Source organism: Rana temporaria, chromosome 4 (genome assembly GCF_905171775.1).
Source record: "Rana temporaria chromosome 4, aRanTem1.1, whole genome shotgun sequence".
In the NCBI taxonomy this organism is placed as follows: Eukaryota; Metazoa; Chordata; class Amphibia; order Anura; family Ranidae; genus Rana; species Rana temporaria.
In genome coordinates this window covers 480820978-480965156 of record NC_053492.1, presented here as the reverse complement: position 1 = coordinate 480965156, position 144179 = coordinate 480820978, and the positions used below count along the sequence as shown (strand labels likewise).

The window sequence follows — 144179 nt, the reverse complement described above, 5'->3', positions numbered from 1 at the left end:
CTCTGTAGCCCCCCTATTATCACTGATTGCCCCCCTACTGTCACTGATTGCCCCTCTGTAGCCCCCTATTATCACTGATTGCCCCTCTGTGGCCCCCCTATTGCTATAGAGCCCCCATCTTCCTGCAGAGCCCCCCAGTCTGCTATTGAGCCCCCATCTTACTACAGAGCCCCCCAGTCTGCTACATAGCCCCCCATCTTACTGAAGACCCCCTCAGTCTGCTATAGAGCCCCCCATCTTCCTGCAGAGCCCCCCAGTCTGCTATAGAGCCCCCCATCTTACTGCAGAGCCCCCAGTCTGCTATAGAGCCCCCCATCTTCCTGCAGAGCCCCCCATCTTCCTGCAGAGCCCCCCAGTCTGCTATAGAGCCCCCCATCTTACTGCAGAGCCCCCAGTCTGCTATAGAGCCCCCCATCTTCCTGCAGAGCCCCCATCTTCCTGCAGAGCCCCCAGTCTGCTATAGAGCCCCCAGTCTGCTATAGAGCCCCCTATCTTCCTGCAGAGCCCCCCCAGTCTGCTATAGAGCCCCCTATCTTCCTGCAGAGCCCCCCCAGTCTGCTATAGAGCCCCCCATCTTACTGCAGAGCCCCCAGTCTGCTATAGAGCCCCCCATCTTCCTGCAGAGCCCCCCATCTTCCTGCAGAGCCCCCCAGTCTGCTATAGAGCCCCCCATCTTACTGCAGAGCCCCCAGTCTGCTATAGAGCCCCCCATCTTCCTGCAGAGCCCCCATCTTCCTGCAGAGCCCCCAGTCTGCTATAGAGCCCCCAGTCTGCTATAGAGCCCCCTATCTTCCTGCAGAGCCCCCCCAGTCTGCTATAGAGCCCCCTATCTTCCTGCAGAGCCCCCCCAGTCTGCTATAGAGCCCCCCATCTTCCTGCAGAGCCCCCCAGTCTGGTATAGAGAACCCATCTTCCTGCAGAAGCTCCCAGTCTGCTACTGTATAGAGCCCCCCCATCTTCCTGCAGATCCCCCAGTCTGCTATAGAGCCTCCATCTTACTGCAGAGCCCCCCATCTTCCTGCAGAGCCCCCCAGTCTGCTATAGAGCCCCCATATTCCTGCAGAGCCCCCAGTCTGCTATAGAGCCCACATCTTCCTGCAGAGCCCCCCAGTCTGCTATAGAGCCCCCTATCTTCCTGCAGAGCCCCCCCAGTCTGCTATAGAGCCCCCCATCTTTCAGCAGAGCCCCCCAGTCTGGTATAGAGAACCCATCTTCCTGCAGAGCCCCCCAGTCTGCTATAGAGCCTCCATCTTACTGCAGAGCCCCCCATCTTACTGCAGAGCCCCCCAGTCTGCTATAGAGCCCCCAGTCTGCTATAGAGCCCCCCATCTTCCTGCAGAGCCCCCCAGTCTGCTATAGAGCCCCCCATCTTACTGCACAGCCCCCCATCTTACTGCAGAGCCCCCCAGTCTGCTATAGAGCCCCCATCTTACTGCAGAGCCCCCCAGTCTGCTATAGAGACCCCCATCTTACTGCAGAGCCCCCCATCTTTCTGCAGAGCCCCCAGTCTGCTATAGAGCCCCCATTCTCCCACATTGCCTTCCATCCCCCACAGAGCTCTTCAGTCCTCCTTTGTGCTCCCCCAACCCCCACATAGCCCCCTGATGAATTTACAGAGCCCCCCCACAATGTCCCCCACCTTCCCGCAGAGAGTTGTCCCGATTGCCCATTGGTTGCCCCTTTATTGTCCGGGCCGCCATTCTGTCCTATCAGAGATCCGTATTCCTGACATTTCACAGACCCCCCATATGTATTCCTCAGGCCGTTCTCTGATTGGTCAGTAGGGGTGACATTTCACAGACCCCCCATTATTACCCCCCATATGTATTCCTCAGGCTGTTCTCTGATTGGTCAGTAGGGGTGACATCACAGGGCCCCCATTATTACCCCCCATATGTATTCCTCAGGCCGTTCTCTGATTGGTCAGTAGGGGTGACATCACAGGGCCCCCATTATTACCCCCCATATGTATTCCTCAGGCCGTTCTCTGATTGGTCAGTAGGGGTGACATCACAGACCCCCCATTATTACCCCCCATATGTATTCCTCAGGCTGTTCTCTGATTGGTCAGTAGGGGTGACATTTCACAGACCCCCCATTATTACCCCCCATATGTATTCCTCAGGCCGTTCTCTGATTGGTCAGTAGGGGTGACATCACAGGGCCCCCATTATTACCCCCCATATGTATTCCTCAGGCTGTTCTCTGATTGGTCAGTAGGGGTGACATCACAGGGCCCCCATTATTACCCCCCATATGTATTCCTCAGGCTGTTCTCTGATTGGTCAGTAGGGGTGACATCACAGGGCCCCCATTATTACCCCCCATATGTATTCCTCAGGCTGTTCTCTGATTGGTCAGTAGGGGTGACATCACAGGGCCCCCATTATTACCCCCCATATGTATTCCTCAGGCTGTTCTCTGATTGGTCAGTAGGGGTGACATCACAGGGCCCCCATTATTACCCCCCATATGTATTCCTCAGGCCGTTCTCTGATTGGTCAGTAGGGGTGACATCACAGGGCCCCCATTATTACCCCCCATATGTATTCCTCAGGCCGTTCTCTGATTGGTCAGTAGGGGTGACATCACAGACCCCCCATTATTACCCCCCATATGTATTCCTCAGGCTGTTCTCTGATTGGTCAGTAGGGGTGACATCACAGGGCCCCCATTATTACCCCCCATATGTATTCCTCAGGCCGTTCTCTGATTGGTCAGTAGGGGTGACATCACAGGGCCCCCATTATTACCCCCCATATGTATTCCTCAGGCTGTTCTCTGATTGGTCAGTAGGGGTGACATCACAGGGCCCCCATTATTACCCCCCATATGTATTCCTCAGGCTGTTCTCTGATTGGTCAGTAGGGGTGACATCACAGGGCCCCCATTATTACCCCCCATATGTATTCCTCAGGCTGTTCTCTGATTGGTCAGTAGGGGTGACATCACAGGGCCCCCATTATTACCCCCCATATGTATTCCTCAGGCCGTTCTCTGATTGGTCAGTAGGGGTGACATCACAGGGCCCCCATTATTACCCCCCATATGTATTCCTCAGGCCGTTCTCTGATTGGTCAGTAGGGGTGACATCACAGACCCCCCATTATTACCCCCCATATGTATTCCTCAGGCTGTTCTCTGATTGGTCAGTAGGGGTGACATCACAGGGCCCCCATTATTACCCCCCATATGTATTCCTCAGGCCGTTCTCTGATTGGTCAGTAGGGGTGACATCACAGGGCCCCCATTATTACCCCCCATATGTATTCCTCAGGCTGTTCTCTGATTGGTCAGTAGGGGTGACATCACAGGGCCCCCATTATTACCCCCCATATGTATTCCTCAGGCCGTTCTCTGATTGGTCAGTAGGGGTGACATCACAGGGCCCCCATTATTACCCCCCATATGTATTCCTCAGGCTGTTCTCTGATTGGTCAGTAGGGGTGACATCACAGGGCCCCCATTATTACCCCCCATATGTATTCCTCAGGCCGTTCTCTGATTGGTCAGTAGGGGGTGACATCACAGGGCCCCCATTATTACCCCCCATATGTATTCCTCAGGCTGTTCTCTGATTGGTCAGTAGGGGTGACATCACAGGGCCCCCATTATTACCCCCCATATGTATTCCTCAGGCCGTTCTCTGATTGGTCAGTAGGGGTGACATCACAGGGCCCCCATTATTACCCCCCATATGTATTCCTCAGGCTGTTCTCTGATTGGTCAGTAGGGGTGACATCACAGGGCCCCCACCATGGGACAGCAGATCATTTTTAGTCAGATTTTGTCAGTTGCTGCGACCGATCGTCTGAGATCAGGGAACGATCGGCTTCTCTCTGAACAGCTGAAAACAATCGCAGAAATCTCATCAAAGCGTCACCGTCTTCCTCGTTATAAAAGTGGATTTTCATTGTTTTACATTTGAAACTTTTATTAAACGAGTCCCTGGAGATCCCGCCATGAAGGTCGTTGTTCAGCCACTTCCTGTTATGGGGTGACAACTGTCTCCGAGTCGTCAGCCTGTCACATGCGCCCCCTGGTGGTGACTGTAAGCGGCTATACCGGCACACATTGCGGAGGAATTGGTCCACCATTGGCGGCATCGGGAAAGTCGGCCCGGAGCAATGATGAGCGCGGGGGGGAGGGGGAGACAGGAAGCGGCTGAAAGAGGCTGCAGGAGATCAGTGATCCAAATTCATTATTTATAGATGTTATTATTCCGTGAGATTACAGAAATATTATGCAGATCAGATCTTCCCACCCTGATGACCCCCCCCGGGGGTCTCTCTATGAAGATCGGGGATTGGGGGGGTTGGGATCTTCCGGGCTGGATCTTCTTATCTGACATCTCAGGGGGCTCATTCACATCTACAGGCCAGATTCACATAGAGATACGACGGTGTATCTCCTGATATCTCCTGCTACGCCGTTGTATCTCAGAGTTGCGTCTGTCGTATGTATGCGCCTGAATCGTAGAATCAGTTACGCATAGATATGCCTAAGATCCGACAGGTGTAATTGTGTTACACCGTCGGATCTTAAGTGCAATTTTAAAATGGCCGCTGGGGGCGTTCTCGCTGATTTACGGCGAGAATATGTAAATCAGCGAGATACGCCAATTCACGAACGTACGCGGGCCCAACGCAGTCACTTTACGCCGTTTACGTAAGGGTTTTCCTGGCGTATAGTTACCCCTGCTTCTATGAGGCGCAGCCAATGTTAAGTATGGCCATCGTTCCCGCGAGAAAATTTGAATCTTTTACGTCGTTTTCCTAAGTCGTTCGCGAATAGGGATTTGCGAATAGGGATTTGCGGAAATTACGCTCACGTCGGCTTCATTGACGTTTTCCGACGTGAGTTGGAGCATGCGCACTGGGCTATTTTTACGGCCGGCGCATGCGCAGTTTGATTGGCGCGGGGGCGCGCCTAATTTAAATACAAGCCGCCCACCTTTGAATTACGCGGCCTTACGCCGGGCCATTTACACTACGCCGCCGCAAATTACGGAACAAGTGCTTTGAGAATACGGCACTTGCTCCAGTAAGTTGCGGCGTCGTAGTGTAAATGGCTTACGCTACGCCGCCGCGGATTCTATGTGAATCTGGCCCTACATGTCCGCCAATCAGATTTCAATCCACGTTTTACCGTATTATTGCAATATTATTAACGTATTATTATTATTACCGTATTATTATTATTATTACCGTATTGTTATTATTATTATTATTATTATTACCGTATTATTATTATTATTATTATTATTACCGTATTATTATTATTATTATTATTATTACCGTATTATTATTATTATTATTATTATTACCGTATTATTATTATTACCGTATTATTATTATTACCGTATTATTATGACTCCGATCCACAGATGCATCTAATTGCGTTTTTCTGCACTTTACGTTTATTTTTCTATTGAACATTTAGCAGTCAGCAGTCCCCTCGGTGGAGCCGGCAACACATCGGAAACGCACAAATGATGCGTCTTTATAGACTTGTATGGTCCTCGCAGCACAATGGAATCCTTTCTTCTATATCCCCCTGAGATGTGCCCGCCTCCTATCTATCACATTAGGACTAGGTGCGCGCCATAGTGCACTCCCAAAGTACAATGGGAAGGTCTTTCCTCTACAGAACTGCGGCTGATTGGAGGTTTTTGTTTTTCACATCCATTTCTGCGAGCTGCGGACATGTCACCTTCACAGAGGTCAGGGATAAAGGGGTTGGGGGGTTATGGTTGGGATTAGGGGTTGGATTTAGGGGATGAAGTTTAGGGTTGAGGTTGGAGTTTAGGTTTGGATTAGGGGTCGGGATTAGGGGTTAAGGTTAGGGTTGGATTTAAGAGTTGGGGATTAGGGTTTGGGATTAGAGGTTGAGGTTTGAGTTAGGATTAAGGTTTAGGGTTGGAGTTGAGATTAAGGTTGGATTTAGAGGTTGAAGTTAGGGTTTGGCGGTTAGGGTTGGGGGTTAGGGATGGGGTTTTAGGATTTGGGTTAGGATTTAGGGGTTGAGTTTGGAGTTATGGGTTGAGGTTGGGGTTAGAGTAGGATTTAGGATTGGGGTTATGGGTTGAGGTTGGGGTTGGGAATAAGGGCTGAGGTTGAGGTTAGGGTTGGATTTGGGGGGTAAAATTAGGGGTTGGCGGTTAGGGTTGGAATTTGGGGTTGGATTTAGGGATGAGGTTGGGGTTGAAGTCGGGGTTATAGGTTGAGGTTGGGGTTAATGTTGGAGTTGGGGTTATGGGTTAAGGTTTGGGATTAGGGTTGGAATTATAGGTTGATGTTGGGGCTAGGGTTGGAGTTAGGGTTGGGGTTATAGGTTGAGGTTGGGGTTATGGGGTCAGTGTTGGAGTTAGGGTTATGGGTTGATGTTGGGGTTAGAGTTGGAGTTAGGGTTGGGGTTATAGGTTGAGGTTGGGGATATGGGTTGAGGTTGGGGTTGGGAATAAGGGTTGACGTTAGGGTTGGATTTAGGGGGTAAAGTTAGGGGTTGGCAGTTAGGGTTGAAACTTGTGGTTGGATTTAGGGATGGGGTTGAGGTTGGGGTTTGAGTTAGGGGTTGAAGTTGAGGTTATGGGGTTAGGGTTGGAGTTAGGGTTATAGGTTGAGGTCAGGGTTTGGGTTATGGGTTGATGTTGGGGTTATAAATTGAGGTTGGGGTTGGAAATAAGGGTTGGGTTTGAGGTTAGGGTTGGATTTGGAGGGTGAAGTTAGGGGTTGGAATTTGGGGTTAGGGATAGGGTTGAGGTTGGGGTTATGGGTTGAGATTAGGGTTAGGGTTGGAATTTGGGGTTGGGGTTAGGGATAGGGTTGAGGTTGGGGTTATGGGTTGAGATTAGGGTTAGGGTTGGAATTTGGGGTTGGGGTTAGGGATAGGGTTGAGGTTGGGGTTATGGGTTGAGATTAGGGTTAGGGTTGGAATTTGGGGTTGGGGTTAGGGATAGGGTTGAGGTTAGGGATAGGGTTAAGGTTAGGGATAGGGTTGATGTTGGGGTTATGGGTTGAGATTAGGGGTTGGAATTTGGGGTTGGGGTTAGGGATGGGGTTGAGGTTAGGGTTATAGGTTGAGATTAGGGTTAGGGTTGGAATTTGGGGTTGGGGTTAGGGAGAGGGTTGGGGTTATAGGTTGAGGTTGGGTTTGGGAATAAGGGTTGGGTTTATGGTTAGGGTTGGATTTAGGGGGTGAAGTTAGGGGTTGGCGGTTAGGGTTAGGGTTGGGGTTATGGGTTGAGATTAGGGTTAGGGTTGGGGTTGGGGGTAGGGATGGGGTTGAGGTTTGGTTTATCGGTTGAGATTAGGGTTAGGGTTGGAGTTGGGGTTTCAGGTTGAGATTGGGGTTATGGGTTGAGATTAGGGTTAGGGTTGGGGGTTGGGGTTAGGGATAGGGTTGATGTTGGGGTTATGGGTTGAGATTAGGGTTAGGGTTGGAATTTGGGGTTGGGGTTAGGGATAGGGTTGAGGTTGGGGTTATGGGTTGAGATTAGAGTTAGGGTTGGAGTTGGGGTTTCAGGTTGAGGTTGGGGTTATGGGTTGAGATTAGGGTTAGGGTTGGGGTTAGGGATAGGGTTGATGTTGGGGTTATGGGTTGAGATTAGAGTTAGGGTTGGAGTTGGGGTTTCAGGTTGAGGTTGGGGTTATGGGTTGAGATTAGGGTTAGGGTTGGGGTTTGGGATAGGGTTGAGGTTGGGGTTATGGGTTGAGATTAGAGTTAGGGTTGGAGTTGGGGTTTCAGGTTGGAGTTGGGGTTGAGGTTGGGTTTATGGGTTAGGATTGGGGTTATAAATTAGGGTTGGAGTTAGAAATGCCCTTCTGTATAGATACAATGATATATTATACATAGAATCTCACTCTATTCATTTCCCTTTCGGATTAATAAAGTTTTCTGAATCTTTCTCTATATTATTTCTTTTCTTATTTAGCAGCTGATCCGTTTGTTGTACAAAAATCACAATATTTCCTCCGTATACAAATATCAGACGACCTCCAATCATTTCCATGATATCCTTCTCTGACTTTTTCTTTCTTTCTAGAGGTCGGGGGTCACCTTGACTAGAAAGGCAACTGTATATAATAATTGTTACTGCGATCTCTACACCTATTATAGTATTATAATCATTTTATTATGTTATCAATTTTTTTATTATTATCTGGACCGTGTTAGGAATTAATGGTCCATTTTTCTGTTTTCCTTTTTAATTCACTCCCTATTCTGCTTGGGACCTGGTATCATTATACCATATTATTATTATTATTCTTTTTAAATATTATCCAGTATCCATATATTATTATTTATTATTATATAGGATCTATATATTATTAGTATTCATATTATTGTTATTATACAGGATTTATATATTATTATTATTTTACAGGATTAACATATTATTATTATTATTATTATTATTATTACTATACAGGATTTATATATTTATATTATTATTATTTTTGATATTATTGTACAGGATCTCTATATTATTAGTATTCATATTATTGTTATAATACAGGATTTATTTATTATTATTGTTATTATTATTATACAGGATATATATATATATATATATATATATATATATATATATATATATATATATATATATATATATATATATATATATATATATATATTATTATAATATTATTATTATTATTATTATTATTATTATTATACGGGATATATATATATATATATATATATATATATATATATTATTATTATTATACAGGATTTATATTATTAGTATTTTTTTTTTTTTTATAAATTCTTTATTTTTCATTTGTTTCTTCACATAATTCAACTAATCTTACATAGTCTTAATATGACATGTATGTTGCCTTCTATGAATTATATACATTCTTTGGGCCAAATTCATAAAGACTTACGACGGGCGTATCAGTAGATAGGCCCGTCGTAAGTCCGAATCCGCGCCGTCGCAACTTTAAGCGTATGCTCAAACTGAGATGCGCTTAAATGTTGCTAAGATATGACCGGTGTAAGTCTCCTACGCCGTCGTATCTTAACTGCATATTTACGCTGGCCGCTAGGGGCGTGTACGTCGATTTACGCCGAGAATATGTAAATGACGTAGATACGCCTATTCACGAACGTACGCTCGCCCGTCGCATGTAAGATACGCCGTTTACATAAGGGGTTTTCAGGCGTAAAGATAAACCACCAAAAAGATGGCGCAGCCAATGTTAAGTATGGATGTCGGAACCGCATCAAAATTTACGTCGTTTAAGTAACTCGTTCGTGAATGGGGCTGGCCGTAATTTACGTTCACGCCAAAAGCATTGACAATTTGCCGACGTCATTTGGAGCATGCGCACTGGGATACGTCCACGGACGGCGCATTCGCCGTTCGTTAGAAACGTCAAATACGTGGGGTCACTAGTATTTTGCATAGAACACGCCCCCAACCAGCCTATTTTGAATTAGGCGGCCTTACGCCGGCCCAGTTGCACTGCGCCGCCGTAAGTTACAGCGCAACTTCTTTGTGAATACGGGACCTGCCGCTCTAATTTACGGCGGCGTCGTGTATCTGAGATATGCGACGCCGGACAAAATCTACCTGAATCTACCCCTTTATTTTCTGGTTATCGCTTAACTCTATTATAAATACTTCTATCTCCCTCCCCTCCCCCTCCCCTCTCACCCTTTTATTGTACAAGATCTTACATTTATTAATATTCATATTATTGTTGTTATACATGATTTATTTATTATTATTATTATTGTTGTAAAACACGGTTTATATATTATTTTTATTGTTGATATTATTGTACAAGATCTCTATATTATTAGTATTCATATTATTGTTATTATACAGGATTTCTTTATTATTATTATACAGGATTAATATATTATTATTATACAGGATTTCTTTATTATTATTATACAGGATTAATATATTATTATTATACAGGATTTCTTTATTATTATTATACAGGATTAATATATTATTATTATACAGGATTTCTTTATTATTATAACACAGGATTAATATATTATTATTATACAGGATTTATACGGTGCCAGAAGTTTGCACAGCGCTGTACAGTATAAAGGCAGACATTACAGTTGAGTACAAGGGGGTATCGGAGGGCTCTGTTCCTAGGAGCTTACAATCTACGGCCCATAGAGGGGAGATAGGAAAGTTTTATGTTTCATGATAAAAGTTTGTTAATAAAACTTTGATCTCCCGGGGGGATGGGGGTGGGGGGGGGGGGGTTCTGTATGACGGAGAAGAGAATTCCTCAGCTATATATATATAGATAACAAATATAGAATGAGGGGCCGGTGAGGGCCGGGTGACCTGCCTGACCTCTGGGGCCAGATCCTTCCTGCACTGTATTGTTCCTCTCTGTACCCTTCATAGGCTCCCTGTAGGACATCTCCGGGCGTACGTGGCCGCTGCAGCGTACTCCTTCATTATTCTGGTACCGGGGGGGGGGCACTTGAGTGAGAAGACAGATTAGGAGTCATTTGGGATGCAAATAACAATCCGTGTAAATGAGCCGAACATTCCAGGGGGCCGGAATCACATTTCACCTTCTCACAACTCGTGACCAATTATAATAATGGCAGCCGGCAAAACACACCGCCGGGACCTATCACCGGGCTATTGATAGCTAACCAAAGTCACCAACCCCCCCCTCAAACCCCCCCTCCATACTCCACCCCCTCCATATTCCAGCCCCCCCCCCACATACTCCACCCCCTCCATATTCCACCCCCCCCCCCCACATACTCCACCCCAGAGCAGATTAGGAGGATCTCACTGGAGGAAGGTCACATGGTGTGGGGCCTTTAATCCGCCCCCTGGGGGTATATAAGGAGTGGACCTCCAAAGGGTAGAAACATCAACCAGCAAACCCAAGTGCAAGATCTCCGACCTCCCGACATCTCCACCTGACAACATGGGCCTTTCCGACAGCGAGAAGTCCGCCGTCTCTTCACTCTGGGAGAAGGTCGCCCCTCAGGCCAACAAACTGGGCGCCGAGTCCATGGAAAGGTAACTCAATGGGAATTTTCACAGAATTTTCTAAGCCAAGGGAAATTTCTACTACAAAGTGCACAGAAGATTTGCCTTTAATAAGTGAACCCCATCGGGTCCAAATGGACTCTCCACCAATGGGAACATTTACCTCCACTCTGTGTTTTCTATTTTCTTTATATTCTACGTTTTCTGTATCTTCAATATTTCTAGATATTCTTTATTTCCATATTCTTTGTTATTTATTCTATATTTCTACATAATCTATATATTTCTATTTATATGTATATTATATATTTTTATATTTCTTGATATTCTATGTTTCTATATTATATATAACACTATTTCTACATTCTGTGTTTTATTTTCTATCTATTCTATAATTTTCATTCTATATTCTATATATTTCTATTTCTATCTTCTATATATTTTATTTGCTAAAAGATTCTATATTTATATATTTCTACATATTCTATCTATTTCTATTTTCTATATATTCTATGTATTTCTATTCATATAATGTATATATTTCCAGATATTCTATATATTTTTATTTCTACATTCTCTGTATTTAATTTTCTATCTATTCTATAATTCTGTTTTTATATTCTATATATTTCTATTTCTATGTCCTATATATTTTATGTGCTATATTTTTCTATATTTATATATATTCTATCTATTTCTATTTTATTTTTCTATATATTCTATATTTTTATATTTCTAGGTATTCTATGTTTCTATATATTTCTATGTTCTATATATTTTATTTGCTAAAAGATTCTATATTTATATATTTCTACATTCTATCTATTTCTATTTTTATTTTCTATATATTCTTTGAGTTTCTATTTCTATATTTCCAGATATTCTATATATTTTTATTTCTACATTCTCTGTATTTAATTTTCTATCTATTCTATAATTCTGTTTTTATAGTCTATATATTTCTATTTCTATGTCCTATATATTTTATTTGCTATATTTTTCTATATTTCCATATATTCTATCTATTTCTCTTTTATTTTTCCATATATTCTATATTTTTATATTTCTAGGTATTTTATATATTATGATTTCTACATTCTCTGTTTTTTATTTTCTATCTATTCTATAATTGTATGATTTTATAGTCTATATATTTCTATGTCCTATATATATTTATTTGCTATTTTTTCTATATTTCCATATATTCTATCTATTTCTATTTTATTTTTCTATATATTCTATATTTTTATATTTCTAGATATTCTATATTTCTATTTCAATGTCCTATATATTTTTTTTTGCTAAAGATTCTGGGGCAGATCCACATACAATTAGAAAGGCGCAGCGTATGCGAGAGACACTACGCCGCTGTAACTTACTTTTTAATTCTAGGGGCCAGATTCACGTAGCGCAGCGGATCTATAGATCCGCTCGATCTACGTGAATTAAGATCCGCTCCCGCAAGTTTAGGAGGCAAGTGGCTAATTCACAAACCACTTACCTCCAAACTTGCGACGGCGGATCCTAAATCCCCCAGCGGAATTCAAATTCCGCGGCTAGGGGAGTGTACTATTTAAATCAGGCGCGTTCCCGCGCCGATTTAAATGCGCATGCGCCGTCCGGGAAATTTCCCGGCGTGCATTGCTCCCACTGACGTCACTAGGACGTCAGTGGTTTCGACGTGAGCGGGACTTGCGACGCGCGTGTTCGTGAATCGGCGTACGCAAATGACGTTGGAAAATTCAAATTCGCCGCAGGAACGCCGGCTATACTTAACATTGGCTGCGCCTGATAAAAGAAGGGGTAAGTATACGACGGGAAAGCCGCTACGAAAACGACGTAAGAACACTGCGACGGGTCCGCGTACGTTCGTGAATTTGCGTATCTCGCTGATTTACATATTATTTATCGTAAATCAGCGGGAACGCCCCCGTCGCCATTTTTAAATTGAAAAAAAGATCCGACAGTGTAACACAATGTAACACTGTCAGATCTCAGCCCTATCTATGCGTATGTGATTCTATGGGCCAGATTCACGTAGCGCAGCCGATCTATAAATCCGCTCGATCTACGTGAATTAAGATCCGCTCCCGCAAGTTTAGGAGGCAAGTGGCTAATTCACAAACCACTTACCTCCAAACTTGCGGCGGCGGATCCTAAATCCCCCAGCGGAATTCAAATTCCGCGGCTAGGGAAGTGTCATATTTAAATGAGGCGCGTTCCCGCGCCGATTTAAATGCGCATGCGTCGTCCGGGGAATTTCCCGGCGTGCATTGCTCCCACTGACGTCAATAGGACGTCAGTGGTTGCGACGTGAGCGGGACTTGCGACGCGCGTGTTCGTGAATCGGCGTACGCAAACGACGTAGGAAAATTTAAATTCGACGCGGGAACGCCGGCTATACTTAACATTGGCTGCGCCTGATAAAAGAAGGGGTAAGTATACGACGGAAAACCGCTACGGAAACGACGTAAAAACAAATCGACGGGTCCGCGTACGTTCGTGAATTTGCGTATCTCGCTGATTTACATATTATTCAAGGTAAATCAGCGGGAACGCCATTTTTAAATTGAAAAAAATAGATCCGACAGTGTAACACAGTGTAACACTGTCAGATCTCAGCCCTATCTATGCGTATGTGATTCTATGAACCAGGCGCATAGATAGGACCAGTGTAAGTCAGAGATACGATGGGGGATCAGGAGATATCAGGAGATAATACACCGGAGTATCTCTACGTGAATCTGGCCCTTTGATTCCACAAAGAATTCGCGCCGTAAGTTACGGCGGCGTAGTGTATCTCTCGGCGCGTAATTCAAATCGGCGAGTAGGGGGCGTGTCTCATTTAAATGAAGCGCGTCCCCGCGCCAAATTAACTGCGCATGCGTCGTCCCGAAATTTCCCACCGTGCATTGCGCTAAATGATGTCGCTAGGACGTAATTTTTTTAACTTAGACGTGAGTTACTTCCATCCCTATTCACGGACAACTTACGCAAAAAAAAAAATCAAATTTCGACGCGGGAACGACGGCCATACTTAACATGGCAAGTCTATGTATACGCCGCAAAATAGCAGCTTTAACTATACGCCGGAAAAAGCAGACTAGAGACGACGTAAGAGAATGCGCCGGCTGCGCGTACGTTTGTGGATCGTCGGAAATAGCTAATTTGCATATCTGACGCGGAAAACGACGCAGACTCCACCCAGCGGGCGCCGAAGTATTGCATCTACGATCCGAAGCCGTACACCTGTCGGTATAACCCAGAAGCCGTCGTATCTTGGTTTGAGGATTCAAACTAAAGATACGACGCAGGAAATTTGAAAGTACGCCGGTGTATCAGTAGATATCAGTAGATACGCCGGCGTACTCGCTCTCTGGATCTGGCCCATAATATATATATTTCTACACATTCTATCTGTTTCTATTTTTATTTTGTATATATTTTATGTATTTCCAGATATTCTATATATTTTTATTTCTACATTCTCTGTATTTAATTTTCTATCTATTCTATAATTCAGTTTTTATAGTCTTTATATTTCTATTTCTATGTCCTATATATTTTATATTTTATTTTATTTCCTAGATTTATATATTTCTACGTATTTTATTCCTATTTATTTTTCTATATTTTTATATTCTGTATTTAAAGCAAATCTAAACCCAAGAACACGTTTTTATATGTTGCAGCCTACTGTCCTTAGATGTGGTGTCCGCATTAGTTTTCTTTTTTTTTTAGGCTTTTCTCCATGTATATTATATAATTAAATGTATTATTTTAATGCAAAAAAAAAAAGAGGAAGGCACTTGGGGTATCGGCCTTTTGCATGCCCTGTACAGCATAGCTCAGACTGGGGGGTGGGGGGGGAAAAAGCAGCACAAGGAACCCAAGAGTTCATGCGCTGCCAAGGAGCATGCTGATAGGAGGAGAGAGGTGAGTGACGGAGAGATGAGCTCATCAGTCTTCTGCTTCTCCTTTCACAGCCAACAAGACAAATATACATCTACAATATTTGTTTTGAGTCTCACATCCTAAGTCCTGGAATAGATATGAGAGCCAAAGGTTCCGATTCCTAAGAAAACAAAAATGTGATTTTATGAATCGGGACTTTTACATTCCTGTATTTCCTCTGTCTTCTGTCTCTCTCGTGTATTCCTGTCCGGGGGTGAGGGGGGGAGGGGACGTGTGAGGGGGGGGGGGGACGGGGACATGTGAGGGGGGGGGACGACGTGTGAGGGGACGTGTGAGGGGGGGGACGACGTGTGAGGGGGGGGGGAGTGTGAGGGGGGGACGGGGACGTGTGAGGGGGGGGGACGGGGACGTGTGAGGGGACAGGGACATGTGAGGGGGGGAGGGGACGTGTGAGGGGGGATGGGGACGTGTGAGGGGGGGGAAGTGTGAGGGGGGGGGACGGGGACGTGTGAGGGGACAGGGACATGTGAGGGGGGGAGGGGACGTGTGAGGGGGGATGGGGACGTGTGAGGGGGGGGAAGTGTGAGGGGGGGGACGGGGACGTGTGAGGGGACAGGGACATGTGAGGGGGGGACGGGGACGTGTGAGGGGGGACGGGGAAGTGTGAGGGGGGGACGGGGACGTGTGAGGGGGGACGGGGAAGTGTGAGGGGGGGGGGACGTGTGAGGGGACGGGGGGAAGTGTGAGGGATACTTATCTGCGGGTCTCCATTAGGCTGGGTGGCAGAGCTGTGTAAATCTCAGGACTGGATGGAAGTCCCATGGAATGGATCCCGTCTGTGAATTCCGCTGTTTGGCTCGAGTTCAACTTTAACCAAAAATCCCCCGAAGTCAGTTCAGTGTTCCCGAGTCCTCCGACACGTCTACACCTCTACTACTAATACCCCCCTCCCACCCCCGACACCCCCCCCCACCCCCCGGGCACCCGGCATCCCACCGCTAATAATTAACTGATAAGCAACACTTTGCAGAGGGCGGCGCCCATTATTAGTCCTGGAAGTTCTCATTAGTAATGCATGGAACAGAAGGGTCACCTGCAGAACAGGTGCATCGTGGGATATTTCTGAGGGACACATAGAGGATATATAGAGGATACACAGGGGATACACATAGGATTCATAGAGGATACATAGAGGATACACAGGGGATACACAGAGGATTCATAGAGGATACACAGGGGATACATAGAGGATACATAGAGGATACACAGGGGATACACAGAGGATACATAGAGGATACACAGGGGATACATAGAGGATACATAGAGGATACACAGGGGATACACAGAGGATACACAGAGGATACATAGAGGATACATAGAGGATACATAGAGGATACACAGGGGATACATAGAGGATACACAGGGGATACACAGAGGATACACAAGAGGATACATAGAGGATACATAGAGGATACACAGGGGATACATAGAGGATACACAGGGGATACACAGAGGATACACAGGGGATACATAGAGGATACACAGGGGATACATAGAGGATACACAGGGGATACATAGGGGATACATGAATGATAACATAGAGGATACATAGGGGATACGCAGGGGATACACAGAGGATACATGAATGATAACATAGAGGATACATAGAAGATACACAGGGGATACACATAGGATACATAGGGGATACGCAGAGGATACATGAATGATAACATAGAGGATACATTATGATAACATAGAGGATACATTATGATAACATAGAGGATACATTATGATAACATAGAGGATACATTATGATAACATAGAGGATACATTATGATAACATAGAGGATACATAGAGGATAAATACAGGATACATAGAAAATACATAGAGGATACACAGAGGATACATAGAGAATGCTTAGAGAATATATAAAGTATATATAAAGGATGCATAAAGGATACATGGGGGATACATAGAGAATAAATACAGGATACATAGAGGATACACAGGGGATGCATGGAGGATACATAGAGGATACACGGGGGATGCATGGAGGATACATAGAGGATACACGGGGGATACACAGGGGATACATAGAGGATACACAGGGGATGCATGGAGGATACATAGAGGATACACAGGGGATGCATGGAGGATACATAGAGGATACACGGGGGATACACAGGGGATACATAGAGGATACATAGAGGATACACAGAGGATACATAGAGGATACACAGAGGATACATAGAGGATACACAGGGGATACACATAAGAAACACTCAGATTAATATTTCTAAATGATGACATTTATGGCCGAATCATCCCGACACAAATTGGTAACATTTGATTTTATATCAGATAATATTCTGTCGGCCATAAAAGATAATTATTCCATGGATATCCTGATATCTGTAATATAAAGCAGTGATGGGAATGGGATCCGGTGAGAAGGAAGGCGATCCCTCCTATGAAACCTGGAAAATGCTTCTTTTCAGGGCTCATTCACATCAGCGGCCCTGCATTGTATAGTGCGCCCCCTGCCTTCCTATAGATCCTCTGTAGATCCAAGGGACCTTCCTATAGTACTATAGATCCTCTGTAGATCCAATGGGCCTTCCTATAGTACTATAGATCCTCTGTAGATCCAATGGGCCTTCCTATAGTACTATAGATCCTCTGAGGTTCTATCATTAGTATCTCTTGTTTTCTGCAATATGTGGAATTTAATTTCGGATCTCTCCTCCAGACTCTTCCAGAATCACCCCGAGACCAAGTCCTTCTTCAGCCGCTTTGACATCAGTCCCGGCTCTCAGGACCTCCTGACCCACGGGGGAAAGATCTTCGGTGCCCTCGGGGAAGCCGTAAAGAGTGTGGACAACCTGAAGAAGTACCAGGACCTCCATACCAACAAGCTGAAAGTCAACTCCGACCACATGAAGGTACGTACTGGCTCCTCCCCTTCCCCTACATGGGGGAGGAGCCAAAATAAGAGTTTATGATTTGCCCAAATATTCCATTTCACCTTTTCATTGAAATCCATTGGTGTGGCTGGGGAAGGAGAATGGGGGTGATCGGGGTTTGGGGGGGGCTGAGGATTTCTCAGCACCTCCACACCCCTCACAGGTCCGGGGGGTTCTCCACACTCCATCACCCCTCCCCCCTCTACATCTCACCCCCCCCTCTACATCTCACCCCCTCCCCCTCTATATCTCACCCCTCCCCCCTACATCTCACCCCCTCTGCACCTCACCCCCCCTCTACATCTCACCCCTCCCCCCTCTACATCTCACCCCCCCTCTACATCTCACCCCCTCCCTTCTACATCTCACCTCCCCCCTCTACATCTCACCCCCCCTCTACATCTCACCCCCTCCCCCTCTACATCTCACCCCCCCTCTACATCTCACCCCCTCCCTTCTACATCTCACCTCCCCCCTCTACATCTCACCTCCCCCCCTCTACATCTCACCCCCCCCTCTACATCTCACCCCCCCCTACATCTCACCCCCCCCTCTACATCTCACCCCCCCTCTACATCTCACCCCCTCCCACCTCTACATCTCACCCCCTCTACATCTCACCCCCCCTCTACATCTCACCCCCCCTCTACATCTCACCCCCTCCCCCTCTACATCTCACCCCCCCTCTACATCTCACCCCCTCCCTTCTACATCTCACCTCCCCCCTCTACATCTCACCCCCCCCTCTACATCTCACCCCCTCCCCCTCTACATCTCCCCCCCTCTACATCTCACCCCCTCCCCCCCTCTACATCTCACCCCCTCTACATCTCACCCCCCCCTCTACATCTCCCCCCTCTACATCTCACCCCCTCCCCCCTCTACATCTCCCCCCCTCTACATCTCACCCCCTCCCCCCCTCTACATCTCACCCCCCCCCTCTACATCTCACCCCCTCCCCCCCTCTACATCTCCCCCCCTCTACATCTCACCTCCTAAAAGCCGCACAACGTTAATCCCATAAAGTATGAAGAATGTTATAAATCCGGCCGCGGCGGAAACATTCCACCCATGACCCCCCTCTATGGGGCTTATCCATGGGGGATGGGGGGGGACGGGAGTATACAGTATATATAGTCTATGCATATCCTGGACCCAACAAGTCCCCGGCATTAGATTCAGTTTCCTAAAAAAAAAAGGAAAATAAATGTAAAATTCCACAAAATCTACAAAATCTTCCTCCAAATCCCCCGAAATACTTCCAGCGCGGACGCCATTCACATCGTCTCACCAGCCGCCATCTTTAATCCATTTCTTTTTATTCTCCCCTCCCCCCCTCAGCTCCTGTCCGCCGCCATCATCGAGGTTTTCTCCGCCCACTTTGGAGGGGAAGTCAACCAAGCCGCCTGGAGCAAGTTCCTGGGAGAGGTCGGAGCCACCCTGACTTCCAGCTAATCGTCCCGCCGAGGCGACTCCTGACAATCCAAGATGGCGGTTCTAACTCTTCAGGGAAGGGTGATCGACCACAAGTGCTGATCGACCTCCATGTTCAGTCTTCTCTCTGCATGTCTGACACTCCCCTCCCCTCCCCCCCTCCCTCTAGAGTCTATATTGTTTACTCCTAACATTGACTAGAACTTGTAATATAAATGTATTCGTGGCGCCGGACGGCGTCCAAAGTAATCAAATATAATAAACTCGTCTTTCCTGTCCGTGTTCCTCCGAGACTCCGATCATTTCACTGCTGGGGGCCGGAGATCGGGAAATTCCTAGGAAATTAGAACTCCCAACTCAACACCGGCCCACCGCCGAATACACATAGGTACATGGTTACATGGTTATATACATAGTTATATAGTTACATGGTTACATACATAGTTACACACATGGTTATATAGTTACATGGTTACATACATGGTTATATACATGGTTACTTACATAGTTACATACATAGTTACATGCATGGTTATAAAGTTACATACATAGTTACATGCATGGTTATAAAGTTACATACATAGTTACATGGTTATATAGTTACATACATAGTTACATGGTTATATACATGGTTACATACATAGTTACACGCATGGTTATATAGTTACATGGTTACATACATAGTTACACGCATGGTTATATAGTTACATACATAGTAATATGGTTATATAGTTACATACATAGTTACATACATAGATACATGGTTATATAGTTACATACATGGTTACATACATAGTTACATGGTTATATACATGGTTATATAGTTACATACATAGATACATGGTTATATAGTTACATACATAGTAATATGGTTATATACATGGTTATATAGTTACATACATAGTTACATACATAGTAATATGGTTATATAGTTACATACATAGTTACATACATAGTTACATGGTTATATAGTTACATACATGGTTACATACATAGATACATGGTTATATAGTTACATACATAGTTACATACATAGATACATGGTTACATACATAGTTACATACATAGATACATGGTTATATAGTTACATACATAGTTACATACATAGTTACATGGTTATATAGTTATATAGTTACATACATAGATACATGGTTATATACATGGTTATATAGTTACATACATAGTTACATACATAGATACATGGTTACATACATAGTTACATACATAGTTACATGGTTATATAGTTACATGGTTATATAGTTACATACATGGTGTAACGGTCAGGGGTTAACGCCGTTTACGATATTCCATTCCACCAACCCAAGACAGCTTATCCGACACTTCACCATCCAGCAGACACGACCCATTGGATTCCCCAGAATAATGAGACACACAGCTCTGTCTCTGGTTCCTAACAGATAGACTTTAATGACAAACTCCTCAGGCTCTTTTTATACAGTCAGCAACCAAAAAGCATGCTGCAGTAATCACAGGGACAATGACCCACTCCACCCACAACATCACACAATGGGTGCTAACGAGTCTCCAATACACATTCCTTTAGTGAACCTAAGTCAGACGTCTGATCTTTTAGATTGTGCTAATTCACATCACATATTATCATCAATAGACTTTCACACAATACAGTGTCAATTAGCATCACACCATGAAATATCTTAGGAGCCAGACTTAATTAGCACAATAGACAATAGAATGCAATCACAGCTTTCCTCACTACAGACAGGTAGTTGGAGGTGATGACATCTTTCTATTCACATCTTTCTATTGACCTGTTGGGGTCAGAATTAACCACCTGTAATATTTCAAGATCTCCTGCAATACATTGTGAATTATCATTAATGTCCCGTCTCATGTAATCCGAGATATCAGTTCTCAGTCATCCTATGCCCCTAGTGGGCGACCCTAGACCCAAGAGTCATTGGTGAAGCTGGCACACGAGTACCCCCCACCCTTCAAGAGCCTCCGGGTCCCACGGGCCATACCGTTACATCTCTCCCCTTTCGGCAGGAGACTGACACAGGAGGGGACCCCAGACGGGTAGACTCCGAAGTTAGTCCATAGTTCCATTCCTCCAATGCTGGTATCCATACCGTACCCCAAATAAATTCCTCCAATGCTGGTATCCATACAGTACCCCAAATAAATTCCTCCAATGCTGGTATCCATACCGTACCCCAAATAAATTCCTCCAATGCTGGTATCCATATCGTACCCCAAATAAATTCCTCCAATGCTAGTATCCATATCGTACCCCAAATAAATTCCTCCAATGCTGGTATCCATACCGTACCCCAAATAAATTCCTCCAATGCTGGTATCCATACCGTACCCCAAATAAATTCCTCCAATGCTGGTATCCATACCGTACCCCGAATAAATTGCTCCAATGCTGGTATCCATACCGTACCCCGAATAAATTCCTCCAATGCTGGTATCCATACCGTACCCCAAATAAATTCCTCCAATGCTGGTATCCATACCGTACCCCGAATAAATTCCTCCAATGCTGGTATCCATACCGTACCCCAAATAAATTCCTCCAATGCTGGTATCCATACCGTACCCCAAATAAATTCCTCCAATGCTGGTATCCATACCGTACCCCAAATAAATTCCTCCAATGCTGGTATCCATACCGTACCCCAAATAAATTCCTCCAATGCTGGTATCCATACCGTACCCCAAATAAATTGCTCCAAACAGAACATTACTCACCCAGCCAACCTCTGTCTCTCTAAGAGAACCTGCCTGCCGCTGGGGAGAGGCCTGGACTGGCCCTTCTCCCTGGAGTCCTTTCAGCCGCTGGAGAGAAGACAGGGTGACTGGGCTCAGTCCATCATGCTGTTGGGGATCTGGGCCAACTGCCCCCCATCCCTGGGGTATACCAGTGGAGACTGAAGTCCCATCCACTGGTGGTAGAAAATCCCCCGGTGCTTGCAAAGCAAAGCTAAAATCCTCCTGTCTCGGTGCCGCACCATTTTCTGGGGTTGTGTCAGTGAAGACCACAGTCCCATCCACTACCCCAGGAACTCCCTCTTCTGTTAGTGGAGGGCAGAGGCCTGTGGCACTCTGCTCTGGTGCCAGCTCTTCTGTTAGTGGAGGGCAGAGGCCTGTGGCACTCTGCTCTGGTGCCAGCTCTTCTGTTAGTGGAGGGCAGAGGCCTGTGGCACTCTGCTCTGGTGCCAGCTCTTCTGTTAGTGGAGGGCAGAGGCCCGTGGCACTCTGCTCTGGTGCCAGCTCTTCTGTTAGTGGAGGGCAGAGGCCCGTGGCACTCTGCTCTGGTGCCAGCTCTTCTGTTAGTGGAGGGCAGAGGCCCGTGGCACTCTGCTCTGGTGCCAGCTCTTCTGTTAGTGGAGGGCAGAGGCCTGTGGCACTCTGCTCTGGTGCCAGCTCTTCTGTTAGTGGAGGGCAGAGGCCCGTGGCACTCTGCTCTGGTGCCAGCTCTTCTGTTAGTGGAGGGCAGAGGCCTGTGGCACTCTGCTCTGGTGCCAGCTCTTCCGCTGGGGATTCCACACCATCTGCTCTGGCTAACTGTTGGGGAGGAAAAATGGCCGCTTCTCCTCCCTGCATCTCTGAAATCCACTGGTAGAGAGGGACCGTCACCTTCTCACCTCGGGCCTCCAAAACGGCCATGGGTGTAGAGCAGGGGTCTGCCGTACTCTGTCCTGCTGTCAGTACTTGAGCAGGTGATGTAGAATCCATAACATCCTCTGAACAGTCCATACATTCTGTAATCTGTGGCTGGGAGATGAGCCAACTGCCCCGGCCCCCTGGAACTCCACACCATCCGCTTCGGCTTTAGGGATGGCGATCTCCATATTTTCCACTGCCGATTCTTCAGCTAGGATTTCAGAGTTGTCATCTGAAATGTCCTCACAGTCCCAGGCAACGGGAGCGCCACCCTGCTGCTGAGCGGAGTCTAGCAGCTGTCTGTAGGCGATCTCCAGCTCCCATTCCTGGACGGGCCAGAAACTCCAAATCTTCCTGTGCCCAGTGCCCTTCCGAGACATTCAGTTTTTCCTCTCTGTGCTCCATTATGTCCTCCGATCGCCACTCCCGATCATCCCAGAAGTCAGGATCACTGGACATCCTCCAATACAACAATCCCAGGCCATCATAGTCATAGCCTTCCGAGGGGCTGTCATCCGCTGACCACGGGCACTCTTGGGCTACATACCACCGGAGGGCTCTGTAGCTCTCGTCCAACCGCATCTCTGCCCGGATCAGCCTGCTTAACTCTGCTGTCCACTCCTGCTTCGGATGTTCCCCCAACAACGGCATTTGTGCGTCATACTGCGGCCAGTACCTTACATGGATGGAGGGGAGGACCAATACATTGTGAATTATCATTACTGTCCCATCTCATGTAATCCGAGATATCATTTCTCAGTCATCCTATGCCCCTAGTGGACACAGGATGACCCTAGACACAAGAGTCATTGGTGAAGCTGGCACAGGAGTACCCCACACCCTTCAAGAGCCTCTGGGTCCCACGGGCCATATGACATCATCAGAGCCACTCACTTACAGCCATGGGGGGTGATGACATCAGAGCCATTCACTTACAGCCATGGGGGGTGATGACATCATCAGAGCCATTCCCTTACAGCCATGGGGGGTGATGACATCATCAGAGCCATTCACGTACAGCCATGGGGGGTGATGACATAGTGTCTTTTAATAGACAGACCAAAACATGAATTATAAAAAAGTACATGTACCCTTCATACTTCATGTTTTGGTCTATTAACCACTTCAGCCCTGGAACATTTGGCTGCCCAATGACCGAGCCATTTTCTGCGATTCGTCACTGCGTCGCTTTAACAGACAATTGCGCGGTCGTGCGACGTGGCTCCCAAACAAAATTGGCGTCCTTTTTTCCCCACAAATAGAGATTTCTTTCGGTGGTATTTGATCACCTCTGCGTTTTTTCATTTTTGGCGCTATAAACAAAAATAGAGCGACAATTTTGAAAAAAAACACAATGGGGCAGATTCATATACAATGGTGCAGATTTGCACCGGCGTGGTGCATCATTTTTAGACTACACCGGTCCAGCGCGGAGAGGCAGTTAGGCGATTCAAGAAACTTTTTATGTCTACGATGCCCCAGCGGGGTGGATTTTAGACGGCGTAAGGCGGGGTAAGGCCAACTGGGAGTCACCCTATGCTAATGAAGTGCCGACCGTGGCGCAGGGGTCACGCCGGGGCGCATCTTAGACCGCACATGCTCAGTGACATCCAGGGGTAAATGCCCCAATCTGCACATGCTCAGAACTGCGCCCTGGCGTGACCCCTGAGCTACGCCGACCCACTACCAAAGCCCAGTCCATGAATCAGCCCAGACTTCCGCCCTGCAGGTGCAAATGTACTGAAGCTTTTTTTTTTCTAAGCTAGGTGGTTTGCATTGTGGTGGGGCAGTTATGGCTGATGAGGAATCCTCAGGGGGGCGGATGACCAATTTCAGCCCAGAGGAGAGGGCTGTAATTATTGAGGGCCTCTCCCAACATGGGGACCGCCTCTATGGGCCACAGAGTGGCTGCCCCTGGCATGTTGGCACACAGATGTGTTGTCCAGCAAGTGTTGTTGCTCAGTTCGTTTGTAACGCTGCTGCTTTAGCTGCTCTCCAGCTGACCTCTGCAAGTTTGGTGCAAAGTTACCCCTGCTTTTATGAGGTGTAACTTTGCACCGGAAATTTCAGCTCCGCTCACCGGGAGTAGCCTGCGCCGGACAAGCTTAAGTTGATGAATCGGCCCAAAAACCTCATTTGCATATTTAAAACAAAAAAACCATGGCCGCGCCAGATCCGACCAGCGTAAATCGCCGCCAACGCCGCGCCGGCGTGGAAAGGTTACACCGAGGCAATGAAGTCTATTTGGAGGCGTAATCTGGTTCTCTGGGTACGGCGCAGCGATCCGCCGGCACAAATCTGCACTTACGCCGTGCATCTACCAAAAAAACGGTGTAAGTGCTTTATGAATCTGGCCCACTATTTTTTACTTTTGCACTTCTTGCTATAATAAATATCCCCATTTATTTATTTTTTAAAGCAAATTTTTCCTCAGTTTAGGCCAGGCATGTCCAAAGTCCGGCCCGGGGGCCAAATGCGGCCCCCCTGTTGATTTAATATGCCCCCCCTGGGCATTTGGATATATATATTGCTTGTGGCCCCCAGGGCCACAAAAGATATTGGGCCAGATCCACAAACGAATTACGCCGGCGTATCTATGGACACGCCGCGTAATTTCAAAGTTCCCGCGTCGTATCTTTGTTTTGTATACACAAAACAAGATACGACTGAATGAGGGATCGATCCGACAGGCGCACGTCTTAGTACGCCGTCGGATCCAAGGTGCATATTTACGCACCGTCGTAAGCATTGGTTTGTTCCGGTTTAACTTGGAGCATGCGCACTGGGATACCCCCACGGACGGCGCATGAAGCAGTTGAAAAAAAACGTCATTTACGTCGGGTCAAGACGTATTTACATAAAACACGCCCCCATCACATCCATTTGAATTGCGCGCCCTTACGCCGCCAAAGATACACTACGCCGCCGTAACTTACGGCGCGCATTCTTTGAGGATACAAAAAAAAAAAGTAGGTTACGGCGGCGTAGTGTATCAGAGATACGCTACGCCCGACGGAAATATGCGCCGCTGTACGTGGATCTGGCCCATATACTGTATTTATTGGCGCTGCCTTGGAGGGGACAGGGAGGGGGCAGGACGAGCGCCATCAGATTACATGAAGAGAATCTCCTCTTTACTCAGCAGCGTCTCTATTGGAAGTTCCGTCTCCTGGGATGCCATTGGACGACTGTTCTGTCTATCATAGGAGGCGGGACTTTGTATTAAAGAGGCCACAGAGTATACAAGAGATTCTCCTGTTTGTAATCTGTCGGCACTCGTCCCGCCCCCTCCCTCTGCCCTCCGAGGCTGCAGATGGGCATCGTTCAGGCTGCACTGATGGCAATGGTAAGGCTGCATTTATGGCACATGTGAGGCTGCATTCATGGCACATGTAAGGCTGCATTTATGGCGCGGGAACGACGGCCATACTTTAACATGGGCTGTCTATTGTTACACCACCTAAATAGCAGCCGTAACTTTGCGACGCGAAAAACCGACTAGTGACGACGTAAGAGAATGCGACGAACGCGCGTACCTTCGTGGATCGCGTAAACAGCTAATTTGCATACCCGACGCGGAAAACGACGCGATCTCCACCCAGCGGCCGCCGAAGTATTGCATCCTAAGATCCGAAGCCGTACGCCTGTCGGATCTTAGCCAAATGCCGTCGTATCTTTGTTTGTGAATTACAAATTAAGATACGACGTGGCAAATTTGAAAGTACGCCGGAGAATCGGCAGATATCAGCAGATAATCCGGCGTACTTCTTCTCTGAATCTGGCCCTATGATTTTTATCCTTACCAGAAATGGCCGTTTTACCGGTCGGATCGTCCTAATCTGCCTTTTCCCCGTCCGCAGCGAGGTTCTGCGTTCTCCTCCTCGCATTGCCTCCTGGGAAATGGAGACTCGCTACCTTCTGGGACACACAGGACACACCGCCCCTTCACTCGCGCCTGCGCAGTAGGAAGCCGCAGAGCTTCACCGCCTGTTTTTCTTAGTGAGGATGTCGGGACGCAGTCCGAGGGACGAATCAGCCAACATCGCGGGCAACCTGGACAGGTGAATGTACTTATTAACCACTTGCTTACTGGGCACATATACCCCCCTCCTGCCCAGGTGAAATTTCAGCTTTCGGCACTGCATCGCTATAACTAACAATTGCGCGGTCGTGCGACGTGGCTCCCAAACAAAATTGACGTCCTTTTTTCCCCACAAGTAGAGCTTTCTTTTGGTGGTATTTGATCGCCTGTGCGGTTTTTATTTTTTGCGCTATAAACAAAAAAGTGAGACAATTTTGAAAAAAATACAATATTTTTTACTTCTTGCTATAATAAATATCCCAATTTAAAAAAAAAAACACATTTTTTTTTCTCAGTTTAGGCCGATACGTATTCTTCTACATATTTTTGGTAAAAAAAAAAAAAAATCGCAATAAGCGACTGGTTTGCGCAAAAGTTATAGCGCTTACAAAATAGGGGACAGAATTATTTTTTTTTAATTATTTTTTTTTAATAGAAATGGCGGCGATCTGCGATTTTTAATGGGACTGCGGCGTTATGGCGGACACATCGGACACATTTTTGGCGCCATTCACATTTATACTGCGATCAGTGCTATAAATATGCACTAATTACAGTATAAATGTGACTGGCATTGAAGGGGTTAACACTAGGGGGTGAGGAAGGGGTTAAATATGTTTCCTATAAAGTGTTCTAACTGTAGGTGGAGGGGGGTGACTGGGGGGGTGACCGATCTGTGTCCCTATGTACAAGAGACACAGATCGGTCTCCTCTCCAGAGATAGCACCGCTGTCTCTGTGTAAAACGGCAATGAGAGATGATCTCATATGTTTACATATGAGATCCTCTCTCATTGGCCGCACAGATCGCCTCGCGAACGGCCACTCTGATTGGCCGTTCGCGGCGATCTGTAATTGGCTGTGTCCGAGGGACACGGCTAACACAGATTTTCCCCGCAGCGCGCTCTGGAGCGCGCGCGGGGACCGCCCTAAGGGGCGGCCGTCAATTGACGGCAGTTTGGAAATTGGGATCCGCACTGTAGCCGTCAATTGACGGCAGGCGGATCCCAAGTGGTTAAAAGTCAGCAGTGTTTGTAGCTGCTGACTTTTTATTATTTGTTTTTTTACTGCCGGACCTCCGCTTTAATAACCAATACACACGCAATAGTGATGTCATAGAACAACCAGAAGCGGTTTGCCTTCAGACTCTCTCTCTCTAATTGAAACTCCCTAAACCTCTATGAAGAGAGCAGGGAGGGAAGGAGAAGGGGGAGATACGTTGTTCCTCGGACTCATCTGATTAATTTAACAATTGAAAAAAAAAAAAAAAAGACAAAACGAGATATAAAAATACAATTTAATGCTAATTCCAATAATACAGTATATACAGACATGAGCGCCATCTGGGGGTTTACGGAGGGTATTGCAGCACATTGTTCAGATATTGATTAGGAATCAGATTGTCTTCATTTCAGAACTTCACATGTTGTATTGATGATAATCTAATATTGATATCAATATATATATACAGTATATAATATACCCGACCTCGGGATGGGCTGCCGTGTGGCCGGACTCTACAATGGTGAATAATATAATATTTGTATCTCATAAAAGATGAATTCCAGACAAACAGCGAAATACAAATAAAGAAAGAAATACAAATATACAAAGTTGTTTTATTTGCCAAAGGATTTGTCTTTCTGCCCCTCCCCCCAGTCCTGAGATTTATACCGACACTTCCAGGTGAATATCGCCCCTTTCTCTCTAACAGTTAAAGAATATAAAGGTGTCATTGCCCCTCCCCCAGCCTGCTGACTGAACAGTGAAAGAGCAGCGGGATACAGATGAGGTTATACTTCTGCTCACTCTCTACCTATCAGCATATTAAAGTGGTTGTATAGCCTTTTTTTTAACTTGTACCTACAGGTGAGTCTATAATAAGGCTTACCTGTAGGTATAGAGAATATCTCCTAAACCTGTACGGTTTAGGAGATATTCCCCTCGCAATGCGCCGCTGATTGCAGCGGCGCATGTGCAGGGGGGATCCTCGGCTAAAGGACTGGCAGCCGGACCTTGCCGAATTGAAGTCTCCCGTGCGCATGACATCTCACTCGGCGTGGACCAGGTAAGTTCTCTTCTCCTCGTTCCGAGGTAAGTATTTCATAATGAGCTAGTATGCGGTGCATACTAGCTCATTATGGCTTTTGCCTTGCAGGTGTAAAAAAAATAATAATAATTGTATATGCGGGTTTACAACCGCTTTAATATTAGACAAGCACAATTCGTTAAGTTTCCGAATTCGTTTTTTTAACAAATTTTGACAAATGAGTTCATTCCGAAAAAAAAATTGAAATTTGAAATTTCAGAAAGTCAAAAATTCAGAAAATTGCAAAATCAGAAGTCCGAAAATCGGAAAAATTCAAAAATACATTTGTAAAATTCAAAAGCCAATATAAAGGAATAGTAGTGGTAAAAAAAATAATAAAAAACACTTGTCGGGTTAACTAATAATCTTTTTGGTACAGTTCTCCTTTAACCACTTAACCCCCGGACCATATTGCTGCCCAAAGACCAGAGTACTTTTTGCGATTCGGGACTGCGTCGCTTTAACAGACATTTGCGCGGTCGTGCGACGTGGCTCCCAAACAAAATTGGCGTCCTTTTTTTCCCACAAATAGAGCTTTCTTTTGGTGGTATTTGATCACCTCTGCGGTTTTTATTTTTTGCGCTATAAACAAAAATAGAGCGACAATTTAAAAAAAAATGAATATTTTTTACTTTTTGCTGTAATAAATATCCCCCAAAAATATATAAAAAAACATTTTTTTTCCTCAGTTTAGGCCGATACGTATTCGTCTACATATTTTTCGTAAAAAAAATCGCAATAAGCGTTTATTGATTGGTTTGCGCAAAAGTTATAGCGTTTACAAAATAGGGGGTATTTTTATGATATTTTAATTAATATATTTTTTTTACTAGTAATGGCGGAGATCAGCGATTTTTTTTCGGTACTGCGACATTATGGCGGGCACTTCGGACACTTTTGACACATTTTTGGGACCATTGGCATTTTTATAGCGATCAGTGCTATAAAAATGCATTGGATTACTATAAAAATGGCACTGGCAGTGAAGGGGTTAACACTAGGGGGCGGGGAAGGGGTTAAGTATGTTCCCTGGGTGTGTTCTTACTGTGGGGGGTGTGGCCTCACTAGGGGAAACACTGATCCTCTGTTCATACATTGTATGAACGGAAGATCAGCATTTCCCCCGCTGACAGGACCGGGAGCTGTGTGTTTACACACACAGCTCCCGTTCCCCGCTCTGTAACGAGCGATCGCGTGTGCCCGGCGGCGATCGCGCCCGCCGGGCACACGCACGGGAGTCGGGGGCGAGCAGAGAGCCGCCGTATAGCTACGGGCTCTCGCCCAGGAGAGCCGACCTGCCGCCGTATAATGACGGTGCGCGGTCGGCTAGTGGTTAAAAGGGACGTGACAGGGGGCGTGTCCTATACCCAGGGCCGATCCGCCCTATAGGTTCACTATGCAAGGCTGCGAAGGGCCCCCCAAATTACTAGAGGCCCCTCCTGGTGAGAAGTCATTTTCGCCCCCTCACCCCGCTTCTCAACTCGCTGGCTGCATGGGAGAAGAGGCAAGAAGTCAGCACCCCCCTGCTTCTCAATTTAATGTAAGATGTAATTTCCGACAGCAGAACACCCCCCTCCCCCCACTTCTCAACGTTCTTTAATGTGACCTGTCGCTGTCGTCGGCGCCCCCCGCTTCTCATTTTTAATGTGCCATGCCATTTTGCTTGGGGCCCCAGGGAGGTCAGGATCGGCACTGCCTATACCTACATACCTTTGCTAATAGGTGTCCCTCGTTCCCATCTCAGGAAGTTGGGAGGGGTGTCATGTGACATCAGACTCAGCGGTTGGTAAAGACCTTCCTGAAGCTTTCCCGGGGGCCCTGAACAGCACAGCCGGCTGTAGCTTTGAACGGTTTTTAGCGAACTTCAGTATTTAGCGGACTTTGCATGACAGCGACATCGTTTACTTTTAGGCCTCATTGACACAAATGACGAAGGAGAATTGGGAAGTATTGCGGCAATATCAACAGACCTGAGTGCGACATTTTGTAGGTCGGGGGAGGGGGTGGAGTGTAAAAAACTGAAACAGTCTGTTTTTTTATCACCAATTTGGTGCTGGTGTGAAGTAAGTCTTGGGGGAGGGGGCGGGGATTTCTGGCACAAAACACAACATTGTATCTATTTGCAGTAAAATATATGAAGAAATACGATAAATATGAGAGTCGCACCAGAAGCAGATTGTGGTGCAGGTTGTTGACTTGCACAGAGATAAAATCAGAATGAACAAGCTGCATGCCTTGTAAAAACCTCCCCCACAGTTGGGTCATGTGATATTACTGCTAGAAGCCAATCTACGGAGCCGTGACCATTCCCATGTATGAAGAGCCGCACATACTCTCCCCTGCACAGGATCCTCATTATCTAGGCAGAGAGAAGTCTGTTCCCTGCCCATGGGCGTAGCATAAGGGGATGCAGGGGTCACAACCCCACCCCCTACCTCCAGGGGGCCCCTGCAGCCTCCCTGTCATGTTATCATCTCCTCCACACAGTCCAGCTCTGATCTGCCCAGGGGCCCCACAGCCCCGCTCCAGTACTGGGCTTCCACACCCCTCCGTTCTCATTGGCTGGGGAGAAGCTGTGAGCCGTTTCCTGAATGGAGAGGAGCACAGCCCAGGGGCCAGGGCAACTTTTCCATCGGGGGGCCCACAAGCTCTGCGCACCGCTCCTGGAAATTTCCCATCATGCAGCAGAGTCCAGGCCGGCTCTAAGGGGACAGCCGCCGTTTAGTGTAAAAGCTCTCGCCACGGAATTCCATTTACAAGGAAAACAGGAGGAGAAAATCACAGCCGACGTTCCCTGGGGGAGGGGCGGGATGTGTTTACCCCCCGCCCTGATTTCCAGGAATCAGCAAATCATTGTCAGGGTATGATAAAGCAGTACAGCCGGCCCTCCGGTACTGGGCCCGGGCCCCACCAGTTCAAAAGGGGGGCCGGCTGTACTGCACTGTACTACTTCTCCTCCTCTCCCTCCCTCCGGCTGCACTGCAGGGGGATTGGTTCTAGCAAATGCCCCTCTTCCATCTGCTATCCGGGTCCCCTGTGTGCCCCTCCCCCACTGCTGTCGGCTCCTCCTCCTCCTATCCCTCCGGCTGCACTGCAGGGGGATTGGTTCTAGCAAATGCCCCTCTTCCATCTGCTGTCCGGGTCCCCCTGTGTGCCCCTCCCCCCCACAGTGCTGCCGGCTCCTCCTCCTATCCCTCCGGCTGCACTGCAGGGGGATTGGTTCTAGCACATGTGCCCCTCCCCAGTGCTGTCGGCTTCTCCTCCTCTCCCTCCGGCTGCACTGCAGGGGGATTGGTTCTAGCAAATGCCCCTCTTCCATCTGCTATCCGGGTCCCCCTGTGTGCCCCTCCCCAGTGCCTCCGGCTCCTTCTCCTCTCCCTCCGGCTGCACTGCAGGGGGATTGGTTCTAGCACATGTGCCCCTCCCCAGTGCTGTCGGCTTCTCCTCCTCTCCCTCCGGCTGCACTGCAGGGGGATTGGTTCTAGCAAATGCCCCTCTTCCATCTGCTGTCCGGGTCCCCCTGTGTGCCCCTCCCCAGTGCTTCCGGCTCCTCCTCCTCTCCCTCCCTCCGGCTGCACTGCAGGGGGATTGGTTCTAGCACATGTGCCCCTCCCCCCTCCCCAGTGCTGTCGGCTTCTCCTCCTCTCCCTCCGGCTGCACTGCAGGGGGATTGGTTCTAGCACATGCCCCTCTTCCATCTGCTATCCGGGTCCCCCTGTGTGCCCTCCCCCCCCCAGTGCTGTCGGCTCCTCCTCCTATCCCTCCCGCTGCACTGCAGGGGGATTGGTTCTAGCACATGTGCCCCCCCCCGGATCGATGTCAGCTTCTCCTCCTCTCCCGCTAGCAGCTGCTGTGGGCTCACAGGGGAAGGTTTCAGGATGGGGAGCAGGGGAAGGGAATGGTAAATATGTCATTTACTGGCCCCTTCCTTTCCTGACTGAACACGGTGAGCGATCGGTACCAATCACTCATGTGTCCATTCATCGCTGAAGCATAGTAAACTGTTTACTGTGCTTCAGTTTGTGAATGAGCAGGAAGCCTCAGAGTGCTTCCTATTCATTTACCTGTGCAGCTGAGGCTACAGAGAAAGGGGCTGATAAATCTATGTCCTCAGTCACTTTCTGCCGGGTGGGTGGGGGCCCCGTCAGGTAGGCTGTATGGGGCCCCGTCAGGTAGGCTGTATGGGGCCCTGTCAGGTAGGCTGTATGGGGCCCCGTCAGGTAGGCTGTATGGGGCCCCGTCAGGTAGGCTGTATGGGGCCCTGTCAGGTAGGCTGTATGGGGCCCTGTCAGGTAGGCTGTATGGGGCCCGTCAGGTAGGCTGTATGGGGGCCCTGTCAGGTAGGCTGTATGGGGCCCTGTCAGGTAGGCTGTATGGGGCCCGTCAGGTAGGCTGTATGGGGCCCTGTCAGGTAGGCTGTATGGGGCCCCGTCAGGTAGGCTGTATGGGGCCCCGTCAGGTAGGCTGTATGGGGCCCCGTCAGGTAGGCTGTATGGGGCCCCGTCAGGTAGGCTGTATGGGGCCCCGTCAGGTAGGCTGTATGGGGGTCCTGTCAGGTAGGCTGTATGCGGGTCCTGTCAGGTAGGCTGTATGGGGCCCCGTCAGGTAGGCTGTATGGGGCCCCGTCAGGTAGGCTGTATGGGGCCCTGTCAGGTAGGCTGTATGGGGGTCCTGTCAGGTAGGCTGTATGGGGCCCCGTCAGGTAGGCTGTATGGGGCCCCGTCAGGTAGGGTGTATGGGGCCCCGTCAGGTAGGCTGTATGGGGCCCCGTCAGGTAGGCTGTATGGGGCCCCGTCAGGTAGGCTGTATGGGGCCCCGTCAGGTAGGCTGTATGGGGCCCCGTCAGGTAGGGTGTATGGGGCCCCGTCAGGTAGGCTGTATGGGGCCCCGTCAGGTAGGCTGTATGGGGCCCCGTCAGGTAGGCTGTATGGGGCCCCGTCAGGTAGGTTGTATGGGGCCCCGTGATTTCTAACAGCAGCCCTGCCAATAGGATAATAAACGTTTGCATGACAGGTCCTCTTTACCAGGCAACCATTGGAATATATCATCCGGTATTAATAAATCCCCAATCTATAGAAAGAATCGTTTCTTCTATTAGAAGAGTTTTTAATCTTAAATACAGAATTTACACTAAATTACACAGGCTCCGCCCCTGATGACATCACAGTGCCCCAACGCTTCTCCTCCGGTGAAAGTGCCAGGCCAAGCGCCGGGCCACGTGGATCGGGATCGGCATTTATTTATTGGTGCCCAGAATTTCGGCCAGCATTTTGGCGGCGTGTTGGGACTGTCCCGAGGCGTACTCCTCCAGGCTCCGCCCCCGATGACATCACAGTGCCCCAACGCTTCTCCTCCGGTGTAAGTGCCAGGCCAAGCGCTGGGCCACGTGGATCGGGATCGGCATTTATTTATTGGTGCCCAGAATTTCGGCCAGCATTTTGGCGGCGTGTTGGGACTGTCCTGAGGCGTACTCCTCCAGGCTCCGCCCCCGATGACATCACAGTGCCCCAACGCTTCTCCTCCGGTGTAAGTGCCAGGCCAAGCGCCGGGCCACGTGGATCGGCATTTATTTATTGGTGCCCAGAATGTCGGCCAGCATTTTGGCGGCGTGTTGGGACTGTCCCGAGGCGTACTCCTCCAGGCTCCGCCCCATCACTTGGTGTAAGTTTTTGGTCAGTTTGGTGACGACGTCCTTGAAGTTGCCGTTCCGGCCGGGCAGCACTCCGTTCCCGGTGATGTTACTCAGGAAGAACCACAAAACGGGCAAAACGTGGCGTTCCACGGCCTGCGGCTTCCGGGGGTACACAGAAGAGACAAGACCTGGGGGGAGGGGACAAAGGAGAAATGTTGAGAACCCGCCACACGATACAGAATTCACCTTCAGGGGCTTCTTGTAAACGCCATTAGACGTGGTAGACCATGAAAGTACCCGTGCTAGTCTTCAAATCAGCCCCGCCCCCGCAGAAGCGCTTGCATTCTAGACAAAGAATTCTGCCCAGGTAAAGATTAAGCTCCACCCAGTGGCATAACCAACAGCCAGAGTGGCCCACATGGCACCTGGGGTGAAAGGGGGGCCCATCATTTGTAGTTACGCCCCTAGTCACCCTCCTGCCAAAGGCTAAGCAGTGCCCCCAGAGCCCAGGAGTAGAAGGGGGCTCCATAATTCATAGTTACACCTCAGGCCCCACCCCTGCTGATGTTAAGAAGTGTCTCAAAGAGGGCTTCATAAATTCTGGTTACACCCCTGCTGATGCTGAGCAGTGCTACCAGAGCCCTGGAGTAGGAGAGACCCCATACTTCATAGTTTTATACCGCTGGCTCCACCCCTGCTGATGTTAAGCAGTGCCCCTAAATCCTTGGAGTATTTGTAATTACACCCCTGGCTCCGATGTAATTATACCCCTGGCTCCGATGTTAAGCAGTGCCCCCAGAGCCCAGGAGTAGAAGGGGGCTCCATAATTCATAGTTACACCTCAGGCCCCACCCCTGCTGATGTTAAGAAGTGTCTCAAAGATCACTGAAGTAGAAGAGGGCTTCATAAATTCTGGTTACACCCCTGCTGATGCTGAGCAGTGCTACCAGAGCCCTGGAGTAGGAGAGACCCCATACTACATAGCTTTTTACCCCTGGCTCCACCCCTGCTGATGTTAGGCAGTGCCCCTAAATCCTTGGAGTATTTGTAATTACACCCCTGGCTCCATCCCCGCTGATGTTAAGCAGTGCCCCGAGAGCCCTGGGGGCTCCATAATTTGCGGTTACACCCCTGCTGATGCTGAGCAGTGCTACCAGAGCCCTGGAGAAGGAGAGGGCCCCATACTTCATAGTTATATACCCCTGGCTCCACCCCTGCTGATGTTATTCAGTGCCCCATATCTTTGGAGTGGGAGGGGGTCCCATTATTTGTAATTACACCCCTGGCCCTATCCCTTGTTGATGTTAAGCAGTGCCTCCAGAGCCCCGGAGTAGAAGAGGGCTCCATAATTTGTGGTTACACCCCTGCTGATGCTAGGCAGTGCCCCCAGAGAAGAACAGGGCCCCATTATTTCTAGGTTCACCCCTGCTGATGTTAAGCAGTGTCCATCCCCAGATCCTTGGAGTAGAAGAGGGCTCCATTTTAGTTGTACCCCTGCTGTCCTCAGAGCCTTGGAGTCGAAGGGGCTCCGTAATTTGTGGCCCCACCCCTGCTGATGTTAAGCAGTGTCTCAAAGGGAGATTCATAATTTCTGGTTACACCCCTGCTGATGCTGAGCAGTGCTACCAGAGCCCTGCAGTCGGAGTGGCCCCATACTTCATAGTTTTATACCCCTGGCCCCATCATTGGCCCCCAGAGCCTCTACTGCTCATTGAAGTGCTGACATATGACAGTTTAGTGGAGGGCGGGGCTTAGCACTGTAGGAGGCGGACCAAAACAGTCAATCTACTTCCTGTGTTCGATGGGACTTACCTGACAATCGCTCGGTGACGTCACTCATGGCGCGGCCGCTGAGGAACCGGATGCGGCTGGCGAATGGTTGCAGAAGCCACAGATTGTCTGTAATGTAAAAATGATGGTCAATAAAGATTTCCTGTTTGTGGAAAAAAGCTGAGCGCTTGTCTCTCCTTTCTTTCCAGCCGATCTGCAGCCATGTGACTGACAGTCCAAAATCCAAACACAGCCTCCGAACTGTCATCTGAATGTAGCCACCCCGCCCCCGAACTGTCATCTAAATGTAGCCTCCCCGCCCCCGAACTGTCATCTAAATGTAGCCTCCCTGCCTCCGAACTGTCATCTAAATGTAGCCTCCCTGCCTCCGAACTGTCATCTAAATGTAGCCTCCCCGCCTCCGAACTGTCATCTAAATGTAGCCTCCCCGCCTCCGAACTGTCATCTAAATGTAGCCACCCCGCCTCCGAACTGTCATCTAAATGTAGCCACCCCGCCCCCGAACTGTCATCTAAATGTAGCCTCCCTGCCTCCGAACTGTCATCTAAATGTAGCCTCCCCGCCCCCGAACTGTCATCTAAATGTAGCCTCCCCGCCTCCGAACTGTCATCTAAATGTAGCCACCCCGCCTCCGAACTGTCATCTAAATGTAGCCACCCCGCCCCCGAACTGTCATCTAAATGTAGCCTCCCTGCCTCCGAACTGTCATCTAAATGTAGCCTCCCCGCCCCCGAACTGTCATCTAAATGTAGCCTCCCCGCCCCCGAACTGTCATCTAAATGTAGCCTCCCTGCCTCCGAACTGTCATCTAAATGTAGCCTCCCCGCCCCCGAACTGTCATCTAAATGTAGCCTCCCCGCCCCCGAACTGTCATCTGAATGTAGCCACCCCGCCCCCGAACTGTCATCTAAATGTAGCCTCCCTGCCTCCGAACTGTCATCTAAATGTAGCCTCCCCGCCCCCGAACTGTCATCTAAATGTAGCCTCCCCGCCCCCGAACTGTCATCTAAATGTAGCCTCCCTGCCTCCGAACTGTCATCTAAATGTAGCCTCCCCGCCCCCGAACTGTCATCTAAATGTAGCCTCCCCGCCCCCGAACTGTCATCTGAATGTAGCCACCCCGCCCCCGAACTGTCATCTGAATGTAGCCTCCCTGCCTCCGAACTGTCATCTGAATGTAGCCTCCCTGCCCCTGAACTGTCATCTAAATGTAGCCTCCCCGCCCCTGAACTGTCATCTAAATGTAGCCTCCCTGCCTCCGAACTGTCATCTGAATGTAGCCACCCCGCCCCCGAACTGTCATCTAAATGTAGCCTCCCTGCCTCTGAACTGTCATCTAAATGTAGCCTCCCTGCCTCCGAACTGTCATCTGAATGTAGCCTCCCTGCCTCTGAACTGTCATCTAAATGTAGCCACCCCGCCCCCGAACTGTCATCTAAATGTAGCCTCCCTGCCCCCGAACTGTCATCTAAATGTAGCCTCCCTGCCTCCGAACTGTCATCTAAATGTAGCCTCCCTGCCTCTGAACTGTCATCTAAATGTAGCCTCCCCGCCCCCGAACTGTCATCTAAATGTAGCCTCCCCGCCCCCGAACTGTCATCTAAATGTAGCCTCCCCGCCCCCGAACTGTCATCTGAATGTAGCCACCCCGCCCCCGAACTGTCATCTGAATGTAGCCTCCCTGCCTCCGAACTGTCATCTGAATGTAGCCTCCCTGCCCCTGAACTGTCATCTAAATGTAGCCTCCCCGCCCCTGAACTGTCATCTAAATGTAGCCTCCCCGCCCCTGAACTGTCATCTAAATGTAGCCTCCCTGCCTCCGAACTGTCATCTGAATGTAGCCACCCCGCCCCCGAACTGTCATCTAAATGTAGCCTCCCTGCCTCTGAACTGTCATCTAAATGTAGCCTCCCTGCCTCCGAACTGTCATCTGAATGTAGCCTCCCTGCCTCTGAACTGTCATCTAAATGTAGCCACCCCGCCCCCGAACTGTCATCTAAATGTAGCCTCCCTGCCCCCGAACTGTCATCTAAATGTAGCCTCCCTGCCTCCGAACTGTCATCTAAATGTAGCCTCCCTGCCCCCGAACTGTCATCTAAATGTAGCCTCCCTGCCTCCGAACTGTCATCTGAATGTAGCCTCCCTGCCTCTGAACTGTCATCTAAATGTAGCCACCCCGCCCCCGAACTGTCATCTAAATGTAGCCTCCCTGCCCCCGAACTGTCATCTAAATGTAGCCTCCCTGCCTCCGAACTGTCATCTAAATGTAGCCTCCCTGCCCCCGAACTGTCATCTGAATGTAGCCTCCCTGCCTCTGAACTGTCATCTAAATGTAGCCTCCCCGCCCCCGAACTGTCATCTGAATGTAGCCTCCCTGCCTCCGAACTGTCATCTAAATGTAGCCTCCCCGCCCCTGAACTGTCATCTAAATGTAGCCTCCCCGCCCCCGAACTGTCATCGAAATGTAGCCTCCCTGCCTCCGAACTGTCATCTAAATGTAGCCTCCCTGCCCCCGAACTGTCATCTGAATGTAGCCGCCCTGCCTCCGAACTGTCATCTGAATGTAGCCTCCCCGCCCCCGAACTGTCATCTAAATGTAGCCTCCCCGCCCCCGAACTGTCATCTAAATGTAGCCTCCCCGCCCCCGAACTGTCATCTAAATGTAGCCTCCCTGCCTCCGAACTGTCATCTAAATGTAGCCTCCCTGCCTCCGAACTGTCATCTAAATGTAGCCTCCCTGCCTCCGAACTGTCATCTAAATGTAGCCTCCCTGCCCCTGAACTGTCATCTAAATGTAGCCTCCCTGCCTCCGAACTGTCATCTAAATGTAGCCTCCCTGCCTCCGAACTGTCATCTGAATGTAGCCTCCCTGCCTCCGAACTGTCATCTAAATGTAGCCTCCCCGCCCCCGAACTGTCATCTAAATGTAGCCTCCCCGCCCCCGAACTGTCATCTAAATGTAGCCTCCCTGCCTCCGAACTGTCATCTAAATGTAGCCTCCCTGCCTCCGAACTGTCATCTAAATGTAGCCTCCCTGCCTCCGAACTGTCATCTAAATGTAGCCTCCCTGCCCCTGAACTGTCATCTAAATGTAGCCTCCCTGCCTCCGAACTGTCATCTAAATGTAGCCTCCCTGCCTCCGAACTGTCATCTGAATGTAGCCTCCCTGCCTCCGAACTGTCATCTAAATGTAGCCTCCCCGCCCCCGAACTGTCATCTAAATGTAGCCTCCCTGCCTCCGAACTGTCATCTAAATGTAGCCTCCCTGCCTCCGAACTGTCATCTGAATGTAGCCTCCCCGCCCCCGAACTGTCATCTAAATGTAGCCTCCCTGCCTCCGAACTGTCATCTGAATGTAGCCTCCCTGCCTCCGAACTGTCATCTAAATGTAGCCTCCCTGCCTCCGAACTGTCATCTGAATGTAGCCTCCCCGCCCCCGAACTGTCATCTAAATGTAGCCTCCCTGCCTCCGAACTGTCATCTGAATGTAGCCTCCCCGCCCCTAAACTGTCATCTAAATGTAGCCTCCCTGCCTCCGAACTGTCATCTGAATGTAGCCTCCCTGCCTCCGAACTGTCATCTGAATGTAGCCTCCCTGCCCCAAGCAGTAACATCTATTTAGAATTAGATGTTCCTGGGAGTGTGTGAGGCTGCACTGATCAGGGGGTGTGGGAGGCGGCACTGATCAGGGAGTGTGGGAGGCTGCACTAATTATGGAGTGTGGGAGGCTGCACTAATTATGGAGTGTGGGAGGCTGCACTGATCAGGGAGTGTGGGAGGCTGCACTGATCAGGGAGAGTGGGAGGCTGCACTGATCAGGGAGTGTGGGAGGCTGCACTGATCAGGGGGTGTGGGAGGCTGCACTGATCAGGGGGTGTGGGAGGCTGCACTGATCAGGGAGTGTGGGAGGCTGCACTGATCAGGGAGTGTGTGAGGCTGCACTGATTATGGAGAGTGGGAGGCTGCACTAATTATGGAGTGTGGGAGGCTGCACTGATCAGGGAGTGTGGGAGGCTGCACTGATCAGGGAGAGTGGGAGGCTGCACTGATCAGGGAGTGTGGGAGGCTGCACTGATCAGGGGGTGTGGGAGGCTGCACTGATCAGGGGGTGTGGGAGGCTGCACTGATCAGGGAGTGTGGGAGGCTGCACTGATCAGGGGGTGTGGGAGGCTGCACTGATCAGGGAGTGTGGGAGGCTGCACTGATCAGGGGGTGTGGGAGGCTGCACTGATCAGGGAGTGTGGGAGGCTGCACTGATCAGGGAGTGTGGGAGGCTGCACTGATCAGGGAGTGTGGGAGGCTGCACTGATCAGGGGGTGTGGGAGGCTGCACTGATCAGGGAGTGTGGGAGGCTGCACTGATCAAGGAGTGTGGGAGGCTGCACTGATCAGGGAGTGTGGGAGGCTGCACTGATCAGGGGGTGTGGGAGGCTGCACTGATCAGGGGGTGTGGGAGGCTGCACTGATCAGGGAGTGTGGGAGGCTGCACTGATCAGGGAGTGTGGGAGGCTGAACTGATCAGGGAGTGTGGGAGGCTGCACTGATCAGGGGGTGTGGGAGGCTGCACTGATCAGGGGGTGTGGGAGGCTGCACTGATTATGGAGTGTGGGAGGCTGCACTGATCAGGGAGTGTGGGAGGCTGCACTGATTATGGAGTGTGGGAGGCTGCACTGATCAGGGAGTGTGGGAGGCTGCACTGATCAGAGAGTGTGGGAGGCTGCACTGATCAGGGAGTGTGGGAGGCTGCACTGATCAGGGGGTGTGGGAGGCTGCACTGATCAGGGGGTGTGGGAGGCTGCACTGATCAGGGGGTGTGGGAGGCTGCACTGATCAGGGGGTGTGGGAGGCTGCACTGATCAGGGAGTGTGGGAGGCTGCACTGATCAGGGAGTGTGGGAGGCTGCACTGATCAGGGAGAGTGGGAGGCTGCACTGATCAGGGAGAGTGGGAGGCTGCACTAATCAGGGAGTGTGGGAGGCTGCACTGATCAGGGAGTGTGGGAGGCTGCACTGATTATGGAGTGTGGGAGGCTGCACTAATCAGGGAGTGAGGGAGGCTGCACTGATCAGGGAGTGTGGGAGGCTGCACTGATCAGGGGGTGTGGGAGGCTGCACTGATCAGGGGGTGTGGGAGGCTGCACTAATCAGGGAGTGTGGGAGGCTGCACTGATCAGGGGGTGTGGGAGGCTGCACTGATCAGGGAGTGTGGGAGGCTGCACTGATCAGGGAGTGTGGAGGCTGCACTGATCAGGGAGTGTGGGAGGCTGCACTGATCAGGGAGTGTGGGAGGCTGCACTGATCAGGGGGTGTGGGAGGCTGCACTAATTATGGAGTGTGGGAGGCTGCACTGATCAGGGAGTGTGGGAGGCTGCACTAATTATGGAGTGTGGGAGGCTGCACTGATCAGGGAGTGTGGGAGGCTGCACTGATCAGGGAGTGTGGGAGGCTGCACTAATCAGGGGGTGTGGGAGGCTGCACTGATCAGGGAGTGTGGGAGGCTGCACTGATCAGGGAGAGTGGGAGGCTGCACTGATTATGGAGTGTGGGAGGCTGCACTGATTATGGAGAGTGGGAGGCTGCACTGATCAGGGAGTGTGGGAGGCTGCACTGATTATGGAGTGTGGGAGGCTGCACTAATCAGGGGGTGTGGGAGGCTGCACTGATCAGGGAGTGTGGGAGGCTGCACTGATCAGGGAGTGTGGGAGGCTGCACTGATTATGGAGTGTGGGAGGCTGCACTGATCAGGGGGTGTGGGAGGCTGCACTGATCAGGGAGTGTGGGAGGCTGCACTGATCAGGGAGTGAGGGAGGCTGCACTGATCAGGGGGTGTGGGAGGCTGCACTGATCAGGGAGTGTGGGAGGCTGCACTGATCAGGGAGAGTGGGAGGCTGCACTGATTATGGAGTGTGGGAGGCTGCACTGATTATGGAGAGTGGGAGGCTGCACTGATCAGGGAGTGTGGGAGGCTGCACTGATCAGGGGGTGTGGGAGGCTGCACTGATCAGGGAGTGTGGGAGGCTGCACTAATCAGGGGGTGTGGGAGGCTGCACTGATCAGGGAGTGTGGGAGGCTGCACTGATCAGGGAGAGTGGGAGGCTGCACTGATTATGGAGTGTGGGAGGCTGCACTGATTATGGAGAGTGGGAGGCTGCACTGATCAGGGAGTGTGGGAGGCTGCACTGATTATGGAGTGTGGGAGGCTGCACTAATCAGGGGGTGTGGGAGGCTGCACTGATCAGGGAGTGTGGGAGGCTGCACTGATCAGGGAGTGTGGGAGGCTGCACTGATTATGGAGTGTGGGAGGCTGCACTGATCAGGGGGTGTGGGAGGCTGCACTGATCAGGGAGTGTGGGAGGCTGCACTGATCAGGGAGTGAGGGAGGCTGCACTGATCAGGGGGTGTGGGAGGCTGCACTGATCAGGGAGTGTGGGAGGCTGCACTGATCAGGGAGAGTGGGAGGCTGCACTGATTATGGAGTGTGGGAGGCTGCACTGATTATGGAGAGTGGGAGGCTGCACTGATCAGGGAGTGTGGGAGGCTGCACTGATTATGGAGTGTGGGAGGCTGCACTGATTATGGAGAGTGGGAGGCTGCACTGATCAGGGAGTGTGGGAGGCTGCACTGATCAGAGAGTGTGGGAGGCTGCACTGATCAGGGAGTGTGGGAGGCTGCACTGATCAGGGAGTGTGGGAGGCTGCACTGATCAGGGTGTGTGGGAGGCTGCACTGATCAGGGTGTGTGGGAGGCTGCACTGATCAGGGAGTGTGGGAGGCTGCACTGATTATGGAGTGTGGGAGGCTGCACTGATCAGAGAGTGTGGGAGGCTGCACTGATTATGGAGTGTGGGAGGCTGCACTGATCAGAGAGTGTGGGAGGCTGCACTGATTATGGAGTGTGGGAGGCTGCACTGATCAGGGAGTGTGGGAGGCTGCACTGATCAGAGAGTGTGGGAGGCTGCACTGATTATGGAGTGTGGGAGGCTGCACTGATCAGGGAGTGTGGGAGGCTGCACTGATCAGGGAGTGTGGGAGGCTGCACTGATCAGGGTGTGTGGGAGGCTGCACTGATCAGGGAGTGTGGGAGGCTGCACTGATCAGGGTGTGTGGGAGGCTGCACTGATCAGGGAGTGTGGGAGGCTGCACTGATCAGGGGGTGTGGGAGGCTGCACTGATTATGGAGTGTGGGAAGCTGCACTGATCAGGGGGTGTGGGAGGCTGCACTGATCAGGGAGTGTGGGAGGCTGCACTAATTATGGAGTGTGGGAGGCTGCACTGATCAGGGAGTGTGGGAGGCTGCACTGATCAGGGAGTGTGGGAGGCTGCACTGATCAGGGAGTGTGGGAGGCTGCACTGATCAGGGGGTGTGGGAGGCTGCACTGATCAGGGAGTGTGGGAGGCTGCACTAATCAGGGGGTGTGGGAGGCTGCACTGATCAGGGAGTGTGGGAGGCTGCACTGATCAGGGAGAGTGGGAGGCTGCACTGATTATGGAGTGTGGGAGGCTGCACTGATTATGGAGAGTGGGAGGCTGCACTGATCAGGGAGTGTGGGAGGCTGCACTGATTATGGAGTGTGGGAGGCTGCACTGATTATGGAGAGTGGGAGGCTGCACTGATCAGGGAGTGTGGGAGGCTGCACTGATCAGAGAGTGTGGGAGGCTGCACTGATCAGGGAGTGTGGGAGGCTGCACTGATCAGGGAGTGTGGGAGGCTGCACTGATCAGGGGGTGTGGGAGGCTGCACTGATCAGGGGGTGTGGGAGGCTGCACTGATCAGGGGGTGTGGGAGGCTGCACTGATCAGGGGGTGTGGGAGGCTGCACTGATCAGGGAGTGTGGGAGGCTGCACTAATTATGGAGTGTGGGAGGCTGCACTGATCAGGGAGTGAGGGAGGCTGCACTGATCAGGGAGTGTGGGAGGCTGCACTGATCAGGGAGTGAGGGAGGCTGCACTGATCAGGGAGTGTGGGAGGCTGCACTGATCAGGGAGTGTGGGAGGCTGCACTGATCAGGGAGTGTGGGAGGCTGCACTGATCAGGGAGTGTGGGAGGCTGCACTGATCAGGGAGTGTGGGAGGCTGCACTGATTATGGAGAGTGGGAGGCTGCACTGATCAGGGAGTGTGGGAGGCTGCACTGATCAGGGGGTGTGGGAGGCTGCACTGATCAGGGAGTGAGGGAGGCTGCACTGATCAGGGAGTGTGGGAGGCTGCACTGATCAGGGAGTGAGGGAGGCTGCACTGATCAGGGAGTGTGGGAGGCTGCACTGATCAGGGAGTGAGGGAGGCTGCACTGATCAGGGAGTGTGGGAGGCTGCACTGATCAGGGGGTGTGGGAGGCGGCACTGATCAGGGAGTGAGGGAGGCTGCACTGATCAGGGAGTGTGGGAGGCTGCACTGATCAGGGAGTGTGGGAGGCTGCACTGATCAGGGAGTGAGGGAGGCTGCACTGATCAGGGAGTGTGGGAGGCTGCACTGATCAGGGAGTGTGGGAGGCTGCACTGATCAGGGAGTGTGGGAGGCTGCACTGATCAGGGAGTGTGGGAGGCTGCACTGATTATGGAGTGTGGGAGGCTGCACTGATTATGGAGAGTGGGAGGCTGCACTAATTATGGAGAGTGGGAGGCTGCACTGATCAGGGAGTGTGGGAGGCTGCACTGATCAGGGGATGTGGGAGGCTGCACTGATCAGGGAGTGTGGGAGGCTGCACTGATCAGGGAGTGTGGGAGGCTGCACTGATTATGGAGTGTGGGAGGCTGCACTGATCAGGGAGTGTGGGAGGCTGCACTGATCAGGGGGTGTGGGAGGCTGCACTGATTATGGAGTGTGGGAGGCTGCACTGATCAGGGAGTGTGGGAGGCTGCACTGATCAGGGAGTGAGGGAGGCTGCACTGATCGGGGAGTGTGGGAGGCTGCACTGATCAGGGAGTGTGGGAGGCTGCACTGATCAGGGAGTGTGGGAGGCGGCACTGATCAGGGAGTGTGGGAGGCTGCACTAATTATGGAGTGTGGGAGGCTGCACTGATCAGGGGGTGTGGGAGGCTGCACTAATTATGGAGTGTGGGAGGCTGCACTGATCAGGGAGTGTGGGAGGCTGCACTGATCAGGGAGTGAGGGAGGCTGCACTGATCAGGGAGTGTGGGAGGCTGCACTGATCAGGGAGTGTGGGAGGCTGCACTGATCAGGGGGTGTGGGAGGCTGCACTGATCAGGGAGTGTGGGAGGCTGAACTGATCAGGGGGTGTGGGAGGCTGCACTGATCAGGGAGAGTGGGAGGCTGCACTGATCAGGGGGTGTGGGAGGCTGCACTGATCAGGGAGTGTGGGAGGCTGCACTGATCAAGGAGTGTGGGAGGCTGCACTGATCAGGGGGTGTGGGAGGCTGCACTGATCAGGGAGTGTGGGAGGCTGCACTGATCAGGGAGAGTGGGAGGCTGCACTGATCAGGGAGTGTGGGAGGCTGCACTGATCAGGGAGTGTGGGAGGCTGCACTGATCAGGGAGTGTGGGAGGCGGCACTGATCAGGGGGTGTGGGAGGCTGCACTAATCAGGGAGTGTGGGAGGCTGCACTGATCAGGGAGTGTGGGAGGCTGCACTGATCAGGGAGTGTGGGAGGCTGCACTGATCAGGGAGTGTGGGAGGCTGCACTAATTATGGAGTGTGGGAGGCTGCACTGATTATGGAGTGTGGGAGGCTGCACTGATCAGGGAGTGTGGGAGGCTGCACTGATCAGGGAGTGAGGGAGGCTGCACTGATTATGGAGAGTGGGAGGCTGCACTGATCAGGGAGTGTGGGAGGCTGCAATAATCAGGGGGTGTGGGAGGCTGCACTGATCAGGGAGTGTGGGAGGCTGCACTGATCAGGGGGTGTGGGAGGCTGCACTGATTATGGAGTGTGGGAGGCTGCACTGATCAGGGAGTGTGGGAGGCTGCACTAATTATGGAGTGTGGGAGGCTGCACTGATTATGGAGTGTGGGAGGCTGCACTGATTATGGAGTGTGGGAGGCTGCACTGATCAGGGAGTGTGGGAGGCTGCACTGATCAGGGAGTGTGGGAGGCTGCACTGATTATGGAGTGTGGGAGGCTGCACTGATTATGGAGTGTGGGAGGCTGCACTGATCAGGGAGTGTGGGAGGCTGCACTAATTATGGAGTGTGGGAGGCTGCACTGATCAGGGAGAGTGGGAGGCTGCACTGATCAGGGAGTGTGGGAGGCTGCACTGATTATGGAGTGTGGGAGGCTGCACTGATCAGGGAGTGTGGGAGGCTGCACTAATTATGGAGTGTGGGAGGCTGCACTGATCAGGGAGTGTGGGAGGCTGCACTGATCAGGGAGTGTGGGAGGCTGCACTGATCAGGGAGTGTGGGAGGCTGCACTGATCAGGGAGTGTGGGAGGCTGCACTAATTATGGAGAGTGGGAGGCTGCACTGATCAGGGAGTGTGGGAGGCTGCACTGATCAGGGGGTGTGGGAGGCTGCACTGATCAGGGAGTGTGGGAGGCTGCACTGATCAGGGAGTGTGGGAGGCTGCACTGATCAGGGAGTGTGGGAAGCTGCACTGATCAGGGAGTGTGGGAGGCTGCACTGATTATGGAGTGTGGGAGGCTGCACTGATCAGGGAGTGTGGGAGGCTGCACTGATCAGGGGGTGTGGGAGGCTGCACTGATTATGGAGTGTGGGAGGCTGCACTGATCAGGGAGTGTGGGAGGCTGCACTGATTATGGAGTGTGGGAGGCTGCACTGATCAGGGAGTGTGGGAGGCTGCACTGATCAGGGAGAGTGGGAGGCTGCACTGATCAGGGGGTGTGGGAGGCTGCACTGATCAGGGAGTGTGGGAGGCTGCACTGATTATGGAGTGTGGGAGGCTGCACTGATTATGGAGTGTGGGAGGCTGCACTGATCAGGGAGAGTGGGAGGCTGCACTGATCAGGGAGTGTGGGAGGCTGCACTGATCAGGGGGTGTGGGAGGCTGCACTAATCAGGGGGTGTGGGAGGCTGCACTGATTATGGAGTGTGGGAGGCTGCACTGATTATGGAGTGTGGGAGGCTGCACTGATCAGGGAGAGTGGGAGGCTGCACTGATCAGGGAGTGTGGGAGGCTGCACTGATCAGGGGGTGTGGGAGGCTGCACTGATCAGGGAGAGTGGGAGGCTGCACTGATCAGGGAGTGTGGGAGGCTGCACTGATTATGGAGTGTGGGAGGCTGCACTGATTATGGAGTGTGGGAGGCTGCACTGATTATGGAGTGTGGAGGCTGCACTGATTATGGAGTGTGGGAGGCTGCACTGATCAGGGGGTGTGGGAGGCTGCACTGATCAGGGGGTGTGGGAGGCTGCACTGATCAGGGAGTGAGGGAGGCTGCACTGATCAGGGAGTGTGGGAGGCTGCACTGATCAGGGAGTGTGGGAGGCTGCACTGATTATGGAGTGTGGGAGGCTGCACTGATCAGGGAGAGTGGGAGGCTGCACTGATCAGGGAGTGTGGGAGGCTGCACTGATCAGGGAGTGTGGGAGGCTGCACTGATCAGGGAGTGTGGGAGGCTGCACTGATTATGGAGTGTGGGAGGCTGCACTGATCAGGGAGTGTGGGAGGCTGCACTGATCAGGGAGTGTGGGAGGCTGCACTAATCAGGGAGTGTGGGAGGCTGCACTGATCAGGGAGTGTGGGAGGCTGCACTGATTATGGAGTGTGGGAGGCTGCACTGATCAGGGAGTGTGGGAGGCTGCACTGATCAGGGAGTGTGGGAGGCTGCACTAATCAGGGAGTGTGGGAGGCTGCACTGATCAGGGGGTGTGGGAGGCTGCACTGATCAGGGAGTGTGGGAGGCTGCACTGATCAGGGAGAGTGGGAGGCTGCACTGATTATGGAGTGTGGGAGGCTGCACTGATCAGGGAGTGTGGGAGGCTGCACTGATCAGGGAGTGTGGGAGGCTGCACTGATCAGGGAGTGTGGGAGGCTGCACTGATCAGGGAGTGTGGGAGGCTGCACTGATTATGGAGTGTGGGAGGCTGCACTGATCAGGGAGAGTGGGAGGCTGCACTGATCAGGGAGTGTGGGAGGCTGCACTGATCAGGGAGTGTGGGAGGCTGCACTGATCAGGGAGTGTGGGAGGCTGCACTGATCAGGGAGTGTGGGAGGCTGCACTGATTATGGAGTGTGGGAGGCTGCACTGATTATGGAGTGTGGGAGGCTGCACTGATTATGGAGTGTGGGAGGCTGCACTGATCAGGGAGTGTGGGAGGCTGCACTGATCAGGGAGTGTGGGAGGCTGCACTGATCAGGGAGTGTGGGAGGCTGCACTGATCAGGGAGTGTGGGAGGCTGCACTGATCAGGGAGTGTGGGAGGCTGCACTGATCAGGGAGAGTGGGAGGCTGCACTAATTATGGAGTGTGGGAGGCTGCACTGATCAGGGAGAGTGGGAGGCTGCACTGATCAGGGAGTGTGGGAGGCTGCACTGATCAGGGAGTGTGGGAGGCTGCACTGATCAGGGAGTGTGGGAGGCTGCACTAATTATGGAGAGTGGGAGGCTGCACTGATCAGGGAGTGTGGGAGGCTGAACTGATCAGGGAGTGTGGGAGGCTGCACTGATCAGGGAGTGTGGGAGGCGGCACTGATCAGGGGGTGTGGGAGGCTGCACTGATCAGGGGGTGTGGGAGGCTGCACTAATCAGGGAGTGTGGGAGGCTGCACTGATCAGGGAGTGTGGGAGGCTGCACTGATTATGGAGTGTGGGAGGCTGCACTGATTATGGAGTGTGGGAGGCTGCACTGATCAGGGAGTGTGGGAGGCTGCACTGATCAGGGAGTGTGGGAGGCTGCACTGATCAGGGAGTGTGGGAGGCTGCACTGATTATGGAGTGTGGGAGGCTGCACTGATCAGGGAGTGTGGGAGGCTGCACTGATCAGGGGGTGTGGGAGGCTGCACTGATCAGGGAGTGTGGGAGGCTGCACTGATCAGGGAGTGTGGGAGGCTGCACTGATCAGGGAGTGTGGGAGGCTGCACTGATCAGGGAGTGTGGGAGGCTGCACTGATCAGGGAGTGTGGGAGGCTGCACTGATCAGGGAGTGTGGGAGGCTGCACTGATCAGGGGGTGTGGGAGGCTGCACTGATCAGGGGGTGTGGGAGGCTGCACTGATCAGGGAGTGTGGGAGGCTGCACTGATCAGGGAGTGTGGGAGGCTGCACTGATCAGGGAGTGTGGGAGGCTGCACTGATCAGGGGGTGTGGGAGGCTGCACTGATCAGGGGGTGTGGGAGGCTGCACTGATCAGGGAGTGTGGGAGGCTGCACTGATTATGGAGAGTGGGAGGCTGCACTGATCAGGGAGTGTGGGAGGCTGCACTAATCAGGGAGTGTGGGAGGCTGCACTGATCAGGGAGTGTGGGAGGCTGCACTGATCAGGGAGAGTGGGAGGCTGCACTGATCAGGGAGAGTGGGAGGCTGCACTGATCAGGGAGTGTGGGAGGCTGCACTGATCAGGGAGTGTGGGAGGCTGCACTGATCAGGGAGTGAGGGAGGCTGCACTGATTATGAAGAGTGGGAGGCTGCACTGATCAGGGAGTGTGGGAGGCGGCACTGATCAGGGGGTGTGGGAGGCTGCACTAATCAGGGAGTGTGGGAGGCTGCACTGATCAGGGAGTGTGGGAGGCTGCACTGATCAGGGAGTGAGGGAGGCTGCACTAATCAGGGAGTGTGGGAGGCTGCACTGATTATGGAGTGTGGGAGGCTGCACTGATTATGGAGTGTGGGAGGCTGCACTGATCAGGGAGTGTGGGAGGCTGCACTGATCAGGGAGTGTGGGAGGCTGCACTGATCAGGGAGTGTGGGAGGCTGCACTGATTATGGAGTGTGGGAGGCTGCACTGATTATGGAGTGTGGGAGGCTGCACTGATCAGGGAGTGTGGGAGGCTGCACTAATCAGGGAGTGTGGGAGGCTGCACTGATCAGGGAGTGTGGGAGGCTGCACTGATTATGGAGTGTGGGAGGCTGCACTGATTATGGAGTGTGGGAGGCTGCACTGATCAGGGAGTGTGGGAGGCTGCACTGATCAGGGAGTGTGGGAGGCTGCACTGATCAGGGAGAGTGGGAGGCTGCACTGATCAGGGAGTGTGGGAGGCTGCACTGATCAGGGAGTGTGGGAGGCTGCACTGATCAGGGAGTGTGGGAGGCTGCACTGATCAGGGAGTGTGGGAGGCTGCACTGATCAGGGAGTGTGGGAGGCTGCACTGATCAGGGGGTGTGGGAGGCTGCACTGATCAGGGAGTGTGGGAGGCTGCACTGATTATGGAGAGTGGGAGGCTGCACTGATCAGGGAGTGTGGGAGGCTGCACTGATCAGGGGGTGAGGGAGGCTGCACTGATCAGGGAGTGTGGGAGGCTGCACTGATCAGGGAGTGTGGGAGGCTGCACTGATTATGGAGTGTGGGAGGCTGCACTGATCAGGGGGTGTGTGAGGCTGCACTGATTATGGAGTGTGGGAGGCTGCACTGATCAGGGAGTGTGGGAGGCTGCACTGATCAGGGAGTGTGGGAGGCTGCACTGATTATGGAGAGTGGGAGGCTGCACTGATTATGGAGTGTGGGAGGCTGCACTGATCAGGGAGTGTGGGAGGCTGCACTGATTATGGAGTGTGGGAGGCTGCACTGATCAGGGAGTGTGGGAGGCTGCACTGATCAGGGAGTGTGGGAGGCTGCACTGATCAGGGAGTGTGGGAGGCTGCACTGATTATGGAGTGTGGGAGGCTGCACTGATCAGGGGGTGTGGGAGGCTGCACTGATCAGGGAGTGTGGGAGGCTGCACTGATTATGGAGTGTGGGAGGCTGCACTGATCAGGGAGTGTGGGAGGCTGCACTGATCAGGGGGTGTGGGAGGCTGCACTGATCAGGGGATGTGGGAGGCTGCACTGATCAGGGAGTGTGGGAGGCTGCACTGATCAGGGAGTGTGGGAGGCTGCACTGATTATGGAGTGTGGGAGGCTGCACTGATCAAAGTTATGAAATTGTTTGTCTCGGTGGCCAATCACAGGGAGGCCCACTGGTGCATGCTGGGAGAGGGAATATATATTTAGCAGTGGCCTTAGGAAGTCAGTCTTGCCCGGGGGAGGGACGTAGATCGCTGACTGATCCTCCTAGGCCGGCTGCCTGGGTAGAGAGACCTTTTGTCTGGATAGAGGCCGAGGTTTAGGACTTGTGAGGGGTCACAGCACCATGGAAGAACTTCAGTGTTGAGTCCGATCCGGGTGTCTGAGAACCCGGACAGACGCCGTGTCCCTGACTGCACTGTGGTGGTCTCTCCACAAGGAGTACTTAGTATCTGATTTCACAGAATGCTGAGTTGGCCTCAAGGTTCTCTGTGAAGTCTGTAAGTACATTGGGCCAAATCCTCAAAAGGGATACGCATTGAAATGCCGCCTAGCGTATGCAAATGAGGACTTACGGAGATCCGCAAAGCTTTTCAGCTTTGTGTTTTCTGCGTAAGTTTACGTTTGCATACGTAAAATTAGTTCTGCTTTTACAAAGTGTAAACTAGTAACACCTTGTAAAAACAGACCTTTTTTTCGATCGCCGCAATTTTTTTTAAATTTCGATTTTTTTTTTTCGGCGCGTAACTTTTTTTTTTACCCGACGCAACTTTATTGTCCCGTCGCAATCCACAAAGCCCGGCGTAACGGAATTTCGCGCGCTGCCCGTCGGGAAAATGACATCACGAGCATGCGCAGTACGGCCTCATTTAAATTGTCATCGCCCCCTGGATAACAGGACCGCCTTGCGCCGGGAGAATTTAGGTTACACTGCGTGAAATTTCTAGGTAAGTGCTTTGTGGATCGGGCACTTAGGTAGAGATTTCCCGCCAGTGTAACTTAAATAGGAAAAATGAAGTTAGGTTAGGTTTTTGAGGATTTGGCCCATTTTGCCTCTCTACTGGTGACAGCCAAGTCCATGGGTGTCCTATGCCCCACCCCCTCCTGCGGGAGTGTTGGGTGAAAGCCAATGAACTCCTTATTTGCTCTAAAAAAACTGATCGTCTGTTCACATTGCTTCACTCCTGCCGAGGACCAGACCTTGGGGGTGAAATGCTGGTCTGGAGGTTCCTCATGTGTCTTTGGGGGTCATGGGGTTGCCACATACACTGCTCCATTGAAGTCCATGGGCCAGATTCACAAAGAGATACTCCGGTGTATTATCTCCTGATATCTCCTGATCCCCCATCGTATCTCTGACTTACACTGGTCCTATCTATGCGCCTGGTTCATAGAATCACATACGCATAGATAGGGCTAAGATCCGACAGTGTTACACCGTCGAAACTTATTTTCAAATTTAAAAATGGCGCCGGGGGCGTTCCCGCTGATTTATGATAAATAATATGTAAATCAGCGAGATACGCAAATTCACGAACGTACGCGGACCCGTCGCAGTGTTCTTACGTAGTTTCCGTAGCGGTTTTCCGTCGTATACTTACCCCTTCTTTTATCAGGCGCAGCCAATGTTAAGTATAGCCGGCGTTCCCGCGTCGAATTTGAATTTTCCTACGTCGTTTGCGTACGCCGATTTACGAACACGCGCGTCGCAAGTCCCGCTCACGTCGCAACCACTGACGTCCTAGCGACGTCAGTGGGAGCAATGCACGCCGGGAAATTTCGCGGACGGCGCCTGCGCATTTAAATCGGCGCGGGAACGCGCCTGATTTAAATATGACACTCCCCTAGCCGCGGAATTTGAATTCCGCCGGGGGATTTAGGATCCGCCGTCGCAAGTTTGGAGGTAAGTGGTTTGTGAATTAGCCACTTGCCTCCTAAACTTGCGGGAGCGGATCGTAATTCACGTAGATCGAGCGGATCTATAGATCCGCTGCACTACGTGAATCTGGCCCATAGAGAATATATTTCCTACCAATGACAAGGCCCCGTGTATGCAAGCACCGCCCCCTCCTGATCATCATAGGACAGACAACGCTCACTTCTTTACATAGGCATCAAATGTGTCTCTCGGCTTCTACTAAACAAAATCAGGCAAAGATCTGAGATAAAGTTTGCTAAAAACGTTGTAACAACCAATTCGAGAAAAGAAAAAAGCAATAAAAAGCTACATGGAGGTGGAAGGTCCTCTTCGCCTGGAAGGAAGAGCACCGGTCACACTCACCTATATTCTTCATGAGTGTGTCCAGGACGGTCACTGCGGCGGTGTAGATACCGGCGTGCTTGGAGTTCAGGTTGTCTGTGATGACGGTCACCATAGGGACCAACACGTGGTGCAGACTGTCCTTCAGGATCGGGATCATGGCCGCCGCAGACTCCAGAGCGTGCTGATTCACCTTCTTGTTGGCGTCCTGCATCCGCGGGTTGAAGGCATCAAAGATCTGCGAATATAAAAAATAAAATAAAATGACGGTTGTTGGAGAGGATCCTGTATAGTAAGAAGCGGTTTCATGAAGCTATGAGATTTTGGCCTCTGCCCGTCACCAAGGTGCATGGGGGGGGTCTGTACTCATGGGGAGGGGTTATCCTGAGGGGCTGTCTGCACTTATTGGGGGGGGTGGTTTATCCTGAAGGGGGTCTGCACTTATTAGGGGGGTGGTTTATCCTGAGGGGCTGTCTGCACTTATTAGGGGGGTGGTTTATCCTGAGGGGCTGTCTGCACTTATTGGGGGGGGTGGTTTATCCTGGGGGGTCTGCACTGATGGAGGAGGGTTTATCCTGAAGGGGGTCTGCACTTATTAGGGGGGGGTTATCCTGAGGGGCTGTCTGCACTTATTGGGGGGGGGTTTATCCTGAGGGGCTGTCTGCACTTATTGGGGGGGTGGTTTATCCTGAGGGGCTGTCTGCACTTATTGGGGGGGTGGTTTATCCTGGGGGGTCTGCACTGATGGAGGAGGGTTTATCCTGAAGGGGGTCTGCACTGATGGGGGAGGGGGTCTGCACTTATTAGGGGGGGTGGTTTATCCTGAGGGGCTGTCTGCACTTATTGGGGGGGTGATTTCTCCTGAAGGGGGTCTGCACTTATTGGGGGGTGGTCTATCCTGAGGGGCTGTCTTCACTTATTGGGGGGTGGTTTATCTGGGGGAGTCTGCACTAATGGGGGAGGGGGTCTGCTCTTATTGGTGGGGTGGTTTATCCTGGGGGGCTGTCTGAACTTATTGGGGGGGGGGGTGATTTATCCTGAAGGGGGTCTGCACTTATTGGGGGGGTGGTTTATCCTGGGGGGGGCTGCACTGATGGAGGGGGTGATTTGTCCTGAGGGGTGTACTGTAGGAGGGGGGTCTATACTGGGGGAGGGGGGTCTTTACTGAGGGGCAACAATAGCTGGTAGGTGGGGGGGGGGGGGTTAGGGGTGACACCATGTTTTACCACACCGGGTGACACCAACCCTATTGACGCCACTGGCCCCAGAGACTCTCCTGCCCACAAAAGTGCTGGCTAGGGTCGCCATATTTTCTTCAATTCAAACCCGAACACTTTAGCGGTGCACGGCAATTTTTGTTTATAGTATAAAATTATACATATATTTTTCTATTAAATAACATTTCTGATCATATGAAGTTAATAACAAGAGTCCCCCTTTACATCAAAGTCCACAGAGTTCCCCTTTTACATCTGAATTCGCAGAGTTCCCTTTCACTGTAAGGGGGGACTCTGCAGACTCTGATTTAAGGGGGAACACTGAGAACTCTGATGTATGGAGAGGACTCTGATGTAAGGGAGAACTCTGGGGACTCTAACATAAGGGATCCTCTGGGAACTCTGATTTAAGGGGGAACACTGAGAACATCGATGTATGGAGAGGACTCTGATGTAAGGGGGAAACACTGTGGCCTCTGGTGTAAAGGGGAACTCTGATGTAAGGGGTGCTCTGAGAACCCTGATTTACCATAGTGTACTCTCTCAGAGGCAGGAGAGAGAAGGTGGGGAGACTTCAGTCACAGACAGGGATGGATGGTGAGCTCACTCACCCCCTGGCAGTCGGCACCTCTCGTCCAGATGTATCTGAGGCCGCTGGACTTCAAATTTCCAGCCCCACTTTCCTTTTCTGAGGCATAGCGCCGGGGATTGGAGTGTGGGCACCCACAGAGGGGACAGGGTGGGGGGAAGACACAGAGGGGACAGGGTGGGGGGAAGAGGTGCAAATCGAGCGTTCGCTCCTCTGCCATCTGTGTGTGTGTATGGGGGGGTTTGTTAGTGCTTTGGGCAGAGTGTCAGAGTGTAACAGACACTCTCAGCTTATACAACTGCAGCCAGCAACCCTGCTGGGAAGCCATAGTTCAGGCTAAATAATGTGTCCGGGTTTCAGGCAGTCTAAAACACGGACACATGATTCCAAACTCGAACTGTCCGGGTGAATCCTGGACAGGTGGCAACCCTAGTGCTGGCATTTGACAAGGGGCGGGGTTTGGCATTCATGAGGGGAGGGCTTAAAGTTTTAATCCAAATCTATTCTTTCTTTATTTGGATAGATTGGGGGAAGGTCGGATTTCATTGCGGAGATTCTTGAATGAAGTGGTTTGGAGAAGCTACAACATTACAGAAGAAGTGACGTTGAATGTGATTGGCTACGAGAGACCTCATTGGTGATTGGGCCGCAACAGATTCTTCCGCAAAGTGAAAATGAATGAAAGTCACAGGAAACAATGTTTCTTTTTTTAATAAAATAAACGCCTATTGAGGTGAAGGTTACACAGCCGAGTTTTCCAGCACATTTTATTGTGGTGAAAATGCCCCCCTCCCCCCCTCGGATTCCCTCCCCCCCCCTCGGAATCCCCCCCCCCCCTCGGATCCCCCCCCCTCGGATTCCCCCCCCCCTCGGATCCCCCCCCCCTCGGATTCCCCCCCCCCTCGGATCCCCCCCCCCTCGGATTCCCCCCCCCCTCGGATCCCCCCTCCCTCGGATTATACTCGAGTCAGGTTTCCTCTCCCGCCGTGTCATTATTGATGAGGAGGGAAGGAAAGCCATATTACGCTGTACATTGTCCCCTCTGATTCACAGCGGCGCTGTGTGTATAGAAAATCAGCGCCGTCCATGTCGACCCGCCTCCTCCTCGTCCTTCCGTCCGTGACGAGGAGAAGGCGGAGCTTTGTTACAGTGGACGGCGTGGACGGCGTTGATTTCCTATACACACAGCCCTGCTGTGAATCAGAGGGGACAATGTACTGAGTAATATGGCTTTCCTTCCCTCCTCATCAATAATGACACAGCGGATAAGGTACATGGGCACAGTGAGGCTGCTTACGGGCACAGCGAGGCTGAAAATGGGCACAGTGAGGCTGCATATGGGCACAGTGAGGCTGCATATGGGCACAGTGAGGCTGCTTATGGGCACAGTGAGTCTGAAAATGGGCACAGTGAGGCTGCAAATGGGCACAGTGAGGCTGCATATGGGCACAGTGAGGCTGAAAATGGGCACAGTAAGGCTGAAAATGGGCACAGTAAGGCTGCATATGGGCACAGTGAGGCTGCTTATGGGCACAGTGAGGCTGAATATGGGCACAGTGAGGCTGCAGATGGGTATTGTTGACCCTTTTTTCCCACTTACAGTAGCTGCTGCATTCTCACCCTAGGCTTATATTCGAGTCAGTAAGTTTTCCCATTTTTTTGTGGTAAAATTAGGTGCCTCGGCTTATACTCGAGTATATACAGTAAGGCCGGGATTCAGGTACATCGGCGCATCTTTGTGCCGGCGTAGCGCATTTCATATGCGCTACGCCAACGTAACTTTGAGAGGCAAGCTGAGTATTCACAAAGCACTCGCTCCCATATTTACACCAGCGTAACGTAAATTGGTCGGCGTAACCCCGCCTAATTCAAAGTAGGAAGGTAGGGGGCGTGCTACATGTAAATTAACCGTGACCCCATGCAAATGAAGGGCCTAACGAACGGCGCATGCGCACGCATGCTCAGAATCACGTTGCATATACTCCCTAAGATACGCCGGCTCAATGCGTACGACGTGAACGTAACCTGCGCCCAGCCCCATTCACGGACGACTTACGTAAACTACATAAAATACGACGGCTGTTCCGACGTTTCCGACGTCCATACCTTAGCATGACTTACACCTGCTTTATGAAGGGTAAAGTTACGCCGGGCGTACGCCTTGCGTAAACAGCGTATACTCATGCGACGGGCGCAAGTACGTTCATGAATAGGCGTATCTCGCTCATTTACATATTCGACGTGTAAATCAATGGAAGCGCCCCTTGCGGCCAGCGTAAATATGCGCCCAAGATACGACGGCGTAGGAGACTTAAGTCGGTCGTATGGAGCCAAAATTCAGGCGTATCTTGTTTCCTGAATAAGGCGCATAAATACGACGGCGCATCCGTGGACTTACTCGGCGTATCAGAAGATACGTCGGCGTAAGTCGTACGTGAATCTGGGCCTAAGTGTATACAGGATAACACATGTAGCTAGATTCAGGTAGGCAGGCTTATCCTTGCGGCGGCGTAGTGTATCGTGTTTACACTACGCCGCCGTAAGTTAGCGAGGCAAGTACATGATTCACAAAGTACTTGCCTGCTAAGTTATGGCGGCGTATTGTAAATGCAGCGGGCGTAAGCGCGCCTAATTCAAAATAGGCCGAGGGGGCGTGTTTTATGTTAATTTGGGTTGACCTGATGTGATTGACGTTTTTTTGGAACGGCGCATGCGCCGTCCGTGTACATATCCCAGTGTGCATTGCGGCTAAGTACGCCGCACGGCCCTATTGGTTTTGACGTGGACGTAAATGACGTAAATCCCTATTCACGGACGACTTACGCAAACGACGTAAAATTTTCAAATTTCGACGCGGGAACGACGGCCATACTTAACATTACTATTCCAGCTATTTTATGGAATAACTTTAGGCCTGATAATGTGTTACGTAAACGGCGTATCTGTACTGCGTCTGCCGGGTGTACGTTCGTGAATAGGCGTATCTAGTGATTTACATATTCTACGCCGACCGCAATGGAAGCGCCACCTAGCGGCCAGCCTAAAAATGACACTTTAGGATACGACGGTGTAAGACACTTACGCCGCTCGTATCTGAACCTAATTTAGGCGTATCTGGTTACCAGAAAACGCTTAAATTAGCGCCAACGCAAATTCAGACTTAGGCAGGCTCTACTGATACGCCAGCCTAAGTCTTTCTGAATCTAGCTAATGATCTACAATGTATAACAAGATGGCAATAATGGGCCAAATCCACAAAAGAGATACGCAGGCGGAACTGCTGTTCCGCCTGCGTATCTCTGTGCCTAACTTTGGGAGCGATCCTCAAAAGGATTTTTCCCAAGTTAGGCAGAAGATCCGACATCCGTAATTTAGTTACGCTGTTGAATCTTCGGATGCAGTACCGCATCCGCCGCTGGGGGCATTTTGAGTCGAAATCCCTCCTTGCGTATGCAAATTAGTACTTACGGAGATCCACAAAGCTTTAGGCATTGTGTGATTTGCGTAAGTTAAGAATTTGCTTGCGCAAAACTAAGGTTGGTTTTATATGGACTAACTTTAGTAGACCATGCAAAACCATACCTTTTTTTCGATCGCCGTGTTTTTTTTTAAAATTTGATTTTTTTTTTCCGTCGCAACTTTACGAACCCGTCGCTATCCACAAAGCCGACGTAAACTACGTATGCGCGATGCACGTCGGGAAAAATGACGTCACACGCATGCGCAGTCCGTCCGGCGCGGGAGCGCGCCCTAATTTAAATGGGAATCGCCCATTTTAATTAGGGATCGCTTAAGATGCAAGGAGATCAGCTACACTGGCGCAATTTTAGAGGTAAGTGCTCTGTGGATCGCTACCTAAAATACTAAAATTGCGCCAGTGTAACTTTTCTGCCTAAAACTAAGATCCGCAATTTCTTTGTGGATTTGGCCCAATGTTTCTAGCATAGAACTAAGCTGTAATCAGAGGCCCTGGTATCTCATTGGTCGATAGTATTTTCTGGCTCTCCACGTACCGGCGTGATGTTGGAGGCGACAAACTTGGCGTTGTTCTTGCAGTGCTCCAGGAGAAGCGTCACGCCGTCCATTTTGCTTTGATATTCCTTGGCGGAGAGAAGTTTGCTGAGCTCCTTCAGTTGCTCCGTCACTTCCGCTGCCCGGACCGGCGTCTTCCGAGGGACCGGGGATTCCTGCGCTTCTGGTTCCTGCGCTTCTGCAGGTCTGGTGATGCTACAGGAAAAAAATGTTTTATTAATTCCAGGATCTCCCAAACGGACCCTCAGGATTCGCAGGCTGGACAAGTTCTCATACGCCAGGGGTGGGGAAAGACCAGGGGCTTCAGCCCGTAGGAGGGGGGGTGGTCAGGGGGCGGGCTCGGGGAGGGTGATAGGCTCACTTGATTAACACGGATTTAAGTGCCCAGCGCGGCCGCAGTGTCATTCCCCCCTCTTCCAGGACTCGGCAGCGCCTACGATGGACGTCTCACGTCCAGCGGTCTCGGCATTGGAAGAGTGTGACGGACGTCATAGGAGCCGGATCCCGGAGGCGGAACTTTTTGTACGTCACTCGGTCGCGCTGGCGGGAAATCACTCCCTGTTGCCGCAGCTCGGGGCTCCAGCCCCCGTCAGCCCCCCCTTCCCGATGCCACTGGACATAGCGCTCCATGATGTTCTCTCCGGGGACAATGCAGCCTGCACGCCAAGGCCCTCATTATAAAGATGGAGGGGCATATTCTCAAATACTTTACGCCTGCGTATCAGCAGATACGCCTACGTAAGTCCGTTTCCTATGTTTAAGTGTATTCTCAAACTGAGATACACTTAAACATGCCTAAGATACGACGGCCTGCGCCGTTGTATCTTAGGCTGCCATATTTACGCTGACCGCTAGGTGGCGGTCAGCGTAAAATATGCAAATGACTAGTCACGCCGATTCTCTAACGTACGCTTGCCCGCCGTAGTGTTTTAACGTCGTTTCCGTAAGCGATACGCGGCGTAAAGATAAAGATGCCCCCTAGGTGGCGTACTCAATGTTAAGTATGGCCGTCGATCCCGCGTCGAAATTTGAAAATTTAACGTCGTTTGCGTAAGTCGTCCGTGAATGGCGCTGGACGCCATTTACGTTACAGTCAAAACAAATGACGTCCGTGAGACGTCATTTAGCGCAATGCACGTCGGGTAATTTACCCGACGGAGCATGCGCATTACGATCGGCGCGGGAGCGCGCCTAATTTAAATGATCCACGCCCCCTACCAGGATCATTTGAATTAGGAGGGCTTGCGCGGGTGGACTTTACGCGTCGCCGCCGCAAGTTTACAGGTAAGTGGTTTGGGAATCAGGCACTTGCCACTTAAACTTGCGGCGGCGTAACGTAAAGGACATACGTTCCGCCGCCTCAGATATTTAAGAATATGCCCCGGAGTAAGTTTTCAGTGCCCAGGGGAACCCGCTCCCTGCTATAATCATATATATATATATATACTTTACCTCTCCTCTGGTTGCTGGGCATCCTGGGCCCTCACCACAGCGCTATTCTTCTGAGGAGGACGCTGGCTTCTAGCGGACGGGATCTCTGAGATGCTGTCACGCAGCTCCTGGAATAATCATATCATGTATTATAAAGTTTGTGTAAAACAAGGATCTCCAAACTGCGGCCCGTGGGCCGGATGTGGCCCTTTGCTCGGCCCTTGGGCAATATTCCTCCCATTGATACCAGAGATGGGGAACTAATTCTCCCACCAAGCCTGTGGCATTGTTTACCCCCTCCGGGGCATTTTCTATTCCCATTGGCCACAGTCCGGCCCCCCCTTGAAGGGCAGTAATCTGGCCCCTTGTTTTTAGAAAGTTTGGAGACCCCCCCTGGTGTAAAACATGAAATACGAGGCATACGAGGCACGTCACACAGCTCACGCACTTTCTGCTTCACGGTGGCGATGAGGTCGCGGAGCTCGTGTGACGGGATCAAACGTTCCATCTGCACCTCGAACTTGGGATGAGCCATGACCAGACTGAACATCCGACGTCCGTAAAACCTGCAATACAGGGGGGCTATTATTACAATGCAACGTGTGGAATACACTCAGGACTGTAGGGGGGTGGGGGGGCGGTCACTTAAATTCTAACTCCGCCCCCCCCCCCCCTCAGTCTTGTACAGTTGTTCCGGCTCCTTTCCTGGACTGGAACGTCTTCCTCTGATGTCTCTGCACACTGTGGGCCATATTCTTAGAGATCTCCGGCGGCGTAACGTATGTCCTTTACGTTACTCCGCCGCAAGTTTAACTGGCAAGTGCCTGATTCCCAAACCACTTACCTGTAAACTTGCGGCGGCGTAGCGTAAAGTCCACCCGCGCAAGCACTCCTAATTCAAATGATCCTGGTAGGGGGCGTGGATCATTTAAATTAGGCGCGCTCCCGCGCCGATCGTAATGCGCATGCTCCGTCGGGTAAATTACCCGAAGTGCATTGCGCTAAATGACGTCTCACGGACGTCATTTGTTTTGACGGTAACGTAAATGGCGTCCAGCGCCATTCACGGACGACTTACACAAACGACGTTAAATTTTCAAATTTCGACGCGGGAACGACGGCCATACTTAACATTGACTACGCCACTTAGGGGGCATCTTTATCTTTATGCCGCGTATCGCTTACGGAAACGACGTAAAATCACTACGACAGGCAAGCGTATGTTAGAGAATCGGCGTGACTAGTCATTTGCATATTCTACGCTGACCGCAAAGGAAACGCCACCTAGCGGTCAGCGTAGATATTGCAGCCTAAGATACAACAGCGCAGGCCGTCGTATCTTAGGCATGTTTAAGTGTATCTCAGTTTGAGAATACACGTAAACATACGACGGCCTTAGAATCGGACTTACGTCGGCGTATCTCTGATACGCCGGCGTAAATTCTTAGAGAATATGGCCCTGTAAGCTTCTCACCATGTGCATTAGAAGCTGCAGAAAGTCAGATAGAGCCCCGCCTCCTTCCTGGCTGGAGAACATCCAGTGTCCCTGGCCCCGCCCACTTTGGATTGTAATTTTAGCTGGCGGGAGAGGAAAAACCGGGGGGAGGAACACGGGGGAATCGGATGTGGGGCAGCACAGGGAGGGGGATCAGTGCGGCGGGATGGGAGGACAAGTACAGAACGATGCACTGTGTCTGTGTCTCTCCCTCCAGCAGCTGAAAGCCAGTGGGAGGGAGAGGGGAGAAAACGGCTTTCCGCTGCTGGAGGGAGAGACACAGACAGTGCATTGTTCTGTCCTTTCATCCTGTCATGCCAGTCCTCATGCCTCTGTGTTCCTGGGCCCCCTACAGGAGGCCTGGTGGTACCCCCCCCCCCCTCCCTGTCGGTGGCCCTGATGGCATGTGGCAGAGGAAAAGGGCCCTCCCCCCCCAAGGCAGTAAAATAATCCCATAATGAGTCAAAGTCCATTGAGCAGCATGGCTGGGGGGGTGTCCTCTGTATGAGGGTACCTGGTGTCCTGCTGTCCATCCTGGACCAGTCTGACGAGGGTGCGGAGGAAGGAGTCTGTACTTTCTCTGGATCCACACAGAAGTTTCTCTGCCCCCAGGAGCTCCACCACCCTGAGCAGATGTTTGGCCGTACATTTCCTCACCGCGCTGTTCCGGTGACTGTGGAGGAGAACGGCACAAATTACAACCTCAGGAGACCACGATGGGCATCAATGTCTTCCTATACCTCTATGGAGCCCAAAGAGATGCCAACATTTAATAGCCAGTGTGCCCGGGCCCCTCATTTGGTAAGGGTTAAGGGACTTCCCCCAGAGGTCAAATGTCAGAAGGCGGGTTCCCAGAGGTCAAAGGTCATGAGGCGTGGCTGACCCACCCCCACCAAAGTGTGCTGCCTACCCCAACTAAGTCTGGGAATGAACAAGGCGGGGAAAGCGTTTGGCGTGCTTGGCGCAAATGCTTTTTATAAGGCTGCCGAGCGAAGTTTCTAATGGCGAGCGATCCTAACAAAATTATTTTTGCCTTTTTTCCGACAAACCGAGCGTGATCTGGGAAAGATGGGGGTTTTAGGGTGGGTAGAGTCACTAAATGGAGATGCACTTAGGGTTACAGTTCATAGGCCAAAGGTCTGGTAGAGTTAGGGTTGAGACTTAGGGTTAGGGGTTGGGTTAGGGATAGAGTTAGGGTTGAGACTTAGGGTTAGGGGTTGGGTTAGGGATAGGGTTGGGGATAGAGTTAGGGTTGAGACTTAGGGTTAGGGGTTGGGTTAGGGATAGGGTTGGGGATAGAGATAGGGTTGAGACTTAGGGTTAGGAGTTGGGTTAGGGTTAGGGTTGGGGATAAAGTTAGGGTTGAGACTTAGGGTTTAGGGGTTGGGTTAGTGATAGGGTTGGGGATAGAGTTAGGGTTGAGACTTAGGGTTAGGGGTTGGGTTAGGGATAGGGTTGGGGATAGAGTTAGGGTTGAGACTTAGGGTTAGGGGTTGGGTTAGGGATAGGGTTAGGGTTGGGGATAGAGTTAGGGTTGAGACTCAGGGTTAGGGGTTGGGTTAGGGATAGGGTTAGGGTTGGGGTTGGGTTAGGTATAGGGTTGGGGATAGAGTTAGGGTTGAGACTTAGGGTTAGGGGTTGGGTTAGGGTTGGGGATAGAGTTAGAGTTGAGACTCAGGGTTAGGGATAGGGTTAGGGATAGGGTTGGGGATAGAGTTAGGGTTGAGACTCAGGGTTAGGGGTTGGGTTAGGGATAGGGTTAGGGTTGGGGATAGAGTTAGGGTTGAGACTTAGGGTTAGGGTTGGAGATAGAGTTAGGGTTGAGACTCAGGGTTAGGGGTTGGGTTAGGGATAGGGTTGGGGATAGAGTTAGGGTTGAGACTTAGGGGTTGGGTTAGGGATAGGGTTGGGGATAGAGTTAGGGTTGAGACTTAGGGTTAGGGGTTGGGTTAGGGATAGGGTTAGGGTTGGGGATAGAGTTAGGGTTGAGACTCAGGGTTAGGGGTTGGGTTAGGGATAGGGTTAGGGTTGGGGTTGGGTTAGGTATAGGGTTGGGGATAGAGTTAGGGTTGAGACTTAGGGTTAGGGGTTGGGTTAGGGATAGAGTTAGAGTTGAGACTCAGGGTTAGGGATAGGGTTAGGGATAGGGTTGGGGATAGAGTTAGGGTTGAGACTCAGGGTTAGGGGTTGGGTTAGGGATAGGGTTAGGGTTGGGGATAGAGTTAGGGTTGAGACTTAGGGTTAGGGTTGGAGATAGAGTTAGGGTTGAGACTCAGGGTTAGGGGTTGGGTTAGGGATAGGGTTGGGGATAGAGTTAGGGTTGAGACTTAGGGGTTGGGTTAGGGATAGGGTTGGGGATAGAGTTAGGGTTGAGACTCAGGGTTAGGGGTTGGGTTAGGGGTAGGGTTGGGGATAGAGTTAGGGTTAGGGTTGGGGATAGAGTTAGGGTTGGTGATAGAGTTAGGGTTGAGACTCAGGGTTAGGGGTTGGGTTAGCGATAGGGATAGGGTTGGGGATAGAGTTAGGGTTGAGACTCAGGGTTAGGGGTTGGGTTAGCGATAGGGATAGGGTTGGGGATAGAGTTAGGGTTGAGACTCAGGGTCAGGGATAGGGTTAGGGTTGGGGTTGAGACTTAGGGTTAGGGTTTTCCCTTGAAGAATAAAGGCTAGGACTCAGGAATTGGAACAGGGACCTCCCCCAGAAGTCAAAGGTCAGAAGGCGGGTCCCCAGAGGTCAAAGGTCATGAGGCGTGGCTGACCCACCCCTATCAAAGTTTACCGCCTACCCCAACTAAGTTGGGGAATGAACAAGTCGGGGGAAAGCATTTTGCTAACCCTATCCCCCAACCCTAAGTCTCACCCTTAACCCTAACTGACCTTTGACCTATGAACTTTTTGGAACGCCACAAATCAACAAATATTCTTTATAGAATGTAAACATAAATGAAGGACCCCCAGACATAAAGGATCACCCCCCCGCCCCCCGACAGGCTCTCAGCATCCTTATACTGCAATGCCGGAGTTCCACCATAAAGGGCCTATCTATGCTTTTCACAAGAGACCCCCCCAGGGGACAACATGGGCAAAGAAAGGGGCTTGTCTTACCACTTATTGGCTTCTCAAGAAACAAGCTGCCAGAGAGGTAAGTATACGTAGGCAAGGACACTGATAGAAATCATGGGGCCCCTGACAGCCTACCTGATGAGCCCCCCCCCAACCCTGCCTACAAAGGGGTGTACAGAACAGCAGCACTGACTTTATCCACCTACGCCCTAAAAATGAAAAAAAAAAGTCCCTTGTCTGCTTCCACCTTCTGGGCCCCTCTGATGACCTGATGGGGCCCTGGAACATGTAATTGAAGCCCTTGATACGCACGTAGAAGCGGGGATGTGATCTCGTAAAACCCATTTGTTCACGTAGGCAGAAATGAACAATAAAGCTTCTCTTCTCGGGACCTGGGCCCAATACAACAGGACCGGATGTACTGCCCTATCAGTGGTCCTGTATGCAGGTATGTTGTACATACAAGCTGCTCTGGGCTGATCGGGTCACTTGAACCCAGGGGGTCTCAAACTGGCGGCCCTCCAGCTGTTGGGAAACTACAAGTCCCATGAGGCATTGTAGGGCTGAACATTACAAGCATGACTCCTCCCACAGGCAGAGGCATGATGGGACTTGTAGTTTTACAACACAAAATAGAAAGACATTCTGGGCAGCCGCACTCCAAAAAAGTTGTTGCCTTTTATTCAAAAATGGACATCAAAGATTCATGCCGCAGCAGAACAGAAGAGCTGACGCGTTTCACACACAGTGCTTAGCTATGACTAACCACTTGACAACCGCGCCTATTCCGGCACTTCTCTCCTTCATGTAAAAATCACAATTTTTTTGCTAGAAAATTTATCAGAACCCCCAAACATTATATATTTTTTTTAGCAGACACCCTAGGGAATAAAATGGCGGTCATTGCAACTTTTTTTCTCGCACGGTATTTGCGCAATAATTTTTTAAGCGCCTTTTTTTGATCACTTTTATTCCTATTACAAGAAATGTAAACATCCATTGTAATAGGAATCACTGTGACAGGTCCTCTTTATGGAGAGAGGCGGGGTCAATAAGACCTTACCCCCCCTCCCCCCACATCTCTCCTCCAGGCTTACAAGCATGAGATCGGTGAAAAAACATTCACCGATCACATGCCGACAGCCGCGATTACGGCTTTGTTTAGTTCCAAGTAACGGGCGTGACGTCATAACGTTGCGCCCGGGCCTCCGACGGTCATAGAGATGACTGGTGACCATCTGGTCACCAGTTATCTCTATGCTTCCCCAGCCAGCGCCGGCCGATTCGCTCTCCGGGCCCCCGATGGCACGGGAGAGCCCGGAGAAGCACCGGATGGCGGCGGGAGGGGGGGGGGGAGGCCCCTCCCGCTGCCTATAAGAACGATCAAGCGGCGGAACTGCCCCTATGATCGTTCTTATGGTGCAGAGAATCGGCGGCTGAAGACGGTGACATCTGAATGATGCCTGTAGCTCCTCCCATCATTCAGATATCACCGCATTTGTGGAGGATGTATTCTGTCTATGGCCCGGTTGTGAAGTGGCTAAGCACTGTTTGTTAGTGTGAAACGCGTCGGCTCTTCTGTCTGTTCTGCTGCGGCATGAATTTTTGAATAAAAGGCAAAAACTTTTTTGGAGTGTGGCCGTCCAGAATGTCTTCCTGTTTTGCGTTGCCGGCACCTGAGGCTTCTAATCCGGAGGAGAAGCTTTTACCTTTGCTCGAACTTCCTGGAGCGGTCATATCCTTTTCTCCCGTAGTTTTGCAACAGCTGGAGGGCCGCCAGTTTGAGACCCCTGCAACCCCTTGTCGACGACGTCCCACAAATATGTAACCTCGCTGGACTGGCCTTTTTGCCGCGGGGGGGGGGGGGGGGAGCGCTTATTTGCGTATCTCCCTTTGTGCTGGGAGTGCCCCACCCAGCACAGTGACCCAGGGGTCTAATGATCGGGACCCTGACAATGCTTCACCTCCATACTTGTCTCTGTCACCCCTATGGTGTCGTCAGGGCCGCCATCAGGAATTTTGGGGCCCCTTACAGGCACAACACTGCGGTTCTGCCGCTGCAAAATGAGAAGCGAGGGGAGTGTCGCAAGTTGAGAAGCGCGGGGGGGGGGGCTTCTGCCGCGAATTAAGGTCGGGGGGGCTTTGCGTGCTGACGAACAAAAAAAAAAGGGGGGATGTCATGCGGGGCCCTGGGGACCTGAGAGGTCGGGGGGGGGGGTTGGGTGCTCACAAAAAGGGGGATGTCATGCGGGGCCCTGGGGACCTGAGAGGTCGGGGGGGGGGGTTTTGTTACTGCCTGTACCCCCCTGATGGCGGCCCTGGGTATCACATTTCAGGCATCGGTCTTGATGGTGTATAAGGAGAGTCCAGGCATTGGTCGGGCATGTCTCTATACTAACAAAGCTCCACCCCCGAGGAACCGAACATTCTAATAAATAGTAAAGATTTTTCAGTCGATCGGTCACACACCTGCCTCCTCCGGCGATCAGCGCGCACATCGCCCTGGAGGGGGTCACGTTCTCCACCATCATCCCCAGAGATTTGTCGGCCTCGTCCCGGATGAAATCGTTGGAGTCGCCGATCTTGTGGAGCATAACCCGGGTGATTTCCTCCGCCTCCTGGTCCACGTTTCTGCGGAGAGATCGGAACAGATCGCTGATCGTCTTGATGGCGTGACGGGAGACCTTGGAGCGCAGATTGCTGACCTGACGGCGAGGAAAACACGGCCATTAAAGTAACACTGTCACCGACATAGACGAGGATATAGAAGACAAAACTGGCGCAGAAAAGCCGCGTTTCCGGGCCGCCGCTATTCCTCCGATCTTCGCTCTCTTGCAGAGTTACGGCCTGCAGCAGAATCTTCGCATTCAACGCGTCCGGGAGCGTCCGATGTCTGCACTCCCCCCCCACCCGCCACCCCCACCCGCCACACACTGAGGTTCTTTCCTCTGACTCCTACTGTGCCCTGGACTGATGATAGGACTGGCAGATGGAGCCCCAGCGTGTGGCGGGGGGGGGGAGGCATCGGACGCACCCGGAAGTGTGGAATGCGAAGGATCTGCTGCAGGTCGTAACTCTGCAAGAGAGCCAATCAGAATCCTCACACTAGACGTGTGCCGAAAAATTTGCTTCTTTTCGTTATATTCGTTTTTTTGCATTTTTTGGAAATTTTTTTGGTAAATTCGGAAATTCAGAATTCGGAAATTCAAAAATTCTAATTTTCTGATTTCCTAATTTTCTAATTTCCAAGATTCCGAATTTCCAAATTTTCGGAAATTCGAAAATCTGAAATTTGAAAATGCGATAATTTGAAAATTTGGAAAATGAACATTCAAAATGTCCTTGTTATAGGTCCTTACTATAGGTCCTTGTTATAGGTCCTTACTATAGGTCCTTGTTATAGGTCCTTAGGTCCTTACTATAGGTCCTTACTAAAGGTCCTTGTTATAGGTCCTTACTATAGGTCCTTACTAAAGGTCCTTGTTATAGGTCCTTACTATAGGGCCTTACTATAGGTCCTTACTATAGGTCCTTGCTATAGGTCCTTATTATAGGTCCTTACTATAGGGCCTTACTATAGGTCCTTACTATAGGTCCTTATTATAGGTCCTTACTATAGGGCCTTACTATAGGTCCTTACTATAGGTCCTTGCTATAGGTCCTTGTTACAGGTCCTTACTATAGGTCCTTACTATAGGTCCTTAGGTCCTTACTAAAGGTCCTTGTTATAGGTCCTTACTATAGGTCCTTGTTATAGGTCCTTAGGTCCTTACTATAGGTCCTTACTATAGGTCCTTAGGTCCTTACTAAAGGTCCTTGTTATAGGTCCTTACTATAGGTCCTTGTTATAGGTCCTTAGGTCCTTACTATAGGTCCTTACTATAGGTCCTTAGGTCCTTACTATAGGTCCTTACTATAGGTCCTTAGGTCCTTACTAAAGGTCCTTGTTATAGGTCCTTGCTATAGGTCCTTGTTACAGGTCCTTACTATAGGTCCTTACTATAGGTCCTTAGGTCCTTACTAAAGGTCCTTGTTATAGGTCCTTACTATAGGTCCTTGTTATAGGTCCTTAGGTCCTTACTATAGGTCCTTACTATAGGTCCTTAGGTCCTTACTAAAGGTCCTTGTTATAGGTCCTTACTATAGGTCCTTGTTATAGGTCCTTAGGTCCTTACTATAGGTCCTTACTATAGGTCCTTAGGTCCTTACTATAGGTCCTTACTAAAGGTCCTTGTTATAGGTCCTTACTATAGGTCCTTACTAAAGGTCCTTGTTATAGGTCCTTACTATAGGTCCTTGCTATAGGTCCTTATTATAGGTCCTTACTATAGGTCCTTACTATAGGTCCTTGCTATAGGTCCTTGTTACAGGTCCTTACTATAGGTCCTTACTATAGGTCCTTACTATCTGTCCTTGTTATAGGTCCTTACTATAGGTACTCGCTATAGGTCCTCGTTATAGGTCCTTGTTATAGATCCTTACTATAGGTCCTTACTATAGGTCCTTGTTATAGGTCCTTAGGTCCTTACTATAGGTCCTTACTATAGGTCCTTAGGTCCTTACTATAGGTCCTTACTAAAGGTCCTTGTTATAGGTCCTTACTATAGGTCCTTACTAAAGGTCCTTGTTATAGGTCCTTACTATAGGTCCTTACTATAGGTCCTTGCTATAGGTCCTTGCTATAGGTCCTTATTATAGGTCCTTACTATAGGGCCTTACTATAGGTCCTTACTATAGGCCCTTGCTATAGGTCCTTGTTACAGGTCCTTACTATAGGTCCTTACTATAGGTCCTTACTATCTGTCCTTACTATAGGTCCTTACTATCTCTCCTTACTATAGGTCCTTATTACAGACTCCCCTTTGGGAGACTTTACTTCCTCTTTAACAACGGATGACTCATCAGCTGTCAGTGGAATTCCCCGCTGACAGCTGAATGGAAAGGATGGCTTTCCTGGCGCCTCCCCTCAAATCCATGCCAGGCCCTTCTGAGCTTTTTTATGGGGAACCCCCACACCATGTTTTTTTACTTTTTAAATGGCGTGCCCCCCCCCCAATCCGTACCAGACCCCCCCCCCCAATCCGTACCAGACCCGAAGGGGACCCGCACAGCAATAAATACCCGGCAGAGGTTCTGACTCCTCCTCCTTCTCTAGCTAAAGCAAAATCTAACTTTGGGCTTCACGTTTATAGTAAAGGTGGAGATTGAAGTCTCTGTGTGCTGATTGGTCAGACCGTCGGGGGGGGAGGGGCACTTACCTCTCTGGTCACAGCCATACAGACATCGTGGATCCTGGAGCAGAGAACCTCGGGGTGCCAGGAGGCCAGGCAGCGCACGCTCAGGAGCCCCTTCTCCTTCTGCTCCCTGCAAGATCACATATCATTATCTGTACAACCGGGATTGGCCCAACATATTCCGGGGCAAGGAGCCCACAGCCAATCAAATGTCCTGATCCAGTCACTCCGGATCCCATCCAGAAATTCTCCCGACATTCCCAGCTCCTCATTTTACACACATTGGCCCAGATTCAAGAAGCAATTGCGCCTGTGTAACCATAGGTTACGCAGCGCAATTGCTGACTTGCGCCGGCGTTACGAATGCTCCTGATTCAGGAACATCGCTACGCCGACTGCAGCCTAAAATCTGCGCGGCATAAGGCTCTTACGCCACGCAGATTTTAGGCTGCATTCTTGCGTTGGCCGCTAGGGGGCGCTCCCATTGTGATCTGTGTATAGTATGCAAATTGCATACTAACACCGATTCACAAACTTGCGCGGGCCCTGCGTACGCAAATTACGTAATTTGCGTACGTCGGGTTTCGCGTAACGTTACACATCCTAATAGCAGGCGCAGCCAATGCTATAGGATGGCCACGTTCCCGCGTCGCGACGTTCAAATTTTACGTCGTTTGCGTAAGTGGATCGTGAATGGCGCTGGACGCCATTCACGTTCACTTTGAAGCAAATGACGTCCTTTGACGCTCGGCGCGGGAGCGCACTTAATTTAAATGATTCCCGCCCCCTACGGGATCATTTACATTAGGCGCCCTTACGCCGGGCAAGTTAACACAGCGCCCCCGCAATTTACGGAGCTTCTGCTCCGTGAATCGCGGGCAGCGCAGAAAATTTGCGCGGGCGCAGGGCAAAAACGCTGCCCTGTGCCTGCGTAAGAAAGGCGCAGATTCTTACTGAATCTGGGCCAGTAAGGATCTGCGCCTTTCTTACACAGGCACAGGGCAGCGTTTTTGCCCTGCGCCCGCGCAAATTTTCGGCGCTGCCCGCGATTCACGGAGCAGAAGCTCCGTAAATTGCGGGGGCGCTGTGTTAACTTGCCCGGCGTAAAGGGCGCCTAATGTAATCATTTAAATTAGGCGCACTCCCGCGCCGAGCGTAGAGCGCATGCACCGTCGGGAAACTTTCCCGACGTGCATTGCGGCAAATGACGTCTTAAGGACGTCATTTGCTTCAAAGTGAACGTGAATGGCGTCCAGCGCCATTCACGATCCACTTACGCAAACGACGTAAAATTTGAACGTCGCGACGCGGGAACGTGGCCATCCTATAGAATTGGCTGCGCCTGCTATTAGGATGTGTAACGTTACGCGAAACCCGACGTACGCAAATTACGTAAATTGCGTACGCAGGGCCCGCGCAAGTTTGTGAATCGGTGTTAGTATGCAATTTGCATACTATACACAGATCACAATGGGAGCGCCCCCTAGCGGCCAACGCAAGAATGCAGCCTAAAATCTGCGTGGCGTAAGAGCCTTATGCCGCGCAGATTTTAGGCTGCAGTCGGTGTTACTATGTTCCTGAATCAGGAGCATTCGCTACGCCGGAGCAAGTAAGCAATTGCGCTGTGTAACCTATGGTTACACAGGCGCAATTGCTTCTTGAATCTGGGCCCAGGCGTGCAAACACACAGCGCCCCCACTGGACAGGGCGAGGTAATGACCTCCACTGGATAGGGTGACCACATTTCCAAACCACCATTCGGGGACACCCCCCTCCCCAAAAATCAGCTTGTGCTGTAACGAATCACAGCACAGGGATTGGACACAAGAGGCGGGATTTATGATTCCTCCAATCACAAGCAGGGGGCGGGGATTTTGCTCCTCCAGGCATTCCCGGCCAGGACAAGTACTGTCAGTGGGGCAGATTCACGCAGATCTGCAGCGGCGTAACGTATCGCATTTACGGTACGCCGCCGCAAGTTTTACGGGCAAGTGCTTGATTCACGAAGCACTTTCCTGTAAAGTTGCGGCCGCGTAGCGTAAATTCCCCGGCGCAAGCCCGCCTAATTCAAATGATCCGGGTAGGGGGCGTGGATCATTTAAATAAGGCGCGTTCCCGGCGCCAAACGTACTGCGCATGCGCCGTCCCTAAAATTTCCCGACGTGCATTGCGCTAAATGACGTCATAAGCATGTCATTGGTTCGACGCGAACGTAAATTACGTCCATCCGTATGCGCGACCGACTTACGCAAACGACGTAAAAATTCAAAACTCGGCGCGGGAACGACGTCCATACTTAACATTGGCTGCGCCTCCTAATAGCAGGAGCAACGTTACGACGAAAACGACGTAAAAAACTACCGCCGGGCGCACGTACGTTTGTGAATCGGCGTAAGTAGCTAATTTGCATACTCTACGCTGAAAACTACGGAAGCACCACGTAGCGGCCAGCGTCAGAATGCAGCCTAAGATACGACGGCGTAAGAGACTTATGCCACGCATATCTTAGGCAAATGTCGGCGTATCGAGCTCTCTGAATACAGAAAGTAGATACAGCGGCGCAGATTTGAATTTACGCGGCGTATCTATGGATACGCCGGCGTAAATTCTATCTGAATCTACCCCAGTGAGTAAAGCGGTGATGTGGCAGCTTTTTTGGGGGCATCAGATTGGCCCTCGGGGGGCGGCTGTGTCAGTTTCATTCCGGGACACTGTATTGACCAGGAATGAATGTGCCCGGGACACGGGACAGACCTGAAAAATGCGGGACTGCCCCGGGCAATCCGGGACACGTGGTCACCAATGAGGAGGCAGTTTATAGAGAAGGATGCAAAGCTGATTTGCACACACCTCCCTGGCTGTACACCATGGCGAATCACAAGACTGGTGTGTGGGGGGAGGGGCAGGGTGGTGCGGGGGGAGGGGGGGTAGTAAACTCGCAGAGAACAGAATTTGTATTAATGTAGAATCCAGTGATTCACAACACACCCGACCGGGGACAAGTATGAGCAGCCAATCAGGTCTCAGTTGGACCAACAGCATCCTAGGGGCGGAGTTTGGCCGGTCTGAGACCCAATGGAGGGGGGGGGGTCCCAGAGGGTTTGGGACCCAATGGGGGGGTCCCCAGAGGGTTTGGGACCCAATGGGGGGGGTCCCCAGAGGGTTTGGGACCCAATGGGGGGGGGTCCCCAGAGGGTTTGGGACCCAATGGGGGGGGTCCCCAGAGGGTTTGGGACCCAATGGGGGGGTCCCCAGAGGGTTTGGGACCCAATGGGGGGGTCCCCAGAGGGTTTGGGACCCAATGGGGGGGGTCCCCAGAGGGTTTGGGACCCAATGGGGGGGTCCCCAGAGGGTTTGGGACCCAATGGGGGGGTCCCCAGAGGGTTTGGGACCCAATGGGGGGGTCCCCAGAGGGTTTGGGACCCAATGGGGGGGGGGTCCCCAGAGGGTTTGGGACCCAATGGGGGGGGTCCCCAGAGGGTTTGGGACCCAATGGGGGGGGGTCCCCAGAGGGTTTGGGACCCAATGGGGGGGTCCCCAGAGGGTTTGGGACCCAATGGGGGGGTCCCCAGAGGGTTTGGGACCCAATGGGGGGGGGGGTCCCCAGAGGGTTTGGGAGTCTCTATCCTTTCCCTAATCATATGGAACCTCTCTGACACCATTCTTCTTCTTCTTCTTCTTCTTCTTCTTTTCCCAATTAAGAAATTTTTCATTTATTTTTTAAAATTTACAACCAAAAGCAAAACTTCAAAACACACAAATCATTCCCACAAAACAACAGAACTATTCGCCGTCCCTGTCAGATGGGTGACCCGTCCCTACACCACCCACATAAGGAAATGCGTGACCATAAATAGGCTCTGACTGACCCAAGATGGCTGCTAGAGTCACATGGGGCGGCAGCATCCAATCGGCTAGCTTTCACAGTGACCCAGGAAACCTTAGAAGAACCAAAGTTCCTCTCGACTTCCTCTCCCCCTGCAATGCCACTGTGGTTGAGCGCCACCTGCAGTGTAGAAAGTAGAATGCACCATAATTGTGAGGCTTAGTGGTGTCCTCCGGAGACAGGAAGAGCCGCTCCTGGCAGGATCTCCGGGTGAGAATCTTTGAAATGGATTCACAAAACTTTATACAGCGAGGAGAATCTCTGCTTTATATACCCAGAAAATATATTATATATTATTACTTCTATCCCTTATTATATATCTATTGATACTTTTATCAGATATTATTTATTGTTACTTCTATTCCTTATTATATATCTATTGATACTTTTATCAGATATTATTTATTGTTACTTATATTTTATATTATTTATTGTTACTTCAATCCCATATTATATATGCTATTGTTACTTCTATCATATATTATACATTATTATATCTATTCCTATATTGTTACTTCAATCAGGAATTATTTATTGTTTCTTATATTATATATTAAACTGTATATATTGGGCCAGATTCACAAAGAGATACGACGGTGTATCTACAGATACACCGGGCCAGATTCACAAAGAGATACGACGGTGTATCTACAGATACACCGGGCCAGATTCACAAAGGTTAGCGGATCTTTAGATCCGTGTAACCTACGTGAATTAAGATCCGCCCTCGCAAGTTTGTGAGGAAAGTGTCAAATTCACAACACACTTACCTCCAAACTTGCGACGGCGGATCCTAACTCCCCCGGCGGAATTCTAATTCCGCGGCTGGGGGAGTGTACTATTTAAATGAGGCGCGCTCCCGCGCCGATTTAAATACGCATGCGCCGTCCGGGGAATTTCCCGGCGTGCATTGCTCCCACTGACGTCAATAGGACGTCAGTGGTTGCGACGTGAGCGGGACTTGCGACGCGCGTGTTCGTGAATCGGCGTACGCAAACGACGTAGGAAATTTCAAATTCGACGCGGGAACGACGGCCATACTTAACAATACTTACCCCTGCTTTTAGCAGGGGTAAGTATACGACGGGTACCGCGCTACGGAAACGACGTAAGAACACAGCGTCGGGTCCGCGTACATTCGTGAATTTCGCGTATCTCGCTGATTTACAAATCAGCGGGAACGCCCCCGGCGCCATTTTCAAATTGAAAAAAAGATCCGACAGTGTAACACAGTGTAACACTGTCAGATCTCAGCCATATCTATGCGTATGTGATTCTATGAATCAGGCGCATAGATAGGACCAGTGTAAGTCAGAGATACGATGGGGGATCAGGAGATATCAGGAGATAATACACCGGAGTATCTCTTTGTGAATCTGGCCCATTATATATTACTTCTATTCCCTATTATATATATATTGATACTTTTATCAGATATTATTATTATTAGTAGGGGTCAGAGATGTCTGTGCGTTTATCTGATGTAGGAGTCAGAGATCTCTGTGCGTTTATCTGATGTAGGAGTCAGAGATCTCTGTGCGTTTATCTGATGTAGGAGTCAGAGATCTCTGTGCGTTTATCTGATGGAGTCAGAGATCTCTGTGCGTTTATCTGATGGAGTCAGAGATCTCTGTGCGTTTATCTGATGTAGGGGTCAGAGATCTCTGTGCGTTTATCTGATGTAGGAGTCAGAGATCTCTGTGCGTTTATCTGATGTAGGAGTCAGAGATCTCTGTGCGTTTATCTGATGGAGTCAGAGATCTCTGTGCGTTTATCTGATGGAGTCAGAGATCTCTGTGCGTTTATCTGATGTAGGGGTCAGAGATCTCTGTGCGTTTATCTGATGTAGGAGTCAGAGATCTCTGTGCGTTTATCTGATGGAGTCAGAGATCTCTGTGCGTTTATCTGATGGAGTCAGAGATCTCTGTGCGTTGGGATAATGGTGGGCGGCGTCTCCCGGTGATAACACAAATTGGGGGCGTGTCTTACCAGTCCTTGTGGTTCAGCCCCCTCAGAGCCTCTATCAGGCCTTGTTCTGGGTGGGACATGGGGGCGGAGTTCTCAGAGTCCACATCCCCCTCCGAGAGATCCAATAGGGAGGCCGGCAGGGAGAACGCTGGGAGAGAAAACAGAAACAACCTTCAGGCTCCGTGTACTCGCGACACACCCTCTCCTCAACAACCTAACTTGACAGATAGTAACCCGCGTTTAAAACGTCTGTTTTGCCGCGTTTTACGTGCCGCGTCTAGTGGCGTTTACGTGCTGTGTCTAGTAGCGTTTTGCTGCGTTTATGTGCCGCGTCTAGTGGCGTTTTTCTGCGTTTACGTGCCAGCGTCTAGTGGCGATTTTCTGCGTTTATGTGCCGCGTCTAGTGCCGTTTTTCTGCGTTTATGTGCCGCGTCTAGTGGCGTTTTTCTGCGTTTACGTGCCGCGTCTAGTGGAGTTTTTTCCAGCGTTTACGTGCCCCGTCTAGTGGCGTTTTTCCGCAATTACATGCCGCGTCTAGTGGCTTTACTCCGTGTTTACGTGCCGCGTCTAGTGGCGTTTTTCCGCGTTTACGTGCCTCGTCTAGTGTTGTTTTTCCGCAATTACATGCCGCGTCTAGTGGCGTTTTTTTCAGCGTTTACGTGCCACGTCTAGTGGCGTTTTTCCGTGTTTACGTGCCGCGTCTAGTGGCGTTTTTCCAGTGTTTACGTGCCGCGTCTAGTGCCGTTTTGCAGCGTTTACGTTCCGCGTCTAATGACGTTTTTCCGCGTTTACGTGCCGCGTCTAGTGGCTTTACTCCGTGTTTACGTGCCGCATCTAGTGTCGTTTTTCCGCGTTTATGTGCCACGTCTAGTGGCGTTTTGCTGCGTTTACGTGCCGCGTCTAGTGGCGTTTTGCCGCTTTTAGAAGCGTTAAAAAAAAAACAAAAAAAACACTTAAGGACCGGCTCACAAGGATATATGTCAGCAGAATGGCGCAGACAGGCAAATCGTCGTATATTTACGTCACTTTGAATTTGTCGCTGTGCGCGCACGCCTGCCGCCCCCCCCCGCCGCGAGCTCCGTGCACTCGATGTCCGCCGGTGTCTCGAGATCGGGTCACAGAGCTGAAGAGCGGGGAGGTGCCAGTGTAAACACAACATCTCCCCGTTCTTCCTAGTGACAGGTCACTGATCGTCTGTTCCCTCTCATCGGGAGCGGCGATCAGTGACGTGTCACGGCAAACCACGCCCCCTAAAAGTTAGAATCACTCCCTAGGACACACTTAACCCCTTCAGTGCCCTCTACAGGTTAACCCCTTAACTGCCAGTGTCATTTTCAAAATGAATGTCAAAAGTGCCCGATGTGTCTGCCATAATGTCGCAGTACCGATAAAAATCGCTGATCGGCGCCATTAGTTGTAAAAAAAAAATAATAATACAAAAATGCCATAAAACTATCCCCTATTTTGTAGACGCTATAACTTTTGCGCAAACCGATCAATAAACGCTTATTGCGATTGATTTTTTACCAATAATATGTAGAAGAATACGTATCGCCCGAAACTGAGGAAAAATGTTTTTTTATATATTTTTTGGGGGATATTTATTATAGGAAAAATGTTAATTTTTTGTTTAAAATTGTCGCTCTATTTTTGTTTATAGCGCAAAAAATAAAAACCGCAGAGGCTGATCAAATACCACCAAAAGAAATCTCTATGTGTGGGGAAAAAAGGACGCCAATTTTGTTTGGGAGCCACGTCGCAGGACCGCGCAATTGTCTGTTAAAGCCACGCAGTGCCGAATCGCAAAAAGGGGCCCTGGTCCGGGGCTGAAGTGGTGAAAATGGGCAAAAAAAAACGCCTATAAACGAAACACGCGGCTTAGCGCATTTAGCAGCATTTGCCGTCTGAAACGTCGCAAACTTTGGCGCCTGAAACTTTTCGCCTTAAAAAAAAGGCCTACAAACGTCAGTAAATGAACCTGTGTGCGCTGACACAGAGGATAACAACTGCCTCTGAACGTACGTTTAGCATCAGGGGCCTGATAAGGATACAACGTCGCCGACGCGTTGAGTACAGTTGCCCCATGTGCTGCCCAGCCACCCCTCCCCCCAGGCGGTCACAACCCCAGACGAGCCCCCTAGGCGCAGAGGAGGAGGAGCAAGTTAAATTCTCCTCCTCTTTCAGCGTTAGGCAGAGTCACGGACATGACGTCACTGGTTGCTAGGCGCCAGGCGGCTCTAGCAACCAGTGGCCAGAAAGAGTCAGAGCCAGTGCTGCCGCGGTTCAGTCTGTCCCAGTCCCCTGCATTGCAGACTTCTCCCAGACTCCGTTTCTTTTAATTGGGGAGGGCACAGTATAATTTGGGGGGTCATGGCCCCCTCTGCCCCCCCCTAGTGACGCCACTGCTCTGGCTGTGCTGGACCCTCTCTGACCACACCGAAACCTCAGAGCCTCATGCCCCGCGTCTAATTACCCCCAGTGTGATGGAGCCCCAGTCTCCATAGGAACTTACCGGAAGAATGGCGGAAGTCGCTGACGGAAGGTTCCGGGGGGATGGTCGGGATGCTGGGCAAGGACGGTCGGCTGACCCATATGTTGTTGGCCACGTTGGCCCCTCCTCTTCTCTTCTCCGCACTGATGGGCACGGTGTTGCTCAGGGTGAAGGAGGTCACCGACACGGATTCTGGAATACACCAATCAGAGACTTACCATACAAAGTCTCCACCACACGCGGCGTCATGTTATCTGGCGCAGAGGCGGCGGCGGCATATATTGCCTTCCAGCCCCCCTCTGAAGTGTACCAGCACACAGATCGCTTTTCAGAGGGGAGTAAGGACCGCCCTCAGCTTGGCACTGACCTCCCCCGGTCTCCACTCCTTGAAGCCGCTCCCACAATTGCTGCTGGCTCCGCCTCCTCTGGCTCCGGATGGTCTCCATCTCTTGCTGTCTCTGTCTCATCTTATCCTGGGCAGACTTGGAGATGGAGACACTGACCTGAAATGACAGAGGAGGAGATTCTCATTCCTGGATGGGAGGCAAAGTGATCGGATCTTCTCTCTGATCGACTGACAACCCAACCCCCCCCTGGAGATCACATCGCAGCGCCCCGGAAATCACATCGCAGCGCCCCCCCCTGGAGATCACATGGCAGCCCCCCCCCCCCGGAGATCACATCGCAGCACCCCCCCCTGGAGATCACATGGCAGTGCCCCCCGGAGATCACATCGCAGCACCCCCCCCCCCCCCCGGAAATCACATTGCAGCGCCCCCCGGAGATCACATCCCCCCGGGGATCACACACCAGGCAGGCACAGAGGCCGTCCCCCCAAGATCACACACCAGGCAGGCACAGAGGCCGTCCCCCGGGGATCACACACCAGGCAGGCACAGAGGCCGTCCCCCGGGGATCACACACCAGGCAGGCACAGAGCCCCCCCCCCCAAGATCACACACCAGGCAGGCACAGAGGCCGTCCCCCGGGGATCACACACCAGGCAGGCACAGAGGCCATCCCCCCGGGGATCACACACCAGCCAGGCACAGAGGCGGTCCCCCCGGGGATCACACACCAGGCAGGCACAGAGGCCGTCCCCCGGGGATCACACGCCAGCCAGGCACAGAGGCGGTCCCCCGGGGATCACACACCAGCCAGGCACAGAGGCCATCCCCCGGGGATCACACACCAGGCAGGCACAGAGGCTGTCCCCCGAGGATCACACGCCAGCCAGGCACAGAGGCGGTCCCCCGGGGATCACACACCAGCCAGGCACAGAGGCCATCCCCCGGGGATCACACGCCAGGCAGGCACAGAGGCTGTCCCCCGAGGATCACACACCAGCCAGGCACAGAGGCCGTCCCCCGGGGATCACACGCCAGGCAGGCACAGAGGCGGTCCCCCGAGGATCACACACCAGCCAGGTGCAGAGGCCGTCCCCCGGGGATCAAATACCAGGCAGGCACAGAGGCCATCCCCCGAGGATCACACACCAGGCAGGCACAGAGGCCGTCCCCCGGGGATCACACGCCAGCCAGGCGCAGAGCCCCCCCCCCAGGGATCACACACCAGCCAGGCACAGAGGCCGTCCCCCGGGGATCACACGCCAGCCAGGCGCAGAGCCCCCCCCCCAGGGATCACACACCAGCCAGGCACAGAGGCCGTCCCCCGGGGATCACATGCCAGGCGGGTTCAGAACCCAGAGAAGTTCTGTGAGGATCTCCAGGAATCTTCCCCAAACTTCATCCAACAATCCCGCCAAGAAAAACACAAACAAGAACTCCAACACCAGCAGTGACAGGCGCATGACGGCCGCAGGATCCTCTAATGCCGGTTAGCGGTGTTGCCTAGCAACAGGGAAGCCCACCTCACATAGGCTTGTTGGGGGAGGTGCTTCACAACTTTATTGAGAACAAGAGGACAGAGACACTCCACTGGATATTTTCCTATGACATGTTAATCATACTGGGGGGGGTGAAACATGTCAGAGGAGAACATACTGGGGGGTGAAACATGTCAGAGGAGAACATGCTGGGGGGGGGAGTATCAGAGGAGAACATACTGGGGGTGAAACATGTCAGAGGAGAACATAGTGGGGGGAGGGGGGGTGAAACATGTCAGAGGAGAGCATACGGGGGGGGTGAAACATGTCAGAGGAGAACATACTGGGGGGGGGGGGTGAAACATGTCAGAGGAGAACCTAGTGGTGGGAGGGGGGGGTGAAACATGTCAGAGGAGAACCTAGTGGGGGGAGGGGGGGTGAAACATGTCAGAGGAGAACCTAGTGGGGGGAGGGGGGGGTGAAACATGTCAGAGGAGAACATACTGGGGGGTGAAACATGTCAGAGGAGAACATAGTGGGGGGAGGGGGTGAAACATGTCAGAGGAGAACATAGTGGGGGGAGGGGGGGTGAAACATGTCAGAGTAGAACATAGTGGGGGGAGGGGGGGTGAAACATGTCAGAGGAGAACATAGTGGGGGGAGGGGGGGTGAAACATGTCAGAGGAGAACCTAGTGGGGGGAGGGGGGGTGAAACATGTCAGAGTAGAACATAGTGGGGGGAGGGGGGGTGAAACATGTCAGAGGAGAACATAGTGGGGGGAGGGGGGGGTGAAACATGTCAGAGGAGAACCTAGTGGGGGGAGGGGGGGTGAAACATGTCAGAGTAGAACATAGTGGGGGGAGGGGGGGTGAAACATGTCAGAGGAGAACATAGTGGGGGGAGGGGGGGTGAAACATGTCAGAGGAGAACCTAGTGGGGGGAGGGGGGGTGAAACATGTCAGAGTAGAACATAGTGGGGGGAGGGGGGGTGAAACATGTCAGAGGAGAACATAGTGGGGGGAGGGGGGGGGTGAAACATGTCAGAGGAGAACCTAGTGGGGGGAGGGGGGGGTGAAACATGTCAGAGGAGAACCTAGTGGGAGGGGGGGGTGAAACATGTCAGAGGAGAACATAGTAGGGGGAGGGGGTGAAACATGTCAGAGGAGAACATACTGGGGGGTGAAACATGTCAGAGGAGAACATACTGGGGGGTGAAACATGTCAGAGGAGAACCTAGTGGGGGGAGGGGGGGTGAAACATGTCAGAGGAGAACATAGTAGGGGGAGGGGGTGAAACATGTCAGAGGAGAACATACTGGGGGGTGAAACATGTCAGAGGAGAACATACTGGGGGGTGAAACATGTCAGAGCACAACAATCAGCTTCTGAAACCCCGGCTGTGATATGTCTGCCCCCCCCCCCCCCTGGTGGATGATATCAGAGGGAAGACTCACCCGCGAATAGTTTTCCTTCCCCTCGTCGTCCTTCAATTCTCCGCCATCGGGGGGTGGAGTCGGGAAGACGGGATTGGATGGAATTGGATCCAAATCACTTTCCACGGAAGTTATATGACGGCTCTCCGCCTGATCCGCTCCTGAGGAAGACAACCGCAGAGAGAGAAACTTGTGATTATTTGCATTAAAAACAAAGATGACCTCAGACTTAGTTGAGTCCAGCGGCCCGAGTCTTCACACCTGTTCAGCACAAGTGCTCAGTGCGGTGTCTATAGACATTTACAGAGATAAGGGCGGAGGAAGGCGGAGGAAGGGCGGAGGAAGGCAGAGGAAGAGGGAGGAAGAGCGGAGGAGGGCGGAGGAGGGTTGAGGAAGGCAGAGGAGGGCGGAGGAAGGGCGGAGGTCGGAGGAGGGTGGAGGAAGGGCGGAGGAAGGGCGGAAGAAGGGTGGAGGAAGGTGAAGGAAGGGTGGAGGAGGGCGGAGGAAGGCGGAGGAGGGCGGAAGATGGCGAGGGAAGGCGGAGGAAGGTAGAGGAAGGCGGAGCAAGGGTGGAGGAAGGCGGAGGAAGGTAGAGGAAGGCGGAGCAAGGGTGGAGGAAGGCAGAGGAAGGGCGGAGGAAGGGCGGGAGAAGGTGGAGGAAGGCGGAGGAAGGGCAGAAGAAGGTGGAGGAAGGTGGAGGAAGGGCGTGGGAAGGCGGGGGAAGGGCGGAGGAAGGCAGAGGAAGGGCGGGGGAAGGCGAAGGAAGGGGGAGGAAGGCGGAGAAAGAGCAGGAGAAGGTGGAGGAGGGTGGAGGAAGGCGGAGGAAGGCGGAGAAAGGGAGGGGGAAAGTGGAGGAAGGCGGAGGAAGGGGGAGGAAGGCGGAGAAAGGGTGGAGGAAGGCGGAGGAAGGGTGGAGGAAGGCGGAGGAAGGGCGGGGGAAGGCGAAGGAAGGTGAAGGAAGGTGGAGAAAGGCAGAAGGTGGAAGAAGGCGGAGGAAGGGCGGGGGAAGGCGAAGGAAGGGGGAGGAAGGTGGAGGAAGGTGGAAGAAGGCGGAGGAAGGGTGGAGGAAGGCGGAGGACGGCGGAGGAAGGTGGAGGAAGGCGGAGGAAGGCAGAGGAAGGGCGGAGGAAGGTGGAGGAAGGCGGAGGAAGGGGGAGGAAGGCGGAGGAAGGGCGGAGGCAGGTGGAGGAAGGCGGAGGAAGGGTGGAGGAAGGGGGGGGAAGGCGAAGGAAGGGGGAGGAAGGCGGAGGAAGGGGGAGGAAGGCGGAGGAAGGGCGGAGGCAGGTGGAGGAAGGGGGAGAAAGAGCAGGAGAAGGTGGAGGAAGGTGGAGGAAGGCGGAGGAAGGCGGAGAAAGGGAGGGGGAAAGTGGAGGAAGGCGGAGGAAGGGGGAGGAAGGCGGAGAAAGGGTGGAGGAAGGTGGAGGAAGGGTGGAGGAAGGCGGAGGAAGGGCGGGGGAAGGTGAAGGAAGGGGGAGGAAGGTGAAGGAAGGTGGAGAAAGGCGGAAGGTGGAAGAAGGCGGAGGAAGGGCGGGGGAAGGCGAAGGAAGGGGGAGGAAGGTGGAAGAAGGCGGAGGAAGGGCGGAGGAAGGGTGGAGGAAGGCGGAGGAAGGCGGAGGACGGCGGAGGAAGGTGGAGGAAGGCGGAGGAAGGCAGAGGAAGGGGGAGGAAGGCGGAGGAAGGGCGGAGGCAGGTGGAGGAAGGCGGAGGAAGGGGGAGGAAGGTGGAGGAAGGCGGAGGAAGGGGGGGGAGGCGGAGGAAGGCAACTCTCCTCTCCCTCCTCTACAACTCTCCTCTCCTTCCTCTACAACTCTCCTCTCCTTCCTCTACAACTCTCCTCTCCCTCCTCTACAACTCTCCTCTCTCTCCTCTACAACTCTCCTCTCCTTCCTCTACAACTCTCCTCTCCTTCCTCTACAATTCTCCTCTCCCTCCTCTACAACTCTCCTCTCCTTCCTCTACAACTCTCCTCTCCCTCCTCTACAACTCTCCTCTCCTTCCTCTACAACTCTCCTCTCCCTCCTCTACAACTCTCCTCTCCTTCCTCTACAATTCTCCTCTCCCTCCTCTACAACTCTCCTCTCCTTCCTCTACAACTCTCCTCTCCTGATTTATATGAAGGCGGAGGAAGGTGGAGGAAGGCGGAAGAAGGGCGGAGGAAGGCGTAGGAAGGGGGAGGAAGGCGGAGGAAGGCGGAGGAAGGGGGAGGAAGGCGGAGGAAGGGGGAGGAAGGCGGAGGAAGGCGGAGGAAGGGGGAGGAAGGCGGAGGAAGGCAACTCTCCTCTCCCTCCTCTACAACTCTCCTCTCCCTCCTCTACAACTCTCCTCTCCTTCCTCTACAACTCTCCTCTCCCTCCTCTACAACTCTCCTCTCCCTCCTCTACAACTCTCCTCTCCTTCCTCTACAACTCTCCTCTCCCTCCTCTACAACTCTCCTCTCCCTCCTCTACAACTCTCCTCTCCCTCCTCTGTAACTCTCCTCTCCCTCCTCTACAACTCTCCTCTCCTTCCTCTACAACTCTCCTTCCTCTACAACTCTCCTCTCCTTCCTCTACAACTCTCCTCTCCTTCCTCTACAACTCTCCTCTCCTTCCTCTACAACTCTCCTCTCCCTCCTCTACAACTCTCCTCTCCTTCCTCTACAACTCTCCTCTCCCTCCTCTACAACTCTCCTCTCCCTCCTCTACAACTCTCCTCTCCTTCCTCTACAACTCTCCTCTCCCTCCTCTACAACTCTCCTCTCCCTCCTCTACAACTCTCCTCTCCTTCCTCTACAACTCTTCTCTCCACCCTCTACAACTCTCCTCTCCCTCCTCTACAACTCTCCTCTCCTTCCTCTACAACTCTCCTCTCCCTCCTCTACAACTCTCCTCTCCCTCCTCTACAACTCTCCTCTCCTTCCTCTACAACTCTCCTCTCCCTCCTCTACAACTCTCCTGTCCCTCCTCTACAACTCTCCTCTTCTTCCTCTACAACTCTCCTCTCCCTCCTCTATAACTCTCCTCTCCCTTCTCTACAACTCTCCTCTCCCTCCTCTACAACTCTCCTCTCCTTCCTCTACAACTCTCCTCTCCCTTCTCTACAACTCTCCTCTCCTTCCTCTACAACTCTCCTCTCCCTCCTCTACAACTCTCCTCTCCCTCCTCTACAACTCTCCTCTCCTTCCTCTACAACTCTTCTCTCCATCCTCTACAACTCTCCTCTCCCTCCTCTGTAACTCTCCTCTCCCTCCTCTACAACTCTCCTCTCCCTCCTCTACAACTCTCCTCTCCCTCCTCTGTAACTCTCCTCTCCCTCCTCTACAACTCTCCTCTCCCTCCTCTACAACTCTCCTCTCCATCCTCTACAACTCTCCTCTCCTTCCTCTACAACTCTCCTCTCCCTCCTCTGTAACTCTCCTCTCCTTCCTCTACAACTCTCCTCTCCTTCCTCTACAACTCTCCTCTCCCTCCTCTGTAACTCTCCTCTCCCTCCTCTGTAACTCTCCTCTCCTTCCTCTACAACTCTCCTCTCCCTCCTCTACAACTCTCCTGTCCCTCCTCTACAACTCTCCTCTTCTTCCTCTACAACTCTCCTCTCCCTCCTCTATAACTCTCCTCTCCCTTCTCTACAACTCTCCTCTCCCTCCTCTACAACTCTCCTCTCCTTCCTCTACAACTCTCCTCTCCCTCCTCTGTAACTCTCCTCTCCTTCCTCTACAACTCTCCTCTCCTTCCTCTACAACTCTCCTCTCCCTCCTCTGTAACTCTCCTCTCCTTCCTCTACAACTCTCCTCTCCCTCCTCTACAACTCTCCTCTCCTTCCTCTACAACTCTCCTCTCCTTCCTCTACAACTCTCCTCTCCATCCTCTACAACTCTCCTCTCCATCCTCTACAACTCTCCTCTCCCTCCTCTGTAACTCTCCTCTCCTTCCTCTACAACTCTCCTCTCCCTCCTCTGTAACTCTCCTCTCCCTCCTCTACAACTCTCCTCTCCCTCCTCTACAACTCTCCTCTCCCTCCTCTACAACTCTCCTCTCCTTCCTCTACAACTCTCCTCTCCCTCCTCTGTAACTCTCCTCTCCTTCCTCTACAACTCTCCTCTCCTTCCTCTACAACTCTCCTCTCCCTCCTCTGTAACTCTCCTCTCCTTCCTCTACAACTCTCCTCTCCCTCCTCTACAACTCTCCTCTCCTTCCTCTACAACTCTCCTCTCCTTCCTCTACAACTCTCCTCTCCATCCTCTACAACTCTCCTCTCCATCCTCTACAACTCTCCTCTCCCTCCTCTGTAACTCTCCTCTCCTTCCTCTACAACTCTCCTCTCCCTCCTCTGTAACTCTCCTCTCCCTCCTCTACAACTCTCCTCTCCCTCCTCTACAACTCTCCTCTCCTTCCTCTATAACTCTCCTCTCCTTCCTCTACAACTCTCCTCTCCCTCCTCTGTAACTCTCCTCTCCTTCCTCTACAACTCTCCTCTCCTTCCTCTACAACTCTCCTCTCCATCCTCTACAACTCTCCTCTCCATCCTCTACAACTCTCCTCTCCCTCCTCTGTAACTCTCCTCTCCTTCCTCTACAACTCTCCTCTCCCTCCTCTGTAACTCTCCTCTCCCTCCTCTACAACTCTCCTCTCCCTCCTCTACAACTCTCCTCTCCTTCCTCTATAACTCTCCTCTCCTTCCTCTACAACTCTCCTCTCCCTCCTCTGTAACTCTCCTCTCCCTCCTCTACAACTCTCCTCTCCCTCCTCTGTAACTCTCCTCTCCTGATATATATGATTATTTCTTCTCACTCACCGGATATCTTGTCATTTTCCGGCTCCGAGGCGAAGCTGTAAATGAGAAAGAAAAGTATTTTATTATACCTTCATGGACTATGTAAGAGTGGCCCCGATCCTCCTCTTCCGGGGTCCCCTGGTGGTGCTCCTGGCTCCTCCCCCTCTTCGGCGAGTGCCCAGAGGGAGGGGCTCCCGAGTCCTGCTGGGTCCATTGATACAGACAGCAGGACTTGGCCCCGCCCCCAGCTCCCGTGTCACTGGATTTGATTGACAGCAGTGGGAGCCAATGGCTCTTTCCCTTTAGGACCTGAGAGAGCGGCTGGAGCTGCTGTGCTTGTCCCCGTCGCCGGAACGATCGGGCTCAGGTAAGAAAAAAGGGGGGGGGGCTCAGGTAAGAAAAAAGGGGGGGGGCTCAGGTAAGAAAAAAGGGGGGGGGCTCAGGTAAGAAAAAGGGGGGGGGCTCATGTAAGAAAAAAGGGGGGGCTCAGGTAAGAAAAAGGGGGGGGCTCAGGTAAGAAAAGGGGGGGCTCAGGTAAGAAAAGGGGGGGGGGCTCAGGTAAGAAAAAGGGGGGGGCTCAGGTAAGAAAAAGGGGGGGGGTCAGGTAAGAAAAAGGGGGGGGGGCTCATGTAAGAAAAAAGGGGGGGCTCAGGTAAGAAAAAGGGGGGGGCTCAGGTAAGAAAAGGGGGGGCTCAGGTAAGAAAAGGGGGGGGGCTCAGGTAAGAAAAAGGGGGGGGCGCGGGGAAGAAAAAGGGGGGGGGGCTCAGGTAAGAAAAAAGGGGGGGGGCTCAGGTAAGAAAAGGGGGGGGCTCAGGTAAGAAAAAGGGGGGGGGGGCTCAGGTAAGAAAAGGGGGGGGGCTCAGGTAAGAAAAGGGGGGGGGCTGCAGCACAGAAGTTTTTTTATTTTACCGTAATGCATAGAATACAAATCTCCAGACTTTACACCTCGATCGACCAATCAGAAGTGGCCCTTGGCTTCTAACGAGCGTTTCGGAAATACTCGAACATACGATGTTCCCGAGCCTTTCCGAGTATTTCCGGCGCCCCCCACACCTCTGGCCGCATGCGGTATTGCACGCCATAGAAGTCAATGTGGAACTTATTATTTTCCTTTCCATTGACTCCTATGGGGAAATTCGCTTTGATATGAGAGCGCTTTGGATTGCAAGCGTTCTCCCGGAACGGATCATCCTCATAATCCGAGGTTCCGCCGTATATCGCGTTCAGACTCATTTTCATCTTAGTTTTGGGGGACTTTTATCTGAGAGGTTTGACCCACACATGCGATCGGAAATTCCGAAAAGAAAAGTCCGACGTGAGCTTTTGGATGGAAATTCCGACCACGTGTGTTCGGCTCCATCGGACTTCTGCTGTCGGAATTTCCGCCAACAAATGATTGAGAGCTCGGAAATTACAATCGTCTGTCGCAATTCCGACGCACAAAAATTCCGACGCATGCTCGGAAACAGTTCCACGCATGCTCGGAAGCATTGAACTTAATTTTCTCGCCTCGTCGTAGTGTTTTGTACGTCACCGGCAATCTTGACGGTCGAAAGTCCAGAGAACGTTTGTGTGACCTTTGTGTGTGCGCAAGACAAGCTTGAGCCGAATTCCGTCGCAAAAACCATCCAAGGTGTTTCCGACGGAAAATCCGATTGTGTGTGCGCGGCAGAAGACTTTTCTTCATTAACCACTTAAGACCCGGACCAAAATGCAGGTAAAGGACCCGGCCCCTTTTTGCGATTCGGCACTGCGTCGCTTTAACTGACAATTGCGCGGTCGTGCGACGTGGCTCCCAAACAAAATTGGCGTCCTTTTTTTCCCCACAAATAGAGCTTTCTTTTGGTGGTATTTGATCACCTCTGCGGTTTTTATTTTTTGCGCTATAAACAAAAATAGAGCGACAATTTTGAAAAAATCTCTATATTTTTTACTTTTTTCTATAATAAATATCCCCCAAAAAAGATATATATAAAAAATTTCCTCAGTTTAGGCCGATACGTATTCTTCTAAAAAAATCCCAATAAGCGTTTATCGATTGGTTTGCGCAAAATTTATAGCGTTTACAAAATAGGGGATAGTTTTATTGCATTTTTATTAATTATTATTTTTTTTACTTCTAATGGCGGCGATCAGCGATTTTTTTCGTGACTGCGACATTACGGCGGACACTTCGGACAATTTTGACACATTTTTGGGACCATTGTCATTTTCACAGCAAAAAAATGCATTAAAAATGCACTGATTACTGTGAAAATGACAGTTGCAGTTTGGGAGTTAACCACTAGGGGGCGCTGAAGGGGTTAATTGTGACCTCATCTGTGTTTCTAACTGTAGGGGGGTGTGGCTGTAGGTGTGACATCATTTGTATTTCTAACTGTAGGGGGGTGTGGCTGTAGGTGTGACATCATTTGTATTTCTAACTGTAGGGGGGTGTGGCTGTAGGTGTGACATCATTTGTATTTCTAACTGTAGGGGGGTGTGGCTGTAGGTGTGACATCATTTGTATTTCTAACTGTAGGGGGGTGTGGCTGTAGGTGTGACATCATTTGTATTTCTAACTGTAGGGGGTGTGGCTGTAGGTGTGACATCATTTGTATTTCTAACTGTAGGGGGTGTGGCTGTAGGTGTGACGTCATCGATTGTGTCCCCCTATAAAAGGGAACACACGATCGGTGACGCCGCCACAGAGAAGAACGAGGAAGCTGTGTTTACACACGGTTCTCCCCGTTCTTCAACTCCGGTGACCGATCGCGGGACTCCAGCGGCGATCGGGTCCGCGAGTCCCGCGGTCACGGAGCTTCAGACCGAGTCCCCACGGCTGGGCTTAAAGAGCAACGTACCTGTACATTGATGTGCCCAGCCGTGCCATTCTGCCGACGTATATCGGCGTGAAGGGGTCCTTAAGTGGTTAAGCAAAAGTAAAATTCCAATTTCATGAGAGAGAATTCACCTCCTGTGTGCGGCCGCGGCGCTCCTGGGCGAGTCTCCGGTATGCCGGGTGGCGCCGTCGTTGCCAATCTGATCTGCTGGAAAGTTGGAGGATTTGGAGATTGGCGGAATGACGATCCCGCCAAGAGATTTCCGCTTCTTCTCTGCGCCGGAGCGAAGGTTCTGCAGGGAGGAGAAGAGATCGGGGTGGTGAAGAATATCCCCCAAAAATCACGGCACCTAAAATTCTAATATCACGGGCCAGATTCACGTAGAGATACTCCGGTGTATTATCTCCTGATATCTCCTGATCCCCCATCGTATCTCTGACTTACACTGGTCCTATCTATGCGCCTCATTCATAGAATCAGATACGCATAGATAGGGCTAAGATCTGACAGTGTTACACCGTCGGATCTTATTTTTTTATTAAAAATGGCGCCGGGGGCGTTCCCGCTGATTTACACTGAATAATATGTAAATCAGCGAGATACGCAAATTCACAAACGTATACGGACCCGTCGCAGTCTTCTTACGTCGTTTCCGTAGCGCGGTACCCATCGTATACTTACCCTTTCTAAAAGCAGGCGCAGCCAATGTTAAGTATGGCCGTCGTTCCCGCGTCGAATTTGTATTTTTTTACGTAGTTTCCGTAAGTCGTTCTCGAATACGGAACTACAAAGTTTACGTACGCGTCGCAACCACTGACGTCCTAGCGACGTCAGTGGGAGCAATGCACGCCGGGAAATTTCGCGGACGGCGCCTGCGTATTTAAATCGGCGCAGGAACGCGCCTGATTTAAATATGACACTCTCCTAGCCGCGGAATTTGAATTCCGCCGGGGGAGTTAGGATCCGCCGTCGCAAGTTTGGAGGTAAGTGGTTTGTGAATTAGCCGCTTGCCTCCTAAACTTGCGGGAGCGGATCGTAATTCACGTAGATCGAGCGGATCTATAGATCCGCTGCGCTACGTGAATCTGGCCCAACATCTTCCTGTGGTGTACATTTTTATTTTTTTTGTTACATTCGTTTGGTTTTTTTTTGCATTTCTCGGAAACTCTAAAATTTAAAATTCTGAAATTCAAAAATCCAAACTTTCCGATTTTCAAATTCTGAATTTCCAAATTTCTGATTTTCTAATCCCTGATTTTTTAATTTCCTAATTTCGAATTTTTAAATTTCAAAATGTCTGAAATCGAAATTTTCTGAAACTCCAATTTCCAAATTTAGTTTCGAATTAGTTTTTTAATGAATTTTGCCAAATCCGTTAATTCCGAAATTTCTGAATTTACGAACTTTTCAATTTCATAATTTTTGGATTACCAAAATTTCGGATTTACAACATTTCAAATTTCTGAAATTCCGAAGCTCCGAAATTTCAAATCTCCGAATTTACGTGAATTTGAAATTTTGGTAATCCGAAAATTTATGAAATGAAAAAATTCGGAAATTCAGGAACGAATTCGGAACTAAACAAATTGCACGACGATGCCCTGTACACACGATCGGTTCGTCCGATGAAAACGGTCTGATGGATTTTTTCCATCAGATAACCGATGAAGCTGACTTTCATCAGTCGCGCCTACACACCATCAGTTATAAATCCGATCGTGTCAGAATGCGGATGACGTAAAAAAACAACGACGTGCTGAGATGTGCCTTACTTTAGGCGGGCGTAGCGCATCTTATATACACTACGCCGCTGTAAGTTAGAGAGGCAAGTGCAGTATTCACAAAGAACTTGCGTCCTAAGTTACGGCGGCGTAGTGTAAATGGGCCGGCATAAGCGCACGTAATTCAAAGTAGGCTGGTAGTGGGCGTGTTGTATGGTAATGAATCCTGACCCCACGTAAATGACGCGCCTAACGAACGGCGCATGCGCCGCCTGTGAACGTATCCCAATGCGCATGCTCAAAATCACGTCGCAAATAGTCAATGCTTTCGACGTGAACGTAACCTACGCCCAGCCCCATTCTGAATCGGCTTACGCAAACGACGTGAAATTCGACGGCTGTCCCGACGTCCATACTTAACATTGGCCCAGATTCAGGTACATTTGCTCATTTTTTGTGGAGGCACAGGGCAACGATTTTGCCCTGCGCCCCCGCAAATTTGCGCCGCTGCCCTCGATTCACGGAGCAGTAGCTCCGTAAATTGCGAGGGCGCGCCGGCAAAATTGCCCGGCGTAAGCGCGCGCTATGTAAATGATCCCGCCGGGGGCGGGAATCATTTAAATTAGGCGTGCTCCCACGCCGAGCGTAGAGCGCATGCACCGTCGGAAAACTTTCCTGACGTGCATTGCGGAAAATTACGTCGCAAGGACGTCATTTGCTTCAGAGTGAATGTGAATGGCGTCCAGCGCCATTCACGAATCACTTACGCAAACGACATAGATTTTAAATCTCGCGACGCGGGAATGTGGGTATCCTATAGCATTGGCTGCGCCTGCTATTAGGATGTGTAACGTTGCGCGAAACCCGACGTACGCAAACTACGTAATTTGCGTACGCAGGGCTCGTGCAACGTTGTGAATCAGTGTTAGTATGCAATTTGCATACTATACGCTGATCACAATGGGAGCGCCCCCTAGCGGCCAACGCAAGAATGCAGCCTAAAATCTGCGTGGCATAAGAGCCTTATGCCACGCAGATTTTAGGCTGCAGTCGGCGTAGCGATGTTCCTGACTCAGGAGCATTCGCTACGCCGGAGCAAGTCAGCAATTGTGCCGTGTAACCTATGGTTACACAGGCGCAATTGCTTCTTGAATCTGGGCCATTGACTGCGCCATCTTTTTGGTGGTTTATCTTTACGCCTGAAACCGCCTTACGTAAACGGCGTAGCCTACTGCGACGGGCGGGCGTACGTTCGTGAATAGGCGTATCTTGCTCATTTACATATTCTAGGCGTAAATCAACTTACACGCCCCTAGCGGCCAGCGTAAATAGACAACACTACGGCACGGATTCGGACTTACGACGGCGTATATCTACTGATCCGCCCTTCGTAAGTCTTTGTGAATCTGTCTATTACATTGTAACTTTGTATCCATTCAAGAAAACTGGAAACTTTCCTTTGGGACCCCATTGTGGGACAAACGTCTCACCTTCCCTGATCTCTCCAAACATACAAATCAAATGATACTTTTTACATTCAGGTTTTGGCGCCGCCATTCATCGCCATCCTACCTCTGTAATCGCCGGCGTTTTCTCCGTCTGTCCTCCCACGCGCTCCCCTCCATCCTCCGGGGGGTTCCTCGGCACGCCGTCCTCCTCCGGGGTCCCCAGGCGGGGTGTGGGACTCCTCTGGATGGGAGGCACAGGCTTAGTGACCGTCATCAACCTCTGGGAGGCGCTCCTGGGAACGGCGGGTCTGAGAGGCGAGTTCACCGAGTTCATGAACTCAGTCGGCGCTGTCATGGCGACAACCAGAAACATTTTACATGCGGAACATCGAGAAAGGAGAGTCCGGGATCAAACCGCAAATATTTACTGCTTTACGCTTTTTTCCATTAAATCGCACATTTTAGGCCTGAAGATTAATTAAAACCCCCAAACACTTCATTAGGACCACCTAGTAGAGCAAGGTGGACCCCCTGGTATCAGGTTGGACCCCTTTATTAGGTCCCCCTTGCTAGTAGTGGGTTGGACCCCCTTTATTAGGTCCCCCTTGCTAGTCTCGGGTTGGACCCCCTTTATTAGGTCCCCCTTGCTAGTCTCGGGTTGGACCCCCTTTATTAGGTCCCCCTTGCTAGTAGCAGGTTGGACCCCCTTTATTAGGTCCCCCTTGCTAGTCTCGGGTTGGACCCCCTTTATTAGGTCCCCCTTGCTAGTCTCGGGTTGGACCCCCTTTATTAGGTCCCCCTTGCTAGTAGCAGGTTGGACCCCCTTTATTAGGTCCCCCTTGCTAGTCTCGGGTTGGACCCCTTTATTAGGTCCCCCTTGCTAGTAGTGGGTTGGACCCCCTTTATTAGGTCCCCCTTGCCAGTAGCGGGTTGGACCCCCTTTATTAGGTCCCCCCTTGCTAGTAGTGGGTTGGACCCCCTTTATTAGGTCCCCCTTGCTAGTCTCGGGTTGGACCCCCTTTATTAGGTCCCCCTTGCTAGTCTCGGGTTGGACCCCCTTTATTAGGTCCCCCTTGCTAGTCTCGGGTTGGACCCCCTTTATTAGGTCCCCCTTGCTAGTAGCAGGTTGGACCCTCTTTATTAGGTCCTCCTTGCTAGTAGATGGTTGGACCCCCTTTATTAGGTCCCCCTTGCTAGTCTCGGGTTGGACCCCTTTATTAGGTCCCCCTTGCTAGTAGTGGGTTGGACCCCCTTTATTAGGTCCCCCTTGCCAGTAGCGGGTTGGACCCCCTTTATTAGGTCCCCCTTGCTAGTAGCGGGTTGGACCCCCTTTATTAGGTCCCCCTTGCTAGTAGAGGGTTGGACCCCCTTTATTAGGCCCCCCTTGCTAGTCTCGGGTTGGACCCTCTTTATTAGGTCCCCCTTGCTAGTAGAGGGTTGGACCCCCTTTATTAGGTCCCCCTTGCTAGTAGAGGGTTGGACCCCCTTTATTAGGCCCCCCTTGCTAGTAGCGGGTTGGACCCCCTTTATTAGGTCCCCCTTGCTAGTAGTGGGTTGGACCCCCTTTATTAGGTCCCCCTTGCTAGTAGCGGGTTGGACCCCCTTTATTAGGTCCCCCTTGCTAGTCTTGGGTTGGACCCCCTTTATTAGGTCCCCCTTGCTAGTAGTGGGTTGGACCCCCTTTATTAGGTCCCCCTTGCTAGTAGCGGGTTGGACCCCCTTTATTAGGTCCCCCTTGCTAGTAGTGGGTTGGACCCCCTTTATTAGGTCCCCCTTGCTAGTAGCGGGTTGGACCCCCTTTATTAGGTCCCCCTTGCTAGTCTTGGGTTGGACCCCCTTTATTAGGTCCTCCTTGCTAGTAGTGGGTTGGACCCCCTTTATTAGGTCCTCCTTGCTAGTAGCGGGTTGGACCCCCTTTATTAGGTCCCCCTTGCTAGTAGCGGGTTGGACCCCCTTTATTAGGTCCCCCTTGCTAGTAGCAGGTTGGACCCCCTTTATTAGGTCCCCCTTGCTAGTAGCGGGTTGGACCCCCTTTATTAGGTCCTCCTTGCTAGTAGCGGGTTGGACCCCCTTTATTAGGTCCCCCTTGCTAGTAGCGGGTTGGACCCCCTTTATTAGGTCCCCCTGATTAATGAAGATCCAACGATATCCCTCTCCCTCCCGCATGCGCAGTGATACCCAACAAGTTGGGGGATGTAAGTGCCCCCAGCTTATCCCTTTATGTTCTTAGCTGTGTGTACACGGGTGGGGGGGGGGGCACTTTACACATAACTTTATTGCCATCTTCTAGGGGGTTACTAGCCCACCATGTGATAGCACACGGGAAAGAGAGGTCTTCACCTCTGGACCCCACTGAAGCTGATCAAGTGCAGATTGTGCTTGATCATCTTCTTCCCCAGAAAGAACTGCGGGGGAGACATCGCTCCATTCCACCGGCCAAAGCCCACCATGCCCACAGGAGCAGAAGCGGAGCCTTGGCTATATGGTGGGCATAGGCGTGCGCAGTGGGGGTGTCAGGTGTGCCCGGGCACACCCGAACCAACCTATGCACTATCACCATCCATTGTATCATCCAGTGTACAGACGTGTGCCGGACAAATGGGACCCACTGTGCCCTGTCACACCCTACACACCCTGAGTGATCAATACTCCAACCCCCTCACCCTCTCTCTCTCTTACCCCCCTCACCCTCTCTCTCTCTTACCCCCCTCACCCTCCCCTCTCTCTTACCCCCCTCACCCTCCCCTCTCTCTTACCCCCCTCACCCTCCCCTCTCTCTTACCCCCCTCACCCTCTCTCTCTCTTACCCCCCTCACCCTCCCCTCTCTCTTACCCCCCCCTTACCTCTCTCTTACCCCCTCACCCTCCTCTCTCTCTTACCCCTCACCCTCCCCTCTCTATTACCCCCTCACTCTCCCCTCTCTCTTACCCCCCTCACCCTCTCTCTCTCTTACCCCCCTCACCCTCCCCTCTCTCTTACCCCCCCTTACCTTTCTCTTACCCCCTCACCCTCCTCTCTCTCTTACCCCTCACCCTCCCCTCTCTATTACCCCCTCACTCTCCCCTCTCTATTACCCCCTCACTCTTCCCTCTCTATTACCCCCTCACCCTCCCCTCTCTCTTACCCCCCTCCCCTCTCTTTTACCCCCCTCCCCTCTCTCTTACCCCACTCACCCTCCCCTCTCTCTTACCCCCTCACCCTCCCCTCTCTCTCACCCCCTTCTCCCTCTCTCTCTCTCTCTCTCTCTCTCTCTCTCTCTCTCTCTCTCTCCCTGACCAATTCTGCCACAAGACGTAAAATGTATTAAACACAAAATCTCTTTAAATGAGTGTGTTTGTCTGAATATATATATATATATACACACGTATGTGTTTGAGTTGTGGGGTGCACACCCTAATGCAATAGGCCGCGCCCCCCTATGATGGTGGGGTAGTCGGGTTGGGGAGTGGTATGTGGGGGGGAGGGGTATATAATGGAAGTGACCAGAAAGCCAACAATCAGATGACAGATGTAAGCAGAGCCCCAGCTTTGTACCCCCCCCCCCCCCCTCACTACCAGCCGACATTTATACACGGCACTGGAGGAGAAGTGGATGAGGAGACCTGTCCTGGAAGTGTAAGGAGGAGGCCATTGCTGAACTGCTGACCTCTCTGATGAAGTCTCCATTGCCCTTCAATATTCTGACAACCCTGAAGAAGTCTCCATTGCCCTTCAATATTCTGACAACCCTGAAGAAGTCCTCATTGCCCTTCAACATTCTGACAACCCTGAAGAAGTCCAACCCTGAAGAAGTCCCCTTCAATATTCTGACAACCCTGAAGAAGTCCTCATTGCCCTTCAATATTCTGACAACCCTGAAGAAGTCTCCATTGCCCTTCAATATTCTGACAACCCTGAAGAAGTCCTCATTGCCCTTCAATATTCTGACAACCCTGAAGAAGTCTTCATTGCCCTTCAATATTCTGACAACCCTGAAGAAGTCCTCATTGCCCTTCAATATTCTGACAACCCTGAAGAAGTCTTCATTGCCCTTCAATATTCTGACAACCCTGAAGAAGTCTTCATTGCCCTTCAATATTCTGACAACCCTGAAGAAGTCTTCATTGCCCTTCAATATTCTGACAACCCTGAAGAAGTCTCCATTGCCCTTCAATATTCTGACAACTCTGAAGAAGTCTCCATCGCCCTTCAATATTCTGACAACCCTGAAAAAGTCCTCATTGCCCTTCAATATTCTGACAACCCTGAAGAAGTCTTCATTGCCCTTCAATATTCTGACAACTCTGAAGAAGTCTCCATTGCCCTTCAATATTCTGACAACTCTGAAGAAGTCTCCATTGCCCTTCAATATTCTGACAACTCTGAAGAAGTCTCCATTGCCCTTCAATATTCTGACAACCCTGAAGAAGTCTCCATTGCCCTTCAATATTCTGACAACCCTGAAGAAGTCTGCTGACCCGGGGTTTTGGCTTGGCTTTCTAATATGGATGCTCCTCCTGGGATGGTGCCTCAGTAAGTACAGTTTCCTTAGACAGCCAGGCACCTAGCATTCTCACCCCTCAGACAGCCAGGCACCTAGCATTCTCACCCCTCAGACAGCAAGGCACCTAGCATTCTCACCCCTCAGACAGCCAGGCACCTAGCATTCTCACCCCTCAGACAGCCAGGCACTTAGCATTCTCACCCCTCAGACAGCCAGGCACCTAGCATTCTCACCCCTCAGACAGCCAGGCACTTAGCATTCTCACCCCTCAGACAACCAGGCACCTAGCATTCTCACCCCTCAGACAACCAGGCACCTAGCATTCTCACCCCTCAGACAGCCAGGCACTTAGCATTCTCACCTCCTCTGGCACTGGAGCTCTCAGACATCTTCCGTTTCAGTTTGTCTTTCAGCCGGGCCGTCTCCAGGGCGGCGCTGTCCACCTCCTCGCGCCTCTGGTTCCTAAAAAGGGGGTCACTTTTACCCTCCAAGTCCAGCGGTGGGGGCAGAATGTCCGTCTGAAGGTCGTCTCCACCCCACAGGTAGGACCTCTTCATCTGGAGGCTCAGGGAGGGCTGGAGAGCAGCTGGAGACCAGAAAACAACGTGTCACTACAGATCTCCCGACCCCCAGATCTCCCCACCCCAGACCTCCCGACCCCCAGATCTCCCGACCCCCGGATCTCCCGACCCCCCGGATCTCCCAACCCCAGACCTCCCGACCCCCAGATCTCCCGACCCCCGGATCTCCCGACCCCCCGGATCTCCCGACCCCCGGATCTCTCGACCCCCAGATCTTCCGACCCCCGGATCTCCCGACCCCCGGATCGCCCCACCCCCGGATCTCCCGAACTCCCAGATCTCCCGACCCCCAAATCTCCCGAACCCCGGATCTCCCGAACCCCAAATCTCCCGAACCCCAAATCTCCCGAACCCCGGATCTCCCGAACCCCCAAATCTCCCAAACCCCCATATCTCCCCACCCCCAGATCTCCCGAACCCCGGATCTCCCGAACCCCGGATCTCCCGACCCCCAAATCTCCCGAACCCCCGGATCTCCCGACCCCCAGATCTCCCGACCCCCGGATCTCCCGACCCCCACATCTCCCGTCCCCCAGATCTCCCGACCCCCACATCTCCCGACCCCCAAATCTCCCCACCCCCGGATCTCCCGACCCCCAGATCTCCCGACCCCAGATCTCCCTACCCCCAGATCTCCCGACCCCCAAATCTCCCGACCCCCGGATCTCCCGAACCCCGGATCTCCCGACCCCCAAATCTCCCGACCCCCAGATCTCCCGACCCCCAGATCTCCCGTCCCCCAGATCTCCGGACCCCCACATCTCCGGACCCCCACATCTCCCGACATCCAGATCTCCCGACCCCCAGATCTCCCGACCCCCAAATCTCCCGACCCCAGATCTCCCGACCCCCAAATCTCCCGACCCCCAGATCTCCCGACCCCCGGACCCCAGATCTCCCGACCCCCATCCCCCAGATCTCCCGACCCCCGGATCTCCCGAACCCCCAGATCTCCCATCCCCCAGATCTCTCGACCCCCAGATCTCTCGACCCCCAGATCTCCCGACCCCCAGATCTCCCGACCCCCCCAAATCTAAATCTCCCAACCCCCCCAAATCTCCCAACCCCCCAGATCTCCTGACCCCAGATCTCCCGACCCCCCCAGATCTCCCGACCCCCCCAGATCTCCCGACCCCCCCAGATCTCCCGTCCCCCAGATCTCCCGACCCCCCCAAATCTCCCGTCCCCCAGATCTACCGACCCCCCCAGATCTCCCGACCCCCCAGATCTCCCGACCCCCCCAGATCTCCCATCCCCCCAGATCTCCCGACCATTGTACACACCTGGGTCAGCTCCAGCCCAGCGGTTTCCGTACAGCTGCAGGTTGGAATCCCCGTTGCGTAGAGACGCGAATCCTCCTCCGGGTTTCATCTTGGGAACGCTGCCGCAGTACACAGCAATGGGGGCCCGAAACTTGGCTGGCGTAGGAAATAAACAGAACGTTACCATAGAAACCAAGTTTCCTATCAGTCAGCAATATACATGAATCCCATCGAAAGCCCCACCCTGTTCACCCAAGTCAGCCCCTTTCCAACCTTCTTACCCCAGAGGAACCCCTGGGAATAATTCATTAGATCTGAGGGAACCCCCCGCTAAAATGTGTTCATTGGTGGTCAGTGGGAACAATGCCCCCCCCCCCCCCATACAATGGGGGTGCTCAGAATGCCACCCTACCAGACAGCTTAAATCAACGTTGGTGTTCACTCTGCCAAATGGCATCAGACCTGGAATGATGTGGGCAGTGGGCGCCGTCAGATAGAAAGACGACCAGCTCAAGAAACCCCTAAAAAATGTCTGGAGGAACCCTAGAGGAGGGTGACAGGGAGGGGCCGTCCCCAAACTCCTCCCACAATGCTGGGAGAATGAAATTGTCCAAAATGTCTTGGTGTGTCTGACACCTTAGGAGTTCCCTTCACTGGAACTAAGGGGCCAAACTCCACCCCTGAGGGACCAAACCCCACCCCTGAGTGGCCAGGCCCAACCCCTGAGGGGCCAAACTCCACCCCTGAGGGACTAAACCCAGGATGAACTTGACTGGCCTGGAAAATCAGAGTACACAGAGCACACAATCAGAATACACACAGCACACAAGCAGTGTACACATTGCAAACTTAGAGGACACACAGAAAACACCCAAAGCACACAGACTGACCGATCATTCAGAGCACAGAGAGTCCACAAAGAACACAAACAGCACAGAGCACACCCAGTACACAGAGCACACACAGTACACACAATACACAGAGCACACACAGTACACACAATACACAGAGCACACACAGTACAACGAGCACACACAGTACACAGAGCACACACAGTACACACAATACACAGAGCACACACAGTACACACAATAAACAGAGCACACACAGTACACACAATACACAGAGCACACACAGTACAACGAGCACACACAATACACAGAGCACACACAGTACACACAATACACAGAGCACACACAGTACAACGAGCACACACAATACACAGAGCACACACAGTACACACAATAAACAGAGCACACACAGTACACACAATACACAGAGCACACACAGTACACAGAGCACACACAGAGCACACACAGTACACAGAGCACACATAGTACACACAATACACAGAGCACACACAGAGCACACACAGTACACAGAGCACACATAGTACACACAATACACAGAGCACACAGAGTACACATAGTACACAGTACACAGAGCACACATAGTACACAGAGCACACAGTACACGGAGCACACACAGTACACAGAGCACACAACTCCAAAGAAGTCGCACCTTGCTAATATATGGAAATCATCGGACTGAAGTCCCCCCCAGGCATCTTTATACATTGGGGTCACCTGGTTACCTGCAGTATAATCATTGTGGGTCATTCTGGAGGGTGTGGGACTTCCTGTCATCGCCAGCGGAGTTCTTCCTTTTATTGTGTCCTTCCATAAATTCCTGTAAAGGGAAAAGATGGGGGAGGGGTCACCATGATGTCATTATCAGGTATATAGAAGAAAGCTATACAGCCCAGAGAGGGGGGGGGGACCAGTCACCCCCAACATTCCGATGTATGAGAAACCCCAACAATCATCTTCTCTAATGCCTATATACAAAAACAAATCTCCTGCGCTCTGGCATTTTCGGGAAGGGCTATGAGATGGTGCAGTTCAATTAAAAGTTATCTTCTAGAGTCTTGCAGCCCTCCTCAGAATCGTGGGAATTCATAGAACTATAAAGGAGAGGCACTGCAGACCACTAAGCTCTGAAGAAAGGGGTACGCCCCTGAAACGCGTCAGCTGTAACATTGACTATTGGTTCAAACGATTATTCGTGTTCCACTGATGTTGCTGGACATCTGCTGTACTCATTTTAAAGCCTGATTTTAACTCCAATTTTGTGAGTATAACTATTGATTTTAATATTTGAATAAATTCATTTTATCAGTATCACACTAGGTCGGTGCGCCCTCCGCTCTTTTTTTCTCTTCTCTAATGCCTTCCATTCCGGTCTGTTATTATATTTTATATATTCCACTGATCTGTTCCCATTGATCCTTCCAGAAATCATGTGACCTGATAACTTCCTGTCTTCTCTACCTGTGCTGACTGCTATCAGTTACATTGATCTCAACTTTGAGGACTACGCTCTTATGTAACGGAAATTAGGAAATGTTTTGTAAATATTTTCCAGGATTTCCGTTTCAAATTTCCGGCTTAGGAAGAGATTCTTCATCTGTATATTTCTCTATATCTGTATATCTATATCTCTATATTTCTCTATATCTGTATATATCTCTATATCTGTATATCTATATCTCTATATCTGTATATTTCTCTATATCTCTCTATATCTGTATATATCTCTATATCTGTATATCTGTATATCTCTATATCTGTATATCTATATCTCTATATCTGTATATTTCTCTATATCTCTCTATATCTGTATCTCTCTCTATATCTGTATATTTCTCTATATCTCTCTATATCTGTATCTCTCTCTATATCTGTATATATCTCTATATATCTGTATCTCTATATATCTGTATATCTCTATATATCTGTATATCTCTATATATCTGTATATCTCTATATCTGTATATCTCTATATATCTCTCTATATCTGTATATATCTCTCTATATCTGTATATATCTCTATATATCTGTATACCTCTATATATCTGTATATCTGTATATCTCTATATCTGTATATCTATATATATCTCTCTATATCTGTATATATCTCTATATATCTGTATATCTCTATATCTGTATATCTCTACATATCTGTCTATATCTGTATATATATCTGTATATCTCTATATATCTCTATATCTATATATATCTCTCTATATCTGTATATCTCTATATATCTGTGTATATATATCTGTATCTCTATATATCTGTATATCTCTCTATATCTGTATATCTCTATATATCTCTATATCTGTATATCTCTATATCTGTATATCTCTATATCTATATATCTGTATATCTGTATCTCTCTATATCTGTATCTCTATATCTGTATATATCTATACGCTTTGAGGATTATCTCTGGAGATTTGCACTTCGATGTGATTAGGAAATCTCTATTGAAGTGTCTGCTAAGAGGAAGAGTGCGTGTCGGAGAGATCTGCGGGATTATTGATTATTACATCAGATACAAGACTTCTCCTGATTGGTCTCCACACCCGGATCACGTCTCCAATCCCTACAGACTCCGATCTCATGTCACACATATCGGGGATCTACTTCTTCCCTTCTAATGTACTCTTTGGTCGCTTTCAATGAACCAATCAAATCAAATCAATCAATCAATGAGCCAAACCATAATGTTAGGCACACGATCAGTTAAACCGATGAGAATGGTCTGATGGACCGTTTTCATCGATCAAAACCGATCGTGTGTGGGCCCCATAGGTTATTTATCCATCGGTTAACCACTTAAGCCCCGGTCCTTTAGGCAGCTAAATGCCCAGGCCGGGTTTTGCGATTCGGCACTGCGTCGCTTTAACAGACAATTGCGCGGTTGTGCGACGTGGCTCCCAAGCAAAATTGGCGTCCTTTTTTCCCCACAAATAGAGCTTTATTTTGGTGGTATTTGATCACCTCTGCGTTTTTTATTTTTTGCGCTATAAACAAAAATAAAGTGACAATTTTGAAAAAAATTCAATATTTTTTACTTTTTGCTATAATAAATATCCCCCAAAAACATATATAAAATGTTTTTTTCCTCAGTTTAGGCCGATACGTATTATTCTACCTATTTTTGGGAAAAAAAATTGTAATAAGCGTTTATCGGTTGTTTGCGCAAAATTTACAGCGTTTACAAAATAGGGGATGGTTTTATTGCATTTTTTTTTTATTATTTATTTTTACTACCAATGGCGGCGATCAGCGATTTTTTTCATGACTGCGACATTATGGCGGACACTTCGGACAATTTTGACACATTTTTGGGACCATTGTCATTTTCACAGCAAAAAAATGCATTTAAATTGCACTGATTACTGTGATCATGACAGTTGCAGTTTGGGAGTTAACCACAGGGGGCGCTGTAGGAGTTAGGGTTCACCTAGTGTGTGTTTACAACTGTAGGGGGGTGTGGCTGTAGGAATGACGTCATTGATTGTGTCTCCCTATAAAAGGGATCACTCGATCGATGCGCCGCCACAGTGAAGCACGGGGAAGCCGTGTTTACATACATCTCTCCCCGTTCTTCAGCTCCGGGGAGCGATCGCAAGGGGGCGGCTAGTCGTACCGGATCGCTCCCCGCGGGAATCCGACCGCAGCATGTAGCGGGGGGGGGGGGTCCCGATCGGACCCCCCACCCGCTAGAAGGCAAGGACGTACATGTACGCCCATTTGCCTGTAGTGCCATTCTGTGGACGTACAAATACATGCGTCGGTCCGGAAGTGGTTAAAAAAAAAGCCAACTTGTTTTAAAATTAACCGATGGACTGGTAACCGATAGGTCAAAACCGATCGTTAGTAGGCACAACCATCGGTTAAAAACCCGCGCATGCTCAGAATCAAGTCGACGCATGCTCGGAAGCATTGAACTTCGTTTTTTTCAGCACGTCGTTGTGTTTTACGTCACCACGTTCTGACACGATCGTTTTTTTAACTGATGGTGTGTAGGCGCGACGGACCATCAGTCAGCTTCATCGGATGGACTGATCGTGTGTACAAGGCCTTACTCAGTTTACAGTTACCCCTCCCCCTCCCCCAAGCAATCCATTTCCCTTTGGATGTATACGGTACGGCGGTGAATTCCCTCCAATCCCCGGAACAAAGGCCCAACTTAATGAGACGGCGTCAGTAAATATTGTGAAGAGTCTGGATGGTCACGTGACATCGATAGAGAAGAATTTTCCATCACTGCGCCGGCTGCTAAGGAGTGTTCAGCAATCCGCCTTCTATATTGCGTCATCTCTCCTCTCACCCCCAGGGGGCGATGTGCAGGAAGGACTATTATCTGTCTACAAAGCAATGCGAGATATCGGGCCCCAGAACTGGAAGATCACAGACGAGAGTTTTCAATGATGAGGGTCACGCCCCTCCCCCCCCCAACTGAGCCGCCTTCATTTACTCTGCCTGGAACCCCAACACTAACCCCTCAGTGACCCCAACACTAACCCCTCAGTGACCCCAACACTAACCCCTCAGTGACCCCAACACTAACCCTCCCTGTAATCCTAACACTAACCCCTCAGTGACCCCAACACTAACCCCTCAGTGACCCCAACACTAACCCCTCAGTGACCCCAACACTAACCCCTCAGTGACCCCAACACTAACCCCTCAGTGACCCCAACACTAACCTTCCCTGTAACCCCAACACTAACCCTCCCTGTAACCCCAACACTAACCCTCCCTGTAACCCAAACACTAATCCCCCCTGTAACCCCAACACTAACCCCTCAGTGACCCCAACACTAACCCTCCCTGTAACCCCAACACTAACCCCTCAGTGACCCCAACACTAACCCTCCCTGTAACCCCAACACTAACCCCCCCTGTAACCCCAACACTAACCTTCCCTGTAACCCCAACACTAATCCCCCCTGTAACCCCAACACTAACCCCTCAGTGACCCCAACACTAACCCTCCCTGTAACCCCAACACTAACCCCTCAGTGACCCCAACACTAACCCTCCCTGTAACCCCAACACTAACCCTCTCTGTAACCCCAACACTAACCCTCCCTGTAACCCCAACACTAATCCCCCTGTAACCCCAACACTAACCCCTCAGTGACCCCAACACTAACCCTCCCTGTAACCCCAACACTAATCCCCCCTGTAACCCCAACACTAACCCCTCAGTGACCCCAACACTAACCCTCCCTGTAACCCCAACACTAACCCCTCAGTGACCCCAACACTAACCCTCCCTGTAACCCCAACACTAACCCCCCCTGTAACCCCAACACTAACCTTCCCTGTAACCCCAACACTAATCCCCCCTGTAACCCCAACACTAACCCCTCAGTGACCCCAACACTAACCCTCCCTGTAACCCCAACACTAACCCCCCCTGTAACCCCAACACTAACCTTCCCTGTAACCCCAACACTAATCCCCCCTGTAACCCCAACACTAACCCCTCAGTGACCCCAACACTAACCCTCCCTGTAACCCCAACACTAACCCCTCAGTGACCCCAACACTAACCTTCCCTGTAACCCCAACACTAACCCTCCCTGTAACCCCAACACTAATCCCCCCTGTAACCCCAACACTAACCCCTCAGTGACCCCAACACTAACCCTCCCTGTAACCCCAACACTAACCCCCCCTGTAACCCCAACACTAACCTTCCCTGTAACCCCAACACTAATCCCCCCTGTAACCCCAACACTAACCCCTCAGTGACCCCAACACTAACCCTCCCTGTAACCCCAACACTAACCCCTCAGTGACCCCAACACTAACCCTCCCTGTAACCCCAACACTAACCCCCCCTGTAACCCCAACACTAACCCCCCCTGTAATCCCAACACTAACCCTCCCTGTAATCCCAACACTAACCCCTCCCTGTAACCCCAACACTAACCCTCCCTGTAATCCCAACACTAACCCCTCAGTGACCCCAACACTAACCTTCCCTGTAATCCCAACACTAACCCTCCCTGTAATCCCAACACTAACCCTCCCTGTAACCCCAACACTAACCCCCCCTGTAATCCCAACACTAACCCTCCCTGTAACCCCAACACCAACCCTCCCTGTAACCCCAACACTAACCCTCCCTGTAATCCCAACACTAACCCTCCCTGTAACCCCAACACTAATCCCCCCTGTAACCCCAACACTAACCCCTCAGTGACCCCAACACTAACCCTCCCTGTAACCCCAACACTAACCCCTCAGTGACCCCAACACTAACCCTCCCTGTAATCCCGACACTAACCCCTCAGTGACCCCAACACTAACCCTCCCTGTAATCCCAACACTAATCCTCCCTGTAATCCCAACACTAATCCTGCCTGTAATCCCAACACCAACCCTCCCTGTAATCCCAACACTAACCCCCCTGTAACCCGAACACTAATCCTCCCTGTAATCCCAACACTAATCCTCCCTGTAACCCCAACACTAACCTTCCCTGTAATCCCAACACTAACCCTCCCTGTAACCCCAACACTAACCCTCCCTGTAACCCCAACACTAACCCCCCTGTAATCCCAACACTAACCCTCCCTGTAATCCCAACACTAACCCTCCCTGTAATCCCAACACTAACCCTCCCTGTAACCCCAACACTAACCCTCCCTGTAACCCCAACACTAACCCTCCCTGTAATCCCAACACTAACCTTCCCTGTAATCCCAACACTAACCTTCCCTGTAACCCCAACACTAATCCTCCCTGTAATCCCAACACTAACCCTCCCTGTAACCCCAACACTAACCCTCCCTGTAACCCCAACACTAATCCCCCCTGTAATCCCAACACTAACCCTCCCTGTAACCCCAACACCAACCCTCCCTGTAACCCCAACACTAACCCTCCCTGTAATCCCGACACTAACCCTCCCTGTAATCCCGACACTAACCCTCCCTGTAATCCCGACACTAACCCTCCCTGTAATCCCAACACTAACCCTCCCTGTAATCCCAACACTAACCCTCCCTGTAATCCCAACACTAACCCTCCCTGTAATCCCAACACTAACCCTCCCTGTAATCCCAACACTAACCTTCCCTGTAATCCCAACACTAACCTTCCCTGTAACCCCAACACTAACCCTCCCTGTAATCCCAACACTAACCCTCCCTGTAATCCCAACACTAACCCTCCCTGTAACCCCAACACTAATCCTCCCTGTAATCCCAACACTAACCCTCCCTGTAATCCCAACACTAACCCTCCCTGTAATCCCAACACTAACCCTCCCTGTAATCCCAACACTAACCCTCCCTGTAATCCCAACACTAACCCTCCCTGTAATCCCAACACTAACCTTCCCTGTAATCCCAACACTAACCTTCCCTGTAACCCCGACACCAACCCTCCATGTAACCCCAACACTAACCCTCCCTGTAACCCCAACACTAACCCTCCCTGTAACCCCAACACTAACCCTCCCTGTAACCCCAACACTAATCCTCCCTGTAACCCCAACACTAATCCTCCCTGTAACCCCAACACTAATCCCCCCTGTAACCCCAACACTAACCCCCCCTGTAATCCCAACACTAACCCTCCCTGTAATCCCAACACTAATCCTCCCTGTAACCCCAACACTAACCCTCCCTGTAACCCCAACACTAACCCTCCCTGTAATCCCAACACTAATCCTCCCTGTAATCCCAACACTAACCCTCCCTGTAACCCCAACACTAATCCTCCCTGTAATCCCAACACCAACCCTCCCTGTAATCCCAACACTAATCCTCCCTGTAATCCCAACACTAATCCTCCCTGTAACCCCAACACTAATCCTCCCTGTAATCCCAACACAAATCCTCCCTGTAACCCAACACTATTCCTCCCTGTAACCCCAACACTAACCCTCCCTGTAACCCCAACACTAACCCCCCCTGTAATCCCAACACTAACCCTCCCTGTAACCCCAACACTAACCCCCCCTGTAACCCCAACACTAACCCTCCCTGTAATCCCAACATTAACCTTCCCTGTAATCCCAACACTAACCCTCCCTGTAATCCCAACACTAACCCCCCCTGTAATCCCAACACCAATCCTCCCTGTAATCCCAACACTAACCCTCCCTGTAACCCCAACACCAACCCTCCCTGTAATCCCAACACTAACCCTCCCTGTAACCCCAACACTAACCCTCCCTGTAATCCCAACACTAACCCTCCCTGTAATCCCAACACTAACCCTCCCTGTAATCCCAACACTAACCCTCCCTGTAATCCCAACACTAATCCTCCCTGTAATCCCAACACTAACCCTCCCTGTAACCCCAACACCAACCCCCCCTGTAATCCCAACACTAACCCTCCCTGTAATCCCAACACTAACCCTCCCTGTAACCCCAACACCAACCCTCCCTGTAATCCCAACACTAACCCTCCCTGTAACCCCAACACTAACCCTCCCTGTAATCCCAACACTAATCCCCCCTGTAATCCCAACACTAACCCCCCCTGTAATCCCAACACTAATCCCCCCTGTAATCCCAACACTAACCCCCCCTGTAATCCCAACACTAATCCTCCCTGTAACCCCAACACTAACCCTCCCTGTAATCCCAACACTAATCCCCCTTGTAATCCCAACACTAATCCTCCCTGTAACCCTAACACTAACCCTCCCTGTAATCCCATCACTAATCCTCCCTGTAATCCCAACACTAACCCCCCCTGTAATCCCAACACTAATCCTCCCTGTAACCCCAACACTAATTCTCCCTGTAACCCCAACACTAATCCTCCCTGTAATCCCAACACTAATCCCCCTGTAATTCCAACACTAACCCCCCCTGTAATCCCAACACTAACCCTCCCTGTAACCCCAACACTAACCCTCCCTGTAACCCCAACACTAACCTTCCCTGTAATCCCAACACTAACCTTCCCTGTAATCCCAACACTAATCCTCCCTGTAATCCCAACACTAACCCCCCTGTAACCCCAACACTAACCCTCCCTGTAATCCCAACACTAACCCTCCCTGTAATCCCAACACTAACCCTCCCTGTAACCCCAACACTAACCCTCACTGTAACCTCAACACTAACCTTCCCTGTAACCCCAACACTAATCCCGCTGTAACCCCAACACTAACCCTCCCTGTAACCCCAACACTAATCCCCCCTGTAATCCCAACACTAATCCCCCCTGTAATCCCAACACTAATCCCCCCTGTAATCCCAACACTAACCCTCCCTGTAACCCCAACACTAATCCCCCCTGTAATCCCAACACTAACCATCCCTGTAACCCCAACACTAATCCCCCTGTAATCCCAACACTAACCCTCCCTGTAATCCCAACACTACCCTCCCTGTAATCCCAACACTAATCCTCCCTGTAATCCCAACACTAACCCTCCCTGTAACCTCAACACTAACCTTCCCTGTAACCCCAACACTAACCCTCCCTGTAACCCCAACACTAACCCTCCCTGTAATCCCAACACTAACCCTCCCTGTAATCCCAACACTAACCCTCCCTGTAATCCCAACACTAATCCTCCCTGTAACCCCAACACTAACCCTCCCTGTAACCCCAACACTAATCCTCCCTGTAATCCCAACACCAACCCTCCCTGTAACCCCAACACTAACCATCCCTGTACCCCATGCATGATCTGGGGGTTCTCCTGGCCACACATACATGATCTGGGGGTTCCCTGGCCACACATACCTGATCTGGGGGTTCCCTGGCCACACATACCTGATCTGGGGGTTCTCCTGGCCACACATACATGATCTGGGGGTTCCCTGGCCACACATTCCTGATCTGGGGGTTCTCCTGGCCACACATACCTGATCTGGGGGTTCCCTGGCCACACATACCTGATCTGGGGGTTCTCCTGGCCACACATACATGATCTGGGGGTTCTCCTGGCCACACATACATGATCTGGGGGTTCCCTGGCCACACATACCTGATCTGGGGGTTCCCTGGCCACACATACCTGATCTGGGGGTTCTCCTGGCCACACATACCTGATCTGGGGGTTCCCTGGCCACACATACCTGATCTGGGGGTTCTCCTGGCCACACATACATGATCTGGGGGTTCTCCTGGCCACACATGCATGATCTGGGGGTTCTCCTGGCCACACATACATGATCTGGGGGTTCCCCTGGCCACACATGTATGATCTGGGGGTCCCCCTGGCCACACATGTATGATCTGGGGGTTCTCCTGGCCACACATACATGATCTGGGGGTTCCCCTGGCCACACATGTATGATCTGGGGGTCCCCCTGGCCACACATGTATGATCTGGGGGTTCCCTGGCCACACATACATGATCTGGGGGTTCCCCTTGCCACACATGTATGATCTGGGGGTCCCCCTGGCCACACATGCATGATCTGGGGGTCCCCCTGGCCGCACATACATGATCTGGGGGTTCCCCTGGCCACACATGTATGATCTGGGGGTTCTCCTGGCCACACATACATGATCTGGGGGTCCCCCTGGCCACACATACATGATCTGGGGGTCCCCCTGGCCACACATACATGATCTGGGGGGGGGGGGTTCCATGCTTTCAGGGGTCTCTAGTAGGAAAGCCCAGCACTAGGTCCCTGTTTCTTAGCACACACGTGGAGGAATCCGGTGTCACCAATCCTGTACATTCCCTGTAAGTCCAATATTCATGTTAGGCCCCTCCCCATTTCTGTTAGGATGAACCCCATTGGGTATTTGGCTTATAAACAAATCTGAAATGCCACCAGAGAACTCGGCTGCTGATGAAACGGGAAGATCAGAATAATTATCACATGTTTTGTGTCCCATCGTCTCCTGGGGGAGATATAATGAGAACGCCGGCGGATTCCTCCCCTCCCCTCCCCCCCCCCCCAGAGGAAATATCATCTCCTTATTATTATATAAAAGAGATACAAACACCAGCTGTGACACGGTGCTAATAAACATCATTCCATGGTGCCGGGAAGCCGGGTAATGAGGCGGGTTGGAAAAGCTGGAATGCGGAATAGTAACACTCGGGTCACCAAACCCGGGCTGATCCCGGAGAACACCACAGAGGTCCGGGGCGGGGTCTCCGACTCACCCAATCGGATATCCCCTGAGAACATGCGCGGGACTGTCTGAGGTCACACCACCGACGTGAGATCAGCGACACCGGACCGGCCTTACACTTTTGTCCAATGGGAATGTTGGAAAACTTTTGAGGATGAGTGGCTGCAGCCACCGCCCCGTGTATTCCGACAGCGAGGGGAACTCCTCCATCATCTCACTTGTGTGGAGGGAGGAGTCTGGGCGGTTTTATGTTCAGCCCCCTGGCAGAATGAAAAAAACAAATCCACGGCCAGCTTAAGGGTTAATGAGACAAAAGAAAACATTATCTCCCGTCTGATCAATGTTTATAAACAATGTTACTTTGTATCTCTCTCCCCGTCTGATCAATGTTTATAAACAATGTTACTTTGTATCTCTCTATCTCCCGTCTGATCAATGTTTATAAACAATGTTACTTTGTATCTCTCTCTCTCCCGTCTGATCAATGTTTATAAACAATGTTACTTTGTATCTCTCTATCTCCCGTCTGATCAATGTTTATAAACAATGTTACTTTGTATCTCTCTCTCCCGTCTGATCAATGTTTATAAACAATGTTACTTTGTATCTCTCTATCTCCCGTCTGATCAATGTTTATAAACAATGTTACTTTGTATCTCTCTCTCTCCCGTCTGATCAATGTTTATAAACAATGTTACTTTGTATCTCTCTATCTCCCGTCTGATCAATGTTTATAAACAATGTTACTTTGTATCTCTCTCTCCCGTCTGATCAATGTTTATAAACAATGTTACTTTGTATCTCTCTATCTCCTGTCTTATCAATGTTTATAAACAATGTTACTTTGTATCTCTCTCTCTCCCGTCTGATCAATGTTTATAAACAATGTTACTTTGTATCTCTCTATCTCCCGTCTGATCAATGTTTATAAACAATGTTACTTTGTATCTCTCTCTCCCGTCTGATCAATGTTTATAAACAATGTTACTTTGTATCTCTCTATCTCCTGTCTTATCAATGTTTATAAACAATGTTACTTTGTATCTCTCTATCTCCCGTCTGATCAATGTTTATAAACAATGTTACTTTGTATCTCTCTCTCCTGTCTGATCAATGTTTATAAACAATGTTACTTTGTATCTCTCTATCTCCTGTCTTATCAATGTTTATAAACAATGTTACTTTGTATCTCTCTCTCTCCCGTCTGATCAATGTTTATAAACAATGTTACTTTGTATCTCTCTATCTCCCGTCTGATCAATGTTTATAAACAATGTTACTTTGTATCTCTCTCTCCCGTCTGATCAATGTTTATAAACAATGTTACTTTGTATCTCTCTATCTCCTGTCTTATCAATGTTTATAAACAATGTTACTTTGTATCTCTCTATCTCCCGTCTGATCAATGTTTATAAACAATGTTACTTTGTATCTCTATCTCCCCGTCTGATCAATGTTTATAAACAATGTTACTTTGTATCTCTCTATCTCTCCGTCTGATCAATGTTTATAAACAATGTTACTTTGTATCTCTCTATCTCTCCGTCTGATCAATGTTTATAAACAATGTTACTTTTCATCTCTCTATCTCCCGTCTGATCAATGTTTATAAACAATGTTACTTTGTATCTCTCTATCTCCCGTCTGATCAATGTTTATAAACAATGTTACTTTGTATCTCTCTATCTCCCGTCTGATCAATGTTTATAAACAATGTTACTTTTCATCTCTCTATCTCCCGTCTGATCAATGTTTATAAACAATGTTACTTTGTATCTCTCTATCTCTCCATCTGATCAATGTTTATAAACAATGTTACTTTGTATCTCTCTATCTCCCGTCTGATCAATGTTTATAAACAATGTTACTTTGTATCTCTCTATCTCCCGTCTGATCAATGTTTATAAACAATGTTACTTTTCATCTCTCTATCTCCCGTCTGATCAATGTTTATAAACAATGTTACTTTGTATCTCTCTATCTCTCCGTCTGATCAATGTTTATAAACAATGTTACTTTGTATCTCTCTATCTCCTGTCTGATCAATGTTTATAAACAATGTTACTTTGTATCTCTCTATCTCCCGTCTGATCAATGTTTATAAACAATGTTACTTTGTATCTCTCTATCTCCCGTATGATCAATGTTTATAAACAATGTTACTTTGTATCTCTATCTCCCGTCTGATCAATGTTTATAAACAATGTTACTTTGTATCTCTCTATCTCCCGTCTGATCAATGTTTATAAACAATGTTACTTTGTATCTCTATCTCCCGTCTGATCAATGTTTATAAACAATGTTACTTTGTATCTCTCTATCTCGTGTCTGATCAATGTTTATAAACAATGTTACTTTGTATCTCTCTATCTCCTGTCTGATCAATGTTTATAAACAATGTTACTTTGTATCTCTCTATCTCCCGTCTGATCAATGTTTATAAACAATGTTACTTTGTATCTCTCTATCTCCCGTCTGATCAATGTTTATAAACAATGTTACTTTGTATCTCTCTATCTCCTGTCTGATCAATGTTTATAAACAATGTTACTTTGTATCTCTCTCTCTCCCGTCTGATCAATGTTTATAAACAATGTTACTTTGTATCTCTCTATCTCCCGTCTGATCAATGTTTATAAACAATGTTACTTTTCATCTCTCTATCTCCCGTCTGATCAATGTTTATAAACAATGTTACTTTGTATCTCTCTATCTCTCCGTCTGATCAATGTTTATAAACAATGTTACTTTGTATCTCTCTATCTCCCGTCTGATCAATGTTTATAAACAATGTTACTTTGTATCTCTCTATCTCCTGTCTGATCAATGTTTATAAACAATGTTACTTTGTATCTCTATCTCCCGTCTGATCAATGTTTATAAACAATGTTACTTTGTATCTCTCTCTCTCCCGTCTGATCAATGTTTATAAACAATGTTACTTTGTATCTCTCTATCTCCCGTCTGATCAATGTTTATAAACAATGTTACTTTGTATCTCTCTATCTCCAGTCTGATCAATGTTTATAAACAATGTTACTTTGTATCTCTCTCTCTCCTGTCTGATCAATGTTTATAAACAATGTTACTTTGTATCTCTATCTCCCGTCTGATCAATGTTTATAAACAATGTTACTTTGTATCTCTATCTCCCGTCTGATCAATGTTTATAAACAATGTTACTTTGTATCTCTCTATCTCCTGTCTGATCAATGTTTATAAACAATGTTACTTTGTATCTCTCTATCTCCCGTCTGATCAATGTTTATAAACAATGTTACATTGTATCTCTCTATCTCCTGTCTGATCAATGTTTATAAACAATGTTACTTTGTATCTCTCTATCTCCTGTCTGATCAATGTTTATAAACAATGTTACTTTTCATCTCTCTATCTCCCGTCTGATCAATGTTTATAAACAATGTTACTTTGTATCTCTCTATCTCCCGTCTGATCAATGTTTATAAACAATGTTACTTTGTATCTCTCTATCTCCCGTCTGATCAATGTTTATAAACAATGTTACTTTGTATCTCTCTATCTCCCGTCTGATCAATGTTTATAAACAATGTTACTTTGTATCTCTCTATCTCCTGTCTGATCAATGTTTATAAACAATGTTACTTTGTATCTCTATCTCCCGTCTGATCAATGTTTATAAACAATGTTACTTTGTATCTCTCTATCTCCCGTCTGATCAATGTTTATAAACAATGTTACTTTGTATCTCTCTATCTCTCCGTCTGATCAATGTTTATAAACAATGTTACTTTGTATCTCTCTATCTCTCCGTCTGATCAATGTTTATAAACAATGTTACTTTTCATCTCTCTATCTCCCGTCTGATCAATGTTTATAAACAATGTTACTTTGTATCTCTCTATCTCCCGTCTGATCAATGTTTATAAACAATGTTACTTTGTATCTCTCTCTCCTGTCTGATCAATGTTTATAAACAATGTAACTTTGTATCTCTCTATCTCCCGTCTGATCAATGTTTATAAACAATGTTACTTTGTATCTCTCTTAGTCTTGCCGGAACACCTGTGCAAGACTAAAGGGGGAGGAGACGGTACACCAGCGCAAGATTGAAGGGGGAGGAGCTAGAACACCTGTGCAAGACTGAAGGGGAGGAGCCGCTACACCTGTGCAAGACTAAAGGGGAGGAGCCGGAACACCAGTGCAAGACTGAAGGGGAGGAGGCGGTACACCTGTGCAAGACTGAAGGGGGAGGAGCCGGAACACCTGTGCAAGACTGAAGGGGAGGAGCCAGAACACATGTGCAAGACTGAAGGGAAGGAGCCGGTATACCTATGCAAGACTGAAGGGGAGGAGCCGGTATACCTATGCAAGACTGAAGGGGAGGAGCTGAAACACCTGTGCAAGACTGAAGGGGGAGGAGCCGGAACACCTGTGCAAGACTGAAGGGGAGGAGCCAGAACACCTGTGCAAGACTGAAGGGAAGGAGCCGGTATACCTATGCAAGACTGAAGGGGAGGAGCTGAAACACCTGTGCAAGACTGAAGGGGAGGAGCCGGTACACCTGTGCAAGACTGAAGGGGAGGAGCCAGTTCACCTGTGCAAGACTGAAGGGGAGGAGCCAGTTCACCTGTGCAAGACTGAAGGGGAGGAGCTGGTACACCTGTGCAGGACTGAAGAGGAGGAGCCAGTACACCTGTGCAAGACTGAAGGGGAGGAGCCAGTAAACCTGTGCAAGACTGAAGGAGAGGAGCTGGTATACCTGTGCAAGACTGAAAGGGGAGGAGCCGGTATACCTGTGCAAGACTGAAAGGGGAGGAGCCGGAATACCTGTGCAAGACTGAAAGGGGAGGAGCCAGTACACCTGTGCAAGACTGAAGGGGAGGAGCCGGAGGGAGGATTTAACACATAAACTGTAACAATGAGCTCCTCTTATCTGTATTTACTGAGAGATAACAGTGAGTGGCGATCGGTGAGCGGCGCACGTTCCTCTCCAGACGATCGGCTTGTATTACATAATTATATATTATCTTCTGTTTGCTGTAAATCACACCCAGCGCTGCAGATCTTCCCGGCGGGGATGTACAGATAACGGCAAATACTAAAAAGAAACTCGATTGTTCTGACCCTGAGATCCAAATCCAAGCAGACGGGGGAACCACAAGAACCAGCATGCCACGGCAATCTGCGGGATGTGGACTAGAGCAGAGCATGCTGGGACGTCTCATTACAGACGCCGCTGTACTCCCAACATTACAAACTTCTCTGTACCAGGAGAAGAGATACAAAGAGAGAAAACATGAAAGGAAAAGAGGAAAAAGAAAGGAGAGAATAATTGAGAGAGGAAGGTAGAAAGTAAAGGGAAAAAGAAGGAATGGAAACAAAAGGAAAAGGAAAACTAAATAAGTAAAGAGGAAAAAATAAGAAATAAAAGGAATGAAGAAGGAAAGGACAGGAAAAGGATAGTAATGCCGCGTACACACGATTGTTTTTCAGCATGAAAAAAAACGACGTTTTTAAAAACGTCATGTGAAATGATGGTGTGTGGGCTTCACATCGTTTTTCGGCTTCTGAAAAACGACAAAAAAAAAAAATTCGAACATGCTGCATTTTTTCACGTCGTTTTTTAAAATGTCGTTTTTCGTGTTGTTAAAAATGGTCGTGTGTGCGCTAAAACTACGTTTTAAACCCGCGCATGCTCAGAAGTCATGAGACGGGAGCGCTCGTCCTGGTAAAACTACCGTTCATAATGGAGATTGCACATTTGTCACGCTGTAACAGACAGAAAATCGTGAATCGTCTTTTACTAACAAGGAATCCGCTAAAAGCAGCCCAAAGGAGAATAGAACTTCTACGTGTTGTACGTCACCGCGCTTTGCTAGATCATTTTTCAAATGATCGTGTGTGGGCAACATCGTTTTAAATGATGAAGTTGGAAAAACGTCGCTTTTTGGACATGCCGAAAAACTATCGTGTGTATTCGGCATAACAGGAAATGAAAGGAAGGAGAGGGAAAGAAAAGGAAATGAAACAGGAAAATAAAAAGCAAAGGAAGGGAAAGGGAAAAGGAAAGGAGAAAATAAAGGAAAGGAAAAGGGAAAGGAAAAGAAAAGGGAAAGAAAGAAGGAGGAACAAAATATAATAAAAGGAGAAAGCATAAGAAAGTAAAAAGGAAAATAGAAAGCAAAGGAATGCAGAAAAAAGGGGAAAAAAGGAAGGAAAGGGAAAGGAGGAAAAAAAGGAGAAAGGAAAGGAGAAAGGAAAGGAAAGGAAAGGGGAAAGAAAGGGAAAGGAGAAAGGTAAAAGGAAAGGAGAAAGGAAAAAGGAAAGGAGAAGGAAAAGTAAAAAGGAAAGTGGAAAGCAAAGGGGAAAGGAGAAAGCATAAGAAAGGAAAGGGGAAAAGAAATGAAGGCAAAGGGATGGTAAAAAAAAGGAAAGAAAAAAAGAAAGGAAAGGAAAGGAGAAAGGATAAAGCAAAAGAAAGGAGAAAAAAGGAAAGGAGAAATTAAGAAAAGGGAAAGGAGAAAGTAGAGGAAAAGAGAAAGGAAAGGAACGGAGAAAGGAAAGGGGAAAGGAAGAAGGAAGGATGGAGAAGGGAAAAGAAAACAAAGGGATGGGGATGAAGAAGGAAAGAAAAGAGAGGGTAAAGGACTGGAAGAAGGAAAGGAGAAAAGAAAGGAAAGGAGAAAAGAGGAAAGGAAAGAAAGAAGGAGGAAAGAAAGAAAGATAGGAAATGAGAAAGCAAAGGATAGGAAAAAGGAAAGGAGGACAGAAGAAAAAGGGAAAGGAGAAAGCAGGAAGGGAAGGAGGAAGGGAGGGAGGGAAGGAGGCAGGGAAGGAGGAAGGGAGTAATGGAAGGAGGAAGAGAGGGAGGGAGGGAAGGAGGAAGGGAGTAATGGAAGGAGGAAGAGAGGGAGGGAGGGAAGGAGGCAGGGAAGGAGGAAGGGAGGGAGGGAAGGAGGCAGGGAAGGAGGAAGGGAAGGAGGGAAGGAGGCAGGGAAGGAGGAAGGGAGGGGGGAAGGAGGCAGGGAAGGAGGAAGGGAGTAATGGAAGGAGGAAGGGAGGGAAGGAGGAAGAGAGGGAGGGAAGGAGGAAGGGAAGGAGGCAGGGAAGGAGGCAGGGAAGGAGGAAGGGAGGGAGGGAAGGAGGAAGGGAGGGAAGGAGGAAGGGAGTAATGGAAGGAGGAAGGGAGGGAGTTAAGGAGTAAGGGAGGGAGGGAAGGAGGAAGGGAGGGAGAGAAGGAGGAAGGGAGTAATGGAAGGAGGAAGAGAGGGAGGGAGGGAAGGAGGAAGGGAGTAATGGAAGGAGGAAGAGAGGGAGGGAGGGAAGGAGGCAGGGAAGGAGGGAGGGAAGGAGGCAGGGAAGGAGGAAGGGAAGGAGGGAAGGAGGCAGGGAAGGAGGAAGGGAGGGGGGAAGGAGGCAGGGAAGGAGGAAGGGAGTAATGGAAGGAGGAAGGGAGGGAGGGAAGGAGGAAGGGAAGGAGGCAGGGAAGGAGGAAGGGAGGGAGGGAAGGAGGAAGGGAGGGAAGGAGGAAGGGAGTAATGGAAGGAGGAAGGGAGGGAGGGAGTTAAGGAGTAAGGGAGGGAGGGAAGGAGGAAGGAGGAAGGGAGTAATGGAAGGAGGAAGGGAAGATGGGACAAGGGACAGAAGGCAGGGAAGAGAAGGAAGAGAAATGGGAAAAGGAAAGGTAACAATTCATTTTGGAAAGATTTTCAGATTCTCTCGGGACTATTTGTGTTTTTTGGTTGGATGTCGGCACATCTCCAGGGAATTTGTCACGTGTGACTCGGGAGGACGGGCACAGGGCAGACTGAAATGATGAGACTTTGTTTTCAATTGAAATCAGAACTCGCTGCCGACAATTTGGTTACAGCCGAATCTCCTCCATGTGAAAAGGTAAAGTGGTCTAAAGGCACAGCAGAGTGTCAGAGATTCCTTCCCTGCACTCCAGTAGAACAGCGGCCTTCTTTCCTGTGACCACGGGTAACCTGGAGGAAACAAATGGGGGTCTTTCTTTTAGTGCCACGAGGACTATTGGGTGAGAATCTCCGGCCTTGGTGACACCCAAATAAGAAGGTGGCACACATTGATGTGTTACGAAATAGGAGAACTCTCCTGTTATGGGCAGTGCTGTGCCTCTGGTCACTCTGGGCACTCCAATCACTCCGGTCACTCCGGTCACTCTGGGCACTCCGGTCACTCTGGGCACTCCAATCACTCTGGTCACTCTGGGCACTCCGGTCACTCTGGGCAATCTGAGCACTCCGGTCACTCTGGGCACTCTGAGCACTCCGGTCACTCTGGGCACTCCGGTCACTCCAATCACTTTGGTCACGCTGGGCACTCTGGGCACTCCGGTCACTCTGGGCACTCCGGTCACTCTGGGCAATCTGAGCACTCCGGTCACTCTGGGCACTCCGGTCACTCTGGGCACTCCGGTCACTCTGGGTAATCTGAGCACTCTGGTCACTCTGGGCACTCCGGTCACTCTGGGCACTCTGAGTACTCTGGGCACTCCAATCACTCTGGGCACTCTGAGCACTCTGGGCACTCCAATCACTTTGGTCACGCTGGGCACTCTGGTCACTCTGGTCAATGAAACAGACCTGGTAAGTCTGGTGGTCCTTTGGACTACTTTTACCCCTTTACTTATTCCATGGACTCACCAAATCCCGGGGGCCCCGAGGGGAGCGAGTTCTTCGGTATTTTCCGGTCTCGTCAGGAGAACGCGGGACTCTCCCGGCCGACAATCTAACAATTGGCAATTATTCTTGATATGATCTTATGTTCATTCATTAGATCATTCATTCATCCGCCGGCTTTGTTCCTTTAATATTCTCTCTTTCTTTCTCTTCTGCAGGCGATGCCCACCCAGGTCACATGATACAAGGAGCCAGACCGGCCACTAAGGAGCCAGAATGTAAATTCCCGGCTATTAAAGGTCTGGATGTGAAACGTCTACAAGGCCTGCTAATGACTTTCCTTTGTGAAATCCAATGCCGACATTGAGGCTTTTATTGGCGTTTCTCTCAATAGCGCTAATCAGCTCTTCTGTTAATGAAGAAGAATTAGCGGGTGAGTAAGTGGCTGGGAATTCCTGGGTGCTGCAATGTGGTAACCGGGTGTTATATTGTGTCATTAAGCAATGAACGGCTTAGTGGCCATGACATGAATGGAGGGAGGATTGCCGTCCCTACGCCAAGCACGCCATCTATTATTTCCAAGAAATTAAGCCACTTCCCAGCTACACATCCAGGTACTCATTATTGTACAACGCGTTCCGAGTTCCCTACGCCAAGAACGCCGTCCTTTATTTCCAAGAACTGAAGCCACTTCCCAGCGAGACACCGAGGTTCTCATGATTCTACAACGCGTTCCGAGTTCCCGAAGCCAAGAACGCCGTCCTTTATTTCCAAGAACTGAAGCCACTTCCCAGCTAGACACCGAGGTTCTCATGATTCTACAACGCGTTCCGAGTTCCCGAAGCCAAGAACGCCGTCCTTTATTTCCAAGAACTGAAGCCACTTCCCAGCTAGACACCGAGGTTCTCATGATTCTACAACGCGTTCCGAGTTCCCGAAGCCAAGAACGCCGTCCTTTATTTCCAAGAACTGAAGCCACTTCCCAGCGAGACATCCAGGTACTCATGATTATACCACATTCTCCAAGTTGCCTACACCAAGCCCACCATCCTTTATTTCCAAGAAATGAAGCCACTTTCCAGCTAGACACCAAGGTTCCCATTGGTCTACAAAGTGCCCCAAGTTCCCTACGCCAAGCACGCCATTTCCAAGATGGAAGCTACTTTCCAGCTAGACACCGAGGTTCCCATTGGTCTACAAAGTGCCCCAAGTTCCCTACGCCAAGCACGCCATTTCCAAGATGGAAGCTACTTTCCAGCTAGACACCGAGGTTCTCATTGGTCTACAAAGTGCCCCAAGTTCCCCACGCCAAGCACGCCATTTCCAAGATGGAAGCTACTTTCCAGCTAGACACAGAGGTTCTCATTGGTCTATAAAGTGCCCCAAGTTCCCTTACGCCAAGCACGCCATTTCCAAGATGGAAGCTACTTTCCAGCTAGACACAGAGGTTCTCATTGGTCTACAAAGTGCCCCAAGTTCCCCACGCCAACCACGCCATTTCCAAGATGGAAGCTACTTTCCAGCTAGACACAGAGGTTCTCATTGGTCTACAAAGTGCCCCAAGTTCCCTACGCCAAGCACGCCATTTCCAAGATGGAAGCTACTTTCCAGCTAGACACCGAGGTTCTCATTGGTCTACAAAGTGCCCCAAGTTCCCTTACGCCAAGCACGCCATTTCCAAGATGGAAGCTACTTTCCAGCTAGACACAGAGGTTCTCATTGGTCTACAAAGTGCCCCAAGTTCCCTACGCCAAGCACGCCATTTCCAAGATGGAAGCTACTTTCCAGCTAGACACCGAGGTTCTCATTGGTCTACAAAGTGCCCCAAGTTCCCTTACGCCAAGCACGCCATTTCCAAGATGGAAGCCACTTTCCAGCTAGATACTGAGGTTCTCATTGGTCTACAAAGTGCCCCAAGTTCCCTTACGCCAAGCCCACCGTCCTTTATTTCCAAGATGGAAGACACTTTCCAGCTAGATACTGAGGTTCTCATTGATCTACAATGTTTTCCAAGTTCCCTACGCCAAGCACGCCATTTCCAAGATGGAAGCTACTTTCCAGCTAGATACTGAGGTTCTCATTGATCTACAATGTTTTCCAAGTTCCCTACGCCAAGCACGCCATTTCCAAGATGGAAGCTACTTTCCAGCTAGACACAGAGGTTCTCATTGGTCTACAAAGTGCCCCAAGTTCCCTTACGCCAAGCACGCCATTTCCAAGATGGAAGACACTTTCCAGCTAGACACCGAGGTTCTCATTGATCTACAAAGTGCCCCAAGTTCCCTTACGCCAAGCACGTCATTTCCAAGATGGAAGCTACTTTCCAGCTAGATACTGAGGTTCTCATTGGTCTACAAAGTGCCCCAAGTTCCCTTACGCCAAGCACGCCATTTCCAAGATGGAAGCTACTTTACAGCTAGATACTGAGGTTCTCATTGGTCTACAAAGTGCCCCAAGTTCCCTTACGCCAAGCACGCCATTTCCAAGATGGAAGCTACTTTCCAGCTAGATACTGAGGTTCTCATTGGTCTACAAAGTGCCCCAAGTTCCCTTACGCCAAGCACGCCATTTCCAAGATGGAAGCTACTTTCCAGCGAGACACCAAGGTTCTCATTGGTCTACAAAGTGCCCCAAGTTCCCTTACGCCAAGCATGCCATTTCCAAGATGGAAGCTACTTTCCAGCTAGATACTGAGGTTCTCATTGGTCTACAAAGTGCCCCAAGTTCCCTTACGCCAAGCACGCCATTTCCAAGATGGAAGCTACTTTCCAGCTAGATACTGAGGTTCTCATTGGTCTACAAAGTGCCCCAAGTTCCCTTACGCCAAGCACGCCATTTCCAAGATGGAAGCTACTTTCCAGCTAGATACTGAGGTTCTCATTGGTCTACAAAGTGCCCCAAGTTCCCTACGCCAAGCACGCCATTTCCAAGATGGAAGCTACTTTCCAGCTAGATACTGAGGTTCTCATTGATCTACAAAGTGCCCCAAGTTCCCTACGCCAAGAACACCGTCCTTTATTTCCAAGATGGAAGCTACTTTCCAGCTAGACACCAAGGTTCTCACTGATCTACAATGTTTTCCAAGTTCCCTACGCCAAGCACGCCATTTCCAAGATGGAAGCTACTTTCCAGCTAGATACTGAGGTTCTCATTGGTCTACAAAGTGCCCCAAGTTCCCTACGCCAAGCATGACATTTCCAAGATGGAAGCTACTTTCCAGCTAGACACCGAGGTTCTCATTGGTCTACAAAGTGCCCCAAGTTCCCTACGCCAAGCACGTCATTTCCAAGATGGAAGCCACTTTCCAGCTAAATACTGAGGTTCTCATTGGTCTACAAAGTGCCCCAAGTTCCCTACGCCAAGCACGCCATTTCCAAGATGGAAGCTACTTTCCAGCTAGATACAGAGGTTCTCATTGGTCTACAAAGTGCCCCAAGTTCCCTTACGCCAAGCACGCCATTTCCAAGATGGAAGCTACTTTCCAGCTAGACACAGAGGTTCTCATTGGTCTACAAAGTGCCCCAAGTTCCCTTACGCCAAGCACGCCATTTCCAAGATGGAAGACACTTTCCAGCTAGACACCGAGGTTCTCATTGATCTACAATGTTTTCCAAGTTCCCCACACCAAGAACACCATCCTTTATTTCCAAGAAATTAGGTCACTTTTGGCTAAACATGAGGTTCTTTTTTACAAAATTGTAATTTTATTGAGTTATAAAAAGGCAAGTAAAACAGAAAACTGTATCATAAGGTACAGAAAAATATTGAAAACATCAACATAATGACATCACAGAGATTGTTCAAAAGAAAACAAAAGAAAACAAAGCAAATGGCAGCTGCCCAGTGTCCAAAGACGCGGATCACAGGAGGTTTACAAAATAATATAAACAAACAACTCTTATGCCGCGTACAGACGGTCGTTTTTTGTGATGAAACAAAACGACGTTTTAAATCATGAAATAAAACGACGTTTTTGAAACATCATTTTCAAAAACGATGTTGCCTACACACCATCGTTTTCTCACAATGCTCTAGCAAAGCGAGGTTACGTTTCACCACTTTTTTCCATTGAAGCTCGCTTCATAACTAGCTTCTGGGCATGCGCGGGTTTAAAAACGTCGTTTGAAACGTCGTTTTTTGGTACACACGGTCAATTTCTGTGAAACAAAAAACGACGTTTTGAAAAACGACACAAAAAATTCGAGCATGTTCGAATTTTATTTTTGGTCGTTTTTTTGAAGACATAAAACGACGTTTTGCCCACACACGATCATTTTAAATGACGTTTTTTAAAACGTCGTTTTTTTTCATCACAAAAAACGACCGTCTGTACGCGGCATTAGGTAAGCAGTGAAGGTATAAAAGAGGCAATAACATAGACCAGAGGAACTTCTCACCCTTCTAGGGCTGTGACCCCCTGATAACATTTCCCAAGTTGTGGGGACCCCTAACAGTAAAACTATTTTCGTAGCGTGGGTTGTCCGCACCCGGGGCGAGACAAGTAATTTACGCCCCTCACCCGCAGTACTTTTAATGACAACTATAATCGCAGGTAGTGTCACTCACTGTCTCCGGCTTCAGTGGGGTAGATTCACATACCTTTTGCGGCGGCGTATCTCCAGATAAGCCGCCGTAATTTGAAATCCGCGCCCGCGTAGCGTTATGCCGATTCACAAAGGCAGTTACGCTGAAAAAATAGGCTTCCTCCACCGACGTAACTTGATTGCGGCGGCGTAGGATTGTGTGCAATATAACTTTGGCCGCTAGGGGCACTTCCGTTGTTGTCGGCGTAGAATATGCTAATTTCCTAGATACGCCGATTCACAAATGTACGTGCGCCCGGCGTTCGTTTTTTACATCGTTTGCGTAAAGGCTTTTTCGGCGTAAGGTTGTTCCTGCTATTAGGAGGCGCAGCCAATGTTAAGTTTGGACGTCGTTCCCGCTTCAAAATTTGAATTATTTACGTCGTTTGCGTAAGTCGTTCGCGAATAGGGCTGGACGTAATTTACATTCACGTGGAAACCAATACGTCGTTAAGCAATGCACACTGGGATATGTATACGGACGGCACATGCGCCGTTCGTAAATCACGTCAATCACGTCAGGTCATCACATATTACCATAAAACACGCCCCCCTTCCCACTTTGAATTACGCGAGCTTACGCCGGCCCCATTTAAGCTACGCCGCCGCGACTTACGGAGCAAGTGCTTTGTGAATACAGCACTTGCTCCTGTAAGTTACGGAGGCGTAGCGTAAATACACTACGCTGCGCCGCCGTAAATTATAGCGTAGCTACGTGAATCTACCCCAGTGTGTCTCCAGCTCTGTGGAGTCTCATAGCAGAGACACCTATGCTGAAATCAGGAGATGGGGTCTCCTCCAGCCCCTCCCACTTCACATTCCTCACCAGTCAGCTGACCTCTAGTCCCTGCCCCCCCAGCTATGCCACAAACTGAATGGGCGCCTGCGAAGAGGCTGAGTGAGCGGCTGCGGGCTCCAGGAACAGCCCAGATGGGTGGCCGCAAAAATGCAGTGGGAGAGTGATGCAGGCTTAAGGAACAGCCCAGGATTCGGTGACCCCTGGTAAATCATCATTTGACCCCCGAGGGGGTCCCGACCCCCAGGTTGAGAACCACTGCTCTAGAGTGTGGGGGAGAGGTTCACCTTCCAGCAGGACAACGACCCTAAAGTACAGCCAGAGCTACAATGGAATGGTTTAGATCAAAGCCTATTCATGTGTTAGAATGGCCCAGTCACAGTCCAGACCTAAATCCCATTGAGAATCTGTGGCAAGACATGAGAATTGCTGATCACAGACGCTCTCCATCCAATCTGACAGAGACAGAGATATTTTACAGAGAAGAAGAATGGAGGAGAAATGTCCCTCTCTAGATGGGCAAAGCTGGTAGAGACACCCCCAAAAAGACTTGTAGAGAAAGGGGGTTCTACAAAGTATTGACTCCGGGGGGCGCCATACAAATGCCCCCCCCCCCCACACTTTTGTGGAAAATCATTTTTCATACCACAACTGACCACCAGCACTCCTTTCCTGAACCGGCTGCCATGCATTTGTTCCCCCCCCCCCCCAGGCATTGGCTGAAAGAAGTCGTAGTTCAGTTCTGTTGTCACCCAGGAAGGCTTCACCGGCGTACCTGACTGCCTGCAGCCTTAAAGCAATTACACCGCCACTCACTTCCATGGAGCCACTTACAAAGAACTTACTCAGAGGTGAAGATTCTTCTTCTTATCTCCTTCACTCATCATCATTGTTCAAGAAGCTTATGTCGTGAGAATCCCGGGGCCCCCTGGGGCCCAATGGTGACCTCTGGAGTCAGGGACAGCTGACATCCTTCTGTGTAGAGCCAGGCATGGAGTGTGTAATGATAGATAGATGGGGGCGCCAGACACTTCTTGGATGCAAAGAGATTTATTGTCTCTGTGGGAGAGAGGGGTCGGGGCCGGGACACCCTCTGGTAGTTGCAGACTCTGAGACTTCTATAGAAAGACAGCCATGCAGGGAAAATACCGCATTTATCGGCATATACCGCGCGCCGGCGTATAGTGCGCACCCCAAGCTGAGAAGGGAAGTTTTGGGAAAAAAATTACATTTTGGATGTCTTGCCCGGCGTCCGTCTGCGGCCTTGCCGGCGTCCGTCTGCGGCCTTGCCGGCGTCCGTCTGCGGCCTTGCGCGGGGTCCGTCTAGCCCTGTCGGTGTCCGTCTGCTGTCTTGCCCGGCGTTCATCTGCGGCATTGCGCGGGGTCCGTTGAGTGTTGTGGGTGTCCGTCTGCTGTCTTGCCTGGCGCCGTCTGCGGCCTTGCGCGGGGTCCGTCCAGCCTTGTCAGTGTCCGTCTGCTGTCTTGCCCGGCGCCGTCTGCGGCCTTGCGCGGGGTCCGTCTAGCCCTGTCGGTGTCCGTCTGCTGTCTTGCCCGGTGTTCATCTGCGGCATTGCGCAGGGTCCGTTGAGTGTTGTGGGTGTCCGTCTGCTGTCTTGCCTGGCGCCGTCTGCGGCCTTGCGCGGGGTCCGTCCAGCCTTGTCAGTGTCCGTCTGCTGTCTTGCCCGGCGCCGTCTGCGGCCTTGCGCGGGGTCCGTCCAGCCTTGTCAGTGTCCGTCTGCTGTCTTGCCCGGCGCCGTCTGCGGCCTTGCGTGGGGTCCGTCCAGCCTTGTCAGTGTCCGTCTGCTGTCTTGCCCGGCGCCGTCTGCGGCCTTGCGCGGGGTCCGTCTAGCCCTGTCGGTGTCCGTCTGCTGTCTTGCCCGGCGCCGTCTGCGGCCTTGCGCGGGGTCCGTCCAGCCTTGTCAGTGTCCGTCTGCTGTCTTGCCCGGCGCCGTCTGCGGCCTTGCGTGGGGTCCGTCCAGCCTTGTCAGTGTCCGTCTGCTGTCTTGCCCGGCGTCCGTCTGCGGCCTTGCGCGGGGTCCGTCTAGCCTTGTCGGTGTCCGTCTGCTGTCTTGCCGGCGTCCATCTGTGGCATTGCGCGGGGTCCGTTGAGTGTTGTGGGTGTCCGTCTGCTGTCTTTCCCCGCGTCCATCTGCGGCCATGCGCGGGGTCCGTCTAGCCCTGTCGGTGTCCGTCTGCTGTCTTGCCCGGCGTCCGTCTGCGGCCTTGCGCGGGGTCCGTCTAGCCCTGTCAGTGTCCGTCTGCTGTCTTGCCCGGCGTCCGTCTGCGGCCTTGCGCGGGGTCCGTCTAGCCCTGTCGGTGTCCGTCTGCTGTCTTGCCCAGGGTCCGTCTGCGGCGTTGCGCGGGGTCTGTCGAGTGTTGTGGGTGTTTGTCTGCTGTCTTGCCCGGCGCCGTCTGCGGCCTTGCGCGGGGTCCGTCTAGCCTTGTCAGTGTCCGTCTGCTGTCTTGCCCGGCGCCGTCTGCGGCCTTGCGCGGGGTCCGTCTGCTGTTTTGCCTGGTGTCCGTCTGCGGCGTTGCGCGGGGTTTGTCTAGCCTTGTCGGTATCCGTCTGCTGTCTTGCCCGGCGTCTGTATGCGGCGTTGCGCGGGGTTTGTCTAGCCTTGTCTGTGTCCGTCTGCTGTCTTGCCCGGCGTCCGTCTGCGGCGTTGCGCGGGGTCCGTCGAGTGTTGTGGGTGTCCATCCGCACCTTGCCCGGGGGTTGCGTTCCCTTGTGTGTTTGAATTTGGCACGCTGTGCAGAGCCGGATTTCCTGCGCTCTCGGCTCCTCTCGCGTAGTTGCGGGCGTGGCCGAGCTTAGCCGAGTGCGCAGTACACTCGGCTCGGACAATGTCAGAGACAGCGGCGTATATCGCGCACCCACGATTTTTCCCTGATTTTAAGGGGAAAAAAGTGTGTGGTATACGCCGATAAATACGGATATTATTAGTCTACATTTATGAAGAAAGTTTTATTTTTTGAATTTTTTTATTCGACGTTTTGTAGCAGAAAGTAAAAAAAAATATTATTATTTTTTCCCCCCAAAATATCAGGCTATTTTTGTATATAGCGCAATTAAAAAAGAGATGATCAAATACCACCAAAAGAAATCTCTATAAATGATACAAATTGTATTTGGGTCCAGCGTCGCACGACCGCGCAATTCTCAGTTAACTACTTGGTTGAACGGCGGATGTGTGAAGTGGAATATCATTGTAACGGCAGCAGACTGCCATATTTCCCGTATTCCTCTTCAACAGCGGGCGGTCCGCTTTCAGATAAAAGTGGTCTCTGTCGCGGATTCGCAGCAAGATCATTTTTTATCGGGCAATCTCAGTATAAATACAGCTGTTCTGTGAAGCCCTCAGAGGTTTGTTAGAGAACCTTAGTGAACAAACAGCATCATGAAGGCCGAGGAACACACCAGACAGGTCAGGGATGAAGTTGTGGAGAAGTATAAAGCAGGGTGAGGTTATAAAAAAATCTCCCGAGCTTTGAAGATCTCACGGAGCTTCTGTTCAATCCATCATCGGAAAATGGAAAGAGTATGGCACAACCGCAAACCTACCAAGACACGGCCGTCCACCTAAACTGACCGGGCCGGGCAAGGAGAGCCTTCATCAGAGAAGCAGCCAAGAGGTCCCATGGTAACTCTGGAGGAGCTGCACAGGAGCTGCACAGCTCAGGGGGGAGAATCTGTCCACAGGACAACTATTAGTGGTCTCTCCACAAATCTGCCCTTCATGGAAGAGTGACAAGAAGAAAGACATAAGAAGTCCTGTGGGGGAGGGGACACAGCAACCATGTGGGGGAGGGGACACAGCAAACATGTGGGGGAGGGGACACAGCAAACATGTGGGGGAGGGGACACAGCAAACATGTGGGGGAGGGGACACAGCAAACATGTGGGGGAGGGGACACAGCAAACATGTGGGGGAGGGGACACAGCAAACATGTGGGGGAGGGGACACAGCAAACATGTGGGGGGAGGGGACACAGCAAACATGTGGGGGAGGGGACACAGCAAACATGTGGGGGAGGGGACACAGCAAACATGTGGGGGAGGGGACACAGCAAACATGTGGGGGAGGGGACACAGCAAACATGTGGGGGAGGGGACACAGCAAACATGTGGGGGAGGGGACACAGCAAACATGTGGGGGAGGGGACACAGCAAACATGTGGGGGAGGGGACACAGCAAACATGTGGAAGAAGGGGCTCTGGTCACATGACACCAACATTCAACAAAAAACTTGTGTGGAAACTAACACTGCACATCACCCTGAACACACCATCCCCACCGTGAAACATGGTGGTGGCAGCATCATGTGGTGGGATGCTTTTCTTCAGCAGGGACAGGGAAGCTGCTCAGAGTTGATGGGAAGATGGATGGAGACAAATACAGGGCAATCTTAGAGGAAAACCTGTTTGAGTCGGCAAAAGACTTGAGACTGGGAGGGGGGGGGGGGGGGGTTCACCTTCCAGCAGGACAACGACCCTAAAGTACAGCCAGAGCTACAATGGAATGGTTTAGATCAAATCCTATTCATGTGTTAGAATGGCCCAGTCACAGTCCAGACCTAAATCCCATTGAGAATCTGTGGACAAGACGTGAAAATTGCTGATCACAGACGCTCTCCATCCAATCTGACAGAGCTTGAGATATTTTACAGAGAAGAAGAATGGAGGAGAAATGTCCCTCTCTAGATGTGCAAAGCTGGTAGAGACCCCCCAAAAAGACTTGTAGAGAAAGGGGGTTCTACAAAGTATTGACTCCGGGGGGCTCCATACAAATGCCCCCCCCCCCCCCCACTTTTCACATAGGTACAGTAGTTTTCTGCCATTCTATAGGTGTGTACGATTTGAAATCTTGACATGTTTGGTATCTATTTACTCGATGTAGCATCATCTTTTTTATGTTACCAAAAAAACATGGCTTTATACTGTAGTTCTGATCACTAAAATGTATTTTTGTGTCTCTTTACCTAAAAATTAGTGTTTGATAAACAGCGGCGCAAATATCATGTGACCTAAAAAATTGCAACAGTCGCCGTTTTATTCTCCAGGGTCTCTGCTTTCAGAAAATATTGTAATTTTCTAGCAAAAAAATATGATTTCAACATTTGTGTGAAAAAAAGTAAAACATTGCCCCGGATGGCGAGAGGGGTGTGGGGGGGGGGGGGTAAAGCACAAAGCCGCACCAAAGCTACATGTCTGCGTTTTCATGTCCTCCTATTGATGTCTATGGGATGAAAATTGCACCATGTAAAGCTCACGCCGCACCATGTTACATTGATGAACGGACACCATAGAGATTCATGGGATTTGGATTGCCATGAATCGCAGCAGATGCAGGAGAAAAGCTCACTAGTGTGAAAAAGAGAAAACTAGTGCAGACGTCACATGGAAGAACCGTTGAGCTGCGATATATGAGATTTCTGACTTTAGGTTTATTATCGCTGGAAGGTGAAGTATCTAAAGGCAAAACTTCGTGTTCCACTCGGGGTGACACAGGAAGTGTCTGAACCCCCCAATCAGGTTTCCTATATAAGAGATTTGTCTTCAGATACTTCCTGAGGAGAGATAATATAGAAATATATCCCTCCGTATATTTATAATATATCCCTCCGTATATTTATAATCTATCCCTCCGTATATTTATAATATATCCCTCCGTATATTTATAATCTATCCCTCCGTATATTTATAATATATCCCTCCATATATATATAATCTATCCCTCCATATATATTTATAATCTATCCCTCCATATATTTATAATCTATCCCTCCGTATATTTATAATCTATCCCTCCATATATATAATCTATCCCTCCATATATATATATAATCTATCCCTCCATATATATATATAATCTATCCCTCCATATATATAATCTATCCCTCCATATATATATATAATCTATCCCTCCATATATATATATAATCTATCCCTCCATATATATAATCTATCCCTCCATATATATATATAATCTATCCCTCCATATATATATAATCTATCCCTCCATATATATATATAATATATCCCTCCGTATATTTATAATATATCCCTCCATATATATATATAATCTATCCCTCCATATATATATATAATCTATCCCTCCATATATATAATCTATCCCTCCATATATATAATCTATCCCTCCATATACACAGCACTGAGCCCTCATTATGTAATCAGAAAACAGTTACAAAGTATCATCAGAGATGACGCCATGCGGAGTGATAGAGAGGAGCAGCAATGGTGGCGGGCCCCCCTGGATTAGGGGCCTCCGGGTGAAAGGATAAGAGAAGTGGGTACCTGGTGGGCTCTGGCAGTGCCCGGGTGTCAGGCTCGGTGTCAGGGTGCCCGGGTGTCAGGCTCGGTGCCTGGGTGTCAGGCTCGGTGTCAGGGTGTCCGGGTGTCAGGCTGACAGGCTCGATGTCAGGGTGCCAGGCTCGGTGTCAGGCTCGGTGTCAGGCTCGGTGTCAGGGTGTCCGGGTGTCAGGCTTGGTGTCAGGGTGTCCGGGTGTCAGGGTGACACGCTCAGGTGTACAGGGCACACAGGTAAACAGGACGGCTCGGTATCCAGGCAGCGGGCGCGGTGTGAAGTGTCACTCCCGGGGCCGAGTCTCCCATTGTCATGTTAATACCTGCGGGGAGAGACACACCTGAGTGTACTTGACAGCAATGGGACTCTCTGCAGGAGAGCCCGGCATTAACCCCTTCACTGCCTGGAGAAGAGATCTCCGCTACAGGCCAATCAATAAAGAGTGAGAGAGAAAAGAGGAGAAGAGAGGGAGAGACAAAGAGAGAAGAGAGAGAGAAGAGAGAAGATAGAGAGAAAAGAGTGAGGAAGAAGAAGAGAGGAGAGAAGAAGGAGGGATAAGAAGGAGATGGAGAAAAGGAGAGAGAGAGAAAAGAAAGGGAGAGAGGATAGAAGAAGAGAGAAGAAGAAATAAGAATAGAAAAGAAGAGAGAGAGAGAAAAAGAGAGAAGAGATAGAGGACAGAGAAGAAGAGAGAGGGGAGAGAAGAGAGAAATGGAGAATAGAGATATAGAGAAGGAGAGAGAAGAGATATAGAAGGGAGAGAGAAAAGTGTGGGGGGGGTGAAGAGGGACAGGAAAGAGAGAGAAGGAAGTGGTGAAAGAAGAAGAGAGAGAGAGAGAATAGATATATAGAGAAGGAGAGAAGAGGAAGGAGAGAGAAGAGATATAAAAGAGAGAGAGAAGTGTGTGGGGGAGAGAAGAAGAGGGAGAGGAAGGAGAGAGAAGAGAGAGATGGAGAATAGAGATATAGAGAAGGAGAGAGAAGAGAGGTGAGAGAAGAGATATAGAAGGGAGAGAGAAGAGTGTGGGGGGGGGGGGAGAAGAGGGAGAGGAAAGAGAGAGAAGGAGAAGAGAGAGAAGAGGGAGGAGAGAGAAGAGGGAGGGAGAAGAGAGATATAGAGAAGGAGAGAAGAGGGAGGAGAGAGAAGAGATATAAAAGAGAGAGAAAAGTGGGGGGGGGGGAGAAGAGGGAGAGGAAAGAGAGAGAAGGAGAGGAGAGAGAAGAAGAGAGAAGAGAGAGATGGAGAATAGAGAGAGAGAGAGAGAGAAGAGGGAGGGAGAAGAGAGATATAGAGAAGGAGAGACGAGTGAGGAGAGAGAAGAGATATAAAAGAGAGAGAGAAGTGTGTGGGGGAGAGAAGAAGAGGGAGAGGAAAGAGAGAGAAGAAGAGAGGTGAGAGAAGAAGAGAGTGTGGGGGGGGGGGGGAGAAGAAGACGGAGAGGAAAGAGAGAGAAGGAGAGGAGAGAGAAGAAGAGAGAGATGGATAATAGAGAGAGAGAGAGAGAAGAGGGAGGGAGAAGAGAGATATAGAGAAGGAGAGAGAAGAGAGGTGAGAGAAGAGATATAGAAGAGAGAGAGAAGAGTGTGTGTGGGGGGGGAGAAGAAGACGGAGAGAAAAGCGAGAGAAGGAGAGGAGAGAGAAGAAGAGAGAGATGGAGAATAGAGAGAGAGAGAGAGAAGATGGAGGGAGAAGAGAGATATAGAGAAGGAGAGAAGAGGGAGGAGAGAGAAGAGATATAGAAGAGATAGAGAAGAGTGTGGGGGGAGAAGAAGAGGGAGAGGAAAGAGAGAGAAGAGGGAGGAGAGAGAAGAGAGAAGGAGAGGAGAGAGAGAGAAGAGAGAAGAGCGAGATGGAGAATAGAGAGAGAGAGAGAAGATGGAGGGAGAAGAGAGATATAGAGAAGGAGAGAAGAGGGAGGAGAGAGAAGAGATATAGAAGAGAGAGAAGTGTGTGGGGGAGAGAAGAAGAGGGAGAGGAAAGAGAGAGAAGAGAGAAGGAGAGGAGAGAGAGCTTTACTCCCCTTCCCATCCAATCCCCTGATTCGGCAATGTTGGGGTGGATTTGATCCCGCCATCTATTGAAGTTTAGAGGAGAGAGAAGTATTCAGTGGAGATTTTGATTTCTTTAATTTGCAGTAAAGAAGAAGTATGGGGGGGGGAGGGGGGGAAGCTCTTCTGATTGGAGGTCTCCGATGGTCTCGGGGGGAACACTCAGTTCTGCACTCCAGTGATCTGCACTGTACATTGGGGTGTGAATGGGGCCCACAGGAAACGATTGTCTTGTGCAATCCTCCTCGGGGTCCCGAGCTTCTCTCCACATACAAAGGTGTGAAGAGCTCTGAGTGCGGATAAAGAAGAGTCACCAACACAACTCAGGATCCTCTAATCCATCTCCTCTCATCCTAAACCTGAGAGAGGGATTAGGAGAAAGAAAGGAGGGGGATTAGGAGAGGGGAGAGAGAGGAAAGAAGAGGGGGGAGAGGAGAGAAGAGAAGGGGGAGAGAAGAGAGAGGAGAGGGGGGAGAGAAGGGGGGAGAGGAGAGAAGAGGGGGTGGAGAAAGAAGAGGGGGGAGAGAGGAGAGGGGGGAGAGGAGAGAAGAGAAGGGGGAGAGAGAGGAGAGAAGAGGGGGGGAGAGAGGAGAGGGGGGAAGAGAAGGGGGGAGAGAGGAGAGAAGAGGGGGTGGAGAAAGAAGAGGGGGGGAAAGAGGAGAGGGGGGAAGAGAAGGGGGAGAGAGGAGAGAAGAGGGGGGGGGAGAGAGAAGAGGGGGGGGAGAGAGAGAAGAGGGGGGAAGAGAAGGGGGGAGAGAGGAGAGAAGAGGGGGTGGAGAAAGAAGAGGGGGGGAGAGAGGAGAGGGGGGAAGAGAAGGGGGGAGAGAGGAGAGAAGAGGGGGTGGAGAAAGAAGAGGGGGGGAGAGAGGAGAGGGGGGAAGAGAAGGGGGGGGAGAGAGGAGAGAAGAGGGGGTGGAGAAAGAAGAGGGGGGGAGAGAGGAGAGGGGGGAAGAGAAGGGGGGAGAGAGGAGAGAAGAGGGGGTGGAGAAAGAAGAGGGGGGGAGAGGAGAGGGGGGAAGAGAAGGGGGGAGAGAGAGGAGAGAAGAGGGGGTGGAGAAAGAAGAGGGGGGGGAGAGGAGAGGGGGGAAGAGAAGGGGGGGAGAGAGGAGAGAAGAGGGGGTGGAGAAAGAAGAGGGGGGGGAGAGGAGAGGGGGGAGAGAAGGGGGGGAGAGGAGAGAAGAGGGGGTGGAGAAAGAAGAGGGGGGAGAGAGGAGAGGGGGGAGAGGAGAGAAGAGGGGGTGGAGAAAGAAGAGGGGGGAGAGAGGAGAGGGGGGAAGAGAAGGGGGGAGAGAGGAGAGAAGAGGGGGTGGAGAAAGAAGAGGGGGGGAGAGGAGAGGGGAGAGAAGGGGGGAGAGAGGAGAGAAGAGGGGGTGGAGAGAAAAGAGGGGGGGTAGAGAAGAGAGAAGAGAAGGGGGGGAGAGGAGAGAAGAGGGGGTGGAGAAAGAAGAGGGGGGGAGAGAGGAGATAAGAGAAGGGGGGAGAGAGAGGAGAGAAGAGGGGGTGGAGAAAGAAGAGGGGGGGAGAGAGGAGAGGGGGGAAGAGAAGGGGGGGAGAGGAGAGAAGAGGGGGTGGAGAAAGAAGAGGGGGGGAGAGGAGAGGGGGGAAGAGAAGGGGGGAGAGAGAGGAGAGAAGAGGGGGTGGAGAAAGAAGAGGGGGGGAGAGGAGAGGGGGGAAGAGAAGGGGGGAGAGAGAGGAGAGAAGAGGGGGTGGAGAAAGAAGAGGGGGGAGAGAGAAGGGAGGGGTTTAGGACCCCGTACACACAGCCGGATTCCCGGCCATAATCTCTCCTCGCAGTTTTCCCGCCGTGTGTACGGAGGTATCAGAAAGAAAATGCAAAATATGAATTGATAAATAATAATAAAAGGATAGAAAGAGAGAAAAAGAGAAGGAGAGAGGGAAAGAGAGAAGGAAGGAAGGATGAAGGAAAAAGAAAAGAGAGAAGGAAGGAGAGAGAGAGAGAAGGAAGAAAGGGAGGGATGGAAGGAGAAAATGAAGAGGAGGAAGGAAGGATGGAGGAAAGAGAGGAGGATGAGGAAGGAGAGGAGGATCAGGAGGAAGGAAGGAGGAGGAGGAGGATGAGGAGGAAGGAGAGGAGGATGAGGAGGAAGGAGAGAAGGATGAGGAGGGAGGAAGGAGAGAAGGATGAGGAGGAAGGAGAGAAGGATGAGGAGGGAGGAGGGAGGAAGGAGAGAAGGATGAGGAGGGAGCAAGGAGGAAGGATGAGGAAGGAGAGAAGGATGAGGAGGGAGCAAGGAGGAAGGAAGAGGAAGGAGAGAAGGATGAGGAGGGAGGAAGGAGAGAAGGATGAGGAGGGAGCAAGGAGGAAGGATGAGGAAGGAGAGAAGGATGAGGAGGGAGGAGAGAGGAAGGAGAGAAGGATGAGGAGGGAGCAAGGAGGAAGGATGAGGAAGGAGAGAAGGATGAGGAGGGAGCAACAAGGAAGGAAGAGGAAGGAGAGAAGGATGAGGAGGGAGGAAGGAGAGAAGGATGAGGAAGGTGGAAGGAGAGGAGGATGAGGAGGAAGGAAGGATAGAAGGATGAGGAGGAAGGAAGGAGGAAGGAGAGAAGGGAGCAAAGAGGAAGGAGAGGAGGATGAGGAAGGAGAGGAGGAAAGGAGGAAGGAGAGAAGGATGAGGAAGGAGGAATGAGAGGAGGATGAGGAAGGAGGAATGAGAGGAGGATGAGGAAGGAGGAATGAGAGGAGGATGAGGAAGGAGAGGAGGATGAGGAGGAAGGAAGGAGAGGAGGATGAGGAGGAAGGAAGGAATCATGTTTAAAAAAAATAAAGACTAACAATGTTGCGTTTGTTGCACACGTCATGCTGATCAGATTTTGGACCCTTTCACACGGATGTGCCTTTGATGCGTTCCTATTGGCTCACACACGGATGTGCCTTTGATGCGTTCCTATTGGCTCACACACGGACGCCGCATGCAGGACCTTTTTTTAAAGTGCAGAGGCACATGGGATTTCATGGGGAATAATTTTCATGCTCTTTTGTCATCCTGGAAAATCGCAGAAAGGTGCATCAGTGTGAAAGGGGCCTTCAGCTTTCATTTTTTTCCCAGCACAAGAAAAATGACAGCTGTGACCTGATTGGTTCCTGCAGGATGTTCTCTTTGGCCGGGGATCGCACTGTCAGAGCTGTGATTTGGGGGATGAGTCGGGTCACCAGAGGATCTCCCATCCTGTGGGGTCACTAGAGACCGGCTGTGACCGTGAACTCTGTCCCCGGGGTCACTAGAGACCGGCTGTGACCATGAACTCTGTCCCCGGGGTCACTAGAGACCGGCTGTGACCGTGAACTCTGTCCCCGGGGTCACTAGAGACCGGCTGTGACCGTGAACTCTGTCCCCGGGGTCACTAGAGACCGGCTGTGACCATGAACTCTGTCCCCGGGGTCACTAGAGACCGGCTGTGACCGTGAACTCTGTCCCCGGGGTCACTAGAGACGTCTCTGTGGCCATGAACTCTGTCCCCGGGGTCACTAGAGACCGTCTGTGGCCATGAACTCTGTTCCCGGGGTCACTAGAGACCGTCTGTGACCATGAACTCTGTCCCTGGGGTCACTAGAGATCGTCTGTGACCATGAACTCTGTCCCCGGGGTCACTAGAGACCGTCTGTGACCATGAACTCTGTCCCCGGGGTCACTAGAGACCGTCTGTGACCGTGAACTCTGTCCCCGGGGTCACTAGAGACCGTCTGTGACCATGAACTCTGTCCCCGGGGTCACTAGAGACCGTCTGTGACCATGAACTCTGTCCCCGGGGTCACTAGAGACCGGGTGTGACCATGAACTCTGTCCCCGGGGTCACTAGAGACCGTCTGTGACCATGAACTCTGTCCCCGGGGTCACTAGAGACCGGCTGTGACCATGAACTCTGTCCCCGGGGTCACTAGAGATCGTCTGTGACCATGAACTCTGTCCCCGGGGTCACCGCTCCGTCTGGCAGTTTCCATTCCCGGATAATGATGACGTCACAGATCAGCTGACTTCTGATCACAGATTTCTCTCTCTGACTTCTTCACCCGAAACTTCTCCCCGTGCCCCAAAATCCCATCCCAGTGACCGGAGACTCGCAGCCTTCCCAGTGCCTCCCATCCAATCACTGACTCCGGCTCTCCCCCTCCTCTCACCGCCTGCCAGCCTGATGTGAGATTTCAGGTGGTGTGCAGAGGACCTCCATCATTAAAGGGAACCTGTTCTCCTAGAAATACGGAGCTGGATTGTGTTGTGAAGGGGTGTGGGGTCATCGATCGGGGTCGTCATCTTTCGGGGTCAGCGATCACCAAACTGTGAAGCATGAAGATGACGGCTTTGGAGTTTTGTATTCTATAAGATGAATAAGCGTTGCCCCGCCCACATTTTTCTTTTTTTAGTAAATAGCGGTTCAGGGAAGACGATGTCATAGAATATGAAGAGACACTCCCCCCATCTCCTGAGTGTCTGCATTTAAAGGGGAAGTACACACAATATATACCGGTACTAAAGATCAGAGTATCTACAGTCCAATCACTGTGTACAAAGGACGGACTCTCCTCATTACACGCGCATTCTCCGCTTCCTCCTCTACCTCCTCGCCAAACAAGTCTGGAAGTCATTCTGAAAACAATACCCCCCCCCCGGGGCTAATGTCAGGTCCGGAGTGTTAATGGATGGGAGATCTTTAGTTCTGACATCCTTTTTACAATGATGTAGAAAAACGGGCTCCGTACTGCGGCCCGGGGGGTAATATTCCATCCACTGACACCAACAATGGGGCACAATTCCTTCCATTATTGCCAACAATGAGCCCCTAACCCTAACCATGACCCCATCCCCAACCATAACCCTATCCCTAACCATAATCCTATCCCTAACCATAACCCCATCCCTAACCATAACCATAACCATAACCCTATCCCTAACCATAACCCCATCCCTAACCATGACCCCATCCCTAACCATAACCATAACCCCATCCCTAACCATAACCCTATCCCTAACCATGACCCCATCCCTAACCATGACCCCATCCCTAACCATAACCCCATCCCTAACCATAACCCCATCCCTAACCATAACCCTATCCCTAACCATAACCCTATCCCTAACCCCATCCCTAACCATAACCCCATCCCTAACCCTATCCCTAACCATAACCCCATCCCTAACCCTAACCATAACCCCATCCCTAACCATGACCCCATCCCTAACCATAACCCTAACCATAACCCCATCCCTAACCATGACCCCATCCCTAACCATTACCCCATCCCTAACATAATCCTATCCCTAACCATAACCATATCCCTAACCATAACCCCATCCCTAACCATAACCATATCCCTAACCATAACCCCATCCCTAACCATAACCATAACCCTAACCATGACCCCATCCCTAACCCTATCCCTAACCATAATCCTATCCCTAAGCATAATCCTATCCTTAACCATAACCCCATCCCTAACCATAACCCCATCCCTAACCATAACCCTATCCCTAACCATAACCCTATCCCTAACCATAATAATATCCTTAACCATAACCCTATCCTTAACCATAATCCCATCCCTAACCATAACCCCATCCCTAACCATAACCCTATCCCTAACCATAATCCCATCCCTAACCATAACCCTATCCCTAACCATAACCCTATCCTTAACCATAATCCTATCCCTAACCATAACCCCATCCCTAACCATAATCCCATCCCTAACCATAACCCCATCCCTAACCATAATCCCATCCCTAACCATAACCCCATCCCTAACCATAACCCATCCCTAACCATAACCCTATCCTTAACCATAACCCCATCCCTAACCATAATCCCATCCCTAACCATAACCCCATCCCTAACCATAATCCTATCCCTAACCATAACCCCATCCCTAACCATAACCCTATCCCTAACCATAACCCCATCCCTAACCATAACCCTATCCCTAACCATGACCCCATCCCTATCCCTAACCATGACCCCATCCCTAACCATGACCCCATCCCTAACCATAACCCCATCCCTAACCATGACCCCATCCCTAACCATAACCATAACCCCATCCCTAACCATAACCCTATCCCTAACCATGACCCCATCCCTAACCATAACCCCATCCCTAACCATGACCCCATCCCTAACCATAACCCTATCCATGACCCCATCCCTAACCATAACCCTATCCCTAACCATAACCCTATCCCTAACCCCATCCCTAACCATAACCCCATCCCTAACCCTATCCCTAACCATAACCCCATCCCTAACCCTAACCCCATCCCTAACCATGACCCCATCCCTAACCATAACCCTAACCATAACCCCATCCCTAACCATGACCCCATCCCTAACCATAACCCATCCCTAACCATAATCCTATCCCTAACCATAACCATATCCCTAACCATAACCCCATCCCTAACCATAACCCCATCCCTAACCATAACCATAACCCTAACCATGACCCCATCCCTAACCCTATCCCTAACCATAATCCTATCCCTAAGCATAATCCTATCCTTAACCATAACCCCATCCCTAACCATAACCCCATCCCTAACCATAACCCTATCCCTAACCATAACCCTATCCCTAACCATAATCCCATCCCTAACCATAACCCTATCCCTAACCATAACCCTATCCTTAACCATAATCCTATCCCTAACCATAACCCCATCCCTAACCATAATCCCATCCCTAACCATAACCCCATCCCTAACCATAATCCCATCCCTAACCATAACCCCATCCCTAACCATAACCCCATCCCTAACCATAACCCTATCCTTAACCATAACCCCATCCCTAACCATAATCCCATCCCTAACCATAACCCCATCCCTAACCATAATCCTATCCCTAACCATAACCCCATCCCTAACCATAACCCTATCCCTAACCATAACCCCATCCCTAACCATAACCCTATCCCTAACCATAACCCCATCCCTAACCATAATCCTATCCATAACCATGACCCCATCCCTAACCATGACCCTATCCCTAACCATAACCCTATCCCTAACCATAACCCTATCCCTAACCATAATCCCATCCCTAACCATAACCCTATCCCTAACCATAATCCTATCCCTAACCCTATCCCTAACCATAATCCTATCCCTAACCCTATCCCTAACCATAACCCTAACCATGACCCTATCCCTAACCCTATCCCTAACCATAACCCTATCCCTAACCATAATCCTATCCCTAACCGTAACCCTATCCCTAACCGTAATCCTATCCCTAACCATAACCCTATCCCTAACCATAACCCTATCCCTAACCATAACCCCATCCCTAACCATGACCCTATCCCTAACCATAACCCCATCCCTAACCATAATCCTATCCCTAACCATAACCCCATCCCTAACCATAACCCCATCCCTAACCATAATCCTATCCCTAACCATAATCCTATCCCTAACCATAATCCTATCCCTAACCATAACCCCATCCCTAACCATAACCCCATCCCTAACCATAACCCCATCCCTAACCATAATCCTATCCCTAACCATAATCCTATCCCTAACCATAATCCTATCCCTAACCATAACCCCATCCCTAACCATAACCCTATCCCTAACCATAATCCTATCCCTAACCATAACCCCATCCCTAACCATAACCCCATCCCTAACCATAACCCCATCCCTAACCATAACCCTATCCCTAACCATAACCCTATCCCTAACCATAATCCTATCCCTAACCCTATCCCTAACCATGACCCTATCCCTAACCATAACCCTATCCCTAACCATAACCCTATCCCTAACCATAACCCTATCCCTAACCATAACCCTATCCCTAACCATAATCCTATCCCTAACCATAACCCCATCCCTAACCATAACCCCATCCCTAACCATAACCCCATCCCTAACCATAACCCTATCCCTAACCATAATCCCATCCCTAACCATAACCCCATCCCTAACCATAACCCTATCCCTAACCATAACCCTATCCCTAACCATAATCCTATCCCTAACCCTATCCCTAACCATGACCCTATCCCTAACCATAACCCCATCCCTAACCATAACCCTATCCCTAACCATAACCCTATCCCTAACCATAACCCCATCCCTAACCATAACCCTATCCCTAACCATAACCCTATCCCTAACCATAACCCCATCCCTAACCATAACCCCATCCCTAACCATAACCCCATCCCTAACCATAACCCCTTTCTGATGAATTTATGATTATTTGCACATTCACTTTACTTACATTTGACATTTATTATCTCTGTCACATTAGCACTTTATATTTCTCTGAAGCTCGGCACCATATATTGTTTTTTTATATTGTATTCCAGTGCCGGCTGCAACCGATATTTATAGCGCCGGAATATCTACCATTATAATAATAATAATACAATGTTACATTGTTTCCTGATCTACAAGATTTCTGTTAGTTGAACTGGATGGACTTATGTCTGTGACTACAAACCCCCCCCCCCTCAGACTCGCAGTGCTCTGCCCCCCAGGTGGAAGAGTCCTCCCCACACCCCCTCACCTGTCAGAGTCGCAGTGTTCTGTCCCCCCCACACCCCCCTCACCTGTCCGAGTCACAGTGGTCTGGCCCCCCCCACACCCCCTCACCTGTGAGAGTCGCAGTGGTTCGTCCCCCCCACACCCCCTTACCTGTCTGAGTCGCAGTGGTCTGCCCCCCCAGGTGGAAGAGTCCCCCCACACCCCCCTCACCTGTCAGAGTCGCAGTGGTCTGTCCCCCCCCTCACCTGTCAGAGTCGCAGTGGTCTGTCCCCCCCTCACCTGTCAGAGTCGCAGTGTTCTGTCCCCCCCCTCACCTGTCAGAGTCGCAGTGTTCTGTCCCCCCTCACCTGTCAGAGTCGCAGTGTTCTGTCCCCCCCTCACCTGTCAGAGTCGTAGTGGTCTGAAAAACCCCCACACCCCCCTCACCTGTCAGAGTCGCAGTGTTCTGTCCCCCCCCTCACCTGTCAGAGTCGCAGTGTTCTGTCCCCCCCTCACCTGTCAGAGTCGCAGTGTTCTGTCCCCCCCTCACCTGTCAGAGTCGCAGTGTTCTGTCCCCCCCTCACCTGTCAGAGTCGCAGTGTTCTGTCCCCCCCTCACCTGTCAGAGTCGCAGTGTTCTGTCCCCCCTCACCTGTCAGAGTGGCAGTGTCCTGTCCCCCCCTCACCTGTCAGAGTGGCAGTGTCCTGTCCCCCCCTCACCTGTCAGAGTCGCAGTGTTCTGTCCCCCCTCACCTGTCAGAGTTGCAGTGGTCTGGCCCGGCGCCCGCTGTGGCTCTTCACAGGTCGGTGAGGTTCCGGCACCTTTGTTTGCTGGATTGCTCTCTACAAGTTCTTTCCATCACACGGCGCTCTGAGCCTCGCTCACCGGGGAGATCAGACCCATGGCAACCGCATTCCTCCTCGCAGTGCCAGGGTGTAATTAGAGTGCCCCCGGGGGGGTGACGGTGTCACACAAATGCCTCCGCAGTCCTCATACATGCCGTGATATCTATACACATACAGATACATTGTTACCTTCCTCCATTGTTCACTTTCTTCCGGAACTTCTGGACGGTTCACTTTCTACGTTCAACCATCAAATCAATCATCTCTATGGGGGCTGGTGTGGCCCTTCTCTATGGGGGCTGGTGTGGCCCTTCTCTATGGGGGCTGGTGTGGCCCTTCTCTATGGGGGCTAGTGTGGCCCTTCTCTATGGGGGCTGGTGTGGCCCTTCTCTATGGGGGCTAGTGTGGCCCTTCTCTATGGGGGCTGGTGTGGCCCTTCTTTATGGTGTGGCCCTTCTCTATGGGGGCTGGTGTGGCCCTTCTCTATGGTGTGGCCCTTCTCTATGGGGGCTGGTGTGGCCCTTCTCTATGGGGGCTGGTGTGGCCCTTCTTTATGGTGTGGCCCTTCTCTATGGGGGCTGGTGTGGCCCTTCTTTATGGTGTGGCCCTTCTCTATGGGGGCTGGTGTGGCCCTTCTCTATGGGGGCTGGTGTGGCCCTTCTCTATGGGGGCTGGTGTGGCCCTTCTCTATGGGGGCTGGTGTGGCCCTTCTCTATGGGGGCTGGTGTGGCCCTTCTCTATGGGGGCAGGTGTGGCCCTTCTCTATGGGGGCTGGTGTGGCCCTTCTCTATGGGGGCTAGTGTGGCCCTTCTCTATGGGGGCTGGTGTGGCCCTTCTCTATGGGGGGGCTGGTGTAGCCCTTCTCTATAGGGGCTGGTGTGGCCCTTCTCTATAGGGGCTGGTGTGGCCCTTCTCTGTGGGGGCTGGTGTGGCCCTTCTCTATGGGGTATGGTGTGGCCCTTCTCTATAGGGGCTGGTGTGGCCCTTCTCTATGGGGGCTGGTGTGGCCCTTCTCTATGGGGGCTGGTGTGGCCCTTCTCTATGGGGGCTGGTGTGGCCCTTCTATATGGGGGGGCTGGTGTGGCCCTTCTCTATGGGGGCTAGTGTGGCCCTTCTCTATGGGGGCTGGTGTGGCCCTTCTCTATGGGGGCTG

General features: G+C 50.6%; 2 protein-coding genes across 3 annotated transcripts; one reads left to right on the top strand and one right to left on the bottom strand.

Moving 5' to 3' along the window:
• The first annotated feature begins 10858 nt into the window (after positions 1-10858).
• On the top strand, positions 10859-19587 carry LOC120938142 (hemoglobin heart muscle subunit alpha-type). The gene is made up of 3 exons (XM_040351862.1): positions 10859-11026; positions 17662-17854; positions 19217-19587. Exons 1-3 carry the CDS (start codon positions 10932-10934, stop codon positions 19328-19330), a joined length of 402 nt encoding a protein of 133 aa, XP_040207796.1. The 5' UTR covers positions 10859-10931; the 3' UTR covers positions 19331-19587.
• Positions 19588-34218: 14631 nt separating this feature from the next.
• Positions 34219-143564, bottom strand: TOGARAM2 (TOG array regulator of axonemal microtubules 2). Of its 2 annotated transcripts, none has more exons than XM_040351861.1 (20): positions 142934-143564; positions 100983-101077; positions 99410-99544; positions 97907-98131; positions 93186-93409; positions 90024-90184; positions 87092-87126; positions 82340-82479; positions 79428-79563; positions 79082-79252; positions 76591-76717; positions 70740-70845; positions 67951-68186; positions 62934-63092; positions 61373-61490; positions 60946-61052; positions 59475-59688; positions 53677-53893; positions 36574-36660; positions 34219-34949 (listed from the first exon to the last, which is right to left on the bottom strand). In XM_040351861.1, the coding sequence occupies exons 2-20, from the start codon at positions 101032-101034 to the stop codon at positions 34696-34698; spliced, it is 2904 nt and encodes a 967-aa protein (XP_040207795.1). In that variant the 5' UTR covers positions 101035-101077; positions 142934-143564; the 3' UTR covers positions 34219-34695. The 2 variants fall into 2 exon arrangements, with proteins under 2 accessions (XP_040207795.1, XP_040207794.1); XM_040351860.1 differs by lacking the exon at positions 142934-143564 and adding an exon at positions 131637-131989.
• Positions 143565-144179: the final 615 nt, after the last annotated feature.

Coding starts and splice junctions, on each gene's coding strand:
- TOGARAM2 (XM_040351861.1), bottom strand. CDS start 101,034: ATGACAGGAAGTCCCACACCCTCCAGAATGACCCACAATGATTATACT. Junction 82,480..87,091: donor GGAAAATGACAAGATATCCG/GTGAGTGAGAAG, acceptor TGTCTTCCTCAG/GAGCGGATCAGGCGGAGAGC. Junction 76,718..79,081: donor CGACTTCCGCCATTCTTCCG/GTAAGTTCCTAT, acceptor TTTCTCTCCCAG/CGTTCTCCCTGCCGGCCTCC.
- LOC120938142 (XM_040351862.1), top strand. CDS start 10,932: ATGGGCCTTTCCGACAGCGAGAAGTCCGCCGTCTCTTCACTCTGGGAG. Junction 11,027..17,661: donor GGCGCCGAGTCCATGGAAAG/GTAACTCAATGG, acceptor TCTCTCCTCCAG/ACTCTTCCAGAATCACCCCG. Junction 17,855..19,216: donor TCAACTCCGACCACATGAAG/GTACGTACTGGC, acceptor TCCCCCCCTCAG/CTCCTGTCCGCCGCCATCAT.